Below are 129,007 nucleotides of genomic sequence, written 5' to 3' on the forward strand. Positions count from 1 at the left end.
TTGCCTTGATGAATCTGCTATTTTTGTTTCGGAAATGTAGATTATTTGTGCAGTCCATCTCACGAGGAAGACTTGAATGTTTTTGGTTGACGCTTTTTGCCACTGGAGGGAGCAGTTTTGATGAAACCATCCAGTAACCAGAAGGCTTGAGTAACCTTGTAAAGTTTGCTTGAGCCAGAGGATGTGTGATGATTTCTCTGATTTGATGTTTTATTGCATTTTTAATTAGTTTTTATTTATTTATTTACTGTCTTGTTTATCAGCCATGAACAGTTCTCAGTGTGATTTCCAGTGCAGTTTGTTTTCTACTCGATTTAATCATTCGCAGAATGGTGTTTCAGTGTACAGTGCTGATGAAGGCAGTCACTGGTGCCAACTGCTGTCATTTCAGTAAGTAGTAACTATTATTTATACCACAAAAGTCTCTTTCCATGTCCTTCTCTGTCTTACGGACCACATTATCATCTTGGCCTCAGTCCAGGAGGGTGTTAAAGGTATATCTGGGTTATTTTAACTTGATGTCTATGGACCGCATCTGTAGTGTTCAGTCATTTACCATAGACTGTCATTTATACAACAAAACTAAAGTGCTTACATTGCATTCAGCCTACACATTTTATCAGTACATGCATTCCCTGGAGATCGATCCCATGCCCTTGGTGTTGCTAGCGATAAGGTGAATGACAATGCATCTACATGAATCCACATGCCCTATGTAGAGTGTAATCACTTATTAGGTTACATCAGGATGCCAAGGCTGTCCACTAGGTGTTTGAACAGAGCCTTTCAGTCAGTTTAATGAGCGTTTTAATGGACTGTCACACAATGTGCAAGTAGGCTACTAAAAATGTATTTCACCAGAATCCTCACACTTTTCCAGAGAACCACTAATGAGGATTTATATTACAGAAATGTCATGGTCTCTCGGTTTCTCTATTGTAGCTTTTGAGTTTTCTGTGCAACAATTTGTTAATTATCTCAGGGCATAGAGAAGAGTCTCTGGAGTGATGCCGATCACATAACCGCTGAACAGCATGCCGTGTGTGTGTGTGTGTGTGTGTGTGTGTGTGTGTACACTCCAGAGTTAATGATGCATCTTGTCTGCAGGCGACACAGGCTGAAAGTAGAAACATTTCACAAATGCCTACTGATTAAAGCAATAAGCCAACAGAGACTGTTTTAACACATTTTAGGATTGTTCCAGTGGCAGAAATGACAATATGATTTCTGTTTACTGGTATAGTCCATATGTTTGATGTCTTACACAAACGGTTTAACTTCGGTAATGTGGTTTATTTCACACTGAAACATATACATTGAGACAAAAAAAGGACAGAAGTTGTCCTCATTTTAACCTAAATTATTACCAATTTTAACAGTTTTATATTTGATCTATTTTATTTTATTTACATAATTTTTTACATGTTTTTATGTGTTTTTATTTTTTTATGTATATCTGCATGTATATTTGTTTTTCATTTTAACATTTTTGTATAATTTTTAGTATTTTTTATTATATACACACACACACACACACACACACACATTGCATTTTGTGTTTGTTTCCCTCTTTAGTTTAGCCGAAACTGGTGTTTTTCGTGTATGGCATTAGATTTAGTGTGACAGCAGTTGACACAGAAGGCATGTGTCATGATTTCACCGGTGTTCATGAGAAACAGCCGAAATGTTTGAACCACAGATCTGTTTCTTCAGTATTCAGAGTACAGGAGCCAGTGTGATCAGTATGAGACGTCACTGATCTTCCCCGGCTCTTGATGCTCAGGTGAGTAGGCGTCTGTCGGGAATCATTCCACAATGACAACTTTATTTTGTAGGGTGCTTTGTTAAAATATCACAATTCTAAAACAATCTAATCTCACAATGAGAGACCATGTTTATATATGTAAGAATATTTCTGTTTTAAGCTGAATTTGATTCAGTTTATTTCAGTGCATTAAACTGATTGCAACATTTTATAGTGTAAAGTATGCTACATATCAAAATGTAGCAGTGTCATTGTATATCATGTATTTATTCATATTTATTAGTGAATATAGTGTTCCTGTAGCTCAGTTGGTAGATCATTGCTATATCAAGTGCAATGTTGGGCGTTCGATTCCCCGGGAACACATGATGGGTAAAAATTGTTCGCCTGAATGCACTGTAAAGCGTCTGCTAAATGCATAAATTTAATTAAAATTTAATGTATTAATTTTAGTTTGGTTTTAGTGATTTTTTTTTTTACTATTCTATGTAGCTTTTTTTTTCTTTTAGTAATTTTCCAAATAAACTTATTTTAATTGTTATAGTATTCATTCATACTTTGAGCTAGCTTTATATATATACACATACATATACTAGTAACAGTTTAGAGTAATATTTTCAGATAGTTTTCATTTTTAAAGTTTATATTTAGCTTTAATTTTTTATTTTAATTAATTAATTTTGGAACTTTTGTAACTTATTTCAGATTCTTATCTTCAAGTTTTTAATTGTTGCAGCATTTATAACATGTTAAATTAGCTTTTATTTTTAAAATAAATAGTAAAATACAAAGTAACAAAATTTTAAAAAATATATATATTTACTAGTTTTAAAAATATCTCTATTTAGATTTTATTCAGATTTAATTTAAGTAATTTTAGTGCTATAGTTATTTTTTGTAACTGTTGCTTTTAAACAGAGTCTGTATTTTGTATTTGACCATTGGTGAACATTAATCGTTAGCCAGTAAAGTTGTGTTAATAAGAGCAGAAATGCTAATTTACATACAAAAGTACAGTAGCAAAAACAACCTGTTGTTTTAAGAGTAAGATGGAGGGTTAAAATGGTCCTCCAAAACAAAATGACAGAAGCGCGTTCGGCTCCAGACGGGGCGGGTGTGGTGTGGTGTGGGCCGTGTCACTTCTTTCTCTTTACTCTGTCATAACTGGCTGGAGTAGGCAGAGAAGCCAGAGCTAACATATGCAACACACACACACACACACACACACGTCTGATGATTCACTGCCACTCCCTGACAACCACACATTAGCAGCCCGACAGCCACTTGCATCACACAGACTGATCTCCTTCCCACAGTAACTGAGAGAATGTGCAAGTGTTTCAACTTTATTTTCTACATTTTTTATCTTACAGTGTTAAAGTCTGGCATAGTACTTGACGTGCATTGCAGTGAAATGTTAGACAGTGGTATACAAAGGCGGTAAAATGGGTGAAGATACCCCATTACATCATGATTAAATTTGTTAACATTAGTAAATGCATTAACAGTTTCTATAGCCTTTATTAATCCACCTTAATTATAATTTATTAATATCCTGTTGTTCACGGTTAACGTTTAATCATAGTAAATGGTTAAATTGCACTTTAACTTTAATATTAAATGTAATTAGTTTGCTTATTTTTTAATTAATTAATGTGTAACCTGTATATGTAGAAATTAACATTAACTTCAAAAAGGGTTTTTTGTCTGCGATTTCAAAACAAAATTATTTACTTGAAGCGTGCTGTGAAATTTTACGTTTTATTTGTTAAATAAATTTAATTAAAAAAAAATAATAATAATAATAAAAAAACATTTTTAATAAAATCATTTAGATAATTTCTTCTTTGCATGTTAACAGTTCTTCATTAATTTACAGTCCTTCGACTCACAAACAAACAGCAGTTCACGGACTCAGAGGTAGATTAATAAATGCTGTAAAAAATTAAAAAAATAAATGTTCATTGTTAGTTCATGATACCTAATGCACTATCATGTTATTGAATCAAAGATTAATTTGTTAATTATGGTTAATGAAGCTATTTATTATTACAGTGGACAGATGTGAAAATAAATCAAAGTTGCAAAATTTTGATTGCATAATAGTTTAATAATTCATTACAGTGTTAAACGACAGTGAGTGTACAGCTGTTTGTAAGAGATCGCTGTTATTTAGCAGATTAAAACTTCACATTAAGACTCTCATACCCAAATGATAATGAGTGTAGTGATGAATAGACAACTGACTGCCTAATTACATTGCATTTATGCTGCTGGCAGATGAAGTCTTACCAAAATGACTCACAAATATATTTACATATATTGATGGAAATAACTTCATATCTAAATATAGTTAATAACTAGTGCAACACAATAAAAAAACTCTCATAAACTTCTGGAAATGCAACAATATAATGCCTGGAGGTCCAGAGACGGAGGTCTGAACTGTTTATATCATTCAACTGTTCATTCAACTCCTCAGACTTTATGATAGTTGGAACATATATTTTGTTTAACTTAGTTTAGTAAAAAAAAAAAAAAAAAAATTATTATTATTTTTGTAAAATAACAAATATGAAAAATACCCCATGAAGCAAGGGATTTGTTTTAACAGGGCAGGTCTACTTGACTTAAAAAAAAAAAAAAGTGCCTCTGACATTAGCATTCTTTTCTTTTTCTCTTCTTTCTTTCCTGTTTTCTTTTAATTTATTATATAAAAATAGACCCTCCAACATTAGTGTTCCCTATTCTTTTAAATTATTGTACAGTATTTCTTTTTATTTATTATTTAAAATCCATGCATGATTTTATTCTTAATTGCACTTCGTTATTTTCCTCAGAACTGTTTTACCTCCCAGTAACCCTGTCAGAACAGACCTGAAAGCCGCCGGTTTCAAAGCACTACTTTAGTGTTTATAGACAGTGTGTGAAGTGATATAAAGTGGTTTATGTGAAGGGCACAAGTGAGTGAGCTGAAGAGACAGGGGACATACAGCCTGTGGTCCGCTGCTTCTCTATAGAAGTCTATTCTAGTCTAGTCTTGGCTCTCTATACTGACAGCACTGCACTAATCTCTCTCTCTCTCTCTCTCTCTCTCTCTATCTATCTTTCTTTTACTCTGTTTATTTCTATTCCAATTTCTCTCCTTCCAAATACCTGGCTTATCACTCCTAAAACAAATTGTAGGCCTTGCAGGGTGAAGGGAAAGGAAATTAAATTCAGCAGAGATAGCTGGATGAATTAAAACTCATAGTGAACTGTGCCAAATAACCACTGGCATTTAAAGAGGAAACAGAGAGGCTCATGGGAGAAAAGAATGATGGTTTTGTACTTTGCAGATGTTTCAGTGCAGACATAATCTGCTGATAAACAGCTTTAAAATTGAAGAATAAAATAAAATATATATTCATTAATGTTATTCAAAAAATTTACATCGCACTGCACTGTTCTTTTTAAAATCCTCTTTCCCTTGTATGTTCCTCAGACAGTCCCTTACATTTATTTCTTATGATTGCAATTTTCATTGTGTGAATCTTAAAAAAATAATAATAATAATAATAATAATATTTTTTTTTGAGTATGTATATGTAATTTTAAAATTTGGTGCTATACAGCATATTAACTTTAGAAAATTCATAAAAAAATAAATATTATTTATTTATTCATTTAGAAAATAAAATAATAAATAAATAATATAAAAGTAAATATATTGATATTAATATTATATAATATATAAAAATAGTAATATATATATTTTGGTGCTAGCTTTAACGTTAGGAAATGTTAAATATTAATATAATTAATTCATATAATTAATATTAATATAAAAAAACTATAAAATAAAACCAAAAAAGAAATAGTGAAATATTAAATATTAATACATCTTATAGTGAATGTGAAACCCATTTCAGTTCTGTAAATTTATATATTTCTACATAAAGCAAGAGTACTTTAGTGGAAAAATGTAAGTTAATTTTATGCATAGGGAATTAATTGGATGGATAAAAACTGGTCAAAACACATTAAACACCTAAACAATCCCCGGACACGTGTGTGAACACTTGTTTCATGGCTCTTGAATATGACCCTGATCTGTAATGTGTAATTCATTGGTGTCTTTGTGTACAATAGAACAAAATGTGTTTCAATTACTAGTGTGCTGCCTATTTAGACAACATTTTAGGCCATAAATCTGACATTGAGTTACAAAAACTAGACCGCATCCAGTAACTATTGAAACATACAGTATATAATATACACTACCGTTCAAAGGTTTAAATAGTATAGTATAGAATTTATAATATAAAATACAAAAAATTAAATATTCTATAATATAGAAATATAGTACATAATATATTAAAATAAATTAAAATATATATTTTTTTAATTTTCTAAATAAAACAAATATTATATAAATATGAATTGTCAATAGATTTTTTTTAAATCAACATGAAATCCATTTTAATTTTGTAAAGTGATTTCTACATGAAACGGGAGCATTTTGGTGGGAAAATGTTGATTTTGTGCACTGGGAATTAATTTAATGGATAAAAAAAATCAACTAGGTTTTACCACTGTACAAAAATGAAATCAAGTGGTTGAAGGAGAAAATATTTAAACATGTAATCCTGATTTGAGACGTTGCGGTTTACTAATCGCAAAGCCTGCGATGTGGATGCAATATTACTCTGTTCCAGATCATATGCATGAGTGACAGCCTTATTAACCAATAGAGTGAGTTTACCTCCGTTCTGCCCAATCAGCACTGCTCTAGCCAACTGTGTAAACACCCACCATTAAAGAGAGTGTGTGATTATGGCGTCTATACAGGGTCAGACCAATTTATAGGCAAATTAATACTAAAGAAACTGTATGTAATATGAGATTACTTCAGCTTCCAAATGACAGACACCAAACAAAAAAGGTAACGTTAATTTGCAAAAGCTGTTTCACAACCACATATCAAGAGCTCCTATATCGGTTCTGTTTTCAGCACTGGAGAATAAAAGATACATTCTTGGATCTTTTTATTAGTACATGAACGTAATGTTGCACATTTTATCCCCCCAACAGATTCTAATTTGAAAGAAGTTTATAATGCATGTTTGTTACACATGTGGGAAGATTTGTATAACGCCTATGCAACACAACCTTTAAAAACACAGTATAAATCATTATAATCAGTAATTATGTCTCCACTGGATGCAACAAATGCCTTGTATCTATTGGGTTTTTATAGGTTTTGTCTCGTCCTGCTGGGAGACGGCATCACAGTGTTAGGGGAGTAACATTTCCGTCACATGCTTGAGGTATTCAGCCAATCACAATGCACTGGATAGCTGGCCAATCAGAACACACCTCACTTTTCAGAACGATGAGCTTTGTAAAAATGTACACGTTTCAGAAAGGCGGAGCATATAAAAGAAACAATAATGTACAGTTTGTGGAAAATAATGTGTTTTTTTTTTTTTACCTTAAACCGCATAAACACATTGCGTTACACCAAATACACAAAATAATGTTCTTTTTAGCAACATCATGTGACCCCTTTAATAGATTTAAGGGTCATAACAGTATTTATATTGGCGTTAATGTAAACTATAATGGTATTTGATGGATTCTATTGGTGATATTTAATCTGGCAGACAGAAAGCAATAGAACAACAGTAATTCCTATTGGAATAATGCCCAAAACACACTACACAAATTTCTGTGATGGTTTCTATTATTTATTTATTTTAATAAAGGGTACAGTACTGTTACCCATACTGTGCTGCACACCATTGACAATATCAAGGTAAAGCTTGACTTTGAAATTAAAATCACGAAACAAATCGCAATTGCAATATGTCAAACAAAACACAATTAGATATGTTCCCCAAATCGCACAGCCTTCCTCTCAGTCTGAATTCAGAAGTCTGTTCAAAGCCTGTAATGTTTCAGTGATGTGCAGACACGTGGGTGAGTCTTAGTCAGCGTCTGGACTGCTTCTGCCGTCTTCCTTCAGTTGATGAGACTGAAATCTCTTCAGTTCAGACAGCAGCAGCTTCAGCTCTGACTCTGAACAAGCTCATTATGTTCTGATCAAGACATCACTAAATGACATTACATGGGAATTTTTTATTAAATTAAAAACATGTGCTTACAAATCATCTGTACTGTTTATTATTCGTGATAACTGTTGGTCTTTAGAATATCTTCTAAGAATTAGTTTTTGTTTTTTCTGCTGTTCTTTAACAGCTTTTTAACTTTTTATTTTATTTTTATTTTTAAATATATTGTTTTGTTTATTTACAGTTTAAAGGTTTAAACCATTAAGGTCAATAGAATTTATTTTTTTTTTTTTTGTCATTTATGTTCACCAAGGCTGCATTTATTTGATAGAAAATACAGTAATATTGTGAAATATTATTGTAATTTCAAATAGCTATTTTCTAGTATATTATTAAAATGTGATTCCTTCCTGTGATTCCTCCAGTCTTCAGTGTCACATGATCCTTCAGAAATCAGTATAATATGCTGATTTGCTGCTTAAGAAACATTTCTGATTATTATCAATGTTGTTCTGCTGGACTTTTTTGAGGAAACATTAATGCATTTTGCTCAAGATTAATTGACGAATAGAAAAATAAAAAAGCAGTTATTTTAAATATTTGAAATCTTTTGTAACATTCTAAATGCTTTTACCGTCACTTTTGATCTATTTCAGTATTGCATTTAAAAAAAAAAAAAAGACTGCAAACCTTTGAACGATAGTTTCATTATAAAATCCATACAAGGTAAAACCCATTTTACCATGTTAAAGTTGCTGTAATGCATTGGCTTACTGCTTTTATGAAAAGACTTCAAAGTCCAGTCAGTCACAAAACAGTTGAAACAGTTCTCTTTAAATCAAGATCCTATAGAAGATGTAATAGAGTTCATAATTCAGTTTTTAAAGAGAATAAAACAATGAATGTATGAATTCATGGGTTGATAGACTTCACAAACCAGATTTATTTCCTGCAGTAGCTCAGAGATATGAATTTATTTTGCATTCTCTTTCTATTCCTGCATGCCTCAAATCCCGTTCATAAGAGTCTTACAGCTCCAAGCTGATTTGAGACTCTAGTCCTTTGATGTGAGCTTCAGACCGGCTCATCAGATACTGACGCCAGTTTGAGATGCGTTACGCAAGAGGCTCTGACTCACAAAACCAGCTGCAACCGCTGCCTCCTTCACTTCCACTACTGAAACAAGAGCAAACCAGCCAACAATCAGAGTTCAACACAAACCTCAGTGTAGAATGAGAATGGAGACAGACTATAATCAGGTTAGATGCTGAATTTAACGCAGATGAAATGTGAGGGATAGACTTGCAGTCTTTCACACGGTTTAAAGGTCCTTGTTAACATAATTTTGGCTTCTATAGTTTTCTGGATGCTTGCTTTATGAATGAAATTTGAAATATGGTGCAGTTTCTGATATTTATATGGCCAAAAGATAAGATTAAATTCTGATAGCTTGTGATGTAAATCAGTGAGATCTTTATCACAGTATCATATTACATAAAATGCATGTTCTGTTAAATATCAGTCATTGATTTTTACTAAATGATTTTTCTAACAAAAGAAAAAAAATGTATAGAGAATCAAGTAAACAAAATTAATTATATATAATAAATATATTTTTAAAATATTTTGAATATATTTAAAATATACAAAAATATATTTGCGTAAATATGTTTTGAAATATTTTTGTTATGTAAATGTATTGTTTTTTGGCCAATATATATATATATATATATATTTTATCTATTGTGCCCTATATATTTCAATGCAAGACAAATATTCACAGTTTTCAATATTTCACAAATTCACAAATTTAACAATATTTAAAACAAATTGTTATTATTATTATTTTAAATCTAGTTTTGATCTTAAGTTGACTATCTACATTTGCATTTAGCCTAAATGTAGACTACTGTAAGATTTGAAATTTGATTTCTTGCCCTTGAAATACATTTTGAAATGTATTTTTGTCTGTTTATTTATTTTGTTTATTGTTAAGTCCAGATAAGATGTGATGGTGGTGTGTGTGAATCTTCTGTTAACTGAATCTGTTTCTCAGCATCATCTCGGCAATATGAATATGCTTACAAAGCACATTTAAAGCAAATTTGATGTGCTTTTATGGGAAAATAAAACAACAGTCCAGTTAGTTAGAATAAAAGCAAATTCTAGAACTATAGTAAAACCAGCATCAGTGACAGCTTGAGACTGATCCTGCATCAGTATCATGAGGTTTGTTGAATGAGCTCATGAATCTGTTACTTATGGGCATCAGAATCATTCACAGGATCATGTGCTGAGAGAGCACTTCATTAAAGCTGCAGTAGGTAACTTTTGTAAAAAAAATATTTTTTACATATTTGTTAAACCTGTCATTATGTCCTGACAGTAGAATATGAGACAGACAATCTGTGAAAAAATCAAGCTCCTCTGGCTCCTCCCAGTGTCCTATTGCCATTTGCAGAAATTAATCCGCTCCCGGTAAAAAACAACCAATCAGAGCTGCGGTCCGTAACTTTGTTTGTGTTCAAAATGTAGAAAAATGTATATAATAAGCGAGTACACCATGAATCCATTTTCCAAACCGTGTTTTTAGCTTGTCCTGAATCACTAGGGTACACCTATAATAAGTGTTTATATTCGGACTATTTTAGATTGCTTCGGGGTACCGCGGCGGAGTAACCCAGTACCGCTGTGATTCTTCATAGACATAAACAGAGAGAAGTAGTTCCGGCTACAATGTTCTTCCGCAAGACGCAAGCAGTTCTGTTTATTAACCGCTAGAGCGTCAAAAGTTACCGACTGCAGCTTTAATAGGCAGACATTCCCAGGACAGCCGATCTAAAGAACAGGAGCTTTAAATAATGCATGAGTAGCACGTGTGCCTGGCGTCAGTGAAGCTTGTCACGTAATAAGAGAGGAAACACTTTAAACAGAGTGCAATGTGGAGAACTATAAGTGGACGTTCACGGTTAGCGTTGGGGAATTTTGAAGATTTGTAATAAGTCGTTTTAACCTGGTTGCTTGTGACCAAAAATGTCACTGGCAAGAAGGGAAAAATGTTTAATGCAACTGTCTGTATTAATGTATGAAGAAACCTGCAAAATAAATGTCAATGAAATGAAATTCCTGTATTTTACAGGTTTCTTCAGCAAATATTAAAATGTACTGTGAATAAAAATAAATATATTTATTTAGTTCGTTCATTAGTATAATTTACACATTTGACAAAACTGAATGTCATCGAATAATATTCATTTTGAAGATTCTTTCAGCAAATATTGTATATTTAAATAAAACATAAAATATTTATTTAGTTTGTTCCTTAGTATAGCTTTCACATTTGACACAATAATATCATTGAATAATATTTATTTTACTGCTTTTATCAGAAAATATTACAGTATACGTATATAAAATAACATGTATATTGATTTATACAGTAATTTATGCATTTGACCCAATATTGTAATGCCACTGAATGATCTTCATTTTGCAGCTCTTGTAATAAAATAAATAAAATAATATTAATGATTATTTAATATACTGTTATATTTATGTGAAGATAATTCTGTGGCGTTAAATTATTGTGCCAAATGTGAAAGTTATTAAATATAATATGCATATAATTGATTATAAGTTCCACGTTATTTGTTTCACAGTCGACAGTTCTTCAGAGGTTTAAGGGGTCATTCACTCAGGAGATAATTATGTGTTCTATCTGCAGTATTTTCTGGTCTGTTTGTATACTTAAGCATGTATCATGCACAGCTTTGTTTGACATCTGGGCAGTTGAGAAGCGCTATGCTGAAGTTGCCCAGGACGTGTGTGTGTGTGTGTTTGTGTGGACATGTTTTTGTGACATATCAGGACACAACTCTGTATAATGACATGGGTATGACACGGGTATTACAAGGAAAGGTTGGCTTATGAGGACATAGCCCTTGTCCCCATTTTTCAAAACACTTATAAATCATACAGAATGAGTTTTTTTGAGAAAGTAAAAATGCACAAAGTTTCATGTGAAGATTAGTATTAGGTGTAGGGCCATAGAATATACAGTTTGTACAGCATAAAAACCATTACACCTGTGAGATGAACCCACTTTTCACAAAAACAAACATGTGTGTGCGTGTGTGTGTGTGTGTGTGCGTGCGTGTGTGTGTGTGCGTGTGTGTGTGTGTGTGCGTGCGTGTGTGTGCGTGCGTGTGTGTGTGTGTGTGTGCGTGCGTGTGTGTGTGTGTGTGCGTGCTGACTGTGGCTGGGCTTCACGTGTGGAGAGATCAGTCTCTTGATCAGTCTCCTCTGTCAGTGTCCTGTGTTCAGCCAGCAGGTGTTTGTCTGTGTGCTGTTCAGCACTTCTCTTCCCTTCTCTGAGTCAAATCAATACAGAGAGCTGGAAGCTGAAAGATTGAATGTCCTCCTCGTGTGAGCTAGTGATGCTAGAGAGGCTTCAGCAGCAAGGTCAAGAGTCAAACCCATCCATCCATCCGTCCATCCATCGTTCTGTCTGTCCATCGATCAACTGCCAATCAATCCATCTGCTGTTTTTTCTTTTTATTGTTCTATTCAACCATCTATCGTCTATCGATCCATATTGTTCTATCATGCTTTTGTTCCTTCCATCATCCATGTTTTTTGTTCTATCGTTATTTCAGTCATTCTATCATTCTGTTCATTCATCTATGAGCTGTCTATCAATCTATCTATCCATTGTTATCTGTTGTTTTACTGTCTATCATTCTATTCATCATCTATTGTCTATCGATCCATCTATCCATCTATTGTTTTATCATGCTTTTGTTCCTTCATCCATGTTTTTTGTTTTATTGTTATTTCAGTCATTTTATCATTCTTTCCATCCATCCATCAACTGTCTATCAATCTAGCTATCCATTGTACTATCAGTTGTTTATTTTCTATCGTTCTATTCATCCATCTATCATCTATCGATCAGTCTATCCATCTATTGTTCTATCGTTCTTTCATTCTATCATTCTGCCCATCCATCCATCCATCCATCTATGGTTCTTTTTGTTCTATGTATCTTTCTATTGTGACGAGTCAGCTGCCTCCTCCCTGATTGTCACCGGCACCCCGTCCTAAATCGCCGCCCTTCACCAGGCTCCCGACTGGAGTGGGTGTGTGAGAGGAGGGGCGCTGGACGAGTCAGGGCTGGCGGCGTGTGATGAGGCACACCTGAAGGAAGTGGAGCCTCATTACCGCCGCTGTTTAAAAGCCCAACGCGCCTCTCCTCGGGAGACCGGTCTCTTCCCCGTGCATGCACGCTGGTGTCCTCGTGGGTCCAGGAAGGGTGCGTTGAGGGACTCCCGCGCCACCAAGACGTGAGCTGCCGGACCCGCGATCCGGAAGGGAACCGCACCCGTATACACGGCCGACGGGCCAGGATGCCGGGCCGTCCATCCCCTACCAGCGCCGCGGCCGACGAGAGAGATGTGGCCGCTAGATGAAGCCGCCGCCCCTCGCGCCCCGGACCAAGGAGGGGAGCGCGTGCGGCCGCCGGACTCCGCCCCTTACCTGGACCCTTCCTCGATGAACACTGCCCGACCTACACAAATCCCGCAGCACGACGAGGACACCAGATTCCCTGTTATTTTGGACACTTTCCCCCTTTGGCCACTTTTATTCCCTTTGTTTTATGATTTCTGTTAATAAAAGCCTCTCCGAGGCCTGACGCCACGCCCACTGTGTCTGTCTTGTGCTCCTCCCGTGACACTGGTGGAGAATGCGGGCAAGGCGGAGCCTAGACAGCGCAGTTGGGAAACATCTGGTGACGTCACTCCCTCTCGCTTGCAAACGTTCGTGAGAACCCGGACTGGGACGGAGGAAAACTGGGGACAGCCTCCCAGCCACACAAGGGGTAAGTGACTTTTCCATTGTCATTTTACCCTGTGGTTGGTTGAGGCTGTCACTAAAACCCGGTTTCTCTGTCCCTGTTCCGGTGCGCTGCGAGAGGGAGGACCGCCCGGAGAGGAATCCCCGCCCACTCCGACCGTTTGGAGTCTGGTTGAGGATGGTAGCACTCCCGTGTGGGTGGCGCCCTGGGGACGGGGATGTCGCTTGGGAGGGGGAATGTGACGAGTCAGCTGCCTCCTCCCTGATTGTCACCGGCACCCCGTCCTAAATCGCCGCCCTTCACCAGGCTCCCGACTGGAGTGGGTGTGTGAGAGGAGGGGCGCTGGACGAGTCAGGGCTGGCGGCGTGTGATGAGGCACACCTGAAGGAAGTGGAGCCTCATTACCGCCGCTGTTTAAAAGCCCAACGCGCCTCTCCTCGGGAGACCGGTCTCTTCCCCGTGCATGCACGCTGGTGTCCTCGTGGGTCCAGGAAGGGTGCGTTGAGGGACTCCCGCGCCACCAAGACGTGAGCTGCCGGACCCGCGATCCGGAAGGGAACCGCACCCGTATACACGGCCGACGGGCCAGGATGCCGGGCCGTCCATCCCCTACCAGCGCCGCGGCCGACGAGAGAGATGTGGCCGCTAGATGAAGCCGCCGCCCCTCGCGCCCCGGACCAAGGAGGGGAGCGCGTGCGGCCGCCGGACTCCGCCCCTTACCTGGACCCTTCCTCGATGAACACTGCCCGACCTACACAAATCCCGCAGCACGACGAGGACACCAGATTCCCTGTTATTTTGGACACTTTCCCCCTTTGGCCACTTTTATTCCCTTTGTTTTATGATTTCTGTTAATAAAAGCCTCTCCGAGGCCTGACGCCACGCCCACTGTGTCTGTCTTGTGCTCCTCCCGTGACACTATCATTCTGTCCATCCATCAATCAACTGTCAATCAATCCATTGTTATCATTTGTTTTTTTCTATCATTCTATTCATCCATCTATCATTTATCAATCTGTCTATCCATCTATTGTTCTATCATGCTTTCGTTCCTGCCATCCATCCATGGTTCTTTTTTTTCTATTGTTCCTTCATTCTATCATTCTGCCCATCTATCCATCCATCTATCGTTCTGATCTGTCATTTTTTGTTCTATCACTCTATACCTCCATCTATCTAACGTCTATGGATCTCTTTTAATCTATTGTCCTATCATTCTTTTGTTCCATGCATCCATCCATCATTGATCTGTTGTTTTGTCTTTCTATCATTCTATCCATCTATCTCTGTCGATCTGTCTAGAAATCTATCATTCTTCTATTCCTTCTATCTATTCTGTAATCTATTGTTCTTTTCGTTCTGTTGTTCTGTACATCCATCCATCCATTGTTCTATCTATCCATCTCTTCATCTATTTGTTGTTCTATCCTTCCATTCATCGTTCAATACATTCTATCCATCCCATGTGTGTTATATATATAGTAATATTTAATTATAAAAGCTGCCAAAGAAATATGAATGATAATTCAGTGACAAAATTACAGTGCCAAATATTTCTGTAGAAGCACATCATGCGAGGAGCTCAGTTTGTGAGACTCAAGGAGTTGCTCCCATGCACGGTAGGTTGTTCCAAATCGCTCACATCATCTCAGTATACAGCGCTGCTCACGAGGTTTGGAAACGAGCCATAAAGAGGATTTATGATGAATAAAATGAAAGCGCTGATTCGTCTTGAAGCCATCAGTCATACAGGCCTGAATGAATACATCATAATTACAGCGTTATCCTCTAATGCATGCAAGTTGTTGTGATTTTAATCCTTTTTACTTATTTATTTTTTTACGGCAGACGGCGTGTTATTGCCACACAATGCTGCCTCGTTTGCATTCTTGTACTTTTCACACCAGTGTAAGGTCGTTTGTAATGAAATGAGAAGCGGTCTTGAACAATCACTGTAGGACGAGGAGGATGTCATGTTTATAAGCTGCTTTCACAGCTGTGTGTTTGATTACATGTGTTCTTCAGGTTCTTTGGTGATCTTATTAACCCTCATCGGTCAGCATTCGACAGACTGATGATAGTCCCCATGGAGAACTTTTAGTAGAATTTGTGAGTATTGATCTGCTTCCCCTCAAACACCTTAACTGCCTGCTGAGACGAAGCCCAAATCCCTTTAATTGTAATGGATTGAAGTAGCTTTCAAAGCAAACATTTGAATGTATTTGTGAATTACATTAGAGGATAAGTTGAAGTTGTCATTCTTTCATCATTGTTTATGTATGTTTAAAAAAAAAAAAAGCAAATTAAATGCAATTTTTTTTGAAGACTTACTGACAGATGAGCACATCTTTTCTGACATTAAAGTGAAAAAAAGTGAAAGTGAAGTGACATTCAGCCAAGTATGGTGACCCATACTCAGAATTTTTGCTCTGCATTTAACCCATCCGAAATGCGCACACACACAGAGCAGTGAACACACACACACACACACACACACACTGTGAGCACACACCCGGAGCAGTGGGCAGCCATTTATGCTGCGGCGCCCGGGGAGCAGTTGGGGGTTCGATGCCTTGCTCAAGGGCACCTAAGTCGTGGTATTGAAGGTGGAGAGAGAGCTGTACATGCACTCCCCCCACCCACAATTCCATCCGGCCCGAGACTAGAACCCACAACCCTTCGATTGGGAGTCCAACCCTCTAACCATTAGGCCACGACTTCCCCAAATTAACATTGGCATGTTGTGTTTACCTGCTTATATTTGTCTGGAATCCCTGTAATAGGTTGTTTACTGGCAGGTTCTTACTTGTTAGTGTTACAATTTATATAAGCCACAAAGCATAATTATATAATAAGAATAAGAATAATTGTTGTTGTTGTTTTTGTTGTTGTTGTTGCTATAGTTGTATGCATTTATTTCTAGAAATAACAACAATGATATAATGGTCGCATTTTAGCATGAAAGTGCATGCAATAACAATAATGATTATTATTATTTGTTGTTAATATAACATAATATAACAATATTATATTAATAATAAAATTAGAATTATAAGAATATAGTTTTTTATAATTGTAATAACAATAATAATAATAAAAAAGAATAAATACTTTATTATTTATAATAATAATAATAATAATAGGAATTCTTTATTCATTCATTCTTATCCGTAAGGTACACACTGAAAAAAATATATGGCGGTACTTTGATCTATCTCGCGCTATTTAGACGGTGAACAAAGTTATTTTAAAGAAAAACATGGTAATACTGCATACTGCATATATATATTTGTATGTATAATCTTCGATGTCATCACTGTAACATGGCACCCCCTCTCTGTCTCTTTGTAAGGGCAGACAAGGAAGATACAGGCTTTCAGAGGTTTAACATACATTTTACATCATAGCCAGAGGCGTCCGCCCCGCCCCTTTTGAACGCATATTGGACGCCGGTGCTGAGGAGACGCGCGCGGATAGTAACGCCACAGATGCGCTCATCAGCTGAGGCGTGAGGACTACACGATTCGCCGATACTACAGCCGCTTTCACGCTAAAATGCGACTCAGCACATTATAAAGCATAAGCGCTTTGCATGATGGATATTTATGCTACTGGTGGATGGATTAAAACGGTAAGGAGCATCGCGCGTGACAGATGAGCGCAGCTTTTCTGACATTGACATTGAAAACACGCGCATCGATATTTGACAGATGAGACGATCGAATTGAAAACGATCAGTGCGGTTGCATGAACTAATCTGTCGCTGTGGAAATAATTTGATTTTGTAGGGAATCCGAGTTGCGCATGATGCTATATAATGAATGCATTACTCATATACGTGAGGAATTACCTATAAAACCTCCCTCCAGCTTTATGCATTGCTTTTCAATGCTCATTTACCGACAGTCTGCGACGTGAGTTCTAACAGCAGCATAATTACATTATTACATTGCTATTATCTTGTGCATGCAACTTATTGCGTGCAACAGAGGTGTTTCCCTAGTGTTCATTTGTCATAATGTGTGCTGATGTCTTCATTATTATTAAGGTTATGTAATGCAGTCGTGGATTTTTCGACGTCAGGAGATGCATGGCCAGGGCTGGGAATCCTACTAGTTAAAGTGAACTAACCTCTCATGTTGCCCGATGAAATGGTGTACTTGTGTCACGTGATGTGGGATGTTCTGGGGCTATACGTCATCGTGCGATGGTGGCTAGAGACTGTAATGTGCATCATTCTGCTTGCTGGAGCTGCAGTGTGCACCAGAGGTTTGCATGACACAATCCCTTTTTATAGCATTTAAAGGAATCATTTGGCGTGCAATGAAAATTGTGTCATTATGTACTCATTTTAAAAATGATGTTATTAGTGTTTTAAATGGAAAAACAAAAAGATGATTGATTTTTTTTAAGAACACACACATTTCTTGTCCACAAAAGGACAGTTCATATAGTGACGATGGCTTTCAAAGTGCAAGTGATGTTTGTCCATCTCTTAAATGCTTATCTTTTTAATTCATCCCACCCTTGTGAAAATAGAAGTGCACTTTTTCATCAATAGTAGACTATTACAGACATACTTCAGTGAATACTGAATATAATGTTTTCAGACACTTAATTGCATATTATTTGCAATTAAATTAATAATAATAAATTAATATTAAATGCAAAATGTTTTTGACACATTAAGTAGGTCTTACATACATATTTATGTGTAATTGAAATATTTTATTTAGAATTATTTATTTTGATACTTTTTTGACATTATTACAAAGTGCACTTTTAAAAGCTCTCATGCTTCAGAAAACTTTGAATATATTGCACAAGTTGTATGATTATTTTGCTTTGTGTTTTGCTTGACAGACGTAGTCACTATGAACTGTTATTATTTGCCAAAATGCATAAATGTAAATATGGAAGAGAGCTAAATTCTACTTTTGTCTGGCCAAAAAAAAAAAAATGCATCATGCAGAATTTTACAAAATATTAATCTGAATGATGTATCCTGTGGTACCTTACAGTGATGTATTGTTAATAGAAACTGTTCACAGGAAACACTGTTGCCTTCACTCTCACTGGAACCTCATTAAGCTCAGTCAGAATTGCATTACATATATCCCTCCCTCACTCTCTCATGCATGTGTACGGGTCGTCTCTTGTACATTACATGCACGCTTAATTGACTCATATGTTTCTATTTATACTCTGTATTAAAAGCATCCACTGCATTATTTGGGCAGCTTCTAAGAAAAAGAGAGAGGACAGTGTTTCTCTTTAGAAATCACGTTCTGTGCAGCTTTGAAGAGCTCAGTGTAATTATGAAAACCAGCTGAATAAAACACTTTCTATCCAGCAAAAAAATAATAATACTATTATTTATCTGCTGCAGTTTTATTTTAGTATTATTTAAATTCTATTATAGTATTTTTTAAAGAGCCACACAGATGGGAAATCAAAAATGACCTGTATTACAGTGTATGATGTAGCTGTCCATCAGTGTAAACAATGTGCAAAGTAATTAAACCAAGAAGTACACGATTTATAAAGTTATTGGCTTCTAAAATAAGGAGTCGACTCTGAATCGCTGAAACGAGTCGTTATAGATTTCAAATCTTTTGCCCATCTCTATGTACGTCACTAGAACACTTTGCATAATAATCTCCACCCCCCCCCCACACACACACACACAGACGCTCTGTTTGGTGTGAGAGCATCATGTCGAGGAGACAGTGTGTTTTTAATTGTAAAGGCAAGTTTGCTTTGTTTTTACTGCCAAAGAATGAAGATCAGAAGAACCAATGGCTAAAATTCATTTTCACCACAATACCAGAGCAGTACAACAAATCCCTTTTTCACTGATGACTGCTTTTCTAATCTCTGTGAGTACAGCAGGATTTTCAAAGCGTTTGGCCATAAAAGAGGGTTCATTACCAACTTTATTTAGAACAACGAGCATCTCCGAATCACACCGCAAAGTATGATTATGAAGTTATGTGTTTGTTTTCTCCCGAGCGTCCTATCAGTATGTGTGCTGTCTGCAGCCTTTCTCTGCGCTGATCTTCATTTACTAACACGTCATTAAAATGAAGTGTAACTCCGTGAATACTCAACGAAGAGACTTGAGAGAGATATCTATAGAAAGCTTGACATGTCTACTTTAAAACTAAACAAGTGCTGCCAAAAACAGATATTCTGTAATAAAGTAATCCATATGAAAACAACGTGATGTCTGTTTTTCATGTCTCCCTTGTTATATCTAATGTGACCACGCCCCCGCGCTGAACGCGCTATTCAGATTCAAACTGAAGCGCGAGGCTTGAATACACCCACACAGAAGAAAAAGCAGCAAGACTGTTCAAGTTTTTTATTTTACTGTTTGCTTCGCGATGAGAGGAATAAGACATAATTCATCCCAAACAGATGCTAACGCATAGTTTACCGTGGAGGTGTGTGCGGAACAACCAATCAAACCTGACTATGTTAGTTGACCAATCAGAACACAGTATGCTACCGAAAGGTGGGGTTTAAGGAAACTGAATCTTTTGAACAGCTTCGCGCGAACCGTTTGGGGATCTCTGAGAATTTAGTTAATTTTAAAATGATATTTTAACAAAATGACAATGTTTTTTAACTTTGGATGGATTTAAATTAGGATTTAAATCAGGACTTATAAACAGTGGATGCTTAGAATTTTCATCTTACTGGCTCTTCAATAAATTTCAATGAGCTTTTATTTTTATATTTTAATGTTAATATTCAATTAATATTAATCTTTTGTCATTTTGATTAGTTTGTGTGTGTGTGTGTGTAGATATATAGAATAACAATTTTTTAAATAACAAAAAATATTTTTTTTTTTATATCACTATTATTTTTTTTCCTAAAACTGTGTTTACAGGTGCATCTCAATAAATTGGAATTTCGTGGAAAAGTTTATTTCAGTTATTCAAATTCAATGTTATTCAAAATAAATTCAATGCACACAGACTGAAGTAGTTTGAGTCTTTGGTTCTTTTAATTGTGATGATTTTGGCTTACATTTAACAAAAACCCACAAAAAATCTCAACAAATTAGAATACTTCATATTAGACCAATAAAAAATATTTTTTTGTGAATTGTTGTCCTTCTGGGAAGTATCTTAATTTACTGTACATGTACTCAATACTTGGTAAGGGCTCCTTTTGCTTTAATTACTCCTTCAGTTCGGCGTGGCATGAAGATGATCAGTTTGTGGCACTGCTGAAGTGGTCTGGAAGCACAGGTTTCTTTGACATTGGCCTTCAGCTCATCTGCATTGTTTTGTCTTTTGTTTCTCATTTTCCTCTTGAAAATTACTCCATAGATTCTCTCTGGGGTTCAGGTCTGGTGAGTTTGCTGGCCAGTCAATCACACCAACACTATGGTTATTTAATCAACTTTTGGTGTTTTTGGCAGTGTGGACAGGTGCCAAATCCTGCTGGAAAATGAAATTTTTAAAATGAGCATCTTTAAAAAGCTGGTCAGCCAAAGGAAGCACCAAGTGCTCCAAAATTTCTGGGGTTTCCACCCAAAATAAATCAGACTGTGGAAACTTAACGCTGGACTTCAAGCTACTTAGGCTATTAGCTTATCCACCATTCCTCCAGACTCTAGGAGCTTAGTTTCCAAATGAAATACAAAACTTGCTCTCATCTGAAAAGAGGACTTTGGACCACTGGGCAACAGTACAGTTCTTCTTCTCCTTAGTTCAGTTAAGATGCCTCTGACGTTGTCTGTGGTTCAGCAAATTCCTTGACACGTCTGTGTGTGGTGGCTCTGTATGCCTTCACCCCAGCCTCAGTCCATTCCTTGTGAAGTTCACTCAAATTCTTGAATTGATTATGCTTGACAATCCTCATTAGGCTGTGGTTCACTCGGTTGGTTGTGCATCTTTTTCCTTCCACTCAACTTTCTGTTAACATGCTTGGATACAGCACTCTGTGAACAGCCAGCTTATTTGGCAATGAATGTTTGTTGCTTACCCTCCTTGTGAAGGGTGTCAGTGATTGTCTTCTGGACATCTGTCAGATCAGTCTTCCCCATGATTGTGTAGCCTAGTGAACCAAACTGAGAGACTATTTTAAAGGCTCTGGAAACCTCTGCAGGTGTTTTGAGTTGATTGGCATGTCACCATATTCAGATTTTTTGAGAGTGAATTGGTGGGTTTTTGTTAAATGTGAGCCAAAATCATCACAATTAAAAGAACCAAAGACTTAAACAACTTCAGTCTGTGTGCATTGAATTTAATTCACGAGTTTCACAATTTGAGTTGAATTACTGAAATTAACTCTTTCACGACATTCTAATTTATTGAGATGCACCTGTAAATCTTGCGATTCTGCTTTTATACCTCACAATTATGAGAAAAAAAAGTGTAAATTGTAAAATATGAACTCAGAATAGTTAGATTATATCTTTATTTTATTATTTTTTGCCATATGGCAGAAACAAGCTTCCATAAAAACCAGTACTAGTAACATAATCATAATTTTCAGTCAACGTGTCTTAGACATTTCATTTTAGTGTTACTTCATTTGATGGTTCATTTAAATGAGCTAGTTTAAAAATTATTATTATTTTTTTGTGTGAAATGCATGTCAAATACTTTGTTTTGAAATATGATTCAAAATTATGTGAATAAATCATTGTGTTGTTTGGTTTGCTTGATGTTCAGTGTAAATGTTTAAATGTATATGCACTAATATTAACTTTGCATCTCTCTAATGTCCTTATTTTTGTGTTTCTGTTTGAATCATGTCATCTGATAATTGCTGTTTAAAAGATATTGCCCTCTTATATAACTTCAGTGTACCTAACAACTACTGTACTATACTTAACAGTAGCTTGTAGTATAGCTAACTACTTTTCCTAAAAGACTGTATAGTTATATCTTGGCAAGTAAAATCTAAACTTTGAGTGGACCTCGGTGAAAAATAATTTTAAGCGATAAAAAGTGTATGATGTGACCGATTAATTAGTGCATGATCAGATCTTCTCTTCGACTGAATCCTGACGTTGTGTTATTTTTAGCTTGTTTTATAAATGCCCTGGCATACTCCGATGTGAAAAAATTAGCTATCTCCGCTCTGGCGATTGCATCTTTCTGTTTGCTCATATGGGTCAAGGAGCTTCTACAAAGCGTGATTCACTCAAAAGAGTTTAATTGAAGGGGTCTTTCTCATACTCTCTCTTCCCTGCGGTTAGGAGTGCTTTGTGGTTAGATGTTAGATGATGCAGATAAAGTTTGCTTTTAGTGCATAGAATGATTTAGCTTCTACATGTGTTTTATATTGTTCTACAAATAGATAACATTGCCTGGTTCTAATCTGGATGAATGTCTGGGTCATATTTCACCCCAAAAAGTGCATTCTAAACCATTGTCACGACAGTTTCTTTTGATTTTGTGGCAAAATATCAATTTGATTTGACTGCATTTAAAAGCAGAATGTCTTGTGCATCAGAAATTAGACTCAGGCTTGTAAACTGCTTTTGATGTGAATCATCATGTGGCAGCACGATAAAAACAACAAAGGTGCATTTTAAAACCATTTCTTTTTTTATATTTGGGCAAATTATGCAATTTTTTGTGAGTTGCACAAAAGCAAAACCTATTTCGGATCAGACCTAACTAGCTGCATATTTTCACAAATTTTTGTGGCAACAAAAAATATTACAAAGTTGCATTTTTTAATGATTATTGTGAAAATTTCTTGCTTTTTTCTTTTGATTTTTGGGGTAAAAATGTGCCATTCTTTGTGAGATGCATGAGTGCAGAACAGAAGGTTTAGGCTTGCAAAACTAGATATTTTTACATGAATTATTGTGGGGCAACAAAATAAAAACCCAATAGAGGTGAATTTTTTAATCGTTAGCTTGGCTATTTTTTACATTTTGGATTTTGTGGTAAAACACGCAACTTTAATGAGATGCTTGAGACTACTGTATACCTTTTAAAGCAGAGCCTCTTGCGGATCATAAATAAGGTTCATTTTTTCCACATGAATTATTCTGTGGCACCGTTTTTGGACTCTGTAGATTAGGGCAGTCGTGACCCGCCTGTAGTGCGTCCCCAGGGACGGTTTGTGGCCTGTGTTTGACTTGGCCTGGTTCTGATTTTATGAGACAAACTCCTGTCATGTTCACGAGTGAAAGTTGATTACAGAGATTAGAGATTGACTGACAGCACAGACGCTGCGCAAAGACAGGGTCAGATACTGGGAAGCTCTTTGGCTGGGAATATGATGGGATAGTCGGGAGCAACCGGGAGAAACGGGGAGGAGGAAATGATGTTGTCTGCTGATGTCAGTGTCTTTCTGAATATCACTTTTTCATGGATGTTAGTGAATAGTTAAGGGATAGTTCACCCAAAAATGCATATTCTGTCATCATTTATTCACCCTCGTATTGTTCCATACTGTTTAATTTAGCCCTTCATTTTAACATTAAACGAGTAAAATCTTTAGTAGTTGATCATGAATTTAAAATAACTATAATTATCTCTGTGTCAGTTACATTCTTTAAATGTTTTACAAAACTGCATGCTGCAAATATATAATTACTAAAGAATTACTAATGAAAAAGTTCAGCAAATCAGCATAATATGATTTCTAAAGGATCGTGTGACACGTAATGATGCTGAAAAATCAGATTTGAATCACAATGATAAATTATATTTTCAAATATATTCAAATAGCAAAGAGTTATTTTAAATTCTAATAATATGTAAAAATTTTACTGTATTTTTGATCAATTCAAATCAACCTCTGTGAGCATAAAAGACTTCTTTCAAAAACATTAAAAAATCTTGCTGCCTCATACTTAAGAAACCTATTCAGCATAATGTTCTATTGCAGGTAAAACGCTGGTATTTTCTATGTTAGATGAACATAAGTTCATCAGGTATTTAATGGGTGTGTGGAGGCATTGGGTGTTGCCAGATCAGCCTGAACAGATGGTCGTACGGGAGGGAGCAGGTTTTGATGGAGTCTGTCATCAATGATTTTTCACAGATCATGACTCAGACCAGCCTTGCTACAGTACGTCCCATGATTGCTTTATTTCCCACACCGGCAGTGATGCTTTTCTGTCACAGATCTGCATTTTTGCAGTGTTCGTTTAAAAGCTCAAGCTGCAGGATTGGGAGTTTTTTTGTTTCCAAGCCTTTCACAACACTCCCAATGTCCCCCATATCGAATGGGCTCATTATGCAAAATTAGCACCGGGCCTTCAGCGAGGAATGGACCGCATTGGCATGGAAAGGATCTATTCAAGTCTGCAGTAATGTGTAGCATTATGAGACTAGACTGCCGTTTATAAGACTGATGGGGTCTGATAGGAAGGGTCTGAGGAATTCACATCAAGAAATAATCAGTGTGTGTTAAAAGGCTTGAAAGTCTGAGCAAGAAACCTTGACTTTCATTTGCGTCTTTAGAAAGTGTGTTTGTGCGTGCACATGAAATATCTGTTTCTCAAGCAAAATTATTCCACTTGTGATTTCAAAGAACTTGAAACTGAACCTACGTTGGACTGCTTTGTGATTTTTGCTCAGCATTATTTTAATATAATTTATTAACTGTTAAAGTATATATATACTTATACTGCATGTGAACTGCTTCATACAAAAGGAAAAATCATGCTGATTACATTAGTATATATACAGTATATATAGGCTGGTTTATACAGACTGTTGTTGTGTATGTGAGTGCATTGCATACGTTTCATACATGAACATTTTGGGTTGCATTTTAAGGAGTGCCGTTTGCTTTGTCAAAATATTTGTTCAGGTTGTCACTCCATTCATAGCTGGATAAACCTCACATTTCCATGCATTTCATGGATACTTAATGTACAGTTCTTTCTAACATAGTACATTTAGTCTACAGTAAAGAGAAAAGCAACCACAGAGGAAACGTGTGGCGGTAAAGAGGCTCATATGTTCAATAATTCACATCCATCTGTAGCTCTGTGCTGGGTTAAAAGGGTCGGCTGGCATCAGCAGCAATGAGACGGTGCAATACGGGCATGTTCACACACTTTACAGATGACAAGGTCAAAGGCCACGGAAAGGCCAAAGTCTTGACTCCTTTGAGTGCCCTTATTGCTGGAGTTGGCAATTTTTTTTTTTTTTTTTTTTTTTTTTTCAGTGAGCTGCTGAACAAATGTCCCTGTTAACCCTCATAGCAAATCTATTTCAAATTAAAAGTGCACTATATGCATCACTCAGTGGCATCACTCAGACTCAAAGGGATAGTTTACCCAAAAAACGAAAATGTACTGTTAATTTGCTCACCCTCAGGCCATCTAGGACAGGTGACTTTTTCTTCAGTAGAACAGTAAAGAAAATATTTAGGTGATTCATAAAATGCAAGGCAATACATCGTTTTCATTACAAATTTTCATTTTTGTGTGAGCTGTTCCTTTAATATCATGTAGTTTTGCTTCTCAAGTAAATGTATCTTGATTTATGTTTAGATATTTGTTTTGGAAAACAAGACAATGATCCTAATAAAATAATTTTTGCATTGTATTCTTCCAGATCAATCTTGGTTAAAGGTGTTTCATATTATGCCAGTATGAAGTCACTGTAAGGCTCTTTTGCCTTCCAGAACAATTTAATATTCACACATACTGAATAAGTAATTGAAACAAAACTGCATGCAATTTTAAATTAACCAGATCCATGAATAATAAATTACTTGATTAATTAATTAAAACAAATAACAATAATGAAGATAATGGAAAATGATTTAATGTGTTGTGTGATTTAATTTGACCTTACCCATTTCCTGCTGTCATGATTTAGTGGCTTCTTTCCTTATATAGAACTAAAAAGAATACATAATGTACATAAGATTTATCATATAATAATAAAAAATAAAAAAAAGCATTTGCTAATGAGGAAATTGTGCGGTGCTTTCTTGTTCAATTATGTGAAATGTGTGAAGCTTAGTGCTCAGTTCTGTTAAGGGATCAAGGTCATCACTGATAATTATGACAGCTTTTATGTGCTGCAAACAGTTTGTCTTTGTTGTTCATTATTTTTGGGGTCCGTACCTTGTTTTTAAATTTTATGGAATTATGCAAAAATAGATTTAAATATAATTCATATACCTCTTCTATGATGATTTTTATTTTTATTTAATTTTTTTAAGAATTACATTTGATTTTGATATTGTTTTGGGGCTTCAATTAAAATTTTTAAGGGGTTTATTTACCCTGAGACTGGAAAACTCTGGAATGTTGGGCACAGCATTACAACATAAAAATTTTCGTGATATTTTAAATGAAAATTATTATTATTATTATTATTATTATTATTATTATACAATTATGTGTACACAAGTGGTGTAAGGAAAATATTGTATTATTTTGTCATTGGACATATGAAACCAACATGAATACAAACATTGCATTTATTAACATTAAAATGGATTTTTAAAAGCGCTTTCCTTGTCATCATCTAAGACAATCTTGTGTCATTGTTCCTGCCGTTTTCCTGGACTCTTTTTTTTCTAGAATAAATTTATACATATTTTTTTAACTAATGATGCATTTACAAATTAGTTGGGGAAATAAAATATGTTGCATGCACAAGTCTGGTGACAATGCTTATGTTGGTAGACGGTGGGTGTTCCATATGCACATGCATTACTCAATTGCGTGCAGCAGTGTGAAAAGCTGCCAGACTAACACTCGGTGAGTAAACAGCGTCTGGGCATAGTCATGTTTGTAAAAGTGTCAGTTCCTTCTTTACATAATATCCATAGTAGAAAAAAGATGTGAGGAGGTCTTGAAATCCATTTAATCTCCCTTTTGCAAAAAAACAGACATTGACTATAGTGGGAACTAAATGTGAATTGAAAAAAAATCTAGAAGTGTATATACAGTAGTCAACATTTACAGTGGATCAAAAAGGCACATCAAAGTTTTCCTAAGACAAGAGTGCTTTTAATTTTAGGACAGCTTTGATCCACTTTAAATGTTGACTAGTGTATTCCGTTGCAAGCATTACTTTGATTGTATCTTTAATGACAACATGCATTATTCCAGCTGTGTCCTCTTTGTATAATACGGATCTTCATGACAAATGATTGCACCTGTTTTACATAAGGTTTTTGAGAATGACAAGATGTCGAAGAGCCTTCAAAGAGCCTAATTTAGACTGAAGACACTATTTTTGTACTGCCTTAAACCTGCAGATTTAAACTGATGTAAGTTTAATTTGAAGCCAAGCATAAGAGAAAAAAAAAGTTTTGAATTACATAAGCGTTCTTAAGCGATTTACGGGTGAAAAGAAAAAATTTTGTACTAGGGATTCAGTGCAATTCTGTTGAGTATGTGTATGTGTATGTACTATGATGATTATGAGATGAAGTTGTTACCAGGGGAAATATCATCCAACCAAATTACTTGCATACATCCTGCCAACATATTTTGCTGAACAACACAATGCAGTTAAACAATAACAGAATCAGAATTAGGTTTATTTGATGTGTAGATTTGCACTTAATCTTGACTTGACGAGTTGCTCCCCAGGGTAAACTTACACATGCAATGCTTATCAAATAATGATGAACAGTGTGAGGCTATAGGATACTGAATATTATGCGGTTATTGTTTACAATATTAAATACGGACTATTTAAATTTAATGTTTTTTTTTAATGGTTATCAGCCACTTCCTAAAAACACTGTTTGCATTCACACTTAGTATTACAGATCATATCCATAAGGTGGTTTGAATGCAACTTGTACTAATCTTGTTTTATTTTCTTCCTTTCTTGCAGGGAACCTTAACCTAAACAAATTTAATGGGGAAAATTAGAAGAGCCTCATTAAGATGACACGCACAGATCCACCTGATATACTAGTATCAACAGTGTATCAAGATGTTAAAGTGAACTCCCTCTCGAACCACTCCAAAGCCTTTCATCCCTCAAAACAATGTGATTCCCCATCCATCAGCAAACTGGAGAACACTCGAAAAAGCAAAAGCAAAAAGAGGCACTGCCGTAACTTTGACACAGAGTCTATGGACAAACCCAGATATCATACCATAGCAATGGAGTACCCATACCGAAGGGCTGAAAGGTATGCGGCCAATCCAGAGGTTGCCTGGAATGCCTTAGGTCGCCAACAAGGGCATGGACTCCACCGGTTTTCTTCCCCAGACATATTAAGCTACCGTCTCACGTCCCAGCCAATGACTGCTGAGATGTCTGCTGAAATTGCTGTGACAGAACAAAAGAGGAGGACTAGATCTAGAAGTGCCTCACGGGTTCAGACCAGCCTAACTCCTGTATCTTTTGATGCTTCCCCTCCAGTGGCAAGGAGGGGCCGGGAAGCTCAAAGGACGCATCGAAACACTCAGCCAAGGCCGGAAGTTTCCCCAAGAAAAGAGTCTTCCTATGCTGCCACGAGGGCACACTTGAATGAAGTACATCCCATCAAACTACAGCCGCAGAGGAGTGATACAAGCAGGTATTCCCCTGTATATGTATCTGAAGGCTTTGACGAAGGAAAACAAGAGAAACCTGCTACTAGTCCTCATGTTCGGTGCCGGGTGGACATCAAACCAGATGAGTCGGCTGTGCAGCAAGGAGGCCGAAAGGCAGCTATACCTCATGTGGACATACCATGGCAGAAGTATCCCAGCAGTGGCAGTCGGAGTCTGACAGTGCCTCGCCATTTCTCCACTTCGAGGACATCAACTCCCACTGACTCCTTCACTGGAGAGTCCAGGCAGAAGTACCAGTATTCGCAAAGTATGCCAAATAGCTACATACAGCCTATGGAGATCCCTTTACAAAAGGTGGTCTCACCACGGGAGCCAAGGGAACAATATGGACGGGAACGAAGGGCTCATTCAAGCCCCAATGTGCCAACTAAATTCTTCTATGCGGAGGATTTGGGGAAGTATGGATCTTCAGCTCCATCAAGGACTTATTATCAAGATGACCGATACAGCATTCCTAGCCAACCCTATTCACCTAAAGTACCGTATGTACAAGATCCAAGGACTCACATTGTTCATACTGTACCTTCCCGGCCATATTTCACAGAAATCGACACCTACCATTACCCTGGACAGCCTGTGTACCCTAAAACCTATGCAGCAAGTGAGCCAGGGGCGTATATAATACAAACACCTCCAGCTAGGACTTTCTATGGTGATGACCCAAGGACATATCAAATTCAAACGGCCCCCCCTCGGATCTTCTACATGGCCAACCCCTACACGCCACCAATGGAGCATCATATTCCCACAAGGGCATATTACACAGAGGGAAGACGGCATGCCCGTGTGGTGCAACCTCAGTCAGAGGACTGGTACGGCTCAGAAGTGTCCAGTTACTCAAGCCATTACCCTTCCTCGTATGTATCACAGGTTACTCCCACAAGAGTTAGACAAGAGCCAAAGCTCACAACTTGGTATGCCAATCCATGCATGGAGCCTGCAAGAACAGTAACAGACCCAAGACCGTACTCAAGATCATGGGATAACATCCTTGACACCCATGTAGAGCGAGAACAGCCAGTACCCCGAGGGAAAAGTGATGAGAATCTTCTTTGTCAGGGGGTACCACAAACTTCAAGTGAAAGACCAAAACCTGTGGTTGTCAACCTTTCCAGCTCACCAAGGCGTTATGCTGCACTGTCTTTATCTGAAAACTCTTTGATTGACAAAAGTCCAACTGAGGCCAGGAGCTCTTCGAGTAAACTGTGGTTTGTCACACCTGAGATTACCATCACAGATAATGATATCAGATCAAGCAATCTTAGTAAACCAGAAGCACGCTCTGCAAGTTGGGATGTGTTGGATTCAAAAAGTGCCCCAAATCAAGAAACCCCTCAACGTGAAGCAAAATCCTGCTTTGGAGAATCTACCAAAGAGAAAACGCACAGCAGCACATCCCTACAGCAAAGTTTAGAGCAGCTTGATGAGCTTCTAGCTGACCTTGTCATCGATTACAAACCTCCACGTAGGAGGACCAGTGAAGACATGCTTGATCAACTCAAAAAGCTCATTGATGATGAAGAAGCAGTATCTTCAGCGAGAAAGGATTCGATGGCAGGATCTGAAAGTGGCATGCCACTTGACAAACAACCCACTTCAATAAAAATAGATCCTGACACACTAAGAGACACCGATGGGAGTTGTGACGGCCTGAGAAGTACAGAAGAGTGCTCCCCTGACAAGAGTCCCGATGAGGACGACACAATGATGTGTTCAAACAATAAATGCCGTCGGACTGAGACCTTGTTTAACGCCTGCCTCTACTTTAAGTCCTGTCACAGCTGCTATACCTACTACTGCTCTCGCAACTGTCGCCGTGAAGACTGGGATGTCCACAAGGAGAGCTGCCTCTATGGGCGAATCAGTAGCGTGTGTCGCCACATTATTAAGCACTGTCGAGAAACCACAGAAGTCCATAAAGCTTTCTCCCGTATAGCCAAAGTGGGATACCTGTCTCGAGGCAGAGGAGTCTTGTTTTTGGGATTTCCAAATCCAGGTTCATCCACAAATTTCCTTCAGTTTGGACTAGAAAGTCTACTCATGTCGCCAACATACTTATCTCTCCGTGAGCTGGAGAGCTTCAAGGATAACCTTGGGGAATATTGCAAGGAGCTCCAAGAAGCAGGAAATGCATATGACCCTAATGAATGTTTTCTCTTGAATGTATCCATCGCTGTTGGTGAACAAGTTCCTGACGGACCATCGCCAAGGGTCCAAGCCCCAACCGTCAGGAAGTTTGCCAAGATTGCTCTGGCCTCCTACAGCCCAGAAAAAAAGGTCCATCGGAAGGAAAGCGACATGGAGACGTTGATCCTGACCCCACCGCCAGGTATGGCAGACATTGACAAGGAAGGTGAGGAGGGAAGGAAAGCCCGGGAAATCTGCTTCATCAACATTCAGCGGGAGTTGAGGATACGTGGGGTGTTTCTTCGCCATGAGTATCCCAATGTCTACCAAAAGCTCTGTGAGTTTGTTGAGAATAACAGGAGGTTCACGCCAACTACTATTTACCCAATTGATAAAAGGACGGGCAAGCAGTTCATGTGCATGATAATGGCAGCCTCTGAGCCACGAACTTTGGACTGGGTAGCCAACCCACATCTCCTAGATGACATTATTTAAACAAGTGCACCTTTTATATATTAAAGCATAGATCTCACTATAGTACATATCTAAATACATCAAGCTTATTTGTTATAAATGTTTGTAGATATGTATTTTGGTACTGAAAAAAAAACTGTGTTCATGTCTGCAAGGTCAGTATTATACAATGTTGGAATATTGCCCATCAGGTGTTGAATATGAGTAATTCACGCTGTTTATTCATCGATTTGATATCTAGTCCCAGGATTTGTTCATTTATGCTTCACTGGCAATTACTGCCATTATTTTCTTTGTAGCAATTCTCTTTTTATATTATTTTATTGTCCATGAAGATAGAGAGAAAAAAACAATCCTTATTTATTTTGAAAACTACAGAATTATGTACCTATTAATATCAGAGCTGAATATTTTTTCCTATGCAAAAAAAAAACAAAAAACATTACCAACATGTTGAAAATGTTATGGCTAAAGAAATATAAAACTGTTTTTCTTTTTATCACTTAAAATAATATGAATTTTATTGATATATTATATACAGGCATTATGTTATATTATATAATATTGTATTATTATATAGTTAAAGAAAGAAGAATTTAATGCAGAGTAGAAACACAGTACATACAAAAGGTCGTGGATATTAAATGTACTTTGAGGAACAGCTTTAATTAAAAAGAGAGATGCTTAGAATTAAGCAACACCTAGAATTTTGTGCTCCAACCTGGTAAACTCATTTTTGCAAGTGGTTTACGTAATTTAGGTTTCGGTTTAATGAAGTATTTGGTGCTTTTATGTATGTTTAGTAGAATTACTTGAGCAATAATGTACTTGAAGACAAAATTTGGAAAATATTGGTATCAGTGATGTGCTGCACATTAGGTGTTGGCCAGTACTGTTCCATCAGAAACACTGTGAACCTAGATATCTCTTATATGCCTGTCATTGATAGAGTTTCCTTGTGATCACCTATTAGACTTGGAAATATTTTAGTAGCTGTTAAGATTACGAGGGATATGATATCAGATGCAGCTGTAGTTTCGTCTCTAGAAAAATGGAATCAGAGTTGATGTATGCTATATTGGTTATTAAGCTTGAAAAAATATTGGTGTGTGTTTGTTTGGTTTTGTTTTCACTTGTTTCACAGTTAGATTTCAGATTTTTTTACAATTTGACATGCTACAATACAAATGCAACATGTGGTAGCAAAACACAGCACTGATTCTTGAGTTACGGCACAAAGTTGTCCTGCCATTAGTAGGTATGTTAATAGCGAGCAGCAGCAGAAAAATGTATTACTACGTGCAAACTCAGATTTATGTCAACAGATGCATTGACAGTCTGTTTAAAACCATCCTGTATTATCAATTCGTTCTTGAAGTGTAATGCTGGATTTGTTATCCTTAAGTATCTGACCTAACAGAACATGTTTTTATCTGTCTGTATTGACACGAAGAAACACACTGTTACAGTGAAAAAAAAAAAGATACTCAAAAATTAGTAGTTTTCTTCTTCAATTTGGTAAACTGTTTTGTCCCAGTACTCAAGAATCAGTGAACCAATACCTGTAACATCTTGTCATGTACTGGTTCCTATTTCATATCCAAAGCAGGTTTTTTTTTCCTTGAATCTCAGTTATACTTTGCTCGACATATGTGTTTACTGCTTTACTTGATGAATTCATGTCACAGCACAACCCTGCACTTCCTTCTGTCTGAACTCAGAACACTAGCAGAACCGCTATAGCACATCTTCAGGTGTTTTGGCCCGGCAGAGTGTACATACACAGTGGTAAACAGAAAGAAATGATTGCATGTGATTCTATTTTTTCTATCACATTATACTAATATAACTAACATGCCTGGATATGTGCAAATATGCTGTTTATGAGGGATAAAGTATATAGTAAAATATATGAAATATATAGTAGGAGTGATATTTTTCAAGGTCAGTGTGTCGACCGTCGCTGTTATGCTGAAAACTAATGAGACGATGACACGGTCTCGCAGAGAGAGAGAGAAAACCTAAAGCTTAAATAAAAAAAAGTGTGTCTTTGAAAGATTGTTTCTGTTGTCATATAATTATTAAGACAAACAAAGTCGTAATGCTGTGGCTCCACCATGCGGTGTGTAAGAAGATTTTACCTTTTCTGTTCTTTTCACCATGTGACAGACCTTAGTGAGGGCAGCGCCATATTTGACAGGAATGAAAACGAGGCTGTGAGGGTCAGAAGTGCAATTACGAAATTAACCACGGTTTTACCATAAATAAAAACATGGTTACTGTGGTTAAACCATGTTTCACTTGTTTATATTGATATTTTTTATAGTAAAACTGTGGTTATACAAATGGTAATCAATATTAAATAATACAAATAATAATAATAATAATAAAACATGGTTACTACACTTTTGCTACAATAAAATCATGGTTAATTTTCGTAAGGGTATAGTTGTTGAGCAACAGATACTGATTGTTCAGCTGATAAGACAAAAAAAAAAAACTTTTGAACGTAGTGAGTTGTTAAAATCACGTGATCAAACAGAGCGTGCTATTAAAAAGTATCTGTCAGTATTTTTACATTGTCTTTTTGTCTTTGGTAGGAAACAACACGTTCTGAAATGTATAACGATGACGTCACATGTTACTTTGTTTAACCTCCAGGGTACCATGATGGTAGCTGAACAAACTCAGAGTTACAGGATTAGTTTTGAGTTGAAAAAAACCAAACCTCTCCAAATCTGGGTTCGTTGGTACCATGATGCTGTTCTTCAACTTTCTTTGATCCTGAGTTTGTGGAGCGCGTGCACATGAATGTGTGACATCACTGGCGAACAGCCAATCACGAGCCTTGCAACACAAAGAAAGTTTGATTTACTTCTCGCAAGAGACCCAGCGAGATTATAAACTAAAGGTTAAAGGTTTTGCTAAAGGGATAGAGATTAAAGAATGTGACAAATTTAACATCATATGAAAAATGAAGGCGGACAAATAAAATAATTATCTTGCTCTATCAGTGCAGTGACAAGTGAAACGTGTTAAGTTAGTTTATACATTCGAAAACATATAGTGATATAGTCTCGAACATGTAAGGTCAGATTTATAATATATATATATATATATATTTTTTTTTAATTTAGTGAGTTTATCCATAACTCTGATTGGATTAACAGAGATTTATTTAACCTGGGAGTAGATCAAAATACTGTTGAGCGATGTGCTTTGAAACATTACAATGCAGATTTTAACTTTATGTATTTTAGCAGTTTGTGATGTATTGCAAGTTTACCTTTTTGAGACTATAGAGATTCCGTAGCGTCAGTGCTGGGAATGTTGGGTAATGTTCGGGGGCGTTGAAAAATACACAAGAGTAAAGCTGTGTGTGATGTACCTACTCAAATAATACACGAGACGGAATGTCTGTCATAGACCACAGCTTTACTCTCTATTTTTCAACAGTCTCAAAAAGGTAAACTTGCAATACATCACACAGTTAATGCGCTTAAATTAAGTGAATAATGCACAACACCTAAGATGTATCTGTATCAACACCTAAGATGTATCTGGTCAGTGTGTTCAGATTCAGAAGCGTGCGTGTTTTGCAGAATATAAGCACGTGCTCAGTTTGCATCTGTCGCCTGTAGAGGGCAGTCAGCTTCTGCCTGAAGATCTGCTGCTGCTGGAAAACACACAGAGGATAACCATGGAGAAAGATGGATACGTGAAAATGCATTTTACTGCTCCAGGCTGCCTGGAATAAATCATACAAACACGCGGCGTTATGAATGTGGCTCGTGGTCTATATTGCCTGCTTAGTTTGCTAAATGTGCCTGGTGCTTTAATAAAACAGTCACATAACCTTGTGATTTTTATTTTTAATAAATGACAAAATGACTGTGCTGTACCCACATAGTGCAATATATGTAATATGTGCATACAAACATGCAATCTTATATATATATATATATATATATATATATATATATATATATATATATATATATATATATACATACATACATATAAGGAATAATTGACTCCAGGTTGTTGAATTCTTAGAAAAATAACACCTTGGGTGTGCATTATTTTTCTATTAATTCTATAATTCGAATAATGCTACTATTTTTCATGCTTCTAAATGCACTGACCAGATACATCAGATACACCAGATGCATTAATTGCTCAAATCCATAGTTTATATATATATAAGATTGCATGTATTTTGTATGCACGCACACACACACACACACTTTAAAATAACTTATCCTTAAAAAATTCCCAGGCATGTCTGAAAACAATGATACTAACACTGCATCAACATTCAAAGCTAGTGGACTGAAAGCCATCAAAACAATTGCACTCAGAAGAACACAGCCAAAACTGACACCATCTGGAAAGAGTCCAGTGAGGATGCAGTGCTGCAGAGCCAAAACAAGCCGAGGAGATGTTCACAGCGCTCAGACGGCAGAGAAAGCAAAAACAAGCCTCTTTCTCCTGCAACAAGAACTGAGAAAATCCATCTCCGGCTCCATGACTGTCACTCTGCATTAAGTTTATTGTCTCGGTAGTGGCGAGGTCTCAGGATATTTTTAACCAGTGTCTATGGCTGTTTCTCAAGGAGGGCAGAAAAAGATCTCTCAGGGGCCACAGCTGCAGAAGAACCTGGAGACAGAGGCGTCTGTAAGGATGTGTCCTCAGCCAGCTGGGCTCTGATTCACAGTGTTTAACCCGAGGCGAGAGTCCTTACCTGTTGTTGAAGTGCTGCTGCTTGCATCCTTTTTAACTGAAGTACATTGGTCTTTTTCTCTACACTGCAAAGTGAAATACAATCAGTGGTTTCTTAAACAGCATTCATGCATCTGATCTTGGGGCAAACACTGTGGAGTTCTTCATGTTCGGATGAATTTGCTGATCCCTGTTCAAAATGGAAACACTGAGGGAAAGTTGAATCCATTAATCAAAAAGTAGATCTTAGAATTGCTGTTAAGAGATCCAGATGAACAACATGAAAAAATGAAAATGTCGAATCTATTGCAGAATTCATATAAAACGCAATACAAAAGATACAGATCAATAATAAAGCTGTTCGGATTTAACAGTCAGACAAACATTAACTAAAGTTTTGACTAAAATGTATTTAAATAAAACACAAAGGTAATCGAAACAAGACTATCCATATATTATATATTTATGATATTTTCATATATAAATATATAGTATGTAATTTACTTATAATTTGAACATATATGATATACAAATATAATTTTAATATAAAAATTGTACATACTAAAATAGTACCACAATTTTAATATATATATATTGTGTGTGTGTGTGTGTATATATATATATATATATATATATATATATATATATATATATATATATATAATTCAATTACTGCAATTATTACTTCTGTTTTGTTTTGGTGTAAAAAAAAAAAAAGAAAATCCTACAAAATTGAAATGGTAATTTTTTTTTTATATATATATATATATATATATATAAATAAAGAATACATGTCGTGTGTGTGTGTGTGTGTGACACGACATGTATTCTTAAAGTATATATTCAAATATATCTGTCCGTCTGTCCTATATATATAGTTTTCAAGAAAATAGTTTGATAAAAATAATAATTTGGTGTGTTACTTGCAGTTTCTTTGTAATTATTTGTGAAATTTGAAACAATATTCACTGTGGTCCAGTAAATCCTACAGCAAATAGTTTTTTCTCACTGTACTGAAGTGTCAGATGAAGCAGCGAGTGCTGGATGACTCCTGGTTCAGTTGGTGTCTGGCTCTCTCCAGGCCTGAGGGGTGGTGGAGCAAAGCAAACTAAATGTGACAGAGGAGAGACCCGCACTAGCCAGAAGCTAACAAACGTTCTTGGCTTTGTATTCATGTTTGAACAAAGAGATTTCTCTACATTATACAGAGTCCAAACTCACCCAGTGACTGTATGAAGGAAGTGGACACGTCACTGCATTTGACAACACGCACCATTTTTCATGCAGTGCCTTGATTTAAAAGACTGTAGCATGACTGCTGTTAAAGTCGGCATGAAATCACTTTTACTTTATTAATACATTTTGGTGGTCTTATAACGGTCTTTTGATCTTTCATCAAAAGATACATTACATTAATCAAAAGTAGACTGTAACTAATACAATTATGCATTTGGCAGACACTTTTATCCAAAGCGACATTAAAATCCATTGCATTTGATCAGCTTTCCCGGGAATCAAACCCATGACCTCTTCATTGCTAGAGCCATGCTTTTACTGTCAATCTGTTTAGGATACTATTATAGGTATAGTTAACACAGGGCATTTTACAGTAAGCAAAACAGTAATTTAATGCTGGTTATTGTTAATGACATGTTAATAATAATGCTAATTGATAATGTTAATAACAGTAAATAAAAGATCTGAAAAAAAGATGTATTGGATATTGTATAAGATATAATAATATAGTATATTTTTTAAAGAAGTATATTTTTGCTGAATACACTTCAGTATTACAGTTGCAAATTATGTTTCTTGTTTTGACTTTAATATGCAAGTAAATAAATCGTTCAGATGTTTTCACATTCAAACATCACTTGCTCCTTGCAGAAGTGAAACTAACAACCTAACAGCACTAAACCCTACCCAACAAACATTATTATAGTACAATTTATTATTATATTATAGCATTATTTTATTATTTCAATATATTTTAGTTTTTTAAATATATTTTTCTTATATTACAGCATTACATAGTATTTTGAACTCGCTTAATGTATAATATATATATATATATATATATATATATATATATTTTTTTTTTAATTTCAATTAATTTTCAGTAATTGTATGTGCTTTATGTGCTTGTTCAGTTCAGTTTTAATTTCAGTTTTACCAATGTTAGACTTCAATTAGTTGACAAGGCAACATTGAAAATTTATATTAAAGTATAAATGCTAGATGAAAAACTTGTGTTATTCCAATTCATGAAAATGATTTTTAAGAGATTGAATTGATGACAACACACCAAACCATATGGACACAAAAAAAGACAAAATATGGTAAATATAATGTGTCCTTGAAAACTTACCTTCAACATTTTATCTTATTTCCATACTTTTAACTGTAGATTTAATGTAAAACCTAGTAACCTGGCTTTGTTTAAATAGGGAGCCACCCTTTAAGACACTAACCTAAGCTATGACACACACAAAAAAAAAAAACCCTGTGCATTTGGTTTAAGGCGCTTGAGCAAAACACATGTGAGACTCAACTGATTTCAATAGAGTTAGAGATACAGTACTACATTCCAAATGAAACAGAGCTATTTATAATCAATCATTTACATGTATTAAATTAAATAACTGATTACTCATCTGCCGGCTTGAATGAGCGTCATGTCACAATGCATTCTGGGATTGCCTTATCTGTGAAAGATGCATGCAATACTGCAATAGAATTGTACAAATGAAGCAATCTTAAAATTAAACACAATTATGCCTCCTAACTTATGCAACAGCAAATGCATGAAAACCCAACAAAAGACTCCGGAACAAAACGTATCTTTTCAGTTCAATTCTTTAATTAGAAAATCTACTTATATACAGTATACATGTACTGTAGCAAATATTGATTTCATAGGCCGCATGATACCCCCCCCCCAGGTCATCGGAATATTATAAATAAAGTTTCTTTTGAAATGTCTATTCAGCTGTTATTCCCGTCACAGGAAAACACATGCTCTCTTTGTCCATCCGTCAGCGCTGAGCGGAGTACCAGTCATCACTCTCCGGCTTTGACAGACGTAAAAAAACAAAACAAGATCAGTCAAGACAACATGGCAGTCGGAAACCTGAGTCAGAACAGTTTTGGAAAGAAGGAACACCCTGAATCCAGTTTAAAAACAGCAGCGTTTGAAGTGGAGTTATAGAGCGAGAGTTTCAGCTCGAGACGGATGAAACGAACCTAGTATAATAATGTTTAATCTTTAACATTTATAAATAAAAAATGTGGCAGAGACGAGAAGATCATACATTCCCATTGCAGCCCAAGAGGACAGTCCGAATAAACCAAAACATCCGTCGAAAACAGACAGACGGCGATTGGTTCGTTATAATATATATTTATATGCATATGCAATCAGAGGGGAAAAACACGTCACAGTAAAAAGTAGTTATTAATTTCATATTTGATCATTAAAAACCAGTCATTCCTTAACCTGTTAACCTCCTCTGGTGGTAAAAAAAAAAACCAGCCAATGCTTAAAACCTCGAAGAACGCATTCGTCCTGTTGATCTGTAGCAGGCACTGAAGTACTATGGCCAGAGAGGGTTTGTCGTCAGACCCTGAATGCGTTTCCTATTTACAATTTCGTAAAAAAACTAAACCAACTGCGATCCCTTTACGTGTCAGTGTCCGATGCGGTTTAAGTTAACCTTTTTGATACAGCTAATACGGTTCGCTTGCTCTTTCTGGCTTGTAAGTTTCCGACTGCGTTCGTTTGGTGCGTGTTTATGTACAGTGGGTTTGGAGGCAGTGGAAGGAAGTCTTTGACGCAAACAGCAGCAAGTTCTCGGTCCGTGGCATACAGAGTCCAGACGGTGGTTTTGTCGGGTCTGGGCGATGGCTGTGGCTTCAAATGTTAATCAGTTGTTTAATTCGATTGTTGGTTGGTTTTGCTAGTACATTCGAGTGACAGCAGAGAGCATTAGTGCTCTGATATGATTAAGGACCGTCAGTTCATAAAAGGCCGACATTGAGAGGCTGATTTCGACATCCGTCTCATATTTTCATCAAAACTTCTGGCTATCCTTCTATTCTTTATATTTTCCTGTCTATCTCTTTGCCTCCGTTCACACAAGCCGTTTGGTTCGGTGTCAGCTCTACTGGCCCGACTTTTTGTCCTTCTGGAAACTAAAACTCGTGCGACGGTTCAGTTTGCGTTGTTTCTGGGCGAAGTATTCTGCCCTTGACGTGCTGGCACGGGATTCAAGGATGTAGTTCACCTGGGAGAGGAAGAGGGAACGACATGCTTCCTGTGAGTATGATCAAATGTATACACAAAAAACTCAGTAAAAATAACTAAAAAAAAGCAATCCTACCTTGAGCACAATCTCATTGACAGTAGCAGCATCACACTCGAAGTACAGGGCTTTGTAATCGTGGTTACTTAGATATGTGAGCTTAAATATTGCATGACCTACAAAGAAACCATAAAGATCTTCTTACAATCAGCAAAAATAAAATAAAATAAATTACCACCATGGTTCAATACACACATGCATGTGAGCTTACAGTATTAATTACATTTGGGACATCTATGATTATTATTATGCTTTTTTTTTTCTTTACAAAAATCTACAACTGCAATCATTTTTTATTCATCTCAGTTTTGACAATATTTTTGGAAATGTTCTCTTATGTTAGAATCAGTTTTCAGTCATCACAGCCCGATAAGAAAAATACAGTCTAATCAAAAAATCTCATATAGCAGATATAATAGCAGACGCCATGTGGATTTTAAATGCATTAACTCATTTTAATTAAGTTAAATAATTTAGTTAAATAATGAAAAATTGATCATTTCAGAAAGAAAGAAAGATCAACCACATCTTACGATTGCACCAAGAAAGCACTTTAACAATACAATAAACCAAGCCTGTCAAAATTAATGTGATTAATATCATATTTAAGGAAATATATATATACACACTGGTCAAAGGTTTGGGGTCGGTTAGATTTTGTAATGTTTTATTAATAGAAATATTTTTTAAATAACTGTTTTTAGTGTGAATATTGTAAAATGTCATTTATGTCTGTGATGCACAGCTGTATTTTCTGCATCATTCCTCCAGTCTTCAGTGTCACATGATCTTCAGAAATCATAATAATATACTGATTTGCTGCTCAAGAAACATTTCTGATTATTATCAATGTTGAGAACAGTTGTTCTGCTACATATTTTTTTTTTTTTTGTGGAAACGGTGATGCACTTTGATAATAAAATACGACCGTTTTAAACAATCTCAAATATTGACTTCCGCATCTTTGAATTTGAACACACAGGACACATATAAATAAATGGTCCTGCTCCAAAAATAAACACTCATTGAACGGCAAAACCTCGGACAGTGAGACTGGAGCACTTCCAGGCGCAGCCGGAGCATCGGTGTGAGCAGACTTCAGCATCTGTCTGCACTTCATCAATCACTGTTAGCAGCTCGCGTCTGGAGAGCTGCGCTCGTGGCCCTGTCATATCCGCTAAGAAGAGATGTCTGCATCACCTACAAATGCAAACCTTACAGAAAGTCTTTTGTTTTTCAGTAACAGAGTTTCCTGTAAGTGTAATGCAATATAAATCCCTTTGTGAGTTTGCAGTGCTACACTGTAACTGTCAGTCGACAGTGATGTGAGACATCAGAAGAGTTTCTACACAAACCAGAGACGTTTTCTTTGAGGAGGCAAGAGATGCAGTGCTTATTACTTTACCTCAAATAGAAGATAAACAATAATTTATATATATATATATATATATATATATATATATATATATATATATATTTTTTTTTTTTTTTTTTTTCAGTAGGGATTCATTAAATTGATTAAAAGTGACATCTATAATGTTACAAAAGATTTCCATTTCAAATAAATGCTGTTCTGTACTGAATCCTGAAAAAAAATATCACCGTATTCAGCAGCACAACTGTTTTCAACATTGATAATAACAAGAAATGTTTCTTGAGCAGTAAATTAGTATATTAGAAGGATTTCTGAAGATCATGTGACACACACACAAAAAAAAAAGTAAAGTTATTTTTAAATACATGTTAACTGGAATCAAATAATATATATATATATATATATATATATATATATATATATATATATATATATATATTTTTTTTTTTTTTTTCAACTACTTAACAGGGCAACATTTCTAATGTATCTAAATTAACTAAAACAGAAAAATGTATTTAAAAAAAACTACTAAAAATAACAATAGCACACAACAACAACAAAAAAAAACTACTACAACTTTAACCAAATTTAAAATGAAAAACTAACTTGAAATTTAAATAAAAACAATTATAGCACTGTGACTGAAGACTGGCTGCTGAAAATTCAGCTTTGTCACCACAGGACTACCGTATTTTTCAGACTATAAGTCGCACCTGAGTATAAGTCGCATCAGTCCAAAAATACGTCAAAAAACATAAGTCGCACTGGACTATAAGTCACATTTATTTAGAACCAAGAACCAAGAGAAAACATTACCGTCTCCAGCCACGAGAGGGCGCTCTATGTTTATTAGGGGGAGAATACAGGAGAACTGAGCAGCATAGAGCGCCCTCTGGCGACTCTAAACGGTAATGTTTTCTCTTGGATCATGTCAAATTAATTTTGATAAATAAGTCGCACCTGACTATAAGTTGCAGGACCAGCCAAACTATGAAAAAAAGTGTGACTTATACTCTAGAAAATACGGTAAATACAATTATAAGATATATTTAAAAATAATTTGTAATAATATTAGTGTTTTTACTGTATTTTTGATCAAATTAATGACTCTTTCAAAAACACTTAACATTGACCACATAACGTTTGTACAGTAGCGAATATAAAATAAAATAAAGATTTCATGCATATTTCACCAAACTGCGAACAGAACTGACTTGGACTCTTTTCCTCCACCAGGTCACAGGCACACAGCAGATCCGAGTCGATGGAGATCGGCTTCTGTCGGATCCAGAACTTTGTGCTTGTCTTCTGATTGGTGACAGGATCAATCTCAACCTTTTCACCAGAAATTCCTGAAAAAGCGTGGGGGTTTTATCTTAGAAATCACTTATTGATGAATTTCAACTGTCTGTATTTATCAAAAAGAGTTTACATTAAAATGACGCCCAGGTTTTAAAGATTAACATGGTTGTGGGTTTATTTCCCTGTTAGTTAAATATGAAAGGAGAACCAACACTGATACTGTAGGAAACACTGTGAAATCTGGAATAATATTACAGGTCTATCTCAGAAGCACACACACACACACAGTCTATCCATAATGGATGTGACAGCTGTCAATCGTTCACATGACTTAAAAAAAAATAGCATGCAAACATCAGTGTGTCAGAAAAAAATTCCAGGCTGTCAATCGCAGTGAAATTCCTAAAGAGAGTCCCTGGCTCACACAGGCTTCCTGCGCCTGGAGCGCTGCTGTAATTGGGATGGAGCTGCGACTGGAGCAACTGTCAAGTGTGCTGGAATTTATTTGTGTGTGTTTCCACAAAATAGGACTGTGTTTGATCTGAAGACCATCTGCCAAACTTTTGTTCATGAGTTGAGTCATGTGCTTTGAGAAGGGAAGAAACTGAGAAGTCAGGAGAAGCAAAAAAGAGCTTTCTCTCTCTTTATTTTATATATATATAGATATGTGTGTGTGTGTGTGTGTGTATGTGTGTGTGTGTGTGTGTGTGTGTGTGTGTGTGTGTGTGTGTGTGTGTGTATATATACACACATATATACATACATTTATCACATATACAAAATCTTAGTTATATTATGTAAAATATCTAAATACTAATATAATTTTCTAGATTATAGTAGTATAATATAAACTATAACTATAATACACACACACACACACACATATATATAGATATATACGTAAATAATACATAAAAAAATACAATCTTCCATGTTATAACAAAAAAATAAATAAACAAAAACTACAGAACTACAACTACAGTATTTAGTATTTACAGTATTTATACTAAATTATAGTATTCTGTTAATATTATAAAGTACTGGTATTAATATCACACTATAATAATATATAAAATTTACACTACAAGAATCTACGATTAAGAAAATATTTTTGCATGCAATGTTAAAACTTAGATGTTTTATTCATACATTAAAAATTTGTAAATGTATATTTATTTATATAATATATAATTTATTTAACAAGTATATATGAGTTATTATACATTTCATAAACAAAAAAATGTATAAAAATAGATGCAATCTTCCACACGGTAAACCATAATATTTTGTTGATACTATAATAATAAAATAATATTTACTATGCATGATTAAAAGGTTATAGCTTTTCTATTTGCATTTTTATGTAATCTGTTATTATTGTATATACTATAGCATACTTTCCTAAACCATACTTTTAGAATAATACTACTATAAAATTACATACTATTATTATTCTATGCTTATATATGCTTTATAATAGCATTATTATACTACTAACATCACAGTAAAGAACTCCCTTTGTCCCTGTGAATCTGAGGAGAACTCGTGTATTGGATCTGGCAGAAGTAGAGCCAGATATTTCATCAAAGTGAAATATAGTGATTTAGAAACAGTACCTAGCTGCACGTCTGTGGTGAAGCGGAGCTTGTGGATCATGCTGATCTTGAAGGACTTGTAGTAGTGGCTGCTCAACATGTCTTGTACCGTAGTGATGTCTATAGGTGGGTCTTCCTCGGAGGTCTCCTCGCCCCGAGAACCTGCGGATGAAGACGGGACGGGGTGAAGAAGCCGATGTGTGTGTTACATGTGCATCTGTGCACTTAACATTGAATTAAATGGATGCACTTTATTGAGCATCATTAAATGTATATAAAAGGAAAAACACTTCAGTGAATGTGAAACGTTGAAAGATCATGTGCTGCAATGGCAGGAGCATCAGGAATGTCTTCAAAACTCACTGTTTTCTCGGACCAGGCAGAACTCCATGGTTCCTTGGATCTCCAGCGTACTGTCCAAATCCACCGCCACATTCGGTTCGGTCTGCTTCTCCAGTCGATACATGGGGCCTGAAACGAATTCGCATTTTATTCGCGCTGTTATGAGTTCGGTTGCACATGATCTACAAAATAAATTTCACTGCAATGGCCGAGCTCAAAGATCATTACACGCGTAATTATATTCAAAAATCACGTGTTCATGCCATTAACCCTTGTGTGACAATTGAAAAAAAGTTACACACAAGGCAAAAAACGGTCATAAACATTTTAAGCTTGGGAGCTTAGACTTAAGTTTGTTCTCGTTTTCTTCTCACATGGCAGATTATTGCTGAAGTAAAAAAAAAAAAAAATGTAAAAAAAAAATTAAAGCTGATTAAGTTGTATTTTCAACACTGTTCCAGAACAGTTCAACCCAAATATTCAGATGTGTGCAGTGCATTTTATGGAGGATGAGGTCTGTTTCCTGAACCAGTAGCCTACAGTGTGTCTGTGGCACAATGGTTGTTTCTGTAAAGTTGGGCAGTTCTAACGTTGCAAGGACAAGTCTGTTGCTTCTGACTCACAGCCTGTAAGTACGTTTTTATATTTAAATAATTTGCCAATGATGATTCAAATGCAAGTTTTGAGCAGTTAACTAGACTTGTTGTTTGTGGTTTCTCCGATCATGCAGACATCATTTTATGTTAACGATACAAATTACACAATGCATAAAAAGACAGTATAAGTCATTTTAATCAGTAATTATGTCCCCAGTGGATGCAACAAATGCCTCGTTTGTAATGGTTTTGTCTCGTCTGATGTCAAGATCGTGACGCATCTTTCTATTAAACCGGATCTTCTTAGTGAACCGGTCAAACCAGTTCAACAAAATGAACTGAATCACTTGAAACATTTCCGTCACATCCTTGAAGTATTCAGCCAAATCACAATGCACTGGATAGCTGGCCAATCAGAGCACATCAAGCTTTTTTAGAACAATGAGCTTTGTACATATCAACGCGTTTCAGAAAGGTGCATAGAGGTTAATAATAATGTACATTATATGGAATTTTTTTTTTTTTTTTTTTTTAACTTAAACCACAAACACATTGCATTACACCAAATACACAAAATAATGTTCTTTTTAGCAACATCATGTGACCCCTTTAATATTGCTCAGTGCAAACAATCTAATTTGACTTTTTATTGTCCAATTAGACGTTCTCTACCCATCTAAGACCTAAAGATAGTCAATAACTATTCCCTTGCAGGAGCAATTGATGGCTATAAATTTTTTTTTTTAAAAACCTCTGTTTATTTTTAGTCAGAAGCAAGAAAAAATGCCCAGAGGCAGGATCAAGTCTTTCCCTCTTTTTTTTTCACCAGAATAGATGGGAAAAAACAATACAGAGTAGCTGCCAATCTAAATAGGGCAAACACCGAGGGCGATATTTACCCTTTTCCAAATACCATGGTTTTCCAAAATGTCACCAGAGTCTCCGAAAGCTTACAACCTCTACGGAGAAAGAAATATGTTCAAGACAGCCTCCAGCACATGGGAGATAAAGCAGAACACAAATGAAGTCAATGAGTGTATCAATTCAGTTCTGGGCCTGACGTGCAGGAATCAGACTAAGCGTATGGAAGAAGGAGAGAGCGTCTCTCTGAATCATCCCTGAAAGGAGAAAATGTGAAAGCCTGTAACATGACGAACAGAAGACTGTAACTAATTCAGAAACACACCATTTGACCTTTTACAAGCTTTTCCTGCGACCCTGCACTGATCTCAATTAGCCAAGAGGTTATTTTAATCCATTCTATCATACATCAGGTGAAAACTGTTGGTCCGGTCACTTAGTAAAGTAACAGCACACCTCTCACTGACAAGACCCATATCAAATTTGATTTCATATTTAGAGTTTGTCTGCAAATAAATGATTTAAAAAAAAAAAAAAAATTCTAAGTCATTCAGAAATAATGCAATACCGTGCATTAGCTGCATTTATTTGATCAAAAATACATTAAAAACATAAAATTCCAGATCATATTTCATAAACAAAATTAAATGATTAAGGATAAATAACAATAAATAAAAAGAAATATGTATATATTTAATTACATTTAATCTGTTATCAAGCTTTAATTATATTTTAAATTATATATATATTTTTCTTATCATTTTATTTTACATAAAAATGTGTGTGTGTGTGTTTGTGCATATTTCATAGTGAAAAACAAATGATTAAAAGTGTAATGATTAAAGGTTCAATAGAGATCTCATGTACCAAAATTTCAGTAGTCTGTATAAATACCAGTAAAATTTCACGGTTCTCGATAACTGAACTTATTTGAAAATAAAAACAAATAAATAAATAGATTATTAATATTAATAATATTTAAGTAAACAGAACACACAAAGCTGTATTTTCAGCATCATTCCTCCAGTCTTCAGTGTCACATGATCTTCAGAAATAATTTTAATATGCTGATTTGCTGCTCAAGAAACATTTTGTATTATTATAAATTTTTAAAATAGCCAGCACAAATATTTTTTACTGTGATACTTTTTTTTTCTTCAGGATTCTTTGATGAATAGAAAATAACAGTATTTATTTGACATTATAAATGTGTTTACCATCACTCCTGATTCATTTAATGCGTTCTTGCTATATTAATCTATTCATTTCTTCTTCTAATAAAACTTTTGAACGGGTAGTGCTTATGGCAATAATAATACAGTATATGGTAATTAATTTGCATTTAATTCAACTCATGTGCAGTCACAGGTGTGTGTATATATGAAAGACTTCAGTGATCAGATTTCAGAGCAGTTTGATAATGAATCTTTAATAACTGGAGACCAGACGTACCACGTGGAGCTACAAATCCAATCATTTTGTGTGAATGCGTGTCATTAAAATATCAAGTACTAAATAAAACAGCTAATACTAAACACCAACAAATCGACACAAAAACAGCAACTGCTGAAAACCTTCATCTTTGTATAATGTCTCAATGCATGCGCCCTAAGCACATAAAGCATGACAGTCAGAGTCTGAGCTCATCTGTAGTTCACACACAGGCACACCACGTCCCAAATGTCACCAACATTTACCCTGATAAGGCTCATAGGATGCATTCAATCGTGCTTATCTCCACTAACAGACCCTCTGAGCTTTACAAACCCCAAGCCGCTCATAAAACTACTCATATTTTACAGTGCGCACACTTTCTAGTGTCCACACGTCCTACTATCATATATTCACGCAGTTTAACTCCTAAACAAACCAATACAATATGTTTTTATACCATAACTTTTTTAATTAGACTTTATTAAATATCAGTTCAAACATTTAAACTTTATTTTAGAAAATTAAAACTAATAAGCATTAAATTAACAGAAAATTATATATAAAAATAAATAAATGAATAAATAAATATGTATTATTTAAATATAAGAATCCGTTTAGTATGAATTTTAGTATGTTTTTATACTTTTAATTTATATTTTGAATTTTTGAATTTATATATCTGACCCTGGACCACAAAACCAGTTTTATGGGGTAAATTTTTCGAAATTTAGATGTATACATCAGCTGAAAGGTGAATTAATAATATTTTCATTGATTTATGGTTTATTAGGATCTGACAATATTTGGCAGAGATACAACTATTTGAAAATCTGGAATCTGAGGGTGCAAAAAATAAATAAATACTGAGAAAAATCACCTTTAAAGTTGTCCAAATGAATTCATTCAAATGCATATGTACAGTGGGTACGTAAAGTATTCAGACCCCTTACATTTTTCACTCTGTGTTTTACTGAAATCATTTAAGTTCTTTTTTCCCCTCCTTAATGTACACACAGCACCATATATTGACAGAAAAACACAGAATTGTTGACATTTTTGCACATTTCTTAAAAAAGAAAAACTGTGTGAGAACAGTGAACGGCTGGTGCAGAAGAGAGTGGACAGAGGATCTGATCGGTCTCTCGTCTCCAGCAGATAAATAATCAATCAATACTCATCTAAATGCAGATGAGAGCACGGTCCACACCATCTAACGTTTCTCTTCCGGACCAACTACCCCATCACATCCACTCAAAGTCTCTTCTGAGACACCTTCTTGGACTAAAAGAGAAACAATCACCTGAAAGATGGGATACTGGGCTGGGACAGGGCAATTCTCGAGGTTTATTTCTAATTAAATTCCCTCTGAGGGCTCTCCTGGACTGCTGTCAAATCAGTCTGTCTCTAATGAGGCTGTGCATCCGACAAAAGTCCTCTCAAACCACTGGAACTGAAGACGCAGTTATAACCGAGTGTGCTCGTGCTTTTAAGGCCAAGCAGATCATTCTCTCTCTTTTTTCTCTCTCTTATTCTCGCCATCTTTGTTGTTTCTTATAAAAAAGCTGTCAAATACTTGCATGGTTTTAAGCAGAAAGAGATGCCATCAGATTGTGTTTCCAAACCAAAATAGCATCTAACACAGGCTCACGTTAGACTATTTGTGAACTTCAAAGTGCTAAATGGTTTGAAGTGAAAGGCAAATGTCATTGTGGTGGATTATCTTTAAAATGACTACAGACGGTTTAGCTGTACTAAAATAGCACATGTTGTTTTCATGTGAGGAAAGTCATTGAAATTTCAAGACTTGACTATTTTAAAAGAGACTATAAAATAGCATCTACAAATCAAAACCAAAGATATTCGCAAGATGGCTTAAATTGCTGAAATATATCATTTTTAAATACATAAAAAAATCTTTAATAACAATAATAATAATGATAGAAAATTCTATCTTGAGAATACTTTATTTTCCTTGCTCTGTCAAGTTCTAAAATGTTTGTGTGTGTGTATATATATCTATCTATCCATCCATATCTATATAATATAAAAAATATTAAATTTATTAATTCATTTAGTATTAATAATAAAAAAATAAGCATAAAAAAACAAAACATTCTTGAATTCTGGAAATTATTTATGATTATTAAATTATGTTAACTGAACTGAAATTTATATAATTAAAATTAATAAAAATAAACATTAAAAACAATTTTTATAAATTAATATATCATAATATAATGAAATTATAATGTAAACAATTAATAAAAAATAGACAATTATCTACTAAACAAAAAAAATTGCATAAAAAAAAATCATGGAAAAATAAATAATATATTATTCATTTAATAATATTTATTTAAATTAATAAAAATATAATAAAAACAAAAAAATAATTTTAACAATTAATACACAACTTTTTTTTTTTTTTTACTAAACGTAACAAATATTTACTTTTATTTCAACTAACTTATTTAACTAATATTTTAATATAATTCAAATTTATGTAACAAAGAAAAATATAAAAAATGTTTTAGAAAACAGGGTGTCTTGGATTCACAAAGGTTGAGATCTGCTGCTACAGACAGTCAGTTTGGTGTTGATGAAGAACCATGTGATCCATACTGATGAGGCTGTGTGGATCCACACAAGACAGAAGCGAAGACTACAGCCTCTTTAAACTGACAGCGCTAGCCTCCAGCGTCCTTACTAAAGCGAACCGCTCTCGCTGCAGGCCGTGACCTCCGTGTGTGGTAAATTCAGGAGAGATGAGGCTCCAGTGGCTCTCCACACGCCATCATTTTCACTGCGTTTCATCCATTTCCTCTCTAATATACTTTTGTTCCCGCACCATTGCTTTCCATTCTTTGTGTGCACTTCTCCGTCTCCGAGTCAGTCTGCGGCTCAATCTCCTCTCCTCACCTCTCTTATCTCACGCTCCCCGGCTCATCACGGCCGTCAAAGGGGCGATCCCTTACCTGTGACTTTTAGTATTAAAGTCTCTAGTCTTATCAGATTCAGCCCTGTTCGGCGATGACAAATTAGGACGGCACATTGCCACGGATATTGGGCTAAATCACAGCAGACGGCTTCACTTACTTTCTAACTACATGCACAAAAAACTGTTCGAAAGACAATTTCAAAAGGCACCATTTGCTGAGCTCCTTCCAGCTTTTATTTTTATAAGTGCACTTATAATATTAGTCAAGGTTTCTTGCAAAAAAAAAAAAATCCAGATTTTATCATGCTGATATGTATGCAAAAGCACCAATTATATATATAAATATATAAAAATATATAATGCTAATAATATAAAATTAAGCTATGTAAATTATATAGAAAATATGTATATATAATATATATTTAGATACTAAAATCTATAAAACATTATAAAAATAGAACTATTAAAATTATAAAATATAATTTAATATAAAATATTACATATATTATAATAATGTGTAATAGAAATATTTTATATATATATATATATATATATATATATATATATATATATATAATATATAATATATAATAATATTAATATATACATAAATATACAAACATAATAAAAATAACTAGTAAAAAATACAAAATATAATGAAATATAAATTAGTTTAATGTTGTCTCGACAACTATCTGAATTAAGATGAATTATTACAATTACAAAAACTGAAATAAAAATAGATTAAAGCTATAGAAATATTTAAAACAAATAAAAATAACAAAATAGATAAAATTGCCAAAACTTAAACTAGAATTAAAATGAAAACAACAACAACAACAACAACAACAACAAAAGGCCGAAACAAAATATGAATAAATACTATAATGGTATATAAAGAATACTAAAATAACAGTGCAATATAAAACACAGCCATCTGTTCACATGAAGTGAGACGTGAATCTTTGAGATGTCTCACCTGATCCTTTCTGGGAGCCCTTCCTCTTTTTGAGGGCCTTCTGCAGAATATCCTTCATGGTCACTTTCTGGCTGTCCACTGGGATCAGGGAGAAACCATGAGCGGCGTTTCTGTGTGTGAGGAAGAAATCAGTCAGTCATTATTAAAAAAATTCTTAACGTTTGCATTCAATATGAACTTCCTGTCTAAAAGAGCATCGGCACTGATATCATGACCTTTGACCTCAGGACTGTGCTTCGAGTCTGAACCAATGGCTGAGAAAATTAGATTCAAATAGATGAACTAATAAGGCACCAAATAATTAGCTTCATGATGGGTTTAATAGGATTTTAATGGTTTTCTTAGTTCAACCAGAGGAATCTAAATAAAACTACTGGATAAAATCTGCGCTTATGGCTGCAAAGAATAAAATATCATATAGTGATAATGTGATCATACCATTATTATTGTAATATATCAGTGTATTATGGAATAATGACCTCAAATGACCAAACCTTATTTAATGCCATAAAAGAAAATAGTTATTTTCTAATAAGTAGTGTTTTTAACAAAAAAAAAATACTACTAATACTAAAAAAATAAAAATGTGTATATATTAATTTTTTTAAGAAACATTGGTACAATTTAATAATAATAAAAAAAAACGTATTTTATTTCAGTTAGTTGCCAACAGTCTAATTTTTGTTAAGTTACAGGAGGAATACTAAAATTACTAATACTAAAATTGAAATAAAATTAATAAAAACTAAAAGACATTTTCTATATGCAATAACTATTTTTTTTAAGGTTTTAAAAAAAATCAATAAAAATAATAGTGAAAAAAAAACTGAAATTAAAATAAAAAAACACTGGTGATTTAAAATATTAATAATACTATAGTAGTATATAATTATATTAAAATAACACTACTACTATGTTTCATTAAGAGATTGAAACTACAGGAAATGAGTCGTCTGACTCAAAATTACTTATACTACAAACTACTTACTAAAATTAAAATAAAAACTAAAACTAAAATAACACCAAATAATGTCTCGCATTTTATTAAGATAATGATAAAAATGAAGTAAAATTGTTATATTGTAAAGTATTATTCCAAATTTAAAAAAGCTGTTTTCTATTTGCTTTTTAAAGTTTGACGTCACGTAGCTTCCGTGTCCAAATGCTCCATCAGTTACCACGAGAAAACAACAAAAGGTGCTAATATAAACTCACAATGTGATAGAATACTAGCGAAAGTTATAATATCAACCTTTTAACTCCATACCGAAGTCCCAGATAGCCAGACAATGAAAATATAAATATAAAAAAAAATATATAAAAATTATGTGTGTTTGGGATGCTGTGAGCATGAAGACTGTAGTGTATACCGTAAGTTTGAAAGCATTTAGCTTAAATGATTAATATGAATAAACAGTGCTCATAAACAGCTGCTGAGGTCGTATTCTCAAGTGAAGCGAGTTGAGGCTTGGACCCGGAAACAGCGCTTCTTACGTCATCACTAAACAACCGAATTTGAATGTGTTTTAACCCTGTGATGCAAAGTTTTTACTCCAGTTTTTAGTGTCACATGATCCATCAGAAATCATTCTAATATTTTCAGTTCTTGACTCAATAAGAAACATAACTTGTGGATCAGTAAGCGAATGTGTCATCTGACTGATTCACTCCATGATTAAAGAGAATCACTCTGGAATAACAGTATGGCGTTACCAGTGAAAACAGAGCGGACACAATCGTATCAGAAGAAAGTCTTGCACACAGTATTGCACTCAGAAGTGGGTGGCTCGCTTTAAGAGTGCATCCTCAACACATGGGGCCGAGGGCCAGTCAACGAGTCAAACTTTGAGCACATGGACGCATCACTGTGATAGACTTGATCAACAGAACAACAACCCGAGGTCAGAAACCAGAGAGCGCACACTTTCTGGACAGAGGACTCGCTTGTCCACTTCCATTTAGCAGTCCTGACCCGTCTGCCTCGGGCCAGGGCTTCTGACAGGCTTCACATCAGGCCGGGGATCCGGCAGAAGAGGTCGTCGGCCCCGATGGCTTACTGAGGGCCCACTGAGGGCCGAGCGCTGGCTCAGTTCTCGCCCAGGGTCCTGCAGTGCCACATCAGTGGTCCTCTCATGAAGGGAGCATGCAGCTGACCCAGAGAGCTCCGAATACCAGCCCACGGCTGAAAGCTGACGAATAAAGAACAAATAACTACAGACAAAGACACGTGAAACGCAATAAAAAAAAAAAAAGTGATAAGCAGCTTGCCCGAAAAAAAAAAAAAAAAATTAAGCAAAATTTTTAATTCAAACCTTTGGAGTCTTTTTTTATTTTTATTTATTAACTTCTTTTTTAAAAAAAGTCTTTTTTGCTCACCAAGGCTGCATTTATATGAGCAAATTACCAAATCGTATTTAATTCCATAAATGTAAATCTATATGTTAAAGTATATATATACACACTTTAGCATATAGATTTACATTTATGGAATTAAATACGATTTAACTATATATATAACTATAGGAACATTTACATTATTTGACAAATTATTATTTATTATTATTTTTTATTTAGTATTACTAATACTAAAACTTAAATAAAATGAAAACTTAGTTTTTTTTAAATACTAAAATTTATATAAAAAATACAATAAAAATTAAAACCTAATATAAACATAAAAATTATTATATAAAAATATGTATATAATATGATATTATATTAATAAATACTATAGTAGTGTATAATTATAATAAAATAACACTTAAGCTTAAAACTACAGTAAAACAGTTTGCTATAGCAATATATTTAATAATATAATTTATTAATGTGATGTGCAGCTGGATTTTCAGCATCATTAGTCTCCAGTCTTCAGAGTCACATGATCTTCAGAAATCATTCTAACGAGAAACATTTACAGAATTAATATGACTGTTAAAAACAGTTGCATTTTTGTGGAAACCATAATATATATTTTCAGAATATAAATTTAATTTCAAACAGAAATCTTTTGTAACATTATGAATGTCTTTACTGTCACTTTTGATCAATTTAATGCATCCTTCTATTAGTCGTACTGACCTCAAACTTTAGAATAGTACTGCATATTGTTGCTTTTACAGTTGATATGATGATGAAGGAACAGTTGACATAACTGGGAAAACAAATCTCTCCAATCTGCTAAACATCTCGTTATTTCCTAATAAAATGTCCATGATTATTTGTTAATAGGTGCTAATGTCACACAACCTAAGCAAGAAACGCATTAACCAAACAGCTGATTAGACATCAGCCCAAATACACAGAAGACCAACAATTTGATTGAGAGCACACAAAACAAAGCTAAGAGTGTGATGGAGAGGCCTGTGGGGGAACTCCAACGAGTGCGTAAGACCTCATTCACTGAAGGGTTAAACAGTCAGATAATTCTCATAAGAACCTTATAAGAGGCTGTGCACCAAAACAAGCTTCTAGTGAATAAGCTGAATATTTAATGACGGTTAGAAAACGTGGTTTGTTTTACACTTTCGACAAAAGTTTGGGATAGGTAAGCTTTTTATTTTTTTCTTAAAGATTCTCTTTTGCTCACCAAGGCTGCATTTATTTGATCAAAAGTACAGTGAAAACAGAAATAATGTGAAATATTTTTACAATCTAAAATAGTTTTTTTTTTCCATTTGACTGTATTTTAAAATGTAATTTATATCTGTGATGCAAAACTGTATTTTCAGCATCATTCCTCCAGTCTTCAGTGTCACATGATCTTCAGAAATCATTATAATATGCCGATTATTTTCAATGTTGAAAACGGTTAACTTTGGATTCTCCGCTAAATAGAAAGTAAAAAAAAAAACAGCATTTATTTATAACTGAAATCTTTTGTAATAATATAATGAATGTCTTTACTGTCACTTTTGATCAATTTAATGCATATTACCTAATTTCTTTCAAAAATAAAATAGTGCGGACCCAAAACAAAAATGTTATATAGATATAGTTTATCAAAACAAAACTGTTACCAACCCATTTTACTTGAATTAGGTATAAAGCACATCATGAGACTAAATCAAAGAAATTTAGATTTCCTGTTAACTTTAGAGGCATTCATTCATTTACAGTGAAAACGAATATTTGTTTATTTAAAACGACGTTTAACGAGAAAGACGTTATTTCTTAATAATCAAATTTTTGTCACCTTTTCTGAACAAGCTTATATTTAGGCATCATGCACAACGTTACGTTGTATCTCAAGGTTTTCGTTTAGATGAAAAAAAAAAAATATATATATATATATATATATAAAAATACAAAAGCATTGTGCAAAATGTACATGCACTTGAGTCGACCTATATTAATCATGTTCATATTGTTTCGCATCATGTTAACGTAGACTAAAACAATAATATCCACATGAAAGTTGGCTCCTCAGTATGACAACAACCAAAAAAGTGAATAAGGTTCTAAAAGTAATTCCATTTTGTAACATCATTTAGTAAGATTCCAATGAATTCCAAGATTCCATTTAGTCAAAATAATTCCAAACTTCACGAGGCAGACAACGACAATCAACTTAACTCGCTCCACAGTGCCAACAAGTGCTTTTAGTTAAAACTAACTTTTAGTTTGTGTGCTTAGGATGTATCATGGATTACCTGCATTTACAGCCAGCAAAGCTAAACATAGTAAAATTTGAATCGAATATTCAACTATTTGTGCACACCCCAAGTAATCAGAGTTAAGTAGCTTTCTTACATTCGAACAAAGAGTGACTGTTTGGGCCCCAGTCCAGGAGAGGAATACTTCTCAACCAGAGCCAGCGTGCTGAAGCCAAACTTGTGTATGGGCTCGTTGGAGTCCAGCGGAGGGAAATCTGTGTCCACCTCGCCGTCATCCTCAGCGATGTGGAGGCAGTAAGTGTTGACGTTTTCACTGTGGAGGTAAGAAAAAAGAAAATGAGAGAGAGATCAAACTGTTGTCAATGAAAGTTTGTTTCCTATTTCAATAAGGTAAAATCCTGTTTTCCTATTAGCTTGTTCTATTTTTAAGCAACTAAGCATATGAAAGGCTTGAGAGCAAGAGTGTTTCACTAGCATCTGTGATAAAAACAGATGTGCACAAACTGTAAACTGCATCTATCAGCACATGTGTGAATTAAAAAAGCCCTGCAGATCCTTAAAAAAATCTCAAATTTAAGGTTATAAAATATTTTAAATGGCATTCCAAACATCTCAATTATCATTTCAAGTCTTACATTTGTGTATGAAAAAACAGGGTTCACAATAAAGCCTAATGTGGTTATTATGTGATTAGTAAACTTCAAAAGCGTATGATTAAATGAGAGCTGCATGTTTTGAAAGTAAAAACACTGCACTATTACACGTTCTTCAGACTCGCAGTTTCAAAGCATTTCACAATCGATGAAAGCCAAGCATTTATGGCAAGCGATTGCTTAAGATCTAGTGTTGATGAATTATGATGTTTATATTGTAATACACTGTCTATAAGAGTACATCATTTTTCTCCATCTTTTATATGAACAGCTGGCAATAGTAAAGTTTAGACATTACAAAATAAGAGTCAAGGTGTAGTTCACGCTTGTTTATAACTAGTATACTAATATATATATAATATACTATATAAAACTAAATCATAGTAATTTGTTAATAATACAGAATAATATTATTTACTAATACCATTTACTAATATAAATTTAGTAAGGCATACAAAAAAAAAAATTAAACAAATTAAACAAATTAAAAAACAATACAATTTTTGTAAAGTTTAAAGAAATATGTAAAAAAATATATATTTTAATAAACTAAATAATTTTCTTGCAAATTACTTATTGAATCCCTTTATTTAAAAAAAATCATTAATTTTCAAATTAGCATTGTGCATTGCGTTTTTTTTTTAAGAAAAATTATATAACAAGTATCATGCGTTTTAAATATTATTGTAATTTAATTAATAAATAATTAATACTGACATAACTTCTGACCATTAAATCAAAAAGTATTAAAATAATTTCTCAAAACTACAAGTTTCCCAAACCGCGACTTGTGTATTATTTAGTTTGTGTCTGTGTGAAAGTGTTTCTGAAGGACTGGTGATAAAGGCCAACGTCGCTCTCCCGACCCTAGACGAGAACAACAGAAACATCACACAAAAGCACCCAGACACAATTTATGAGTCAGGGCATTTAAACAGGGGCTAGTCATTGAGGGTTTGTTGGGATGCAGCCTGGCACAGAATGAGTATCAATCAAAAGAGAAGCACTGGGAAGAGTTAACTTCATTGGTTTTCATGGTTAAATCTTTGGAGGAAGTAAGTAAACCAAGAAGATGCATCAACACAAGATGCATGTAGGGCTGCTGGTCTCATTGGAGTTGAACAAAAGGGCTTTATGACAAACCTGACAGTGACTATAAAAAAACAGATAAGAGGGAGTTGTTATGGAGAGGAATTGCAGATCAAATAGGATTCGATGTGTACCGGGGTATTTCAGTTTTTCATTAAAAGCCATCTAATGTCAGGGAGTGAGTTTGGGATTGGGTTCGAACACAAAATAAACTTTCCACTGTACAATGGTAATATAAGGCTGTCATAATTTCTTCACATTAAACCAAACTTTTATTTTGGCAGTTTGTCATGAAGTCTTTTGATTTGCGGTGTGTATTTGAGGACTGTTTTTTTTGAGGATCTTATTTTTTTCTGGATTGTGAATTCTATGATTTAACATAAAAATTGTCTAAAGAAATGAACTGACAAACTTCAACAACTTAATAAACATTTTACAATGTAATCAAAAAGAAAACAATTTGGAACAAAACATATTGGTCAAACAAAGTAGTATATTGTACAGGTTAAAACATGTAAATACTCTTCCTTAAAATTATTATTTAGCATGCAATCATAATAATTCCTGTTATCATTTATTTAACAAAAACCAAACCTTTATTCTGGCAGTTTGTCATGAAGACCTTGCAGTGTGAATCTTACGATAATTCAAGTCATGTGTCATCCTGACTCAATTTAATTTGTGATTGTGTCTGGATGATAATACCAGATGCAAAAGGGGTTCACGCTAATAAAATACTCAAAAACTGGATTGGCAGAACCATAGGAGAGAGGGATTTTTTTTGGGAAATTGTTGGCTCACCTTGACAGCGATCTGAATGTCTTGAAAGAATTGTTTCTGAATTCAAGAGGGGCGTCCCTTTACCTTGATCCTCACTCAAAAGCAGCTTTTTAGTAATGGCTAGAGCCGAACGGAGGTAGCCGACTCATTTAAACCCCACACAAGTCCCGCATCTCTTCCTCACTACAGCCTGACCCTCCTCCAGGGGGAAACACTCATTGATATGCCAATCAGGTCTCACATCAACCACCAAGACTGTCTGTGCGAGGCACCATGCTGCCCAAGAGGGAATCTTGCTTTTTTTTTCCTGGTCTCCTCTCTATTTTAATGGTCACCCTCTCCTCAATCTGACCGAAGTATAAATCTTCATATTGTACCAGGGAGAAAATTCCTGCACTATTCGGTCAGCAAACCTCGGAGACGTACTGAATGAGGAGATGAGAAAGAAACCCAGGGGATTCCCTAGCTTTGCTGGGAAAGGTCAAGACTGGCATTAACAGCAGAGGTAGATGGGAAAGGAATATAAATGCCTCTGGGAAGGATCATTACTTGGGGAGCAGCACTTTCCAAGCAGGTTGATAACAAACATATTTTATTTAAGGCACTGTAAACAAGTATACAGTAAGCAGGGATCGACAGTGCGAGCACTTCACTTGCATTTGTGAATAAAAATAGATGTGTGCAAAATGTATTTAGGATACATGTGCGAATAAAAAGTAGGTTCCCACTGTTCTTTAAAGTATTTTTTTATTTCATAAGAAAATTATAATAATAACAATGGCATAACAAAAGTCTTATTTATAATTGTTAGAAGCCTTAAATTTGGAGCTGGAAATCAGGAATTGCTATATAGCTTAATGCAGTATTATTTAAAAAAAAATTTGATATTTTGAATTAGGTTTTATTTTTATATTTTCTGCTTTCATTAAAATTTAAACTAAAAGTTTTAGTAATTTTGTTTTTTTTTCTTCTTCAAAAAGTCTGTATAGTTTTTTTTATTATTAGTTTTATTTCAGTACTTAGTATTTTCAAGTTTTCATTATTTTAGTACATTAAGTTAAAATAATTGAAAATAAATGTTTTTTTTGCCTTGGCTATAAAAATAATAAACTGAAATACATTAAGTTTACGTTTTTATATTTCATTTTAGTTAACTTTTTTTTTGTAACAAAAAATAGTTTTAGTTAACCATAATAATAGTATGATTATTAAAATTCAATAGGTGATGATTTAATTAAATAAAAATGTGAGGAGTAAACAATTTTACATTCTTACATCCTAAATCTAAAACATTATCATTTTAATTGTGCATATCACAATTTACACATAACATATTTTTTCTTTGTACACAAAATGCATCTTGCACTTAAGTCAATGTTTAAAATATAAATAGTTACATAATTATTAAATAAATACAGTTTACAAATATTTAGAAATTAAATGAATGCTCGTTTCTTTTTATTATGGAAAAACTTCCCTCAAGTAGTTTATGTGCTCCTAAATTTTCACATTAGGAAAGAGATATCAACATCTTATATAGGATGCATGTGTAAAAAGCTTTTTTCTACTAACGTGAGTTTGGGTTCGCGGCCCTCACTGGTGTACTGCCAGCAGATGAGCCCGATAAGATCGTGGACCCGAGCGTTGGCCATCGTGACCACCGTCATGGGGTGAAGCTTTTCTTGGGTCGACTGCATTGAGAGGTAGACGTCAATTTTTTTGGTTGCCGTTGTACCAACATGGCCCTGGAAAAGAAAAAGGAAAAGATACTGCAAAATTCAAAGCAAAAAGTAAGAAAATAGATTAAAAATTTATACTGAGCCTTGGTGCACACTCTGTAGGTGCAGGTTTGAATTTGGTTTGTGTCACGTTCTGACTTTATTAATGATCTTTATTCTCTAAATAATCTAGTTTTCTCTTAAACTGTCATTACAAGTAGCAAAAAAGCTAGCTGTTATTGGAAGTGGAACAGACTTATTGCATTCCTGACAAATTCACATCACAGAAAACAGAATGTAAAAACATGAATCTAAAGAGCCAAAGGGGGAACAGGTGATAAAGGCGGCTGTAAGTGATGAACAATGACAAACTACTGTGTCTGTGAAAAAAATGTAAACGGCAGTCTTTCTCTTTCCTGCGAAGGTGTTAAAGCCAAGAGCTAATCTTAACGCAAGGAGACAGGAGAGAAAACCGCATGACACCAGCAGTTTCTCAATAATTTCTGTTAAAGGTGAGGTTTCAACATTACGTTTGGAAGTCATTTCTTGACCATGTACATTTTTTTATCATGCAAGAGAGGAAATTTTCAGCCTTGCATGATGACCAATTAATAATGATCAGGTTTATTATAGTTGACTGAAACAATAACCATATTAAAAATAATAATAATCTATAAAATAGAAAAATAGAAAAATAATACATATAAAAAAGGCAACTTTTAAAACTGTTTAGACATAATTACTATAAAAAATAATAATTAATACTAAAAATTCTATAAATGGTAAAAACACACAAAAAACTGTAACGATTTAGAATAAGGTTCCATTAATGTTAGTTAATGCATTAATTAATGAACAAACAATGAACAATACATTTATTACTGTATTTATTAATCTTTGTTAATGTTAGTTCATGTTAATTCACAGTGCATTAACTACTGTTAACTTTTGATTTGACTAATGCATTAGTAAAAGATGAAATTAACATAAGATTAATAAATGCTGTAGAAGGATTGTTCTTGCTTAGTTAATGTTAAAACGTTACCCCAAAAATACTAAATCTTTAACTAAAATTAAATGAATACGGAAAGTAAATCTAAAAATTAATATATATTTTAACCAGTCAAATTATATATAATCACAAAGGGAAGCTTAGATTTTATTTAGTTTTCCAGACCATGGACATTTATTGAGAAAGTACATGTTTAATTCATGTTGACTTTGAAAGACCTCAGAATTAAAGGATAATCCAGCCTGTAATTGTACTAGGTCTAGACACAAAAGTGCTCACCTTGCCATCAAATTTGGAGTACTCATTGAAGGGGTTGTTGAGCTGCTGAGGACACTGTTCGAGCCGCAGCGAGAGGGTGGATTTACTGCCTGTGCTCCGGGGCCTGTCCTTAAAGTCCTTCTTTTCAAAAAGTGAGCTCAAGTCGTCTGCTACAAAGAAAAAATTAAATCAAGATAGTGTGACAAAATATTCAGAGGACAAGAAATAAATGAAAGCAAACTTCTCTTTGGAGTATGGCTACTGTACCTGATTGAGACGAGCTTCTCTCTTTCCACTGGATGTTTTTGCACTTGATCTGGTTCTGTCGTTCTTTCCTCAGTCGCTCCAGTCTTTGAGCTTTAAATGAAAAGACCTTGATCTGTTAACAGTGTCAGTGGTATGGCCCTTTCATGCATATTATAACAGTGATTATCAAATACAAGGGCTGGATTCACCTGCAGCGGGTTATCATACCTTTTAATCTATAATAAATCTTAGACTAGAAATGCATTTAAATATTAAAGCGCTTGTCATAACAAATCAATGTCAAACTTGGCTCACTACTAAATTAGTCTTGGTTTTCTTCTTCAATAAGCTCCCAAAGAAGTGCCCACATCATATTTCAATTCAAAATTAAAATAGATTTTCTTTTTTTTTTCTTTTTTTATTGTGAAATTATTTAAGACCTGTTAGATTTATAAAACACATTATTATTATTATCCCCTCAAAAAAAAAAAAAAAAAAAAACTCATTCTTCATTACTAGAACATAGAAAAGCTGCTAATCCTGTCTCTACACAATCATTTTATTTATTATTATTATTAAATCTAGTCCAGCAAATACTACCTTGATGTATACTTTAAGTTTTGTACTTTACAAAACTAATTTAATAATATATCATATTTTTATAAACCATATTTTTCCCCATTACAGTAATGAGAATTTTTAAAATGTCATGAAAATGTCACAAAGGAAAACAAAAGACTGAAATTGAATGGTGTTAAAACGCTCTCAACTTACTCATTCAGGTCAGCGGATATACCAGAATATCTACACAGAAGTACAAGACATTTCCATTTACTTCATGAGGTCATGAAGTACATTATATTTTATTTTCAAAACACATAAAAATGAATTCTAAACATTCTGTGACAAACACATATAGTCTTCAAGCTGCATTTGCTCCTCGTTTGGTATGCTTTTTTATGTGTTTGGAACATGTTAGATTAAAACTAGTCCAATTTGTGCACTTCAAGTGTTTGGATAGAAAGCACTTGGCTGCTATTTTGAGAGCAAGTACAAATATGCAGCATGTATGCAAATTTAATCCGCTTAAATGGCAAAACTTTCTCTTTAAGGATTTTTGCTCTTTTTGATTGGTCTGAGAGGTTCCACATGAAGGTTATTTTTCCACACAGTGCCAAAAAAAAGCACAATTACAGATGCACAGCGCAAATATATGTGACCATAAAGCACGAAATACACTCTCATCCACAAATATGTGAAGGCAAACGCTTCATGCATTTTGAAATGTGTCACATTGAAATTTGAAATGCAACATTAGAAGGAAATTATATTTTCATCTAGGTGACTATTGCTTCAACAGTAAAGCAAGAACATATATTAAGTATCTTTTCCACTTCACAGTGTGTATGTTAGACTGTACCCTGCCTGACAGGAGCTTTGAAGATTCACATTATTGAACACTTATTATACTAGACATGAAATTAGACAGAATTTTTTAATTAGCATTATTTATATCTATATAAGCATTATCATTATTTATATCTATATATCTATTTATATTTATATGAGACGTGGCTAAATCAAAAATAAAATAAAAAAAGTGATTTTAAATGCATAAAAATCATGGTAAATAAAAGTCAAATGGATATTTTTTTGTTTCAAAAAACCTTTGTGAATATAAAGCGTCGAAATGTGGATGAAATAATGTTCCATTGTATTCCAGTGTAACAGGTATATATATATATATATATATATATATATATATATATATATATATATATATATATATATATATATATGTCAAATTTAACAATATACTAATTCTGAAAAAAAGTGATGGTTCTAAATTTTCTAAAACATCTTCAACATTTCACACATTATCAGTGTTTTAATTATGATAAAATATGACAAGACAAAATTTATGTCAGACACTTAAGCAAAACATGGTCAGGTCAAAGTGTCTGAATAATTTTTTGGTCCCAAATTTTTATCAATATTACCGATAATCAACTGTATGAAGAATTTTTGAATATAATAGGTCACAGTTCACTTTATTTTGCTATCAACACTTAATAAACACATAAATGAACTATAGTATCCTGCGCCTACTAGTTAAAAAAATATCAAAAACTATATCTGGTGTCTAACAAAATTTTAGTTTGACTATATATTATATTTTAAATGTGATTAAATGTTCAAAATTGTATTTATTTATTCATTGTTCCCCATAAGGGTGTATATTACTACCTTAAAGATACCTATTAGTACCCAAAACTTACAAATTAGCACCTTTTGAAAGGGCACCGTCCCAGTGACCGCTTTTGTTTATTTTATAATTTTTTTTTTTTGTTTCATTGTCTGCAGCACCTACGTAGTTGGATTTCAACCCCATTAAATTGGCTCAGGTCTCACGAAACTGTCTTTTTGTCCTGGGCACAGGTTGTTCATAATAGAGAAATATTTCCGAGCCCGACAAAAGCATCCCAAAACCAGAGCTAAGCCACATCCATTTCATCAATGTTACAGCGCTGGAGTGCTAGTGATGATCAATCTCTAGCCCAGGATTAATGTGCATTTCAACAGCTGCCGTGATAAAAGGTACGGGCTGAAACTGAATGACTTCAGGAACAAACCTCAACATAACCAGCCATCAGTATATCAGTCCTTACACTGACCTACAACTGTTTGAACAAGCATAACATAATGAGACTCACATAATTATGCCTAATCCTATACTGTCATATTGTATTAAAAGCAAAATATGATCAGCATTCCCAACCAACAAGCACAATCCGATTAACTCTTGATCACAGAAAAGAAAAAAATCAGATAACAAAATAAAATACCCCTAAGAAACAATTCATTTCATTTTAAATTGTACGTAGTGAAATCAAAATGCATTGTAAAATTTCCTTTTTATTTATGTAAATCAGGAATACAGATAATCTTTCCTGCTCAATTCTGAGTGGTTGATACAGTAAGGACTTCCCCTCAGTTTCACAGACCAGGCTTCAGCCTAGTCCCAGAGCATGTCTGGTCTGTTTTAACTGAGAGAAACTAGCACTTACTTATCTTAAAATCTGTCACTGCCTCTGATTTGTCTGAAGATGCACATCAGTAGTGTTTATAAACTAAGGCACATTTATAAAAGCTACTTAAATCTCCTAACCGAACTATGGCCTAATCCTGGTTTAACCTATGCCCCGTCAGTGCAACCAGGTCATAGTGTTTAAATCCAGCCTAAGTTTCTGCTTCGCTTTGCTCCATGCTTTCAGCCTATTTATAATAATCAGTAAGCAGCAGGGATGGGAATAAGAAAATGAAACATTCTGGCTCTGATTCTGATTCCACTTAAAGATTTTGACTCTTTAAGGATTGCATTAACAATTTTTTCAGGTTCTATGAAGGATCTCTATTTAGGAAGCATTTTTTTCAATTGCACTCAATTGCATTTATGGCCCTCAACAGCCAGTCATCAAATGAGTTCAGATTTTCAGCAACAATAAAAATACACAATCTAAAATCTAATGCCAACAGTTTTCAAGTTAAAAACATATTGATGGATTTGATTCTTACAAACACACAGCTTTCCACTTCACAAGCCATTAACTGATGGACTGGAGTGCTGTGGATTATTGTGATGTTTTTCTCAGCTGTTTGGACTCTCATTCTGACGGCACCCATGCACTGCAGGCCATTTAGGAGTAAGTGATGGAATGCTACATTTCTCATAAATCAAAAAACTGATCTACGTTTTAAATGGCTGAGTGACACAAAAGAATTTCTAACTTCAGTACAATGCCTTGAATGATACAGATAATCAATACCATTTTTGATAACACACGGAAAAATGGACACAACATTAAGGGAATAAAATTGGGCAGTGATTAATTAAAACTTAAGAGTTAAGAGTTAATCCTTGAACTTTTACTTTAGGTGAATAGCTACAGAGAAGCCTTCCAAGTTTCTGTGACAACAGGTTCACAACCGGTTCTCGTAACAAATCTAGCCGAAAGCTGTAAACACACAAAAATGTTGGAAATTGCGCAAATGTAAAAATAAAGTGCAACTGGGAAATATTTGCTTTTCTCGTCTCATCTAACGATCTTAAAACCAAGGGTGAGAAGGTTTTGGGCGTTTCGTTTTTACCAGTACCAACTACATCAGTAAGCTGGATTCAGAGCCCCGAAAGAAGAGAGTCTAAGAGTCAGACAGCTACTTGCCTGTGTTGGAGCGCCGACGGATGCCAAAGTCCCAGCTGGAGGTGATGTCGACAGACTGAGAGAGATCGCAGGTCTGGCCGTCTCCTCCACCGCTGCCGTCTCCAAACGAACCCCCGGACGAGCCTCCACCAGCGGACGCCGCAGACGAATGGCACTTCTCCAGATCCACGTCGTGGTCGATCAGGACCATCTCGCACATCCCGGTGTCATCACTGGTCACGTGCGACTGCCGGATGTGGGCCAGGATGATGGCAGGGTTGTCGAGGAAAGCCATTCTGAACACCAGCCCCTCGCCCCTCGGGCACTCTCCGGTTTTCCGTCCGGATTGGAGTTAGAGGCTGAAGATTTCCTCAGCAATGCAGCGTCTTCTTTTCCTTCTTTTTGGGGTTATTTTCTCCTCTCCATGGTGGGACATGGATGCCTGCCTGCTGGGTAACCAGATGATACATTATATCAGCTACAAATATCATACAGTGACTTGCACAATACATTAAAGGGTTAGTTAACCCAAAAATAAAAACTATGTCATTAATAACTCACGTTCATGACGCTGCAATAACAAAGATAACACGTCACTGCAGTGTTGTGAACACGCTCACAACAGACCCGGAAGAGAAGACAATGCTAAATGAAGTCATAATTTTTTTTGGGACCAAAATGTATTTACGATGATTCAACAAATTGTAACTGACCCTCTGATGTCACATGGACTACTTTGATGATGTTTTTCTTGCCTTTCTGGACATGGACAGTAGACCGTACATGCATTTTAAATGGAGGGACTGAGAGCTCTCGGACTAAATCTAAAATATCTTAAACTGTGTACCGAAGATAAACGGAGGTCTTACGGGTTTGGAACGACATGAGGGTGAGTTATTAATGACATAATTTTCACTTTTGGGTTAACTAACCCTTTAAGTTTATAAAGCCTAATGTATCATTCTTGATATGCAAATTTCTACATGATTAAAACTTTGCTGAAAATTCTGCTATTCACAACCTACTGACATTCGTCTGACTGATAGTTTAAAATGTTTAGTAAATCAGAGGTCTTTTAACATAAATGTAAAAACATCCACCTTGATCTCATTCTTAACTTTTTTTTTCATGATGTGAAATCTTAACTAAGTGACTGATTATATTTATTTAGACATTTAGCAGACACTTTTATCCAGAGCGACTTACAAATGAGGACAATGGAAGCAATCAAAAACAACAAAAGAGCAATGATACACAAGTGCTATAACAAGTCTCTGTTAGCTTAAACACAGAAAACGTACCAAGGGCTTTTAAATAATATAATAATTAAACAAAAAAAAAAAAACAGAATAGAAAAAGAATAGAGCAAGCTAGTGTCAGAGGTCTTTTTTTCATCATTTTATAATAAATGAAAAGAAAAAATGTATACATATTTGATGTCAGTAGTCTCTTATACTACTATAAAAGATCTCACTAATTTACATTACAAACGATCCGAATTATATTTTTTGGCCAACATTGCAAATTGCATTTTTCTGTTTAGTAAACTGTGCCAAAAAAAGTTCAATAAATTAAAGTTTAGGACGATACACACAGGTTTAATGCATGAACCAGTATTCAAGGCTCTATTATTGTTCTTATGAGGATGTTGATGATAGCAACACACAGTAAAGCAAACACACACACAGTTGGTTAGTTACTAACTGTTAACTAGCTGTTAACTAGCTGTCATGATCGCTCCTGTCACATGAAAGACAACAAACAGCCTTCCTAACCACCACAGGACATAAGCAAGGACACCCATGCCTTATTGTTACACCACACAATAACAAAATAAACAAAATAACAAATAATGCTAAATGCTAATTAGCCAGAAAACTATCAATTTCTGATCATTAAACACATTAACTTCGTTCGTTATGAGGGCGAGCTGGTCACACATGTACTCTCGTTGCTGTCTAATGTGAATAACATTACATTTTACTGATATTTTTGGAAGGAAAAAGCGTAGTAAGAGCTGAGTGGACGCGCTGGTCGGGCCCCGCTAAAGCTCGTGCTAATCTGCTCGATGAGCCTCAAACATCCGCGCATTATTACCTTCATTCGTGCCTATAACAGCGGCTCAAACCATCACAGACGGGCCACACCGTCCCAGCGAGGCACTGACTGGACTTTCTCATCTCATAATTGTGGAGATATCGTCCCAAAAACAGAATAAACGTGTCTGTTTACTCTGTTGTTGTTCCTGTGATGGTGGTCCAGTAGGCTACTTCCTGTGGGTTTACCCCTCATACCGGAAGTAGACCGCTAAGGGAAACACCCTCTAGACTAGAACAAGGGATGGACTAGACGCGCAGCCAATCACAGATAGATTGTTAACAATTAATAAAATAGATAGACAAACAGAGAGATTTTATTTTATTTTATCGTATTTTATTTTTATTTTTTTATTGTGTTATTTAAAATATTGTTTTAATTTAATGCGATTATTTTACCTGATTCCTTTTAATTTGCCCTTTTTCTTTATTTACATAATTTACATATTTACATTCTTATATTAAGAGGCATGTTCAAAACTTCACAAAATACAATATCTACAATTAATAACTTTCTCTGATCAGGAGTCAGAAACCGCTTTATTGCCAAGTATTTTAACATAATGATTTTGTTTTAGCGACAGAGGCTTCAACACAGAGATAATAATAATAATAATAAAAAATAAGTGACAGTTTTTTTTTTTTTTTTTTTTTAATGTGGTGTGCTACAGTTTGAATAGAATAGAATAAGATGTCGAGGTAGACAAGGATGGGGGATATCAAATACATATAAATGGTATCAGTAGCGGTTTTAGGCACGGGCGAACCGGGCAGCCGCCCGGGGCGTCATTTTTTCGTGACACATTGGGGGCGGCATCACGAGCAGATAAACAAAAAATCATCTGTGTCGCGAAGCGGTTTTTCATCATTTATATAATTTCACTGTGTGTGGAATTGGCAAATCGGCGCTCCCTGCAGCTGCCGGCGCCCCTGCTTGCTGAAAATGTACACTGAAAATGCGCACAGAAGCTTTGTGTTGTGGGGCGAGAGGCGCGCGGCGTGCGACATTTCACCTCTGGGTCTCTCTCAAATGGCACGGACAGGGCGGGGGTGGACGGGGACGGGGGATCCACACTAGTAATATAATTAATAATAGGCTAAAGTCAGTCACACACCTCGACTTTCTTCCAAATAACGCACATTTCATTCATAATGTTATAATACAGGCCTATAGTTCCTGAAAATGAAACTAGGTAATACAAAACGATTATGCGGTCATCAAGGTGAATTGGTTTAGTCTTGACTTCTGGTCCTGAGTGACAGTTGGGGGGATGGGAAATCTGTTGATTGTCGAGTGCCAAATAAACAGAGATGGAGAAGAAAAGGTCAAAGCCAGGAGCCCAATTTCGAAAAAAAAGAGGAGAAACGAGCAAAAGATAAAGGTATGCAACTATTGTCTCTGTATGATTACAGTATCCATTTCATGAATGAAGGGCTAATGTTAATTGGTGGTGGGTATAACTCTTTGTTAGCCTTTTTACTATGATGCTTGCTATTCTTATACAACAATTATTTGGTTTCAACTCAATCACGAGATCTAATTTATAATATTGTGCTTTGCAATAAAGCTGTTACAAGTTCAGTTATGATTTCCATCATTTTTTTAACGTTAGGCCCTGTAAGTAACCAACGGCATTTTCAAATCTGTAGGTTAAAGACGAACATTTGCTATTTATTTGCTACACAGTATGCTAAGTATAGTTTCCTAAGTATAGTTTTACAAGTCATAACTGAAAGTGTGTCATGCGTATAATTTGAGGCAGTAACCTAATGGCACCTCCATGAAAGTTAGATTAATATACAAATTTTGGTTGAAAAATATCTTGAAACCCAAAAAGTTTTTGGTGATTAAAAAATAAAATCCCATTGTTTTTGCCTATACATATAATTTAAAGTAATTTTATTTTTTAAACAACTGAGTCCCAGTGACCATAGCATAACATGAATAAAATATAATTTTTCAATATATATATATATATTTTTTTACTATTTGTTTCTATGCTCTAAACAATCTGATGATATGGGGGGAAATAATAAAATAAATACATGTTTTTTTTCCGGGTCTAGGAGGATATAGCGTGTAATGACAGACATTTAGTGTGTAAGGGCATGTTTATGTAACCCTTCTATTATGTTTTGAGTCAATTTGACCCCAGGCTGTTTTAGCTTTATAAAACATTATCCTATGGTCTTTTGATTTCAAATGCAGTTCAATTGCAATTTCAGGGGCACTTCTAAAATATTTTGGAGCATCCTCTACCACTGGTCAGGATGAGCCAACCACCTCCTCCGCTACACATGTCTCCACAAATATCTGATATTGAGGATGAAGACCTCTTTTCCTCTACTTCTCCCCAGCATGAGCTTTCAGGTGTGCATATCATGTGTGTTTGTGTGTGTGTGTGTGTGTGTGTGTGTGTGGGCTACAAGACAACTGGACAACTGCAATTTAATGTAACTTTAATATTTCTGATAATTTATGAGTAGGACTGTGTTTTTTCACTGCTATGTGTTTTGAGTAATATGCCAATATGCCGTCTGATAGAAATGCCTGGATCTGAACCCCCACTTAGTCCCACTGGTGAGGATGAGCCTCTGTCAACCGACCCTGCTCACTGGCCCTCATTGGGGGAGGGGGGGGGGGTGCTGGTGCTCGAAAGGGGTCTCGCCCAGGGTGTATTTCAATCTAGAACCGCCACTGAATGGTATTGTACTAATTGTGTGTGACAACTTACCCCATATCGTATGACAAAAAAAAAAAAAAAAAAAAAAAATTATATATATATATATATATATATATATATATACTTTTTTTTTTTTTTAGGTGACGCACGAAGAAGCCTCGTGTTAATAAATTGCTATTGATACATTGGATAAGCGTTGGCGGCAATGTAATGTCATTTTAAAACTTTGACTGAGCATCGTCCAGACTCTTTGGACATATATGTATGAGCACAGATGCACATTTGCAGACCCCGGGTGGGCGGAGCGACTGTCTGCACACTGTTGTGCAAGTGGGTACATCATCAGGAGGAGCTGCTGCGCTCGAGACGCACACGGGAATCCACACGGATATTCTCACAACCCATTACATCTGCTGTAGATCATCCAGAGGAGCGGGGTGTGCGTTTAACAACCTGTCTGTTATTCCACAGCTCAACAACAGGAAGAAAGAACACTGGAAAGCCAATGATGTATAGCAGCTTATATGCATCCCATTTTTATAACTAATTAATTTTCTATTCAAGGATGGAAATCAAATAGAGGGGGATTTTCTGAAGTTTTGCAGAAGCTGCCACTGGATTGCATGGGATAACGTTTTGAAAAAACATTGCAACGAGGTAAACGATGAACAGTATAAAAGCATATGTGCACTAGACTGTTTCTGATACTGGAAATCAGTGGATCTTTTTATTAAAGCACTTTTTTGTTTCCGCGCACTCGGGACTCTTACGCATCCGTCATTTCCATTGCACTGATTCAAGACGGCATCGAAATCTCTCGTGTGTGGATTTGAAAAAAAGTCAGAGCTCTTTGAGGCGGAGGATGGATGAGCAGAGTCATCTGATGCAGACCCTGGTCGGTGTGACCCTCAGCGGACACCCGGTGGCTTTACCGGTGCCTCATGACGGAACCGACGCGAGAAACAAGCAGGACATCGGAGACATTCTGCATCAGATCATGACCATCACCGACCAGAGCCTGGACGAGGCTCAGGCAAAGTTAGTTTTACAATGACTCTTTACATTGCTGTCCATGCTGGTGCAATATATTGATAACAATAAGGTGTATTTACAAGCAGCTCACAAGCACGACACACTTTTTACTCTGGCGAATATTTATTAGTGTGGTATTAAACGTACATTTTTTTAAAGTCTTCACAAAAATAAATAAATAAATAAATAAATATTGTAGCACTTGCACAGTTGCTGTCCAGGAAAAAAAAAGAGATAAAACTAATTTAAAACGCCATATATCCTACAGCAGGGCATGATGTCACTTTAAACAGGCAATTTTAGGCTTTTCGGGGGAATGTGAACAGTAACAATTATATATTTATGTATGTATATATGTATATATATATAAATATTAATCAGTTAACTGTAAAAGGTAATATGCAAAAGTATAAATATAAATACATTATAATATTTTAATAATAAAATAGTATTGCAAAATATTTTAAAAATAAATAAAAAATACTTTAAATAAATAGAACAACAAAACTATAAAAATATATATAGTTGGTGTTTAATTATTATTAACAATTGTAGAAAATATTCTTATATAGTGTCATTTGTTGCAGACTATCACTTTATAAGTCAAGACACTATGCACCATAATACATTTACCACACTGGTGTTGTTTTAATCATAACAATATGGTTTTATGTAAACGTATGCCATTAACACATTAAAAGAAAAGTAAAAAAAAAATATATAGTAAAATTCTATTAAAAAAAGTAATAGAAAATATAGTGCTTTCTATAAAAGCACATGAAACATAATAATGTAAGTTTCCTATTGGGAAACACTGGTTAAACTTGCATGGTGCTGTGAGGTGCAATCAAGTGGAATCAAGGTGATGAATTTAGTTGCACAGCAGAGGAACTCTGAATGCAGAACACTGTGTTAATGATATTTATGAATGATCAGTTATTCTGTATCCTTCCTGTTTTTTCTTGAAAGAAAGCACGGGCTGAATTGTCACAGAATGAAAGCGGCTCTGTTCAGCGTGCTCTGTGAAATCAAAGAGAAAACAGGTAAGTGCTCCTTTATCCCCCACACAATACACTGCCATAATACACCTGCACGGATGATGCTCTTCAATACAGACCGCTGTTACATTCACAAAAGCCACCAGCAGTCCTGCAGAAGCTCACATTTATTACAGACAATGGTGTGTTTTACACTGACAGATGCTTCCTTACCAAAGTGTGAATGAGCTGTTTGTGGTCTTTTCTGATGACGTATTTTGTAAAGGTGTGGTTGATATCTTGAGTACTTTTCAGCAAATATGCAGTTTGATTAACAGAGCACTCCATACAGTGTTCAGCTACTTATTAAAGAAAGCATAGCAGAGTAGATGCTTTCGACATCAGCTTGGTATATACAAGGTATTTCACAATTTTTAGGCCAACATGCTATCATGAGGGATTATGACTGGCAGAGATATGTTTATATTAAATGAAAAATCACCTGATTTTAGAGGGACAAGTCAGGTATTTTTGGGAAGTTGTAAATGTTTGTAGATGGCCCTCACTGACTTGAGTTCAAAATAGAAAGAGTTTCTCATTTGTCGACATGCTTTGTTGTGTTTCTAAAAGAAGAAGATTCAGCATGCATTTTCTGTAAATTGAATAAACAATGTATTTTTATGCCTGGAAAGAGGAAAACACATATATTTGCATACATTGTGCTGTAATTATTTTTGCAGATTTGCAACTGAATCTCCAGTTGATAAATTGTGCAATTTGCAGTAGGCGCAATCTCAATGCACACCCATTCCTATTTATAAATGCTATATATTTAAACAAATAACATCTTTATCTTAAACTTATTTGTTCAGAAATGAATTCAGTCAAATGAATAAATACATGTAAAAACTTTACAATAAAATATACGCTTTAGTAATCTCAAAATCATGCAAAAACTATTTTTATGTAGGTCTGCAATACTAACTTAAAATGGTTTAAGCTAAATATTTACAATTTTTAAATTATAGATTTATTCAGGCTGAATTTATTTTATTTTATTTTTTTGTCAAAAAGTAAATTACATCTTATTTTATTTCGGAGCCTAATGATCATGTTTGTAAATCTGAAAGAAATATTTTTGTTCAGAATCACTATTTTTATTTTTATTTTCTAGGTATGCTCAGCTTGATAATATTTAATTTGCTTGATATTGCTTTCTAATTAAATAATTGCTTTGCATGTAATCAAATGTCTTGAAAAGTTGTGGAAATTCATTGGCTCTGTGGAGCAATCAGGTGTGTAAATGTAGTATAAAACATTGCATTACATCTCTAGTGCCAGTGCATTAAACATTCAGGTAGTGAGTAACTCCACTTTTCAACTCAGCAAACTGAATAAATTCACAAACACAATTTTCGCAGTGCATGCATATTTGTAAATATGCGTCTCTCATTCTGCAAAATCAATTGTCAGCTTTAAGTACAGCAAAGCAATTGCATTTGATTCATTAGGTTGATTTACAGACATGCTTTATATTAAGTAAGCACTTCTGAAATCTACTGGGGGCATTTTAGAAATTGACGCAATCTTACAAAAGCTAATGAGTTAAATCAATCTGGCTGAATATTATATATCTATTTGGGCAATAAAATTTTATTAGAAGAGACTATAAAATATGGCAGAAGTTAAATAAATATCAACATAAATATTGATGCTGTAATGTTAGCAAGATTAGCATTGCATCACTTGCTCACCAATGGATCCTAAAAAGTGACCTATGTATGATTGCAGACATGCATCTGAAATATCAGTCTGTTTACGCTTCTAATACACATTCCCTGTGCATTCCCTGTCTTTTTCACTATAGCAGCAAGTTGTGCAATTAACTAGGCTGCACAGTGGTTAAGATGCACTTGACTGTGGTTGGTGGATCATTACACTCTCTCAGCCCAGGCGGCTTGTGTTCAGCTTGCTTACCCTGTAGGCTGTGGAGGACTGTCAGAGACAGGCAGCATGGATCAGTGGCCTGGAAAATGGACATGAGAATGGAGCATAATTGATTTAAATCCCCGGCGTTCCTTCTCTGCTTATGTACTTCTATTTCGGTGTAGAGATAAAAGCACAATGTACATTTCTTGAGCAAATGTTTTCTGCACTTGGTGAGTAGTAGAGCCAAAAGCATTCTGAGTGTGCACGTTGTCTTTTATGAAGAAAAATAGCAAAAAACTTTACAAGCAAAACAAAAAGAAATGCATTAGATCTAGTTAAAAAAAGTGGTCTAGTGCTAAAAATGAAGACAAAAAGGATTGTGCAACTTATGAAGCATTAGCCCAGCTAACAATAATAAGAACTTTATGCTGATGTTCATGTTAAGAATGTTCTGAATGTTATGTGAATGTTAGGGAAATATTAAGGGAAAAACAAACGTTAAAATACATTTAAATGTTCTTTGAAGCATATAAATTAGGGATGTTTTCTAAGTGCTCTATAAACGTTTCAAATGTCCAGTTTTTAAATGTGAAAAAAATATGTATATATTATTATTATTATTATTATTATTTGAACATAAGGAAATAGATTAAAGGGATATTTCTCCAAAAAAAAATTTTTTTTGTAATTTACTTACCCTCAAGTTGTTTCAAACCTGCTCTTTTTCTGCTGAACACAAATATAACATTCTGAAGATAGCCATTGACTTAGTATGAAAAAAAAACCCATGAAAGTCAATGGCTACCATCAACTGTTCGGTTTGGTTACCCATACCAGTTTAGAACAACTCGAGGGTGAGAAAATGATGACAGAATTTGAATTTTTGGGTGAACATGTTTTCTGAACTATCTGAAGCAAGTACAGTAAGTATTAATGTTTAAAAATAGTTAAACGGACGTCCAACTAATATCTTTTAGAAAATTTATGAATGATGAATTGAGAACATTATTAAAGACCAGATAATTTTGAACGTACAATCTATTAACATTACTGGAAGAATTTTATTTATTATAAAGTTTCTTTATAACTTTCAGAGAACCTTGCCAGAATGTTCTGAGAACATGTTCATAGTTGATGCAATGAACGTTTGGAGAACTGATTTCATACAATCACGTAAAATCACCAAAGCACCATCATTTAAAAGTCATTCAGCAAAAATGATGAAGTCTGTTGTCAAGATGATCTGAAAGACACTGATTTTGTTCTGTCAGCACAGCCTCACACTCTCGACAGGTAAACTAAATTAAGCTAAAACATCACTGCATCACTGTTCATTTAATATGTTTTTTTGATTTGACATTTCCCCTGTGACATGCATGTGATATGAGGGCCACTTGTGATTTGCAGTAGTCCAGAATTTTTCCACATGGGATAAAAACCTGAGAGGGAAGGGTCATATATTTTATACACACAGAAAATATCAAATGAGTCGGTCAGCTGACTTTCACACAAGGCCGTTTCCTCTTTTTATCATACATCAGGAAGTTGTTTTTGCATTCGTTCAATGCAAAAAATGCAGGTGTGATCTCCATTTATTTTCCCAGGTGCGAAACAGTAATTCTGTTCAATCTGTAAAGAAATTCCTTCATTTTGTTGGAATTAAATCTTTGGCCATTCTTTATGACTTAAAACTTTTTTTATTGAAAAAGGTAGTGCTATTATATTTGGCTACTCTTCCATTTTTCTAAAGAGAAAATGTGAATATTTGTAAAGCTAGATATGAATAATTCTTGCAAAATGAAACTTTAAAATTATTATTATTATTTTTTTTTTTGTATGTCCTTGAATAAGTGGCCTTGATCACAGATTTTAGTAAAAGTAATGACGTGGATTTATGATAAGCATAACTTTTCTTACTTTTTTAGAGGAAAAGAGGATAAGCTAGCAGTCACTTTATTGATAAAAGTTCTGAATTGTACCATTCATGTTTCTGTATTAAAATGATTTTTACTACTAAAAATACTTTTTTCCCCCCACAATAACGCTATTGTTTTCTAAAATGCTTGATGTGATGACAGCAGTATTGGAGACAATGATTTATTATTAAAAAATCAAGTTTGTAGGAAAAATGCAAGTATAGGCTATATTTCGGAGATTTTAACACTTTTTAATATATTTCTAATAAGTATATTGTTCACCCCTTTGCTAAAATGATTGTCTTTGACTCTGCTTAATGAGATGATGACATAAAACAACTTCAGATTATATATGCAATCATTTGTACAGTCAGCTGGGCGACGCCCTCCAAAGACATGTCAGCAATGATTGACAGGCAGAGAACCGCCTCCATGCATTCTGATTGGCTAACAGAGCCGTGTCGAAGAGGTGACTTCCCGCAATACATATTTCAGTCATATCTAACAAGTAGAGATATATTGTGTGCCAGCCCTAAAATAAATAAATGAATAACAAACGCAGACAAGAAAATTACTGAAACAAATTTGAATGAAAACTGAAACCATAAAAAAAAAAATAATTAAAAAAATGTATCAATACTATAATAGTATGTAAAAGATAGATAGATAGATAGATAGATAGATAGATAGATAGATAGATAGATAGATAGATAGATAGATAGATAGATAGACCCTCGTCGAGCAGATATTTCGGAGCAGAAAGTGTGGTGCAAAAAGACTGCAGTGAAATGAAAATTTAATCAGCATTTTCTTTGCCTTAACAAGGCAAGGAACCCTCATTTGCTGCTGAGGAGAAGAAACTGATATTTTATTCATATCCATTTTGGAGGTTGGTATATACTTCATTTTTCTGAGATGAAAAAATAAGGCAACAAATGGAAGCTTAAAACTCGCTTCAAACGCACAACGGCCTAAAACCTCATATGTTCTGCGATGCAATATGTGCTTGTTCATGTAATCTCATTAGTATTCATAGGAATTCATATTCATTCTAGCACACATATTGCATACATTTGGATAGACAGCACCATACAATATCACCATGATGACAGCATCTATATATAAATGGACAACTTTAGATACAGTTCACATATCCTTCAAGATTTACTAAATATTAAATTGCAATATATATGCAAATGCAGTAACTGTTATGTAATTAGTTAAAAAAATAATTAAACATGTATTATAGATGCAATAACATTCAATGGATTTTGCATATAACATATGCAATGCACAATGTTTCACCATCACTCTGGCACTACTTTACTTATGTTGATACTGTTTATGAATATGATTGAGATCACCCTGCTTTGTTAAAAGGAGGAGCTCATAAATGCTTTGCACTGGGCTTGATTTTCCCACAGTGCACTTCTTCTTTTCCCTTGTCTTTTATCATTGCAGCTCTTTAGGAGGTTTGGTTTATGACTGTCTGTCAGTCAAGTCAATAGAGTCTCCTGGGAATCTCACGGTTTGAGGTGATTAGATAAAGTTTAAGAGCTTTTAACTGGTGCTAAAAAGTGATAACACACACTATACTGGCTGCAAACAGTGCTTATATTGATAAATGGACTAATCTGAAGAATATTCGACTATCTGAGTAATTTGTTTTCACAGTGATTATTCATCATAACTCATAACTGACATGTCAGGCTATGTTATAACTTATGGGTTTTTAAATGACTCTTCAAAAAAGATATTTGTTGACAGTTTTTTATTGGGAAAGAACAGCTTTAATGTCAAAATCAAAACTGATCACATTTACTTTCTTAATATAAATCCCTGGTCTTTTTAGATATTTTTGGAAGAATATAAATTTTCATAACATAGTAACTTTTGTCGGCTCTATTTAGTGTTTCTAAAATCTTGATATTACTTAAGGCAAGACACCACAGGTGAATATGGTAAAAAATTAACTAATAGATAACCATACTTTCCCCCACTTGATTAATCACAGTATATTAAGATGATTTTTTTTTTTTTTTTATTACAACTTTTCTGGAAATGTGCATAGATTTACTGGATAAAGCCAGGTTCAAAATACTTAAAGGTTAAAGGTTATTACAGAAGGGATTTTGGAGGGATCTCTTTTTATCACTCCATAAATCAGAAAATACATGCATTAAAAAAAACGTAAATTTTTTCCTAGTCTTAAACAAGACAGCCTAGTGCATGGAAAAAAAAATGCCTTGGTTTTGCCTGTAGTGTCTTGACTTAACACAGTGATTTAACATCCGTTTCTTCCCCAAACACATAATTGCAACAAGTGAGACTTGAAAACCAGACAAGGACACGAGACAGCGTGCTATTACACGGCTGTGGTGTCATCAAAGCAGCATGTGAAGGAGTCTCGCGCTCCTGCCAGAGAGAAAAAAGAAAATCAATAGTGCAATCCTCCCTTTCCCCGTCCTCACTGGCGGTAATTGAAATAGAAAATCAAATGAGCGGCGAGCAGATAATTGTTTTATCAATATCCTCCGTGGGTCAGTGGCGCATGATCACCACCGAGCGCTGGATATGACGAGGACCAAATGTGAAATTGAACAGCTCGGCTCTCGTTTATCAGACTTGACACCTCGGAGTGACCGACTCTCGGCACGGTGCAGCTGCTTCTGTCTGCTCAGACTCCTGCTTACACATCTTAACGTGATAAAGTGTGTGTACTGTCATCAGCGCTGTCATCAGACCAATAAGATTTGAATGTATTCTTGCTCTAATATGTCCTATAGTTGTACAGTAATGTGATAGATTACAGTAATCAATGGACACTTGCTTAAAGGGCGATTGTATTGTACTGTACATTAGAGAAAGTCAGGGGACATTTGGATCACACAACTGACCTCTACTCTGCTAACAACAATACCATTAAAATATGCAAGCGTTGTTTGTTTTCTGAATGTTCAAAAGTATTTTTAAATAAGTTTTTGTCTTGGTTATTCGAACGTTCCATTTTATCATTTTGAAAACATTCTAGGAATGTAACTTGAAGGGTTTCTGAACCAACTGACAAAAATGAAAGTGTTTTCTTGTTCTCTGAACATTCCAAATGTTCAGTTTATTTTTTTAAACTTTTTTCCTTGAATGTAACCGAATGTAACAGAAACAAAAGGCAAACATTCCATTTGTAAACGTTATGGGAAAGTTACTTTTTTATGTTCTGTAAAAATAGTTTGACAAACGTCCAACTAAAATGTTTCAGAAAAAAAATGTCCCGTGAACGATGTATAAATAACTTTTTTTGTGCCAATGTTTTGAGAACATTATCAAAGATCACCTAACTTCTAAGGAATGTTTGATTAACGTTATTCAAAGTTTGTTCTTAACTTTGGTTATGTAAGGATAATTTGGGCAATAGATAGATCCAATAACAAAAAAACACTGAGACTGGGAAAAGATGAGGTTCATGTTTAATTACATTTAATGTAAACAGTGGTGATGATGGATGACTGACTGATGGTAAAAATGTCGTTCTTACAGTTGAGCCTCTGTGTTGTTCATGGGAATATATATTATGATTGATGCCTTGCTTATGAAAGAGTCACATGCATGACTTAGAACAGTTCGTCTATGGTTTTGATTTGGGTAATGAAGAGTATAGCAGTAAATCTTTGGCTCATAGTGTTTGTTTTAAGATGCTGATGTCTGCTCGACTGCTTTAATTGCTCTCCTGGACTCTTGACCCTCTTGAGTGGCTGTTATATATCACACACAGTCATAATGAATTAATCCACTTCATACATATGATAGATAACACTCTGGAGAAACGACCTGTCTTAATTTATGATACCTCACGGAGAGGAGGTGAGAGAGATCAGAAGAGGAGGAATGAAGGGGAAAATTATGTCTAACTTAAGCTTCAGGCCACTGCTGTCGGTAATGCAACTTTTTCATAATCTTGTTAAACTTGCCAAACTAAGAGTTCTAGCTGAGCTCTATTTAATGGAAAACCTGTGCATACACATTTTCTGATCATACTTTTTTTTTATTGCAATTATTTAATCAGATTATTTTTTATTAATAAAGTAAATGTTTATTGCATGCAAGTATCTTTTGCACTTGAAGGCATCTCACTTTATAAGTATGAATGCAATAATACATCTACATTTTAACAGTCCCTGATAAAATCCCTGCTTTGGGTACTGTATTCATATGAAATGCCATCTTTGCAATCAGTAATATCATTAAATATCCTCTTTCACTTGTAAATGCATCATTATAGAAGTTAAATGGGTTGTGAACAGCATTTAATGTTGACTTTTACATCTACAGGTCAGCTGGAGATATAGGGTTCTTAGTTTGGCAGCGTATTGAAATATTCAAATCAATGCTCTAATAAGTTCTAGATCTGACAGAGTAATTTAAATAACCTTAAAACTCTAAATGAACAAATTGCTTTATAAAGTTTTTTTACCATTGAAATGACTACAAATTGTGTGCAAAAACCAGCAAACCTTGCAACATAATATGGAATAAATTAAGTACAAATAACTTAAAGCCCTTCATTTAATAAATCTGATGTAGTGGTGTAATTTTAAATAAATTTTTTGTTAATTCTATGCATTTTTTCCCATGTTGTTTCTAGTCAAATGGTAAAGAAGTCTGAAACTCGTAGCTACAAAACAATCAAATCTGACTTAAATCATTTTAATTAAGTTACTTTTATTATCAGAGTAGATGCAGTGGCATAAAAATAAATAAATAAAAAACTAAAAAAAAATTTAACACTTGCATTATAAAGTTTAGTAGATTTGGAAAAAAAAAAAACACCTTGATAGCAATGAAAATAGGGATACAGACAGTTTTTTTCCCCCTTCTGTTATTGTCCGAAAGAAAAATAAATCTGAAAATCTTGACCAACAATTTGCCTTTCTCTAAAATACAAAAGAAGAAAATCTAACTGCATTCATTTACATGTTTTAATCGCTTGGTTTTGAGCTGGTTAAACTGTCCTTTTAATGACAAAAAAAGACACTATATTAAGTTCCAGTCATGCAACCATTTTCTGTCTCAGGTGCAAATGCAAGATTCAGTGTTTTCATGAGGACATTTTAAGAGCACATTGTTATTCAGTCTGTCAAACACACGCGGTTCATACATTTCAGATGAGGGCAGAGGAGTCAGGTGTGGTTCAAGCACACACATACCTATTATATGGTGTGTTTGGGCTTTTCAAGCTCTTGTGTGCCAAAACCGTTGTGTACGTCTGATCAAAGCTGTACGCTCCACTGGAGACAAGGCACGCATTACTTCACCTTGGCTCTGGTGCTTTTCTTGGCATCACCTAAAAGCAGTCTTTGTTCCCTTGTTCTAGATGAAAGAATCAATCCCTGACAGCTACCATACAGGTGAGACAACAACCTAAGAGAAACCAAGACAGTTCGCTTCAGGGACGGCGGTGTTTATATTCGTGTTTGCTGTAGAAGGCGAATGCAGAGGGAGTTTTCGCAGCTGAATTTTACAGATAAAAGACGCAATTTTCAAGGAGTTAAAGCATTCGTATAGCTGCTGACAAGAAATCAAAAAGTCTTGTAGAAAATGTTTTCTTTACAACCTGGTGATTTACAAATAATAATTCTCTTTTTTATGAAGACAACATGCATTCTTCTTCTTCCCTTTGAAATGTTACAATTATTTCTACCTACACTGTAAAAAAAAATCCCGTAAAAAAACGGTAAAATTCCGGCAGCTGGGGTGCCGGAAAATTACCGTTAAATAACGTGCACATTAAGTAACAGTAATTTTCCGTAATTCAAAAATACAGTTTTTTGCTGTAATTTTACATATTTTCTGTATTTTCTTCAGCTTTTAATGTTTGATAAGATGTTTTACATAAATATTGTGGAAAGTTAATAAGAAAAAAACCATTAAATTATCATAAAGTTTGAACACTGCTTTAATTCAAATAATCAGCTGTAAGTGCAAAAATGTGTTTTAATAATTTATTGACCAATCTGCAAGAATATACAAATAGTTTGTTCAGGACTGCAATTTACTAATATTCTTTGTACAAAACTGCAACAATATACCAGTATAGAGATTATAGCTAAACTGCAACAATATTCCAATAAAAAAATAAGCCCAAAAGTTTAAATTAGATCACAACTGCAACCACATACAATTCAGTTTTTTTTCATAACTGCAACAGTATATATATATATATATATATATATATATTTAATAACTGCAACAACACACAAAAGAATTGTTCAAAACTGCAACAATATAGCAAATTGGTAAACAAATAAAAAATAAGAATTAATTTGTCCTTAAAACTGAACCACCTGTGAACAGATTAATTCATCTTGACAACAGATGATGCATTAAAAAAAAAAAAAATCAACCATGAAAGCAAATAATCAGCAAGTATTTTAAGTCTTTGACACTGTCAAGAATTTCTGCTAGGCAATGTAGGAAGATCTGACACTCCAAGTTTTACTCCATCCTTTCAAAGTCCGCAATCTTGTTAATCAGTGAAAGAACCTTTGGACTGACTGCTGATTTCTTTCTCGATGTGGTCTTCTCCACTTTCGATCCCTTCTCGGGGTTCATCTTAAAAAGGAATCTGTTGAGTAAAAAAAACATATTTAGTAATAAAACATGGACTGTACCATATGCTGTGAATATATTTAAAATAAAAGCAGAACAATAAGAACTTGTAAAGGGCATGCTTGTGGTGGATGTTGTGAAGAAGTATGTGAGAGGTAGTTGTGTGTGAGGCAGACTAAGAAGGTTGTGACAATGTAAGAGAGTGTGTTGTGTGAGGATGAGAGTGTGAGGATGCATGTAGGGCTGCACAATTAACCACATGCAGTTGTCAGATGCATTTGCAGATGAATCGCATTAGATTATGAACAGGATACTGCATAGCTTGTCAGTGAACTACAGCTCTGTTTATTAAATGTTGCTTAATTTGAAAACAGGTGATGGATATTTACTACTAATCACAGGACCGACTTTAATGACGAGACACGCCTGAAAAACGCATGTGATTAATTATGCAGCCCTAGAAGGTTGTGTGGGGATGCGTGTGAGAGTATGTTAGTGTGTGTGAGAGTGTGTGTGACTGTCTATGTGAGAATGTTTGGATGTTTGTATAAGGAAGTGTGTGTGAGAGGATGCGTGTGTGAGAGTGTGTGAGTGTAAGGATGCATTTGTAAGAATATGTGAAAGTGTATAACTGTGTGTGAAGATGCGTGTGAGAGTGTGTGTGTGTGAGAGAGAGAATGTGTGTGAGGTTGCATGTGTAACTGTCTATGTTAGAGTGTGTGGATGTTTGTATTAGAATGTGTGTGAGAGTGTGTGTGAGGATGCGTGTGTGAGAGTGTGTGAGTGTAAGGATGCATTTGTTAGAGTATGTGAAACTGTGTAACTGTGTGTGTGATGATGCGTGTGAGAGTGTGTGTATGAGTGAGGAAACGTTTCTGAGAGTGTGTGTATCTGAGAGTATGTAAGTGTGAGGATGCATTTGAGAGAGTGAGTGTGTGTGTGTGTGTGTGTGTGTGTGTGTGTGAGGATGCATGTGTGCAAATGTGGACGTGAGTGTGCGAGTGTGAAGATGCATTTGTGAGTGTGTGTATGTGAGAGTGTGTCAGTTTGAGGATGTGTGTGTGACCGTGTGTATATGTGAGAGTGTGAGGATGCATATGTGACATTGAGTGTGTGTGTGAGAATGCATGTGAGAGAATGTGTATGTGAGTGTGAGGATGTGTGTGTGTGACTGCGTGTATGTGAGTGTCTGTGTGTGTGAGTAGGCATGTGTGACTGTGTGTGGGTGCGTGTGTGACTGTGTGTGAGAGTGTGTGTGTTAGAGTGAGTGTATGTAAGGATGCGTAATTCAGTGTGTGTTGAAAAAGTGTGAGTGTGTGTGAGAACACACGTGTGAGTGTGATATGTGTGAGAGTGAGTGTATGAGTGTGTGTTTTTACCTTTGCACAATCTCTTGCGTTTCTCCTTGGTTTCCTGGGTATGAAATGTTCAAGCAGTTGTATGAAGCAAACATCAGAGCGTTGCAGAAGATGGTGATGTGGTCGTTAACTATGACTGGGTGAACAGAAAACATAAAGTTCATAAACCATAAACACCACAACTATTACAAGTGTAATATGTGAACATCTTTGCATTTTGCAACTCACCCTTTCATGTTGACCATGGTTTTAGCACTCACTGAACTTATCTGTAAGGAGAAAAAAAGCATGTAAATGTGAAATTTTAAGGAAATCTACAAAAATACAAAGAAATATATTGATAAATGTTTTATATCTATGGTTCTGAACCTTATCTGCGCCACCTGTTCATCCCTATCAGTGAGTCTATCAATAATCCCTATAAGCTATAACAGTCTTTAATTATAGAAGGGTGATTAAAACAGAAGTTGTGAAACTTTTTTCCCTAGGCGTAGATTACAAGATTACAAGGTTATATGAATTCTCAGATGACACACTGCAGACATTGTTTTTTCATTCACAATTTTAACTGGTCAATGGTTTCACCAGCTTTTTGAAACACTTTTAATATTTTAAATATTTGCTTAACCGATAGACAGATATAAAGGGTAACCAACAGAAATAATTTATTAAAAAGTGATTAAATACTGACTGTAACGATATTTCAGACCCTCAATAAGACTATATCTGGAAGTAAAAGAGTAAAACATGCAGACAAATTAAAGTAGTTAAGTGAATTTCATTATACAAGCGTAATAACCAGTGCTTGAAGAGGGAGAAATGCAGACGAACATAACGTTTCAAATCGCGCGTCACTTTAAGCGCTGGTCCTAATGAGTCTGTTTCTAAATTCAGAATTTTCATCCAATCTCGCCTCGAAAAATATGATTTTTTTTTTTTTTTTTGCTTTTAGACGACGCCTACTATTATGTATATCAAAACTGATTAAAAACACTGCATTATGCGTCGAAGTTCGGTAAAGTTGGCAACATCTACATATTCGAACTTAACATTAACTGAGCTAACTGTTAAATTTATGAGTTCTTAAACCACAAATGATAATAATATTTAATAACAGTATCGTAGACAACCAGCTAACGACTTTCCTTAAAGTAAGCCTGTTTTTCCCTCAGGGACAAAATAACATTAGAAGTTAACGTTACCCACACTTAACGACTAACGGCACTGGTCAGCGCCGAAGTTTGAAATACTGGTTTAACGATTCAAAAAGGTAAACATTCTAAATTTTAGAACTCATATATAGTAGAAATAGCATTTAGTAATGACCAAAATGAGAAAACATGAACTTTACCTGCTTATTTTCGCCTCAGATTGAAGATTGACCGTGAAACTGAAGGTCGAGTTATTCCTTCTGCGCGCGCAGCAGCTCCACTGCGTGCTTGGAGGAGAATGTGTCCTTGCGCTAGGGCGGGAATTCCTTCAGTTCGAATATTACATTTTTTATTTTTTTTAATTTTAATATCAGCATATTATTATATTATTATATCAAATTATGAAACGGTACTATGAGAATAAATCCGTAATAAAACACCAAACTGAGCAGAACTATTTTGACAAGCGGAAGAAGATGTGGTCAGTTGACAGTACTTTGGAAATACGATTCTTTCGAGAAGGATTTTTCAACAAACCTGTTCAAAAAAGGATTAACCTGCTCTTTTATGCAAACACGCAATGTAGGCTACATATACAACATATTATATCAATAGTAATAATAATAATAATAATAATAATGAACGTTAACTTTTGTACAGTTGTTATTTATATTTTTAATCTATTAAAAAATATGGCATTATATTATTAATGCCACACACACACGTACACACACACACACATACTGCACATACTACATATAAATATAGCGCATTATGTGAAATAAATCTTCAAAAATATTTTTGGGACGTTATGCACATTGACATGTTTTTCATGTGATTTTACATAAGATATGTAAATTTACAGTCTCTTTCTGTAATTTTACAATTTTAAACTGTATTTCAAAATTACGTGGAAAAAACTGTAAAATAAAACAGTAAAATTCCGTAAAATTACAGTTTTTTTTTACAGTGTAGAACAATAGTTTAACAAACTGCTTGTTTATATTTTTATAGGTTATTTTAAATATCATTGCACCAGCAAATAAAAATTCTACATCATCATATATTAATATTGCAATGCAATGCATATCATTTACATAACATTGTTGTTCTTAATTCATATACAATCTGTTTGTTTGTACAATTTAGTGCTGCACTTTCACGTACTGAATCATTTCAATTTTCTATTTTTATTTGCATTATTATCTCCTTTTTTGTATAATTATTAGTTTATTTTTGTTAAATTTGGCGTCAGTTAGTTTTTATATAAAACCTATATACAGCAAGGATGCTTTAAATTGAAGAAAACTAGTAGTAAAGATGTATTATGTTATAAAATATTTATATTTCAAATATAACTTTTTATTTAACAGAGAATATAAAGCAACACAACTTAAATCAGTTTAATAAAAAATAAATTGCATGTTAAATTAAATTAAATTATAAAAAGTTATTTTTAATTGTAATTTTAACAAAATGACAGTTTTTACTGTATTTATGGTCTAATAAATGCTTGGTGAGCAGAAGATACTTTTTTCTTAGCAAAATTTTTTTTTTAACAGCATAAAAAATGATAAAGTAAATAATAAATAACAAAAACAAATATATGTACATTTGACAGTTATGCTACAGTAGGAGATTTTCAGCAAATATTGTCTTAAAATTCCTCACACAATGTTATCATATGATTTGACAATATACCAGCTAAAAAGGAACATTCTCACAACTTTCACTAACATTTTAAAGTTATTTATGGAACATTCTTAAAATTGTATTCATATTTGCTATATGCTCTAATAAACTTGAGAGAAAACATTCCGAGATCAATATTCTCGAAGCTTCCTTATGATGTTATTTGTACTTGATGAACATTCTAAGAAACATTTAAATTATGTCATAATGATCAGGGTGAAAAAACAGGACATTTTAACATTTTGGAAATTTTTATAATAAACAATTAAATAACGGTATATTTTAGGTGAAAATAAAGTTACTAGAATGCTGTAAGAAATGTTTTTGTAACCCTATAATCATAAAAAAAGAAAAAAAAATTGGATATTTCAGCTTTTTAGAAACATTTTTAAACCTCAGTTTGCTACCTGCGGTAACCTGACCATTTTTTGTGTTAGTTGGCCCAGTAACATACTTTCATATTATAGAAAAGAGCAGCTCAGAGGCTGATTTAGATAATATTGAAGAAATTCACATTGAAAAAACATTCCCCTCCTACGCCTGGCTCAGAGGAGTCTTGGGAAATCATATCGATCGATAGTCCCTGTTCCAGAAAGATTGCAGCACACACACTAACGGCCGATGGACGTTCTCTGTGGCCTTCATTTACAGTTTCTATCGATACATTTCCATGACTAAGCATGAGCATCAGAGGTGAATTACAGCTCACATTGGCTTCCACCAAGCTTCATAAGCTTGGACTTTCCTCAGGAATGACCTCTCGACATTTACCAGTTAAACTGATTACGACTGAGGAAATGTTTTGAAATGTAACCACGCATGATCCTTGGAAAATGCTGCCTTTAGAAACTGACCAGATGAAGGCATTTTAACAGACTAGATATTGTGTTAACGTTGGATTCAGATCTTATTGCCTACTTACAGTACTTTCACATGCTGTCTGCGAAGACACCAGGGTCGTGTAGAATTAAAAATGGAAGATTTGGCTCCTTTCACTTCATTGGTATGAATTTGAATTTAATTGGCCGAAACACATAGACAACTGAACTGAAATGACAGGAAAAGGAATTTACTGAAATGCAATTCAAAGAAATTCTATGCAGAAGATTCCTTCCCGGGAAATAGTGTTCTTTCACTCTAGTGCATAAACGTATATAATATATTCAGTTTTTACTTACAAAAGAAAATTAAATCTATGTACAGAATACTATAATTTATATTAAATATCCTAATTAAGTAATTAATTAATTTAATTAATTTCTCATAAGACTAAGTCTGTTATGGATTGGTTGGAAAAGATACTTAACAAAATTAAAGAATAAATAAAGTGTTGTATTTGTACAATTCATTAAATTTGTTCTTGAAATTAAAAATAATTCTATATTTTTATAAAAATAATGCATTATTGTAAAAAAAATATAATAATGTTTTTTTTTAAGGTGTGTTATGGAAATTTGATGTTTGCTTCGCCATAAAATGTTTCCCTTTCCATTATTCTGGAAATGTTGTTTTTTTAAATGTAAGAATACGTCCAGTATGAGCGGCTCCTAACAATGCAGCAAACGTACATATCGCGATTAGTGCCTCCGCATTAGTCTGACACTGGCAGACACAGCTTCTTGGATTTACGCTTCCTAAACAGGACATTAACATAATACTTTAAGCAGCACTCTCCTGATTAGCATAATTAATGTGCATTCCAATGAGAGTCTGCCATTGTTAACGAGGTATAGCTGGCTAATGAGGCTGAGTGAGTGAGCTTATATCAGGATCTGGTTGGCTGGTGTGTGCACAGGTTAGTCCTGAATCATGCACTATATTAATGTCCATCTTTGGCGGTTTCCTAGTTTTCCCACTCATTTCAGTTTTGTTTGTCTTCATGCAGTGTAAATCAATACATAAATGGGACTTTATTAAAGCCAGTATTTTAGGAGCAAATATCTGTGAATAGTTCTCATGTGTTTTTAAAATAGGAGGAGAGTAGTGATGGGATTATTAGATCACTTTACTGACTCTCTCATTCGATCTCACTTATCAAAATGAACTGTTTATTCAAGTCATTTTGTTAATTTAAATGTTATATTTTCAACAACCGAATTCCCCAAACACATCTACTCATGCAGTCTTGATCATATTTAGAATTACGTTATAATAACAATATGTAAAGTCAGAATAACAAGATGAAAAGTCAGAATCGTGAGATGTAAAGTCAGAATCGTGAGATGTAAAGTCTAAATCGTGAGATGTAAAGTCAGAATCACGAGATGTAAAGTCAGAATCGTGAGATCTAAAATCAGAATTGTGAGATGTAAAGGCAGAATAACAAGATGTAAAGTCAGAATTGTAAGATTTAAAGTCAGAATCACGAGATCTAAAGTCAGAATAACAAGATGTAAACTCAGAATTGTAAGATGTAAAGTCAGAATTGTAAGATGTAAAGTCAGAATTGTAAGATGTAAAGTCAGAATCACGAGATGTGAAGTCAGAATCGTGAGATCTAATATCAGAATTGCGAGATGTAAAGGCAGAATAACAAGATGTAAAGTCAGAATCACAAGATGTAAAGTCAGAATCAGGAGATCTAAAGTCAGAATCACAAGATCTAAAGTCAGAATTGTAAGATGTAAAGTCAGAATTGTAAGATGTAAAGTCAGAATCAAGAGATGTAAAGTCAGAATCACAAGCTCTAAAGTCAGAATCACGAGATGTAAAGTCAGAATCATGAGATGTAAAGTCAGAATCGTAAGATGTGAAGTCAGAATTGTGAGATCTAAAATCAGAATTGCGAGATGTAAAGGCAGAATAACAAGATGTAAAGTCTGAATCACAAGATGTAAAGTCAGAATCACGAGATCTAAAGTCAGAATAACTAGATGTAAAGTCAGAATTGTAAGATGTAAAGTCAGAATCACGAGATGTAAAGTCAGAATCACAAGCTCTAAAGTCAGAATCACGAGATGTAAAGTCAGAATCACAAGCTCTAAAGTCAGAATCACGAGATGTAAAGTCAGAATTGTGAGATGTAAAGTAAGAATCGTAAGATGTGAAGTCAGAATCGTGAGATCTAAAGTCAGAATAATGAGATGTAAAGTCAGAATCGTGAGATGTAAAGTCAAAATAACAAGATGTAAAGTCTGAATAACAAGATGTAAAGTCTGAATAACACGCTGTAAAGTCAGAATCACGAGATGTAAAGTCAGAATCACAAGCTCTAAAGTCAGAATAACAAAATGTAAAGTCAGAATTGTGAGTTGTAAAGTCAGAATTGTGAGTTGTAAATTCAGAATCACGAGATGTTAAGTCGGTATCACGAGATGTAGAGTCAGAATCACGAGATGTAAAGTCAGAATAACAAGATTTAAAGTCAAAATCGCGAGATGTAAAGTCAGAATAATGAGATCGAAATTCAGAATAATGAGATGTAAAGTCAGAATCGTGAGATGTGAACACAGAATAACGAGATGTAAAGTCAGAATTGCGAGATGTAAAGGCAGAATAATACGATGTAAAGTCGAAATAACAAGATTAATGTAAGAAAAAATATGTAAAGTCAGAATCGCAAGATGTAAAGTCAGAATAATTAGATCTAAATTCAGAATAATGAGATGTAAAGTCAGAATAATGAAATCTAAATTCAGAATAACAAGATGTAAAGTCAGAATTGTGAGATGTAAAGTCAGAATAGCAAGAAATGATTTACTTCTTTATCTTTGAAATTATTTTTTGTTCCATGGTGAAAACAGGCTTCCATAATCATGGCATGTGTCTGAATTATTTTTTAGTTTTTAGACTGCATCTGGGATCAGTGCTTGGATTGTTGTGTTCCAGTGAAGCATGCTTTCAGTGACACAAAATCGTTGCAATGCTAAACCTTCTGTTTCTGTCATCAGGCTGTGTTTTGACAACATATAATATCTCTGTAAAGTGCAAACCTCTTTTGATAAGGTTTCTGTGGGTTGTTTGCCTGCAGTGATAACACATGGTCACATGCTTTAGCCATTAAATGACTTTCAAAGACAAAACGACTTTCAAGGCAGAACATTTTTCGAATTGATCTGTCGCTATCGACAACATGCCCTGAAACCTGTGAGCTGATCATTATTCACGTTGTTTTGCACAGCAGGTCCGAACTTCTGAGACAGTTTTGAAAATATGTTTTTTTTTTCATTTAATAACTGGAAAGAAACTAAGCTTTAGGATTTAGAAACACACAAATCAAAATAAACTTGTGCAACTTATGCAAAAAGAAGAAAAAAGATTTCTAGGTCACTGAAACAGTGATATTTTTTATTTGTCGCCTTTGCCCAAACTGAATGTACAATTTATTTTGATAGCATATTTTGTAATTAAACACTGGATAAAGAAACAAACTGCAAGTGATCTCAGATTTGTACGTAGAGTTAAAAATTGTAACTAAAATGACAAAAATGTCAGTCCAACTTAAATGTTTTGCTATCATATCTGAGGATTATGCAAGATTTATAGACATTTCACATGGAATATGTTTACAAAATAGCCTCTTTGGGAATGAATTAACATTTAATTCATTAAATCTTTAAAGCTGTTCTCATTGATTCTTATTATTGATAAGAAAAGGTTGGAAAAGGTTACAAAACCATCTCTAAAGAGTTTAGACTTCACAAATGCAAGACCACTGTTACCTTCACCAGTAGTGCTCCACCAACAATGATCACTCCAAAAACAAGACACACAATAGTCTGCAAGGTTGCAAAGACACCAGGGTTGGCTGATGTTAATTCTCATGAGTTCACTGTATCATGATTTTATTCATTTGTTTAAAATGAATGACTATGCTTCAGTTTGAGCAACAGTAATAGTGATGCTTGACTTAGGAAAATGACTTGCACAGTCAAAAATAAATGCACATAATTGATTCACGAAAATAGCTCAAATTTCATCCAAATAAACCAATATGAACTGAATATAAATGATCACTCTTGCATTTGATTGACAGATGCTTTCCACTTCAGTAAGGAGGAGATGTATTGTGATGTAAATCCACACGCTTCGAAGCATCTCTGAGAGCTTAACCACGGTGTGTCGCGTGTGGAAACCAGCAGCAGCCATTTTCCTGTTGATTTGTGATGAGCTTATGTGAGAATAATTAATGCCAATTATCTCTTAATTACAGTGATTAGAGCTGCAGCTGTAAGATCCTCATCTTGTAGTGAAGAGAGAAACTGATGCGCTTTAAACGGTTGAAGTCGCCCGCAGTGTGTGTGTGTTTTGTGTGTATATGTGTGAATGGACTGACCAATAAATGTGGGAGATTGCGCTGAAATGAGAAAAATGTATTACTATTAAATCAATTTGATTCATTCCTACATTCATTCATTACTTGATTATTGCTTTGAAAGTTTTATAAATTCTGGTGCACTTTTTAAGCTTGGTCTGGATAAAAACTGTTTAATTTCATGCTGTATTGTAAAAAAAAAATAAAAAATGTATCCTGTAAAATATCTAAATCTAAATCTAAAGACTTGTTTAAATGTATATTTTCTTATCCATAAATTGTTTAAAAAAAGTAAATAACAAAAATAAATAAATAAGTCTTGACCTGGCCTAAATATGTAAAAATATTTAAGCTACATATAAACTATTAATTAATATCTAGTATGAAAGATATTGAGACTTGTTTTCAGAGAATAAATTCTAAATTTCTCTCACCCAATTGGCAAACAGATGTCAAGCAAACAAACAAACAAATAAATAAATATGTACATAATAAATATATACAAGCAAAAATCTGTTAAAAATAAATGCAGTTTAATGAAATGAATTTTCCTTTTTTTCCCAAGTTGGCAAATAGTAATTAACTAACTAACTAACTAACTAAATTTAAGTTTTTACTGTTTTTGTGCAAGGCACACGCTCTAAATATTTATACTGTATGTCACATAATTCAGAAAACACAGCTTTTATGTTTATGGTGGTGGATATTTAGTTTTTCTTCTGTTTGGAGCCTCAAACAAAACTCTTAATATTATTAAAAGATTTGATTCCACTAACCTGGTGAACTTTCTGTGACTAGTTTCCTCAGAAGAGCTCTTTGTATCAGCTTTGTGAACACAAGCCTGTGATTTGGTCAAGTGTTCAGCTTCTTACTCTCAGTCTGCCGCAGGATCTGTTAATAAAGCTGCTGTTTGGCAGCAGCAATTACAGCTTTAATCTGAGGGTATTTTCGAGCTATATTCATCCAAATTAACCAGTATGACTGAAAGACTAATTAGAATACAAACTCTAATTAGCAAATTATGAAGCTTAAGCCCACACAAGCAGGTTTTAGTAACAAAGTGTGAATAAATGAGGACAAGGTATCCATACTGCTTTCTAGAAAACCGCATTAAATGCCTGAAACTACCCAGTGGGCATTTATTTTCTGACTGAAGTCTTTGGGCATTTATTTTCTGATTTTATTTTGGATGCCGTTGGTAGAAGCCAACTTCTTTTCGACCCCGGTGCTAATTAGGAGCAGGAGAGCAGGCTGTGTGTTTGAGAAGATTTTCTGAGCATGTCGTGGGAGAGGGAACGCCGTCTATTAGACTCTTTATATATCAAATGTGCATTTCAGTGATTGGTTTTGCTCTTTGAAGAAATCCAAAACCACCCACCGCTCGCTCCATCTGTACAGTAACTCGGGTTTAAACTCTTATTTAAAACTGTCATTGCTAAGTGATGAGAGCGGCTTTGAGCGCTTCACTGAGCAGATTAAATTAGACTTGTAAATGTGGGGTTGTGAAGATTTGAGAGCTCTGGATTATATTTATTTTAGAGCGAGACCCCGCTCGTGAAGGATTATGCAAGTTAGCTCTCCTATGATTTATTTCGAGGGCCTGTTAAAGGAATAATTCACACAAAAATAAAAAGTCTATCATTTAATCGCCTTCATGTCGTTCCAAACCCCGGATGACTTACTTTCTTCTGTGAAGCACAGAAGGAAATGTTTAGCAGAAAATATTGGCTTGTTTTTTTTTTCTGTAGAGTGAAAGTGAATAATTACAGATGTCCAGAATTGACAACAAACAAAAAAAAAACCTCACGATAACAGTAGTTGATTTGACTTGTGCACTTTTCTTTTAACAGAAAATTATGATATTGCAACTAACTTCCTTACAACAATTTTCGTCCAAAAATGCATATGATATGTTTGTTTTCTTTTAATTATCACAGGTTTTGCATTTCTTAAATTTTTCTAATTTTGTTACATGCCATTGCTATTTTTTTATTAGCTTTCATTTAAATCATATATATCTGCACAGCTTTCTATTTTTTTTTGGGGGGGGGGGGGGGGGGGGTTAATACTTCTTATTTCAAATATTTGCAAAACAACATTTTTAATTTACGTTTAAGTTCTAGTATTTATCAATTATTTAAGCTTTATTTAAATTACCATTTAAAAAAAAAAAAGATTTAATTTTTGTTAACAACACTGTTTCTCAGAAATGTAAAAATTAGGGCTTTAAATCTTTGTGTAAACAAACCGATTTGATTGACGACAGGTTTTCGATTCAGGAACAGGTTTTGCAAATTCAGAATGATTAAGTTTGTTTTTGACAGTAAGATGTAGTTCGATTTTGATTAATGATTTGGTTCTGTATTTCACAATCGCATTCACAGGATGATGTACTTCTTCTAATGTGTCTTATAAGACACTTAAAAATGACCTTATATTGTTTATTGCAAGAATATTGAAAGTAAACATTATTCTGTGTGTATATTTGTACACTTATAAGAATCTTTAAAAAAACTAAACTAATAAAAATGACAAAAGCACATAACAAAACTACAAAATAACAGCTTATTCAAAATATTACTAAATAATACATAATTAATACTAAAATAACACTACTAACGTCTTAGATTTGACCATGCGTGTCTCTAAAGTGTGCAGAAATGTTTCAAGTTGTTAGTTAGCTCCGAAAAATACCTCATACCCCCCACCACAACACCGAATCCCAGACGCTGATGTATTCCTGACATGCCCAGGCAACTTCCAAGAGTGATTAAAGATGATTATCGGAAGCCTTTGTTTGACTAATCCAGATTAATGGCATTGAAGGATTAATGCACTTGTGCTTGAACTCAGTCAGTAGATCCTGCAGAAGGACCGAAACATCACAAAGGTTGCATGAGGTAATGGAGGTCATGGATTTTTGGGGGTTTATTCTGTAATATCTCTCCCAGGTTAGCTGAGGTTTAAACCAGACCATTTTAATCTACAGCAATCCTCTGAGAAAAACATAACACAAGCACAAAACCTGCCATTCATCTCCGCACATGCAGCATTTTAATACAACATTCAAGTTAAAGTTTTTTGTGTGTGGTTTTGCAGTACAAAAGCCTAGATGACTACAGTTTCTGAAGAAAACCGCATGAAAAATTGCAGCCACTGATGGAGAAATTTTAAGAATTCTATTTTTTATTTTTATTTGAAGCGACCGATTTTGTTATAGTGATGACCTACAGTCAGCCATTCATTTTTACAAAATAAAAATTTGGCCACTTACCAAATAAATAAATGCATGGGTATGATATATTGATTTGCACAGATGTATATCAGTAGGCACCTCTAATTAAGCGCCGCTAAAAATAAATAAATAAATAATAAATAAAAAAATAATAATAAAAAAAAACAAAATAAAATATATATATATTTTATATAAAAATTATATTCAGTTTAAATGTATTATTATTATTATTTTTAATTTATATATATATATATATATATATATATATATATATATATATATATATAAAATATATATATATAAAATCATTTTCAGAATCCTGTAAGACTGCTAATGGGTTTCCGACTAGATCTAAAAAATGCAGAACAAATTAAAAGGGACCGAATATAACCCTTGATTCTAAACGAATTGCATTTTCAGTTTATCTGGTAGGATTGTATTTGTCGTTTACATGGTTATTATTTTTTGATACTTTTAGGATTGGTACCAAAAAATCTGTGTTATCCCAAACGAACAGACAATATGAGGCACTAATGTCTGCGTATGAGTCTGTGTGGAGAGTCTGATGTGAGGTGTCAGGTGGAGAAATTAAATTGGCAGCCGCTCCAGCAGCACACAGCTGTTTCAGCCGTTTACTCACAATCAGACCTCGACTGTCATCAACATCTTTACACATCAGGCAAACAGAGGATGAGGACCATAGCAATACAGAAAAACCTCTGTCACCCTGGTATTATCTTAATATAACCTTTCATTATAGACAAATAGAGTAGCTAGATTTAAGTGTGTGTGTGTGTGTGTAAACTTTAGTTTTAATTAATTTATATATATACAGCTATGGAAAAAATAACACCACAATAACACATGTGTTTGAGTGAAACTTTTTTTTTATTATTCTGTAAACTACTGATGATATTTCTTCTTCCTAATCTCAAATATAAATGTTGTAATTTAGATTTAAAGCATGAAATGACAACTGATCCAAATAACAAAAAAGATACTGTGTTTTCAGACATTTCTTTTTAGACATAATGGCAATGTTTTAACTTTAGAAGAGTTAACAAACCAATAAGTGGTGGGATTTGTTTTGTTTTTTTCAATCACCGCAAATTAAAACATTCATTATTTTGACATATTGTCATTTTCTGCAAAAAAAAAAAAATTATTATTTGAAATTTGGAAGAAAAATTGGTTTGTCAGTTGAATTGGTTTGTCTCTCTGTGAGCATGCACCTCTCTGTCGATCTGTCCCCGTTCAGTCACCGTTAACTGATTAGACGTCTGCTCAAACTGAGAGCGTTTCGTGTGATGTGCTCCGTGCTGAATTAACATTTCTGTGCCTGAGGTCTGAATAGGGAATGTGGCTACCTTTTCTATTTTGTTGCCATTAAAAATGAAAGCGACACCAAATTAGAACGCCGCAATTAGATTAAGAGCAGAGCAGAGCAAATGTTCATGCTTTGTCTCATATCCACTCCTTCCATCTTGCATTTGTTTGCCTTTGTCTGCCTCTGCTTTAAATGTCATCCTGCATTGACCTCATGAATACTGTGTGTGTGTGTGTGTGTGTGTGTGTGAGTGTGAGTGTTTCTGGAGGGCAGTGTGTGTGTGGATCTTATCATCATTCTGAGCAGCTGTGGTGTGTTTACAATCTTGTCCTCGGGTTGGTTTTTATTTTTTGAAGAGCATCTTTAAAATCACCTAAAACTGTAGGACAATGGCATTGCACCTAATGTTTCCTCATCAGAGAGTTTAATTGCTTTTTCATATCTTGTTTAATGCACACAAATGTATCTTTAAGTTGCAACATTCTCTAAAACACCTTATTAGAAAAATAGACACTAATGAGTCAAAAGCTAACATCCAGTAAGTGTATTGAGCTTTATAATGAATGATGCAGCTCAGATCATTTGCACGAATCAGCACTAACATTTACTTCATATAATTTTGGTCCTATTAAAAAAAAAAAATAATAATAATTCTCCCAAGGCCTTGTGAGCATTCTCACTGCTGCCTGCAAAATGCAAAATACAAAAAAAATAAAAATAAAATAATAATAATAAAAATAATTATAACTCATTAATATCAACAGAGTTCGAATGCAAAATGACAAAATCATGAAAAAAATATTAAATATGTATATATAAATAAGATAAATCTTACATCATCCACTCTGATAAAATATATATAATTTTATATATAAGTTATATGAGCAGATTTAAAATTCAGTTATTCTATCTATCTAGATTTTTTCTCTGTGCTTTCAAAAAATGTAAAACATTACTTAATTAAATAAATACACACACACACACACACACACACACACAAACACACACACACACACACACACACACACACACACACACACACACACACACACACACACATATATATATATATATATATATATATATATATATATATATATATATATATATATATATATATATATATATAAATATATATATTTATTTATAATAACAAAAGCATGTAAAAATGTTTTTTAAAAAATCCATAAAATGACGTGTAAGACACAACATATAATTTTTTCTCTTATGCTTACATAACCATCCACTCTGCTGACTGCAAAATCAAAAATCAAACATGAAGTGCCAAAAGCGTGGAATTAAAGCAGGCCGTGTTGGGTTGCCGCTGAAGCTCATCTTAACGGCTCACGGCGCTTTTCTTCCACCCACCTCAGTGAAGAGACCTGCCACTGTCAATCATTCTCTTGTAGTCAGCGCGGGCACAAGCACACCTCGACCCTGATAAACAGCATGTCGTAGCAGACTAATCCTGCACCGTGTGTTAATGGCTGAGGATGTGAGGGGCTTGCAGTTCTGCGGTGATACGAAGAAGTAACTGGCTATCTGAAACCTGCTTTGGGAGGTTCAGTGTTCAAGAAGTTGTCTTTGCATGTCTAAATGTGTTTTTATACCAGTTCTAGCTCACACTGAAGTCTACAATGCTCATCTTATAGACTGTAGATAGATTATTGTCTAATTTATATTTAAATGGCCTATTCTCCATGTGTTGTGGCAGGTCTCAGTATCCGTGGCAGTCATGATGAAGATCCTCCGGATCCTCAGCTCATGCGTCTGGATAACATGCTGCTGGCAGAGGGCGTGTCCGGACCGGAGAAAGGGGGCGGGGCATCGGCGGTTGCTGCGGCATCAGCAGCAGTGGGTGTGGGATCTGATAACTCCATCGAGCACTCGGACTACAGAGCCAAACTCAGCCAGATCAGACAGATCTACCACACCGAGCTGGAGAAATACGAGCAGGTCTGTACAGCAGTGCACAACTGTAAATTCATCAGGAACATACCAGAAAAAACGATTTCCACTAAATTCAGTCAGACATCCTGGTACTGCTGGTTTGAAAACTAGCTTCTTATAGGAATAAATTACTAGGGAAAACATAGATAGTTACTTTTTTCATATATTGAAAACACAACACAAATAATGAGTAGTGTCTCTTCATATACAATTGCAGGTTATAATTTTTATTTTGAATAAGCTTTAATTTTTATATTTTTATATTTTTATAATTTTGTTTAATTTTTGCTTTTGTCTTTTTTCATGTCTCAACTTCATTTAAATTTTTTCATCTAATATTTTTATATTTCAGATTTATTTCAAATAACAAAAATGCTATAGTAAATAGTTTTGTTAATGTTAAAAGTTTTAGTAAATTATTTAGTAATTTTTCTTTTTTGTCATTTTTATCTGTTACTTTTTTCTGTGTACTGAAAATAAATATGCATACTGAGTAGTGTTTTTTATGTTTATTTTAGATACTATTATGATTTTTTTTACTTTAAATTAGTAGTTATTTTATATGTTCAGTTCAATTTGATTTTTTGTGTTTTTTTCTCTTTTTTATATTATATTCATGTTTAATTTTATATATATGTATTATAAATATATATATATATATATATATATATATATATATATATATATATATATATATATATATATATATATATATATATATTAGTAACTTTTAAGACCTCAAGATCGCTTTACAAGAAGTAGGAAAATATCATACAGCAAGACAATTTATACAGAACATACAGAACTAAACAGAATATTTCATTTATTTATTTATTTTATTTCCAGATAATAATTTAAGTGATTCAGTTTAAATGTTTCAGTTAGTTGCCAAGGCAGCATTTCTAATTTTCGTTCAGAATTTTTTATTTAATATTTCACTTTTTTTCCAGCTTAATTTCAGTATATCTTTTCATTGTTTTCAAGTTAATGTCTTTGCATTATCATTCATTCAGTAATTTGATTGGTTCACAGGCGTGTAATGAGTTCACTACCCATGTGATGAACCTGTTGAGGGAACAGTCTCGCACGCGGCCCATCTCACCCAAAGAGATCGAGCGCATGGTGAACATCATCCACAACAAATTCAGCTCCATCCAGATGCAGCTCAAGCAGAGCACCTGTGAGGCAGTCATGATCCTCAGGTCTCGCTTTCTTGATGCCAGGTCAGAAACTGTGTCAAACACATTTACAGTCATGCATTTGGCAGACAATTCTATCCAAAACATCATGCATTAAATGTATTGTCTGCATCTTGTCAGGATATTTAGAAAATGTGTGTTTTTTGTGGTTTTGACAAGCTATTAATATTTTGAATTAGCTTTTTAATAAAATTTTAATATTTAAATTTTTTGCTATTTTTTATATGCTTTTGTCAGTTTTCTGCTTTTTTATATTATAGTTAGGTGTAAGTTTTGGCACTCACAATATTAAAACTGAGCGATTTTCCGAAAGGCTTTGTTGAATAAACATGAGCACGTACTGCACGTTTAAAAATCTAAACGAGGCGCTGGTGTTTTTATATCACTGTATTACTGAAGCAAGACAATCTTTAATTAGTCTATAAAATGTTTGATGTCATTTTGATTTCATTTTGCATGGTATATGCCTGATAAATCAGCGTTTGTGAGCTCAGAGCTACTTTGTGTACAGCAGTACAGCAGTTTCTCCTGCTTTAAAGCACCTCCTGCTGGTAGAGAATGAATTTGCATTTTCAGTAAGTCTGATTTACGCAGCAAACATATTTTGCTTGTTATCAAAAATAATCGACTTTAGAGGGAATATTTAGCTGTTGTTATTGATTCTATTTTTAAGTCCACTGGAAGTTAAGCTAGGGCCACAAAAGCATGCATGCACAATAACATTTGTTTATGTTGTCTATATATTACTAGAATGTACATTTCCTGAAGAAAATGTGAGTGGTGCATGCAGTGGCACTTAGTTGCTAGGGTGTTGTTGAGGTGTTAGGCGGTTATGAGTTGTTGCAAGGTGGCTGCTGGACTGATCATTAATATGGAGTTTTCTAAGCATGTTCTTAGCTTGATTTATTACTTAGCTAATCACTATTAGCATTTAGCTATTCATTGCTATGTGTAACATGCATGATGGAAGTCCCGTTTGCTAGCATGCGTCAAAAGAGCAAACCCCTCCCCCCATGTTTCTATGACACTTTTATCCAAAGGTATCCTTTTTGATCTGATTAAATGGAAGTCTATGTGGTGGTTGCTAGGCTGCTGTAAGTGGTTGCCAGGGTGTGGCTATGAAGGTCATAGGTCATTACTTAATTCAAATGTTATATGCTTTGTCAGTTTCCTTTTTTAAACCCCTTCCCCCCACCATCTTCCACAACATTTAATGCATGCATTTTGCCAGTATATGTGAATAAGGTGCAATCTAGACCGAATTAAATAGAAAAGATGTTATGTATAATTTGTATATGCTTTAGTATGCTTTTGTCAGTTTTCTCTATTTTATATTATTATTTAGGTTTAATCGATTTACTTGATTTATTTTATTTTTCTTTATTTTTTGTTTTTTTTCCCCTAACATCTTTCATAACATTTAATGCATGTTTTTGCCCATACTGTATATGTGTTTGCTTATGTGAATAAAGTGCAATCTATATAATACTCCTGATTTACACAGATACAGAAAGCATAGATTTATTATAGATAATGCCTGGATTAAAGGTGGTTAGTGAATAAGGCCCAGGTATCTGAAGCTCATGACTGTTTAGTGAATTAAAACAACATTTTGCCCCAAAGAGACTATCCTACTAACAATACACTGCAAATAGCTTTAGATTATAAAGCATTTTTTAAAATAAATAATTATAATTTATTGTGTGTGCTGTTTTTACACACGTAGGTGTTATTGCGAGTGTGGGTTTGTTTCAGATTTTTTTGGATGTGCTGAGAGTGAGGCGTGTGTGAACGAGTGGGTGATGTGATAATATTTTAAGGTCTTATGAGTGTTGTGCTTAAACTGGCAGAAGGATAAATTGAGTGGGATTGGGAAATCTGCCAATAAGTGCCGGTTGGCTTGCAAGGGCACGATTTACTTAAGTCAAAGAATAAATTCTGCATGAATCTACTCATCAGAAGATTATTCAAATGGTATATAAATGAAGAAAACAGTGATTGGTGGGCTATAAAGTGTATACGTTTTTATGCCACATCAGGCAATGATTACTGGATACAACCTAAAGACAATGGCTGACCTATAACTGCCAATAATACAGTATATACATGCAATAATTTATACTTTAAGTATTGACCTCCACCCTCAATCGATCTCTTTTAGATAACTCAGACCAGTTTCCCTTCTTCCTCATTCAAAAACACTTGAATGAGCTGTGTTCAACCATGTCTCTGCATTTCTCACACAGAACAACCTCCTTAACAGCAACCCATCTGGCTTCAGATGTGGACATTCAACTGAGACTGCCTTGCTCTCAGTTGTTGAAGCCCTAAAACCAGCAAGAGCGGAATCCAAATCTTCAATACTTATCCTGCTTGATCTGTCCGCTGCTTTTGACACGGTTAACCACCAGATCCTCCTATCAACGCTAGTGGCAAAGGGCATCTCAGGATCCGCACTTCAATGGTTTAAGTCTTACCTATCAGATAGGTCCTTCAAAGTATATCGGAGAGGTGAAGTGTTCAAGTCCCAACATTTAACTACTGGGGTGCCTCAGGGCTCAGTTCTTGGACCACTTCTCTTCTCTGTCTACATGGCATCATTAGGATCTGTCATTCAGAAACACGGCTTTTCATACCACTGCTATGCTGATGACACTCAACTCTACCTCTCATTCCATCCTGATGATCCGACGCTAGCTCCTCGCAACTCAGCTTGTCTAACAGACAATTCTTGCTTGATGAAGGACCATCACTTTCAACTCAACTTTGCGAAGACAGAACTGCTTGTGATTCCAGCAAACCCATCGTTCCATCACAATTTCACCATCAAGTTAGGCACATCAACCATAACTCCTTCAAAAACAGCTAGAAGCCTTGGAGTTATGATTGATGATCAGCTGACTTTCTCAGACCACATTGCTAAAACTGTCCGGTCCTGCAGATTTGCTTTATTCAACATCAAGAAGATCAAACCCTTTCCTAGTGAACATGCTTCACAACTCCTTGTTCAAGCTCTAGTTCTGTCCAGGCTGGACTATTGCAACGCTCTCTTGCCAGGTCTTCCAGCCAATTCTATCAAACCTTTACAATTAATCCAGAATGCAGCAGCAAGATACATTTTTAATGAGCCGAAAACAATACACGTCACACCTCTGTTTATCAATTTGCTCTGGCTATCAATAGCTGCTCGCATAATATTCAAGGCATTGATGTTTGCCTACAAAACTACCACTGGCTCTGCACCCATTTACCTAAATTTATTACTTCAGACTTATGTGCCTCTAGAAGCTTGCGTTCTGCAAGTGAACGTCGCTTGATTGTTCCATCCCAAAAAAGCAGAAAAAACTTTTACGGACTTTTAAATTAAATGTTCCCTTCTGGTGGAATGACCTCCCCAACTCAATCCGAGCAGGGTAGTCCTTAGCCATCTTCAAGAATCGGCTTAAAACACATCTCTTCCATCTTTATTTGACCCTCTTTAGCCCTCTCTATTCTAATTCTATAAGACCTCTAACACTAGCTTGCTCTATTCTTTTTCTAGTCTATCTGTTTTCTTTTTATTTATTATATTATTTAAAAGCCCTACATGTACTGCGTTTACGCTAACTGATACTTGTTATAACGCTATATCATTGCTCTTTTGTTGTTTTTGATTGCTTCCATTGTTCTCATTTTGTAAGTCGCTTTGGATAAAAGCGTCTCTAAATGACTAAATGTAAATGTAATGTAAGAATTGTGGTCGTTGATCGTTGGATCATGCTTATCAGCTTAAAACTATTTGTTGTTTTATTACTAAGTAATTTTGTCTCGTTTTCCATTACAAATATCGAAACATTTTTAACCTTCACGTTGTGTTTCGGTCAACTGCTTATAAATGTAACTAAAAAGCTTTTTGATAGACCACACAAACGAATTCCACAAAAAACTGACAAAAAGATTTAATCAAATATTATGTAAAAAAAAAACACATGAATAAACAAGAATAAAAAATCTACCAGTGATGTCAGAACTTAATTCAAAGGGAAAACAAGAATATCTTTCTGACATTATTGACAGATGTCTTTTCTTGTTTCAGCCATAAAATCATTTAATTGTTTTTTTTTTTTTTCAAAAACCAAGTCTTAATATTTTATGTAATTTACTTCTCAAGTAAGGCTTTAATTTAAGAATGTACTGGAAAACAAGACAAAAACACTGAGGGAGGAAGTCTTTTTTTTTTTTTTTTTTTTTTTCAGTGATGTTGTTAGCAGAAGTACTCACATCAGCTTAAATAACTTTTAATAGTATATATATAAATATATATTAAAACAGTTGAGGATCTAACAATACTAATGATTCGTCTTTCTCCAGGAGAAAAAGGCGCAACTTCAGCAAGCAGGCGACAGAGATTCTGAACGAGTACTTCTACTCTCACCTCAGTAACCCGTATCCCAGCGAAGAGGCCAAAGAGGAGCTGGCCAAAAAATGTGCTATCACTCTGTCACAGGTCAGTCTGTCCTCCTGTAGTCCAGATCTCGGGCGATACTGCGCACACGAGCCTTCAGCTGTCAAACAAGATGATTTTACTCACAATCTGAGCAAAATAACTAACAAATTTGTTAGAGGCGGTCTGTGACACTGTGAAGGTGCAGAACATTTGGCTCAAAATAGTGATGAAGCACAGCGATGCTGCCCAGTAACATCTCAACATGAGTGTGAAGTGATTTAAACCGCAACAGTGAGTACCCAGTCTTCTCCCGCATGGATCCTGGAAGTATTTTCCCATTGAGATTTCAGAAAGTTTCTCAATAAAGGTAAAATAGAGTTTAGTAGATGGCTCACAACATCACAACATTTGTTTTGCAAAACCGTGTGTGAAAATCAAATGACAAAAGGTCTGTTTTGTGTACAAATGTGCAGAAATGTGAATTTGACAGAGCTACTTCAACTGTAAAGAATTGCAAACAATCTATTCATATTCATAATATATTAAATAACATTAAGCATGTTTCTATTTAGTCTCAGCCTCAGTCCGCACTCCTTTGAGCAAGTAAACATCAGTTGCAGGTAAACAATATAGATATATTTGTGCAAAATTAGACTCAGAATACTAAACTAATTAGTAATCTTTACTTTTGGAAAGGTAGAAATCTAAATCATAAATTCTATTTCTGCTAATTTTCAGATAAACCCACCCCTAAATGACACACTAACAAAATGAACTGTAGTTGCATGAGACTACTACACCATTTTATTTTAATATTATATACTAGTATTTTTGTAGTAATTTGGATTAGCTTTTAGTTTTATATTTTCATTTTTGTATTTTGTTTAATGCTTAATCACTTGATATGTGCTTTTGTCATTTATTTGTATTATATTTATATTTAATATATTTCTTTTTTAGTTTGATATTTTCAGTGTTAGTTTAGTTTTTAGTTATTTAATATGTGCTTGTCAAATTTATTTATTTTTTAATTTGCAAAAAAAATAGTTTTAGTTGTTTTCATTTCAGTTAGTAATTTTAGTACTAACTTAAACGTGTTTCATTTTCACTTAGTTAAAATTATTTATGCATAACATTTAATTTATTATTAGTTTTATATGTGTTCATTTATATTTTATTTCAGAATCATATTAATTAATTAATTAATAAAAACAACACCGCTAGTAACTAGCTAACATTACTTAGAAAAGCTACAAACACAACCCTCCTTACAGCAATTACCATTTCTACAGTAACAGCTGCTTCAGGATTGTGGGTAATGAAGTACTTTACAGGAAACTCCGCAATATATTACTGTAAAAAAATGGTATCAAAGATTTTATTTGTAATGAAATACAGTTTCAGTCTTTCTACTTCAAAATTTCCATTTATTGTGCTAACTTGTCCTTTACATGCAATTTATAAATGAAAATGTTTCGAAGTAAATCCAACACCTTTTTTTTGTTCAGTGCATAATCATAAAACAACCTCAGAGCTTAAGGAAACTCATAAAAAGCTCACCAAAAAAAAAAAAAAAAAAACTAAAAAAATCACTCAGAAGGGCATTTTTACTTCCAGAACCCGACTGAGATGGACACACATTATGAATATTCAGCCTATTTTATGTTTGTGTAAGCGGTGGGTGTGTACAGGAAGTCGTTACTGTAAAAAAGCCCCTTCTTTTTGTTCCCTTTAGGGGAAGGGAAGCACCATCACTGTGTCACAGGTATGTCACTAAAACATCCGTCCGTCCGCTGTGTTGTCTGTCGATGTTGGTTGCAGTGGCAGCCGTGTCTCTGTGTGCTGAACAACAATCGATGCATCATAAAGTCATTTATTCAGCAGCTGGAATTATTCTTTACGGCCATAACACACACACACACACACACACACAACTATTCCGCCTCTCATTGGCTGTTAAAGGCCTGTTTGAAGATATGAAGGTGCCATTGGATGTAATTTCAATATGTCTGGGTTTACAGCAACGTTAATGTTTTTTTGCAAAAGGTTGGTACATTTACAATGTCTTACAAATGTATGTGAATAACAGTAGCTGTAAAACACATAAAATGCAAGCATTTTTTGGAGAAGCCATGAACGTTTGGGTTGTAGCACATATTTCACTGGACTCTGCAATGACGAAGCATGTTTTTATGAATTATATTAAAGCAACATGTTTTTTTTTTCACATTTAAATAATGTTACAATGCAAAAAAATTGTAACCGTTCTTTAAGAGGCATCATTCTCTTCATGCATTTTTTTTCTTTTGATTTTGGGGCAAACTTTTTTTTTTTTACAGTATTTTATAATGCATATTCTATTTTTATAATATTTCCTCATAATATTCATCCACGTTTGCCTCTCTCTCTTTCTCTATCTCAGGTTTCTAACTGGTTTGGTAATAAACGTATCCGCTATAAGAAGAACATTGGTAAATTCCAGGAAGAGGCCAATCTGTACGCGGCGAAGACGGCAGTGACGGCGACTCAAGCCGTAGCGGCCGCTATACACAACAGCCAGACCAACTCGCCCGCAACACCCAGCTCTGGTACACATAACGAGATCATTGGAGGGACCACTGGGGCTAGTTGTCACAAATGATATATATCAGGTTTTGAGTCCAGTAGAACAAGTTCTTGTTTTCTCCAACATTTGTTGCCCAATACAATAGTATTCTTAAATTAACCCCTTAACATCTCTGTAAAATTTGCCTGAAATGTCTAAAAACGGCATACCCGAAGTAAATTGCATTCTAAAAAGAACAAACCTCAGAATCACTAAGTCTTATTGGGTAATAAAACTTTGAACACGCTGAATAAGTGAAGAAAAAAAACAACATTCCGCCTACATTTTTTATTTTATTTTTTTATTTTGGTAAATAGATGCCTGCAGATGACTATAGCTGGGAGCTATTAGCTGGAAAACTCAATGGGAACACAGCATGAAGCCTTGATTGTTCCTGCTGTGTTGATTTTATCTCAAAATGTATTTTTCTTTTCAAATCACAAGAATATCAGCTTTCTAAAGATATGTGATATGTTTAGCTTTTTTTATTTAGTTTTTTTCTCAAAAACACGCAGTGTACCGCAGGCGAAACAGTGGAGTGCTCAAGGGTGGGTTTACTGATTTGGGGGCCCCAGATGAAATATATGAATCGGGCCTTATACATTTGCAGACATTTAACTAGATCAACTGTGAGGTTCCTTTTTTGTTGTGATATTTGCTGCTGCTCCATGGTGACTCATGTACATGTTCTGATGGCTTACTTTCTTGCCAGCAGGAGGCGCTTTTGGAATGTTGTAACGTTTCCTTGGTAACGGCTGTAAACAAAGCAGTGCTGCGCTCATAAAAGACAATTTATCAGATAAAATGAAAATACCATCACAACTTTTATTAGCTAACTTTTAACTTGAATTAGTGAGAAAGAGAAAAGTGTGAAAAGCATAGCCTATATCAACGAGGAAAGTCCACTGATGAGTTCCCAGCGTAAGCTGGTGTGCCTGCGCTACAGTCTCCAAAGGCTGTCATACACGAAACTTTAAAATACATTTGTTTTTATCAACTACAAATTTTACTGAAAAAAAAAAATAAGAAATTATAGATTTACACGCTTAATGATTATATCAACCAAAAAAGTATCTGAATATCCTCTACTTGGGTTCTTCTCATAAACGAGTAAGCAGCATTTAATATATAATATATAATATTATATATAATACGCACTGTTGCTCAATATTTAATTACAGCTTCAGATGCATGATATTTTTATTTGATACAAGTAGGATACAAAAGAAGCACGTTCAATATGTGGTAATAAACACAGTAAACGGCAACTGTTATCGTGTTCATGCTTACCCAGATATCTCATGTGTGTCTGCAAGATGTCTGTTAAAGATCGCTTTAAGTGAGGACAAACTGTGTACAAACAAATGATAGACGTCTTTAAGATGTCAGTTTTACATCCATTCTAAAACATCTCAAAGTCATCTTCTAAATGTCTGACATCTGATTAGAAACGTCCTATAGATGTATTGCAGATGAGCAAACACTCAAAAAAGAGATCTTGGAGATGTAAATGCAGACTTCAAAAAGACATCTCCGTGATGTATGTATGCTATCAGGGTAATGTATCTTCCATAAGGGGCCCTTGGCTTTCGGGGGCCTAAGACGGTCGCCTGCCTTTGCCAAATGGGTAACAGGTTAATAGCCAATCATCATCAGGTAAATGACGTAAATAACCTGTTGTGACAACATGCCCCGGTCTCTCTTATATTACAGATAGAGTCGTTCAAGTGCAATTATTGGGTCTTGAACATGTATTTTTGAATTAAGCAATTAAAGGGTTTAAACGAGTTCAATTCTGTCATTTTCTCTTCAGGCTTTCAGATGAAAGATGAAGACTTTCAATTGGATGCAGCAGAAGATAAAAATAATCTGTTAAACAACATGTTCACGGGTATGTTATGATGTTGAGTGCTTTAGTGTCATTTGAAATTTTAATCATATTTAGATTTTTTTTTTTTACATTTTTTATATCTACTGTTTGTATTTTTTGTGTTTTTGTCTTTTTTATTAGTTTTTTATGTCTATGTAGTTTATATTATTTTTATATTTTTGTATTTTCTGTTTGCATTATTAGTTGTATTGTTGTTTTTGTCATTTTTATTAGTTTTTTAATGTTTATATAGGTTATATTATTATATATTTTTTTTAATTGTTGTACTACATCAATTTAAATTAAATGAATAATAATCATTTATTTACTCTTCCTTTTTTGTGGTTTTAGTGTTTTTTGTGGCTTTAGTTTTTATGAACTATAATAGCCCTGGACTTGCAGACACTTCCTGTGATGATTGGTTAATTACAGTGAACTTCCTGTGTCTGTGTTCTGTTCTTCCCATTCCATACTCCCTCACTGTTTATGTACATGCATATACATTGGCCCCAAAAAAAAAAACATCTGGACCATTATTTTAACATGCATGTCATGCTTAAAAACGTCAGAATTCCTTATGTCATAGATAAAATGATTAAACCAAGTGGCATCTGCTCTGCAAACGAATAACTTTTCAGAACTAGCCTCGCTGATCATGTTCACAGACTCACAGTTCCTCTTTCTCTCCGTCTCTTTGTAGGTTCTTCGGGTTCGTATAGTTTGCCAGGTTCAGGAGACATTTTTATGAGCATGTCCGGCCTGAATGGATCCTACCAGCCAACCCAGCTCCCCAACACAGGACAGACACAGGTATCAAACACGCAAACATAGATGCAATATGTAATATATATATATGACATATATAAACAACAATAAAATCATTTACAACACAATATAAATTAATGTTTTTGAAAGTCTTCTACTCATCAAGGATGCATTTATTTGATCAAAAATCAAGTAAAAACTGTGACATATTATTACAATTTAAAATAACTGCTTTCTATGTGAATATATTGTAAAATGCAATGTATTCCTGACATGCAAAGCTGAATTTTTAGCATCATTACTGCTTAAATGTGAAGTATTTGCTGTTTCAATGGTGTACAGTAGTTTATGACCCTCTTACGCTGAATCTCTTGTCTTTCTCTCTGCAGGGAGACTCCATACGTCACACTATCGGTCAGTCGTTGGGTTACAGCGACGGTCTGCGGGGAAACCCGCTTTACAGCCCACATGGCTTGAATGTGAGTTTGACAGAGAAACAAAACCAAACACTGTAGCCAGAATTGCAGATGGGAATGCTTGAATGCTTTCAACTAAATTCTGAGTCAAAACAGACTCAAAACCGCAGCAAAGGCTCTAATGTAAAATATTACTGACACACATATGCAATACACACACACACATGCTGTCTCATGTGGTGGGAAGGAATAATCTCTTCGCAGCAGGTCTCCTGGAGTCATTCAGACAGACGTTGTATGATCAAACCGTCGCTCCATGAGCCCACACAGACGACTGGGAAGGGGTAATGCCACTTGTGTGAAAAGGCAGAGATAAATGTATGGATTCATATTAATATTCACACATACACATGTGGCTGTTTGATGGAACAGAAGGCAAATGCGTTCTATTTCCATTTTCCCAAATGCATCTAATAACACAACGACTTGCATGGCTCTTGGCAGTATATGTCTGTCTTCTTATTGAACCACACACTCTCTCTCTCTCTCTCTCTGAGAGAATTTGCAGTCCATTTCCTTATCACTATAATAAAATATGAAACTGGAATTGCCTGCAGCTTTGTACAGATGTGAATAGCGTCTTCCCAGATGAGGTCTGATAAGACATGCTTTATAATGGAGTCGGTCTGGAGTCACGGCGTTAAAGGTTCATTTATCTACTGAGCTAGCCGTGTCAACTCTCTAATACTGAAAACAATCACCCACAGATATCATATCACAAAGAGAAGTAAAGGGAGGTGCAAACAGCTCCAGATGTCTTGGATACTTACCTTTCATCTTAACATTTACACAATTGTCACATAATGATTTCCGAACTAGTTTTTTTTTTAAATAAGTTTTGTTTTCCAGTTAAACTGTATCTGCAAAGAAGATAATACTGCATTAACATCTTGAACTGTTAATATGAGACTTGTTAATATGAATGTTTCCTGTTTGGCAATTTTGGCAAAATAGCTAAATTATGTCTTTAATAACTTACCCTCATGTCGTTCCAAACCAGTAAGACCTCATTTTATCTTTGAAACACAGTTTAAGATATTTTAGATTTAGTCCGAGAGCTCTCAGTCCCTCCATTGAAGCTGTGTGTACGGTATACTGTCCATGTCCAGAAAGATAAGAAAAACATCATCAAAGTAGTCCATGTGACATCAGAGGGTCAGTTAGAAATTGTAGAAGCATCGAAAATACATTTTGGTCCAAAAATAGCAAAAACTATGACTGTATTCAGCATCGTCTTCTCTTCCGGGTCTGTTGTGAGAGAGTTCAAAACAAAGCAGTTTGTGATATCCGGTTCATGAACGAATCATTCGATGTAACCGGATCTTTTTGAACCAGTTCACCAAATCGAACTGAATCGTTTTAAACGGTCGGCGTCTCCAATACACATTAATCCACAAATTACTTAAGCTGTTAACTTTTTTAATGTGGCTGACACTACCTCTGAGTTCAAACAAACCAATATCCCCGAGTTATTCATGTACTCAAACAGTACACTGACTGAGGATACAAAAAAGGATACAAACAAAACATCTTATCTGATCCTTCTCTTAAAAACCAATGCCGGCTAATGTTCCCATTCTGACTTTAATTGAATGTCTCAAATGGTGTTTTCCATGTCTGTTTTCAGGGTAACGGTGGCTGGCATGATGCTGTGACTCCGTCTTCTATGACATCTCCTATAGAGGGAGCAAACAGCATCCACTCGGATACCTCTAACTGACCAGGCCTGCCGTCTGAAGTCCCTTAACTAACCCGCAGGACATCCAACACCACCCAACAAAATCTCAGACGAGAACTAAGAGAGATGAGCAAGAAAATGAAACAGACTCAAAAACACTTACTTTGACCAAAAGAGCACCACGTTGCAAAAATGAACCGAAAGGATTGATGGTACCAGTTTTCTTTCCATAACTGGCGATACCTCAATAAACATGGCCAACATCTACGATTGTGGAAAGGAAGGATGCTTTTGTCATAATCTCTGTGAACATCTTTGAATAGGTTTCAAAATACAGTATATCATGATTTAAATTAACTTGTAACGCTGTCTTATTAAACAATACAGAAAGTTCGTTCTTAAAGCCAATTTTTCTCGTACAGATCAACAACATTATTGATTTTTAAATAGTGTATTTAATGATTTAGCTTGAGCATTAATGTTATTCATCATAAATATCACTTACCTTTTGTTTTTACTAAGACTTTAACAAATTATAACATATGACATCAACATTGCGGTGTTGCATATTCAGATTCATATTGGGTTGCAGAAGTAAAATGCCACTGATGATCTCCATAAAGAAATTGATTTTTGGCAATAATGTACAAACTGTGGATGTGTACTGTATGAAGTGATTTTATATACTTTAGTGGAACCGATTCGTTTCTTTCAGGTCCAGATTTGATTACAAATACAATGTCTTTGGAGAAAATGCATGGAAAATGATAATCATTATCAATAACAGTGTCAAATTTTTACATCATTTATCTAATTATTTTATAACACCTCCTACTTCGCATTGCTGTTAACAGGGAGATAATGCAAACCAAATTTAATTTGATAATGGCATATGAATGATTAAACATAATCAGCACACATACTGTATCTGCACATAAAAATTTGGTATGTTATTCTTTTCTTACTCTATACATTTGAATTATTCATGTTCTGTAAGACAGGCTAAACTGATTCCTTTTAAGTTTGATTTAATTTTAAATTCATCAGTTCATTTGGGTTGTTTATAATTAGCAATGCCATTTTGAGAAGTTGTGATATAAAAAAAAAAAATAATGTATTAACAGAATTTACACTGAGCAACTGAGAAGAATATTTCATGTAATATTATTAGTTTTTGATAAATTACTTGTGTTTCGGGCCAAAAAAGTGTTTCAATAAACATTTTGAATTGTAATTCTTACCAGCTGACTGGATGCTCTTTTTTTTTTATTTTTATTTTTTATGTTTATTAGGTAAGTTAGCGTTAGCACATAAAGTAAACTGAGACGTTTTCTGTCCTGTTAAAGCATCACAAATGGCATTGTCTTTGTATGATGTTCATATGCATTTAATTTTTTGTGTTTTATTATATGTCAGCAGCTATCATTTATCTCCTAACTCTGAAAGCAATTACTTTCAGACTCAGTGAGACTGAATTTCTAAAGCGAGAAAAAAAAAAGTTGTTTTTTCATCCTCTGTACAATTTTGAGATTTTAGGCTACTCTGCTTCCATAACATCTTTATTAGACTGTTAGAAAGAAAGAAACATCCAAAATGCACATTTATTGTATTATATTTTATCTATTTGCATCTGTATATTTCACTTCAGCAGCACTTAAATACACAAAATCTTACAGTTTTATTCCTATATTCTGAAGGTTTTTACTGAGGAGATTGTTAAAATGGCATTCACACTGATTTATAGAACGTTTTACTCCCACAAACAAGGTTAAATTGCATATCTTTGAAGGCACATAGTTTCTTTCTCCACTTCAGCAGCACTTACATACACTAAATGGCTGCATAATTGGTGCAAATGTCTGTGCGACAGACTGAAAAGCATGCATTTGAATGTCTTAAATACAGTTGTTGATTAGAGAAGGTAGAGTACTTGATCGGCTGAGCAGCTGGTTTGGTCACGATCTGTGGTCTGTCTGAACTACGCTTAAATTCTGTCCGGTCACTCAAGCTTTCTAAATATTTCTTAAGCGGCTAGTCAGCATTCAGGAATGATTTCTGAAGGATAATGTGACACTGAAGACTGGAGTAATGATGCTGAAAATTCAGAAGAACTTACAGAACATAGGAAAAGTAAAAAAATGCAGCCTACGTCATCTCCACCAGCCAGATGATTAAAGGGATATTTCACACTCTTACAATAATGGTGGTTTGAATTGTATTGATTTTGATTTTCTCTATAATATATTTAAAATTAATTGGCTAAATCAATACCTATCAAAACCAGGAATGTTTTTCTTCAAATTATGTTTTTATAACGTGGTAGCATTCACTTTGTGACATATCTAAACTTCCTATTTAACTTTTCAACTTTCATCTACAGGTTCTCTTAGCATGGGCTTTACATTATAAACATAATATACATTTTTTCACCACAGAGGTGTTTTATTTGGAATAATATGAATATTTTATTCAAGAACAGATCTCTGTTTTATGATAATTGGTTAAGTACTTGTTTTTTTGGTAGAGCAGTTGTTTGAATAATTGAATAATTTGCCATAGTTATAGGAGCTATTCAGATTTGATTCAGACCCTACAAAAGAAAATATATGTTTTTTAATTAATTAAAAAAAATTACTGTACATCCACAAATGCACATTTTTAAACCGTAAACCTGACTTTTTTGTCTTCTTAAAAGAAATGGAAAATTACTTGAATATGATCTGTGCATCTTTTAATAAGAAAACTATAAGGACTGTTAGAATTAGCTCTGCTTTTGGACTCTTTATCAATATCAATATTTTTATTGATTAATTATTTGTTGATGTGTCTTCTGTTACTGACAATGTTCCTGATATTATGTGTTGTATGGATGTTCCAGTTTTCAGCAATAAAAAGAAAGAAAAAAGAAAGAAAAAAGTACCGTTCACCCAAAAATGAAAATTCTGACCATCGTTCATCTTCAGAACACAAATGAAGGTGTTTTTGATGAAATCCGAGAGCTTTCTGACCCTACAAAGTCAGCAATGCAACTACTGTACAAGGCCCAGAAAGAATGTAAGGACCTCGTCAAAATAGTCCATGTGACATCAGCGGTTCAACTAGGCTATGAGAATGTTTTTTGTGCACAAAGAAAACAAAAATAATGACTCTTTTTATAGGAGGGGTGAAATGCTATTTCATGCATACTGAGTTTTTTACACTTTTAAAGAGTTGTATTCCCATGCTAAACATGGACAAAGTTTCAAAAATTAAGTAGTACCTTTGAAGGAGTATTTTTGTTCCCAAAAAAGGCTACTCCTTCCGGTTTGTCACAAGTTTCAGAAAGTTTTTTTTTGAGTATGGCTCTGTGTGACGTTAGATGGAGCGGAATTTCCTTATATGGGTCCCGCTCGGAGCGAGTCGTTGCTGCTGCTGCTCTCGTTCAGTTTCAGCCTCTGGATCTGATTCTGGATCATAAATATATGCTGAATCTGACTGTAAGCCATGGTTTGTTTTGGTTGGTTTTGTCCTCACGTGTCACAGCTTCCAAACGCTCTCAACGCAAAAGCCTACTGGCGCTCGTGATTCTTTAGCTCCGCCCACACGTCACGCCTCCAGACGGTCGTGTTTTTCCTGGAAAAATCGGTACAGACTATCTTTCTCTTATGAATATAATAAAACTAAAGACTTTTTGGAGTTATGAAGGATGCAGTACTACTCTATATGTACTCAAGATTAACAGGATATTGAGTGAAAACAAGCATTTCACCCCCCCCCCCTCCCTTTAACAATTATTCTCTTTTGTTTCAGTCTCCGCCATCATTCACGAGATGAGAATACCATTACACAAGCGTGTGCATTCCTGTTCTTGTAAACAAGGCTCAGCGCATGCATGTTCTATCAGAACACGGCTCCTGCGTCAGCACGCATGCATCGTGGTGCTCTTTTTAATTTAGAAATAGAAATAAGCTGCAAAGTTTAATACTTTGGAGTGTGTGCAAATCCCTGCAACAAATATGAAAAAGCAATATGACTAATAGTATAATGATGCTTGCAAAACCTAATAAGTGAAAGACAAAAGCATTTGCAAAGCTTGTGTTGAACTTGTTTCGATTAGTTAGCATCTCTATAAACCTACACACATGGCATCGTCAGCTTCATTAATAATTCTACCTGAGTGTAAATAAATCTGTGGGGGTTCTCGATGAAGTGGGAACACACACTCATAAATCAGTGAGATTACAGGATGATATTTCACGATCTCATGTCTTTTTCTGTCAGTCGAACGAATAGCCTCCCTCACAGTGATAGCTCATGAATCCTAGATTTGTTTTCAAAATGTCAACGGTGCAATATGCAATCTCACTGACAGCGGCAAAATGCCCTTTAATTATTTATTTACCCTCGGCTGTCAGTTAAAGAGCTGAGGCCTGAAGACGAGAGGTCAGGTAGAAACACAAGCATGCATTAATGAGAAAAATTCCTCACATCAAAACAGCAGAGGAGGCTGAAATTGCCTATTGATGAAATGTCCACAGCATATGATCCTTTGTGCAGCTTAATTGCAATTCAACAGCCTATTTAGGGTGAAATATTTGTGTGTCTGTGACGTGAATTGAGCTCAAGTTGTTGCCCTCGGGAAATGATGAGTGTCAGTTTTGACAAGTAGAAAAATAACCTCTTGCCAGAAGAGGACTACATTTGAGCAACATTTACTACAGTGTTGGGGAAGATACTGTAAAAACACAGCTTGCAGATTCAACATTAAAAAAAAATTACTCTGTCTACCTGGTTTCTCAACTACCTGTCCTTTTGAGACACTCTTAACCATACCATTTATTTAAATTTTTTCGCATTTGACTCATTTGTTGACAAAAAAAAACACCTCTAAAAATAGGGCACTATAAATAAACAAACTATAAAACACTTAAAACCAGTGCTTTAAGTGGGCCGGTATGCACCCCACTTCCAAATATAGCTCTTGAGCGTACCACCACCTCTCCATGCGCCCAGAACGTGCTTTAAGCGTAGGCCTACCGGTACGTTCATTTGGACATCTGTTTTAATAGAGGTTTTAATCCTTTGCCTTCACTGCTGCTTTTCAGAGCGCCCTTCACAATGCACGCTTCCTAATTCTTCCTAGTTCGGAGTATGGAGCGTGAATCATTTGAACCAGTTTGGGAGTTCGGAGCGGGATTGAGTCAGTTCGGGAGTTCGGAGCAGCTTCGCGGATCATTTGAATCAGTTCGAGAAATCGGAGCGGATTCGCGAATCATTTGAGTCAGTTTGGGGACCGCAAATCATTTGAATCAGTTCGGGAGTTCGGAGATGCTTCGCGGATCATTTTAATCAATTCGAGAGTTCAGAGCGGGTTCGCGAATGATTTGAGTCAGTTTGGGAGTTCGGAGCGGGTTCGTGGATCATTTGAGTCAGTTTGTGGATCGCGAATCAATTGAGTCAGTTCGGGAGTTCAAAGTGGGTTCGCGAATTATTTGAGTCAGTTTGGAAGTTTGAATGCAGTAATGCAGTAGCTCTTTAGTAGCTCTAGTATTTTTTCAAAATCCTTTTGCACATTTTATTTATGTTCAGTAGTTCTTTCTAGCTCAAGCAAATCCAGAAAATAATAAAAGCATTTATTACTAAGGTTGCCTGTTGACTGCTGTATATAAAAGCCCTTTAATATAGTTGTTGTTACCTCAGGGGATGAGGGGAATCATCAAAAACTTTTTTTTTGTGGCAATAATAGAGTACCGGCACCTCTTTTGGGCCACGCACTGCTTAAAACTATACTAACAGGACAAAGGACAAGCAGGAAATAAAACCATAATAAACCTGAATTAAGCTAGGTGCATTTACTAGAGAAGTAGCTAATATTACAACAAAAAATGGTTTTAAGTCTGTTATTTCTTTTTTGCTGTAGTGTGTCAGTAGTTAATATCCGTTTACATTTTCAAACATTATTTTTGCCATTAATTGTAATAATCCAGTGAGATGTTTGTTTGCTCAAAGAGTCTGACAGCAGCCAGTGTTCACACAGAGATCTGATCTCATCTGGAATAACATGAAGAAACAGAACAAACTGAGACAGAATCAATCCAGATGAACTGTGCAAGTGTCTCCAAAATGCTTCAACAAAACTGCAAAAATCTCACTGGATTAGTACAATTAATGGCAAAATAATGCATATATATATATATATATATATATATATATATATATATATACATATGCATGAAAATACATGTAATTATTTTAAATATATACATGCATGTGTCTGTATTTATATATATGCATAATAAATATACACAGTACGCACATATATATTATGTAAACAAAAACGTTTAATTTGGATGCGATTAATCACGATTAATCATTTGACAGCACTAATATATATATATATATATATATATACTGCTAGACATGTCACTAGAGATCACCTTTTGTAGAGTCAAAAAACTACCAGATTATCTGATCAACCCTGTGGCTTTTGAAAGTCTCTGTGGAGTAGAGATACTACACACACACACACACACACACACACACACACACACACACACACACACACACACTGGGAGTAGCTGCTCATTAGTGCTCACCATGCTGCTTGTGACAACATCCATTAAAAGTAAACAAAAACCAGGCGTTTTTCACTTTACCTGTGAGCTATAAGTATCAGCTTTGTACATTAAGGAAATAAAGGTCAAAGGTGTCTGAGGTTAAAGACATCATCAGTGTTTATAGGATGATGTTTACATCTTAGTCACGACTGCTAAGGCAAGCATCACTATTTGCTGCTGAATCTTATAGACTTATAAGGTGTCCTGGCTGTTACATTTCTAAGACAGGACTTTTTTTTTTTTTTAGGAGGAAGATAAAAATGGAGAGAGAAAAATAAGTCTGAATTGTAAGGGAAAACAGCTCTGCAGCCAGCAGGCATCATAAAGGCTATGCAAATCACTCCGCCTGTCTGGCTCGTTAATATTAAACACGGGTTATTAGATGGAGCAAAAGCCTGACCCCTGGAGCGGCTCACCACACCTCCTGAATAATTAATGGCGTCTGATTATGTTAATCAGGAGCGTTCCAGGAGAGCAGTAAGGATTTGCTCGCGCTGTGGGCTTTTCTTTTTATGCCCTGTCAACTCAATCTGTGTTATTTCACTACATGCTTAGGTTTAGGTTTTGATAATGTTTTGAATTAGTCTTTATTTGTATCTTTTTAATTTTAATTTGTTAAAGTTTTAGCCATTTTAGTTTTTTTATGTTTCATTTCAGTTAACACATGTATTATTATTATGATTATTATTATTATTATTATTTAGTTTTAGGTTTTAATGTTAGTTAATGATAATAACCCTGATCTTAGTCTACACACAATATATTTTTTTAAAATAAAAAAATATGATTAGTGCTTACTGTGTTTGTTTGAAGTTGTTTAATGTATATAGCCCTTATTTAATTTTTATTTCTGTTTTGGTTATTTTAATATTCTAAGTTAAACTTTAAATTAGTAATAATGCCTTGGTAACTAGCTGAAAGTTTAAGATTTTTATATTTTATTTTATTTCAGATAACCTTTATTTTATCTAATATAATGATTTTTTTTTTTTTAGGCAATTATAACAATAACCCTGATCATGTCCGATCATTTCTTTTTATATTTTATTTAATTTCAGTTAACATTTATTTAAGTTCAAATCCTTATGATTTCATCTTTAGTATTAGTTATTATAAGATTTCAAGTTAAACTTAAAATGAGAAATGATGCCTGAAATACAACAAGTTTAATATTTTAATTTAATGTTTTTTCTAAATAGTTTTAGCTGAATTTTATTAAATGATAATAACACTGAATTAAGTTAATATTTAATATTCCTTGAATTAATATTTCAAGTTAAACTTAAAATGAAAAAAGATGCAGTGTCAACTAGAAGAAATAAATTAAGTTTAAGATTTTTATATTTAATTTAACGTTTATTTTATTTAAAGAAACAGTTTTTTTATGGTTTTAGTTTTAATTTTATTTCATGATAATAAACCTGAATTTACTCACGTCTGATTATTTCATTTGATTTAAGTTAGCGTTTATTGGAATATTTTAATTTAAACATATAATTAGAAATTAGCAACTGGCTGAAAAACGAAAAGTTTAAGATTTGTATTTTTTATTTACATTTTCAGTAAGGTTTTTTTTTTTTTTTTTTAAAGGTTTTAGCTTTAATTTAAGTTATAATTCCTGATAATAACCCTGACTTTAGGCACAACAACACACAGTGGCAAAGGGCATTCGATTAGAGCTTTGGCCTGACCTCTACTTGACCCCTCATTTGTACTGGATCTTTCTGCTGGTTTCGTCTGGGGATGAAGACCTGCAATGAATGACCAACGGATCCCACTGAAGAAGATCCAATCAGTCACCGCTGAGAAGAAACTCATCAGGGACAAAGATGGCCAGTGGCTCTCGGTCTTCCCCAGAAATGATACGATCAGCATCTGCCAGTAAGACTGTGCTCAAGGCCATTCTTTAGCTTCAATATCCTGAAGGAGAAGATGAAAATGATTGCTAAAATAATGACTTTGCGAAGCTGGCGAAAAGATTCATATGATATATACTAGAGGTGCTCCGATCACGATCGGCCCGATCGTTATGCGCATCTCGTCAGTAAAGCCGGTTCTCTAATCAGCGGTTAATTCCATCAGGTGCTTGATTTCACATAGAGCAGCTGTTACTACACAGAGCCGTTGTTAACTGAGAAGATGGGCCAATAAACGCTGAAAATTAACGTGATTTGCGCATCTTCTCTATTAACAACGGCTCTGTGTAGTAACAGCTCCTCTATGTGAAATCACGCACCTGATGGAATTAACCGCTGATTAGAGAACTGGCTTTACTGACGAGATGCGCATAACGATCGGCCGATCGTGATCGGAGCACCTCTAATATATACGGACAAAATATGAGATTTGGTTTCAGTTTAAGGAATAGCTCAAGATTTATTTTTTAGCAAAGTCTTATTCTCACAGATACTGTCCTGTCATAAGAACCCACTGTTAAAAATGAGCGATCAAAAAAGAGGTTTCAGCCATAAAAGAACCTTTCAGTGATCTGTTCCTAAAAGAGACTTTTTCTTTATTCTTAATTTTTTTTTCCAGCTAACCCTTGTGGGTTACATATATATATATATATATATATATATATATATATATATATATATATATATATATATATATATATATATATATATATATATATATATATATATATATATATATTTATGTAACCCACAAGGGTTAGCTTTATATACTTTATATATATATATATATATATATATATGTATAATTTATAAAAAAATATATAAAAAATATATAAAAAACATTTTTCAAGTTACAAAAACATATATATATATTTTTTTTTTCAGTTTTGGTTAAAGGCATAGTTAATTCTGTCATTAATTGCTCTCCTTCATGTCATTCCGAACCCATAAGACCTTTGTTCTTCTTTGTAACACAAATTAAGATATTTTTGATGAAATTGGAGAGCTTTCTGAGTCTCTATTGACAGCAACACAACTATCACATTCAAGGCGCAGAAAGGTAGCAAGGACACCATTAAAATAGTCCATGGGACTTCAGTGGTTCAACCATAATGCTTTGAAGCAAGAATACTTTTATTCTGACTTTATTCAACAATTTCTTCTCCTCTGTGTCAGTGTCCGACGCAATTCATGACAGTACCCCAATGCATGTATCACAGTTTAATCATATTTGACAATATTTCTGTTGTCAGTGTGTGTCAATCAATCAAGTAAATGCAGCCTTGGTGAGCAGAAGAGACTTGTTTAAAAGCACTTAGAAACCCGGACTTTCTCTCAGTTTGTAGTCGTTTTGGTCTGCTGCAGTACTAAGTGGCAGCTAATTAGTGCAGGATTAGCATTCATGTGTGTTCGGAGAAATTTAAAGGCCTTCTAGGGACAAGTTGGTCATAAACACTGATTCATTTCAGCTCTGTTTCAGCTGGGATAGTGTTCATCGTCTGCTTGTAATAGATTTTTTTTTTCTGCAATGTTATTACTGGCAGACAGTAGCACCTGCGAGTGCCGCTAATGTGCCATCTTCCCTTCAGATGCTACTTCACCAAACACTGTTGCCAGCGTAACCGTTTCATAAAATTTCACGGCTCGCCATCTGCTCTGGCCAGACGGCAGCTTACTGCGCCTCATCAGCAGCTCAAACGAGCTTTAACACGCTGATCTCAGCCGCTGAGCCAGACAGGTGCTTCGTATCGGCTAAATACAAGCAGCTCTTCATCAGCACACTTTTGGAAAAGAGAAGAAAAAATAATTCAATAAGATTTTTGGACTCACTTTATATTAAGTGGCCTTAACTACTATGTAGTTAAATTTTAATTATTAATTTGGTACAATGCACTTACTGTGTACATACATGTTTTTACATCTGTAATTAATTTCTGTAATTACATGTATAGTTGCACGTTAACCCATCCCTTACACCTTAACACACCCTTAAACTTACCCATACCACCAAATCTGTCCCTAACCTTACCTGTTTCCCACCTCAATAGCAGCAAAAACAAAAGTTGCAATACAATATGAACATAATAAGTACATTGTATTTATGTTTTGATGTAAGTACATAGTAGTTAAGGCCACTTAATATAAAGTGGGACCAGATTTTTTTTATTTTATTTTATTTTTATCAGCAAGGATACTAAATTGATCAAAAGTGACATTTCTTATTTGAAATAAGTGCTGTTATTTTGAAATTTATATTCATTATAAAACTATTAATTTTTCTTTTTTTTTGTTTTTTTTTTGAGAAAATGACCAACTAATGTAATTTTTTTCATAAACATGTCAATATGCCTCATTGGAAAACCCTATTAATACAAATATTTTATTTATTTATTTATACATAAATGGACCAACTTACAACTTGACTGGACATTATAATACAAATATTGTGTATAAAAATATATAATTAGATTTTTCTTTTTCTCCACACATCACATCTAAAACACAGAATTATATTTATATTTTATTTAGTATTTACATTTTTTGCATAAACTGACCAAATCACAACCTGACTGGAAATTACACACAATTAATATATTGTCTATGAGTGACATTTTACTTATTTATTTATTTATTTATTACAAATCATATATATAAGATTGGGGAATTATGGAACGACTGAGAACTCATAGTGTAAAAATATGTTGACTCTTAATATATTTTTTTAATATAAAAAATATCTTTCTACATTTCACTCTTCTTTAACTTGTTTCCTAATCTATCTTTTTTTAATAAACCTGGCAATGTATGAATATTGTTGGCTTAAAGACAAATTGTTTGTTATTTTCTAAGTCTCTTGTTGGTAGAAATGTCTACTAAATGAGTAACTTAATGATTTTCTTGTTTTTTATAGTGAAAGTCTGAACCTGGCTCAAAACCAATCAGCATCAAATATTCCAGAGGGCCATAATAAATAACTTGACAGGTGACAAACATTTTTTATGCATTATTTACAGTCTGTTTAATACAGACACAGAGCACCTGTATATAAAACACAGAATGGGAGATAAACAGTAAAAGTAATGCCTTCCTTCAGCTTACGATAACACAATAAAAGCGGCTGATCCCACATGCCTTTCTTTTAATTATTCTTTGTCTTGTTTGTCTTCACTGCTGTTTCTCAGTGTTTTCTGTAAGAGCCGCAGGGCTGAGCTGTATGATGAGATAGATGTGCTTGTAATAGTCAAGCAGCGTGAGTAAAACTAATGATTATGATTATGATGATGAATGGGGAATATGTGGAGTTAGAGATGATGGTCCCATTCTGTTGGTAAACACTGGAACTCTATCTGTACTGATTTACATTGAATAGATTATGTTCAGTGGGTTTTGAGATCTTGTTATATTGCTGTTTTACTGTATATGAAATAGTATGCGAAAGATTATGTAGCCTACGCTGTATGCATTTTAAACATGGCCTCATTATATTTATTTTTACAAAATTCTGATCAAACATTGAGTCAAGATTAAATATATCTATAATAATTTGAAGTTACAGGTCATCTCTGTATTTCTACTCCTCACAGTAAACATAGTGCATGTACTTCTCAGAAATCTGGCCAAAAATTCACTGCACAGAAGACCATCCCACAATTCACTGCAGCAAACTCAGTGAAACCATCTGTTCAAGAGGGCAGACAAAGGAAGAGAAATGTTGAATATACAGTGGCATGCCAAAGTTTGGGAACCCAAATGCATGTTATTTTTTTATTATTATTTAGTACTGTCCTGAGTAAGATATTGTACATAAAAGAAGTTTGCATTTAGTCCACAAGACAAAAAATAAAAAATAAAATAAATAAATGCTGAAATTATTAAACTAACCCCATTCAAAAGTTTGGGAACCCTTGTAAAGCACTCCGAATCGGATTCAAGAAAAACGCAAAAGCTTCTAGAAGAACAGATACAGAAATTTTCCATGTCTGGTGACAGTACAATTAGGCACAACCTACCGTCTCTGAACAAACAGGTGTTTCATTTGCATAACAGCACAGCTTGCATGTGAAAATACACGTTCCACGTCCTGCGTGGTCTGAGGTTACATTCGTCAGAATATCTTGAGCTCGACTGCTAATGTGTCGCTAGTTTCTTTTAATTAGAGAAGAGATAGGCTGCAGACCGATTCTGGAGTTTCCTGAAGAGAAGAAAGACAAAACATTTGATTTTATGGTAAAATAATGTTGAAATCATTGTTTTATAAATAAATAGCATGAATCTTTTTATAAAAAAGTTGCATAAAAGCAATAATAATAAATAAATAGCATGAACGATTTTATAAACAATAAGCTTAATAAAATAGCATATATATTAAATCATTTTATAAATAGCATTACATATAATAAATACTTTTATAAATAAATAGCATGAATCATTCAATAGATAATTAGCATATATCATATAATAAACATTATTTTATAAATAAATAGCATGAATCCCCTTGATTCCCAGGTGCAAGTCCTTGCATGACACATACATGTTTGTAGCATTTTCAAAGTTTGCTTGCATTTTTATAATTTATTATTATTTTTAGTCATGCAATAGTCATTTCATTGCTATTATTTGTTATGAGCAGCACACAATACTTTATGTTTTATGTTTTTTCCCATAATCCCTTAAATGTCAGTAAGATTTTTCTATAGAATCAATCGCATTTCTGAGCTGGTTATGTATTGCATATAACCTAGTGACTAATAAAACATAAAATAAACAAGAATATATAACATTTTAATATTTGCATATTGTCTGCTAGCATGCTAAACAAACACACACACACACACACACATATATATATATATATAATCTCTTTAATTAAGATGCTAAACGGTGGCTCCCCAAGACAGAGTACTGTATTTAAGCCAATTCAAGTATTAATAACCTCATTAATTGAACAACATAATTGTCTATCAAGAGACTGGCTGCTCTGCGGGTTAAGAGGGGAAGGGTTAATTTTCTCAGGGAACCAGTCATGCATTATTTACATACGCAGATGAATAATACATCGAAGCTGCATAAAAATCCCCCCCCCCCCCCCTTCAGCAAACCTGCAGAAAGCAAATGATTTTAATATTCATGGCTCGCGTGAAAAACTGCGAGCTGCGGTTGCAGAAAACTAGAAAGACTACTTCTCATCTCCTCCAGCTATAAATAAAAGGTGCACAGGAACAAACTTCATTTATTTTGCTAAACAAATGACTGACCTGGCAACACTTGTGGTAGAAACAAAAGAAACATTAGAGAGATAAATGGCGCCCGTGATAATGCACTGTAGAGAAGGGTGAGCACACATATTAACATGTATATTATTATGGCAAAAATTCTCTGGAAAACAGTGTTATGAGGAATAAAATGAGCAGAGGGATTTATCATGTACTCAAGATGAGGAAATTATCATGTAAAATCACACCAGCCACACAAAATCATTATTATACAGCAGTAGTAAAACAAATGCAATCTATCTGGAATACAAGCGTCTCCAGAACAGTGGTTAAGGGAATAGTTCAGACAAAAATGAGAATTCTGTCAACATTTACTCAGTTTCATGTCATTTTAAACCAGTTTGGAAGACAGAATTAATGCTCATGTTGTTTTTCTCAGCTGTTTGGACTCTCGTTCTGACGGCACCCATTCACTGCAGAGCATCCATTGCTAAGCAAGTGATGCAATGCTACATTTCTCCAAATCTGATGAAGAAACAAACTCATCTACATCTTGGATGGCCTGAGGGTGAGTGTTGCAGTTAATTTAAAATTTTGGATGAACTATTGCTTTAAATCTCTGTTTTTAGACACCTCAAATTTCATCAAGGCACTTAAATGCAATAACTGATATTTTTTGTGAGTTTGTTTAGTGTTTATATGTGGTGGAAAGTCCTCCTCAGCATTAATTACTGAATATGACAAGCAACTTGACAGGCGTGTAGAGCTCATTATCCGAGCTCACCGGAAACTTAGCAATTTACGAGTGAGGCAGACCAACCACAGGCCAAATTAATCTGTGCTCTCTCTCCTTCCAGCTAAAAAAAAAAACTTTCTAATATTCTCATTAATAGGCTTGTGCTCTCCTCCTCATTATGTGTCAGGATCCAAACGTTAACAAAGAGTTGAGGAATTCACGAGGAGCATGTTCACATAAGCCTCTCATTCGGTTTTACAAGGATGTTCTCAACAAGGTCCTTTAATCGACCCATGTTTCTGCTGAAGGAGGAGCATTAGTAGGAGCTGCTGCGTTTGATCTTGAGGAGAGAAGAAAGAAAACGAGTTGTGAAAACATTTGGTTGTGTGAAACAGTTAAGCAAAAAAGAGCTCACTTTGTTTTATATTTATTTATTCTTAGTGCATGTGTAAATTACATTTGTGAACTTTTGTGGATATTCAGTATCTCAAGAAAAATGAAGGAAGAATAACATAAATACAGAAAAAATATATATTTTTATAACCTCTCACAATAAAATTCATTTACTGTCACTTTGAATTAATAAATCAATCATTTTAATCAATAAGGAATTGAGGCAAGCATCGCTGTTGCTTATATTTAAACTTAGAGAATTAAACAAAGTCTAATAATTAAACATAGTTTAACATAATTTGACTCGTGAACATATACAATTATATCACAAATTTTGTTAAGGTGTGCAATTACTTTAAATAACCAGGGAAAAAAATAGCACATTAAAGACCAGAATACCATAACATTATTATTTATTTTTTTACTTGAAGTGAACACCCTAAAAACACATAGCAGCCCTTTAAAACACTCAAAAATAAAATCCATGTAATATCCAAAGACTAAGTAAAGTAACAGCACATCTATTTTTTGTAGTGATTAATTCATATTCAGTCATATGCGTTATTAAGGGTGGAGTTGTATTGCATTGCTCGATATATCCACATGCATGTTGATCTAGCAACTAGCTCATGGATTTAAATAGCACTTGAATTCTCACATATATAGATTAGTTTGAACATGCATATGATGGCGTGGAGGAAAAAGGGCAGATAAATTCTCAATTTCAAGGACGTTTCCATATAGAAGATATGGAAATGAATGGAAATGAAGATGTGATAATCAGCATAACGAAAGGACATTTGTGAATCGTAATCCTCTGGTTTTAGAGAGCGCATGTCCTCCACACTGTCAGAATTCAAGAGACAGCAGCTAATGTAGGTCAGATGGTTTACAGTGGAAAACCACACTTATATTTTGACAGTAAGTCAGGATATTGTTCTGCCGTGAAAGAGAAAGCAATGCGATGCACTTCAATATTACTGCAACGCAATTCAATAGTAATTAGAACATAATTTCTTCAAGAACAAAGTTTTAGAAAAATCACT

The 129,007-nt window shown here is 34.5% G+C and overlaps 3 protein-coding genes and 1 long non-coding RNA gene across 6 annotated transcripts; 2 read left to right on the plus strand and 2 right to left on the minus strand.

Moving 5' to 3' along the window:
• Nucleotides 1-17,127: 17,127 nt before the first annotated feature.
• On the plus strand, nucleotides 17,128-33,864 carry LOC128014857 (apical junction component 1 homolog). The gene is made up of 2 exons (XM_052598541.1): nucleotides 17,128-17,303; nucleotides 28,477-33,864. The coding sequence occupies exon 2, from the start codon at nucleotides 28,530-28,532 to the stop codon at nucleotides 31,827-31,829; it is 3,300 nt and encodes a 1,099-aa protein (XP_052454501.1). The 5' UTR covers nucleotides 17,128-17,303; nucleotides 28,477-28,529; the 3' UTR covers nucleotides 31,830-33,864.
• A 5,504-nt stretch (nucleotides 33,865-39,368) lies between these two features.
• Nucleotides 39,369-69,166, minus strand: LOC128014869 (target of rapamycin complex 2 subunit MAPKAP1). Of its 2 annotated transcripts, XM_052598560.1 has the most exons (12): nucleotides 68,982-69,166; nucleotides 66,906-67,330; nucleotides 62,704-62,793; nucleotides 62,458-62,606; nucleotides 61,021-61,193; nucleotides 57,063-57,239; nucleotides 52,314-52,423; nucleotides 45,527-45,634; nucleotides 45,185-45,325; nucleotides 43,481-43,618; nucleotides 40,910-41,007; nucleotides 39,369-40,813 (listed from the first exon to the last, which is right to left on the minus strand). In XM_052598560.1, exons 2-12 carry the CDS (start codon nucleotides 67,177-67,179, stop codon nucleotides 40,691-40,693), a joined length of 1,581 nt encoding a protein of 526 aa, XP_052454520.1. In that variant the 5' UTR covers nucleotides 67,180-67,330; nucleotides 68,982-69,166; the 3' UTR covers nucleotides 39,369-40,690. The 2 variants fall into 2 exon arrangements, with proteins under 2 accessions (XP_052454520.1, XP_052454519.1); XM_052598559.1 differs by lacking the exons at nucleotides 66,906-67,330; nucleotides 68,982-69,166 and having other exon boundaries at nucleotides 62,458-62,603; nucleotides 62,704-62,813.
• A 2,877-nt stretch (nucleotides 69,167-72,043) lies between these two features.
• LOC128014866 (pre-B-cell leukemia transcription factor 3-like) lies at nucleotides 72,044-114,347 on the plus strand. 2 transcript variants are annotated; one of them, XM_052598553.1, is made up of 12 exons: nucleotides 72,044-72,321; nucleotides 72,466-72,702; nucleotides 73,666-73,739; nucleotides 99,853-100,094; nucleotides 101,121-101,311; nucleotides 105,638-105,773; nucleotides 107,449-107,478; nucleotides 108,136-108,301; nucleotides 110,132-110,209; nucleotides 110,889-110,998; nucleotides 111,343-111,432; nucleotides 113,057-114,347. In XM_052598553.1, exons 2-12 carry the CDS (start codon nucleotides 72,527-72,529, stop codon nucleotides 113,147-113,149), a joined length of 1,386 nt encoding a protein of 461 aa, XP_052454513.1. In that variant the 5' UTR covers nucleotides 72,044-72,321; nucleotides 72,466-72,526; the 3' UTR covers nucleotides 113,150-114,347. The 2 variants fall into 2 exon arrangements, with proteins under 2 accessions (XP_052454513.1, XP_052454514.1); XM_052598554.1 differs by lacking the exon at nucleotides 107,449-107,478 and having other exon boundaries at nucleotides 72,044-72,702.
• Nucleotides 83,501-87,581, minus strand: LOC128014880 (uncharacterized). The gene is made up of 4 exons (XR_008183723.1): nucleotides 86,831-87,581; nucleotides 85,708-85,748; nucleotides 85,501-85,615; nucleotides 83,501-84,137 (listed from the first exon to the last, which is right to left on the minus strand). It is a non-coding gene; the product is annotated as an uncharacterized LOC128014880 (long non-coding RNA).
• Nucleotides 114,348-129,007: the final 14,660 nt, after the last annotated feature.

The sequence above is a fragment of the Carassius gibelio genome, chromosome A5 (assembly GCF_023724105.1).
Source record: "Carassius gibelio isolate Cgi1373 ecotype wild population from Czech Republic chromosome A5, carGib1.2-hapl.c, whole genome shotgun sequence".
Classification (NCBI taxonomy): Eukaryota; Metazoa; Chordata; class Actinopteri; order Cypriniformes; family Cyprinidae; genus Carassius; species Carassius gibelio.

What these genes read in the sequence shown, in the direction of transcription:
- LOC128014857 (XM_052598541.1), top strand. Translation starts at nt 28,530, where the DNA reads ATGACACGCACAGATCCACCTGATATACTAGTATCAACAGTGTATCAA.
- LOC128014866 (XM_052598553.1), top strand. Translation starts at nt 72,527, where the DNA reads ATGGATGAGCAGAGTCATCTGATGCAGACCCTGGTCGGTGTGACCCTC. An exon ending in TGAAATCAAAGAGAAAACAG is followed by an intron (nt 73,740 to 99,852) that starts GTAAGTGCTCCT and finishes GTGTTGTGGCAG; the next exon opens with GTCTCAGTATCCGTGGCAGT. An exon ending in CCAACACAGGACAGACACAG is followed by an intron (nt 110,999 to 111,342) that starts GTATCAAACACG and finishes TTCTCTCTGCAG; the next exon opens with GGAGACTCCATACGTCACAC.
- LOC128014869 (XM_052598560.1), bottom strand. Translation starts at nt 67,179, where the DNA reads ATGGCTTTCCTCGACAACCCTGCCATCATCCTGGCCCACATCCGGCAG. An exon ending in CCGTCGGCGCTCCAACACAG is followed by an intron (nt 62,794 to 66,905) that starts GCAAGTAGCTGT and finishes TTTCATTTAAAG; the next exon opens with CTCAAAGACTGGAGCGACTG. An exon ending in CACCACAGACGTGCAGCTAG is followed by an intron (nt 43,619 to 45,184) that starts GTACTGTTTCTA and finishes ACGCTTTTTCAG; the next exon opens with GAATTTCTGGTGAAAAGGTT.